Source organism: Eretmochelys imbricata, chromosome 5 (genome assembly GCF_965152235.1).
Source record: "Eretmochelys imbricata isolate rEreImb1 chromosome 5, rEreImb1.hap1, whole genome shotgun sequence".
Classification (NCBI taxonomy): Eukaryota; Metazoa; Chordata; order Testudines; family Cheloniidae; genus Eretmochelys; species Eretmochelys imbricata.
Window position 1 is genome coordinate 133,038,492 of NC_135576.1, and position 144,179 is coordinate 133,182,670.

At 41.7% G+C, this 144,179-nt stretch overlaps 1 protein-coding gene across 8 annotated transcripts; it reads left to right on the forward strand.

Annotated features, from left to right (window-relative positions):
- The first annotated feature begins 14,771 nt into the window (after window positions 1–14,771).
- Window positions 14,772–116,595, forward strand: ZNF462 (zinc finger protein 462). 8 transcript variants are annotated; one of them, XM_077817941.1, is made up of 13 exons: window positions 14,772–14,958; window positions 60,903–61,154; window positions 61,998–67,474; window positions 68,530–68,694; window positions 70,337–70,608; window positions 73,645–73,763; window positions 77,917–78,108; window positions 98,334–98,601; window positions 100,302–100,438; window positions 105,532–105,755; window positions 108,034–108,166; window positions 113,945–114,059; window positions 116,355–116,595. In XM_077817941.1, the coding sequence occupies exons 2-13, from the start codon at window positions 60,935–60,937 to the stop codon at window positions 116,554–116,556; spliced, it is 7,524 nt and encodes a 2,507-aa protein (XP_077674067.1). In that variant the 5' UTR covers window positions 14,772–14,958; window positions 60,903–60,934; the 3' UTR covers window positions 116,557–116,595. The 8 variants fall into 8 exon arrangements, with proteins under 8 accessions (XP_077674067.1, XP_077674069.1, XP_077674068.1 ...); XM_077817943.1 differs by lacking the exon at window positions 14,772–14,958 and adding an exon at window positions 15,318–16,206; XM_077817942.1 differs by lacking the exon at window positions 14,772–14,958 and adding an exon at window positions 30,592–30,705.
- Window positions 116,596–144,179: the final 27,584 nt, after the last annotated feature.

The following is a 144,179-nucleotide window of genomic DNA, read 5'->3' on the forward strand; positions in this document are numbered from 1 at the left end:
GGCAAAGAAACAGCAACATAACTTCTAACAGATGGAAGGCGTTTGAGCTAGGAAACATGAATATTTCAGACATACAGACACTGAAGCAGAATTCCACATGTTATATTAGTGGTATTTATCATTTGTTATTCACGTTTGTGCCTATCTCTACATTGTTACTCCCAAGGAAATCAGAGCGATTGATTGATTTCAGTAATAAGGGAATGATTACGTAAATTTTCAAAACACTAAAACTTTGTGGGGCTGGTTTTCAGTTACTACAAGTCTACGTGTTCAGTGGAGCAAGGCTGATGTACACCAGCTGAGCACATCACCCACCCAGTAGTCCCTGTAAGTATGCTAGTATAAGAACAAGTCCAACTGAGAAGTTTAGTGTTCTATGCACATGGCTGAGGTCCCGTGTACTCACCAGCATGCCAGGCCTAACTTCTGCAGCAAGATTCTTGGATTCCTGTGGCCCACACTCAAAATTATGTGACAACTTGATTTACGTTTAAAATATTCAGGCTTCCAATGAATTATATACTAATATAATTAATACACTCAGTACACAAGTCCCTGTGGTATTTATATGGATATAAAATTAAATTTATGCAGACCCCAGGATGACACCTAATTGCAACATAAAAGTTATCAGGGGATTTTAGTAACTAGAGCCTTTCTCACCTAGAGAAGGGAGACATTTTGGAATTATGGAATAAAGCAACCAGCTGGATATTTCTGCGGAAATCCTCAAAAGAGAAATAGTTTAAAATGCTGATTGGAGTGCCTTGAAAATGTTCAGTTTCTGAAATGTTGATGCAAAAAAGGGGACATATTTTCCAGACACTTTACAAATGTTCCCACTTGTAGACCATCTGTAATGCTGACACTTGAGACTGAAGCCTAAAGATGACAACTTAACACCCCACTGAGATGAATGGGGCTGTCCACACTTGTCAGAGCCTGGCCTGCACTTAAAATTTAGATCAACCTAGGTCTGGTCTACACTACAGACCTGTATCAGTATAACTACATCACCCAGGCGTGTGAAAAATCCACACCCGAGAGCAACATAGTTATACTGACCTAACCCCCATTGTAGACAGCGCTATGGCAGTGGGAGAGCTTCTTCTGATGACATAGCTACTGCCTCTCGTGGAGGTGGATTAACTAAGCCAATGGAAGAATCATAGAATCATAGACTATCAGGGTTGGAAGGGACCTCAGAAGGTCATCTACTCCAACCCCCTGCTCTCTCCTGTCAGCTGAGAGCATCTTTATTAAACCGCTACAGCACTGCAGCTGCATTGGTGTACACCTGCCTCTAGCTATGTCACTCAGAAATGTGAGAGATGTAGTTAAGCTGACCTAAGCCCCCTTATAGACACCACTAGGTTGATGGAAGAAGTCTTCCATCGACCTAGCTACCACCTCCTGAGGGGGTGGATTTACTACAGTGATGGAAAACACCCTTTCATCACTCTAGCAAGTGTCTACACTAGGGCGCTACTGCAGCGTAGCTTCAGCTCTACCGCTGTGCCACTGTAGCCCTTGTAGTGTAGACATAGCTAAAGCCAATCCTGCATCAGTTTACCCTTGAAAATATGAACAAAGCGTTTCTTTGAAATCATAAAGGCCAAAGGACGAGGAGCAGGGTGATATGGTGTAGGAGAAGAAAAGAAACAGGGGAGCTTAAGGGAAATGGTCACCATCTTGGAATAAAGATGGATCCTTTGGGATCCAAGGAGGAAAGACTTATGCCCATATCAAGCCTGAATCCATACTGATAGATGTAAGAGAACAGTAAGTGTTGTTCACACTGAAAGTCGTGATGGGAAGGCTTGGTGACAAGGCAGAGAGTAACATAAACAGTAGAGTTGGTAGGAAAAATTCCAGTGGAACCCTTTTTGTGTGGAATTTGCTGATTTGCAGAGACATTTCTCTTTTGGTTAAGTTCTGAGGGAACTCCGGCACGGTTCTGTGTGTTTCCTGCCTGCTTACCATCTGAGCTTCTCGACAGCCCACCTGGTGGACTGCTGGGGAGTCTGAGCTTTCAGGCTATGAGCTCCTTAGCAGGCCAGGCTTGCAGGGCTCTCTGGCTCCAGTTCCTCAGCAGCCCGCCTGGCAGGCTGACAGAGAGCCAGGAAGGCCTGGGAGTCCTGGCTCACAGATCCTTGCCAGCCCAAGATACCAGGACTTCCAGGGTCCAAATCAGAACAAAACCAAATTCTGAACCAATGAAATACTCCATGAAACAGAATTCCCTTTCTCTACCCAGCTCTCATAAGTAGCCATGTTGTCCCCATTGTCTCTGAAGCTGAAGGAAACAAAATCCTGGCAAATCTGGCAGGGAGAGAAGGGCAGAGAAGGGGGACTCTGCTATGTGTGTGGAACTAGTGTCTATAAATAGGGACACACTACTCAGAACATGTGCTGTAGTCTTCCTTTGACTCAAAGTGGAAAAACCAGACATGGTTAGGTTGCATGCCAAACGCCTGTGACGTGAACCATATCCTCTTTAGTACCCATTATCTGAAGCTCCTCTAAGGTTTTCCATGGTGTTTTTACTCAGGGATAAGGTCAAACAGCAGTTACTACTGTACCCTTTTCAGAGGCAATTTTTGTCTTCTGAGCTTGAGAAAATTAGGCTTTCCGAGTCCGGTTCTAGCCAAGTTGTTCTTAAAACTGTGGACTTAGCCATCACTGCCAAAACATAGCATTGGAGTGGGGATCTCTTCCTCTTCACAATACTGTTCTCCTTAGTGAGTGAGGGCAGCAGCAATGGAACCCGCCCCCCATTTTAACCCAAAATATTGTAACATCAGGGGAATCTGAGGAATGAGGTGAGACCACGTTGTCTAAAACTCCAACCAATTTTAATGCAGTCAGAGCATTCACACTGTAGTGGCAGCCTGTCCTAGAGCTGGTGACAGGTGGCACCGCTGTATGTTTGCATTCCACCCTCTCTCACTGCACACACGTGGTGGTGTAGTGTAGATCACTCCCCTATCAAAAGGCTCCAAGATAGTCTTATCTCATCTCTCCATTCCTAGAGCAGGTTCCATATCTAATCTCATATCACTGTAGTGCCTGCTGCAGGTTTCAATAGCAAACACTTCTCCTACATAGGCTGGTTGGGACCTTAGAGTAAAACACCTTTTTGTGACGTATCAGAGGATTTACAATATGGTCCTGTGGAAGCACATTGTGTGTCATGAAAACTCATTCAGATACCTCTTGGGAAAAGATGAGGAAGTTTAATTAAAGTGTACAGTAGCAGCACTGAAAGTTGGAGCACCTGGAAGCTAAGGTACTTACATTAGGTATATGTACCAAACTAAAAAGAAAAGGATAGATATGTTGCTCTAAATTAAGCCTTGGTGTATCTTCATAGAAGCCAATGTGAATCCAATAAAAGGTCTTGATAGTAAAGACACTATCTGCAGTGGAAAGTAGCCATAGGATGGGCTTTATTGCAAATGCTGGCTCATTAAGGGCCAATTTTCTGTCCACTATAACACCCTCCAAAGTCTTCCAGAAGATGACTGATGGTTTTGCATAAATATATAAAGGCAGAATTTGACCCTGAGCTGCCACCTCTCCAGTAAATACATTGTGAAGGGATGGGCCACCATTTCCAAGCTTCTTGTGTCAATGGGACCTATTGAGCGTTTTGAAATGATATTGAGATGATGTTACCAAAAACTATTGAGACTCTTCTGTGGAAACTTCAGTACAGAAAGCCTAGGCTTTAGAACATATCTGCTTCAAATTGTGAAGTAGTTCTTGGATACCATATGGTAGCTCCTCTCCTCTTAAATACACTGTACTTTATGTGATTGTGGGACTGTCTCGCTATTAGCTAGCCCACATTTCATGAGTAAGAATGCAGTGATGGTGCTAACGTTATGAATGGTGTCTTTTTGTTCCACTTCTATAGGACAGTTATCTTGAGAGATACAACAACACTGCAAACTACAGGTAACTGTAAAGAATAGGACTTGAAACACAGTTTCTGCTTTGTGCACAGTATAGAGATGCTAGGAATAGGATACTATAGAAGAAAGCTTTGAAATGTGGTAGATGAAAATAACTAAATGTGGAGAGAAACTCAGTAGTAGGCTATCGTTTAAAAAGTAAGAAAACAAGAATGGCTTTAGACAATTGAATACGCTAAGAAAAGAGCAGACTAGGTAAGAGAAAAAGAACTTTAATTGACTTTAAAAATAGAGTAAAGAAAACTTCAGTGAAGGAGGTATGTGTAACTTCAATGCATAAATATCTACAAACAAAAAGAGAAACAAAAGCCTTCTATCCGAAATAGCTAGAAAAGACTCATTAACTCGGTTAGAATAATGAGTCAGACCATCTGGTTTTAAATGGTGGTGTATCCCTTGATGTCAATGGATCTAGCCAATTTACACCAAGCTGAGGTTGTGGCTGATAATGTGGTGAATTAGAATGGAAAAATTTACACTGGAAGTAATGTAGTAGGGATGCAATCATTAATACAGATAAATGGATAAAAACATGGATGTGAGAGATCTTGGACTTGTGTTGGTCATAAATTTGAGACTTTTTACAACTAGGGCTAAAAATAGGGCTGAGAGAGAATTGCCTTAAGCAATGTTTATAAATGTATTTAGGTAAACAAACAAAACAAACCCCCCCACAATAAATAAATAAATAAATGGCCCACCCCCACCAAAAAGTCTTGGAGGCTGAACTTGTGAACCTTGAGCAAGCCTCATTGTTAGAAAAACAAGACTCCCCTCACACACCCCTTTAGAATGTGCAGTTTTCTCATGTGGGCATCTTTACACTTACAAGGGGAAATGAACTGGAGCTGAGTTGCACTAAGGACTACATCAAAAGCTAGGGAAGAAATAACATGACTACTAGGAAATGTGACCCATTGGTTGAAGCAGTTCAAAAATAGGTAATAAAATGTACTGGTTCCCAGTACAGCTGCAGAGAGTTAGGGGATGTGTGATAATCTATGCTGGAAATGTTTCAAAGACGAGAGGAGACAGAACACATCTATTGAAGTTGCCCCAAAACAACTGAAATTTGGGATAAAATCATAACCACATATGTATGAATAAAAATATTCTTAAACCCTATATATCCCAACAGTTTATTCAATATTATCAGGTGCGAAGCCAAAGTGGGCCTTGCTCCTTTTACTAATAATTATAAAACCCAAAATTATCTCTAATGACAGCAATATTAGATAGGGAGTGGATCTCAAATCTATCTGAAGCAGTATATTATATAGATAGAATAAGGTTAACAGAATAAAACGTCAGGTTTCAGAGTAGCAGCCATGTTAGTCTGTATTCGCAAAAAGAAAAGGAGGACTTGTGGCACCCTAGAGACTAACAAATTTATTTGAGCATAAGCTTTCGTGAGCTACAGCTCACTTCATCGGATGCAACTCACTAAACTGTAGCTCATGAAAGCTTATGCTCAAATAAATTTGTTAGTCTCTAAGGTGCCACAAGTCCTCCTTTTCTTTTTTTGAGAATAAAATGTGAGATTTGAATAGCATATGGTCAGATACACTAAAAGAAAAGGGAAATACCAAAAATTCAGAGCTCTGATTGTTTGAGGGAGGTGCACATGCAGCATCCAGATCAGAAATTAAGAGGGGGAGAGAGAGAGAGAGAGAACACTGTGCATTGCTTTTCCTATGTTCTGCATGGAAAGGCAAGCAAAGATAACACTGTATTGAATTACATGCGAGTTATAAAATTCTCAGTAAAAACTGCCTTTTTAATTTCAGGATAAATGTCTTTGGGATATTGACTACTAAATATGGCCAGACAACATAGACTGCACCATAAAATCCAACCATTTCAGAAACCGAATTATTTCACAAATCACTCAGTATTTATCCATACCAAATGGCAAAATCAAACTCTCTCTGAGTCCTCCTGCTAGCAAGTGTAATATAGTGTTGAGATATACTGCAAAGATAATGGAATGTTCAGCAAGAAATTGACAGCTGATATCATGGTCCAGAAGGTCAGATGCTTTAAAGAGTGACCACAATTTCAATCTTTCTGACACCATCTAAAACCCTTCAGAAAGGTACATTTTACTGAAATGTGAGTAAATCTAGCTGGGTTTGAAAGACTGAATTGCATAATAATTATTTTGAAATCCTTAGATGAAAGATATTCTGTGGGATATGTACAAAATGCTTTGCAAGGTTTAATTAAAAGCTCACGGTAACTGGTGGTTAGAGAAGCATCTTTCCAACTATCTTTTAAAAAAATCAAGTTGGTCATTAAAAGAGAACACAAGAAAGGTAGGGTACCTTGTGGAAATTACTTATATAAAGATCTTGGGCAACTAGTGATTACTGCCTTATCAAGAAAGAGCCCAGCTTTCAGTTAGGTCCCAGTCCAGTTCCCACTAAGGCCAAAGGGAATCTTTCCATTGATTCTAGCATGAGTAGGATTGGGCTCTAAATCCAGAGTTTTCTGTCCTTGGGTTTTTTGATCACTTCTGGAGAGGGAGAAGTGCCTACCATGCTGACCAATATTTTCTCATATTCTGTCCTTTTACTATCCCATCTATCTGTCTGAGTCATCTATTCTTTTGTTTTGTGCTTAGATTGTAAGCTATTTGGGGCAGGGACCTTTTTTTGTTCTGTGTTTGTACAGTGCCTAGCACAGTGGGGTCCTGGTCCATGACTGGTGCTACTAGGTGCAATGGTGATACAAATAATATTAACAGTCTGGCCTTCTAGTTTACCCAGACATCAGGAGATGTTGCCTGGGAAAGAAATTGTCATAGTACAGGGCATCTGCACCTGTATTCTCCCCCTCAGTCCAGCAAGGGTGCCTACTCTGTGCTCCTGGCTCCCCAGCCATTGCCTCTGTTGGGTGGAGATATGCATCTCAGTCCCTTCTGATTGGGGTATTTTTAGGCTGAACAGCTGCCTGAATATACTGTGTTTTTCCCTAAAAGACACCCTGCCCAAGCAGGTCTGCTTCTCTTCTTTCCTCAGTGACAGTACACAGTGTAATTGCCAACAGTTATAAATTACTACACAGTTCTTTCTAAGCAAGCACATTTATTCTTAAGGTGAAAGCATTACAGAGAAAACATATTCAAAACAATAGAAGAACCTACATGCATGCTAATAAGCTTATCAGAGATCACCCCTCACTCCAAGAAGGGCTCTAGTTGGTGATTATTCCTTCAAACCCCACACAGAGGTTTTTGCTGTGGTAATGTGTTCATCACTGCTTCATCACTGAACTAATGATCCCCCAAGTCTTCAGGGACCTCAATAGGTGAAAGACCTATCAACCCTTCCCTAAGGATTTTCACCCTCCTTCTTGGACCACAGGTCCTGTCTGTTTGCTGGTTTACAAAGAAGACACCAAGTCAGTTTTAACTCAGGCTATTTAACCAAAACCCTTTCTTTGTCTGTTGCTCCCCTCCCTGGAGAATCCAGTCGGAAGTAGTATAAGCGAGTCTCCTCAGAAGCGGTAGCTCTCTGGAGCTGTTACAACCTGAGTGAATGTGCCTAGCTACCTCCCATTGTTCTTAGCTCCTGGAGGGGCTAACATCCCCCTTCCCCATGGCAATACATACAGGTTTAACTTAATTCAATAAGATTTGTCCTGCAGATTGCAGGATATTGTCATGTCTGTCACAAATGTCAACTTTAGGAACATGGCTCGGGATAACACAGTGGCCACCTAAAACTCAACCAGTGAATGAGAAAGCTCTGTGCTTTTGTTTCACCAAATAAGATGCTCCTGGATCAGTTCTGTGGTATACACTAACTAGGCACAAGACAAGGAAGTTTTCAGAACTGAGTCAAAATGAGTGGATTGGTCAAAATTTTTCTGGGTTTTGATGGAATATTGGGTTTTTGACTAAATTAACATTTTCATGGAAAGTGTCTGATTTTCAAGTAAAACTGTGATTTTGTTGAAAAACTGAAAATTTACTGCAGAGGGAGGAAAACCCTACTTTCTGGCCTGCACTAGTGATCTGTACACTCTTCGGATAGTGAGCTGACATCAAATGCCAATCCAATACCATTCCCTCCCAACAAGTTTCCTTTACAACATTCCTCATGCCCCAAAGAGCATATCATTCTAGATGTCTGTAAAGTATCTAGCACACGCTGGGGTGCCTCTATAAATAATAACCCTTCATGAATCTTATAACTACTCAGCATGCTTGCGGCAATTATATCTGATACCTTCCAAAAACAATGTTAAAAGAACTAAGGTTTCTCAAAAACTTCTGTAGCTCTCTCAGGAGTGAGAATCCTGGATTATTTACACAAGTTTTTACTTGAAGACAAAGAAAATCCAGTGGGTAGGTGTCCCTGTTTCTCACACAGGTGGGTGGAGTCTCCCTGCTTCTTTCCAACCAGTCTTCCAAGTTCTTTAATCTCTGGACATTAAAGAAGTAAGTTCTTTACCTGGGTAAAAGAACAGTATATTCTAATCTTCTCAGAAGTGAGAGTGAATCTCTCTTAATACCTGCAGAATGTGATATTCAAGAGAAGGAGAATGTTAGTCAGGTCCTCAGTGGAAAAATTGAGAGGCTAGTTTGTTAGGCCTGGTCTACACTAACTAGGTCAACATAGCTATGACAATCAGGGGTGTGAAATATTTTTATGCCCTTGGGCACAGTGATTATGGTGACCTAACTCTTGGTGTAGAAGCAGCTAGGTCTATGGAAGAATGCTTCCATCACCCTAGCTACCATCACTCAAGGAGGTGGTGTTTCTACAGCAAAGGAAAAACACCTTCCATCGCTGTAGGCTGCATATACACTACAGGGTTATGACAGCATAGCTACAGCACCGTAGCTATGCCACTATAGTCCCTGAAATGTAGACATCAGATTAAGGCATTGGAAGCCTCTGTGGTGTAGGATAAAAGGACCCTTAAAGAGAAAAGTGTATATAAAAGTTTCCTGGCACTCCTATCAAATTTATTCTTACTTGGCTTGTGAAAAGAGGCATCATCCGCTCTACAGGTGAAAAGTACTAATTAGGGGAACTCATTTCAGAACTACTTGCTACATCAAATCCAGAAAGGAATAATTTCATGGATGTCCAACCATGACTTGGTCTACACTAACAATGTATGTCTGAATAACTACATGGAAAAGCCATACCCATGAGCGACATAGTTATACTTATATAACCCCCGGTGTAGAAAGTGCTACGTCAACAGGAGAGCTTCTCCAATCATCATAGCTACTGCCTCTCAGGGAGGTGGAGTACCTACACCAACAGGAGACATTCTCCCATTGGTGTAGGTAGCATCTTGACTAAGTGCTACATTGGTGCAGCTGCAGCACGGTAAGTGTAGACGAGCCCTGAGCAACCAAATGATTTAACTCTTCAGCAGAGGACTGGCATAACTAAGCACATTATTTTAACAGTGAAATGTTGGGCTTGATATGAAAATTATTCTGTGAATTCCTGTGGCCTGTGTTATACAGGTGGTCAGACTAGGTGATCAACATGGTCCCTTCTGTCCTTAAAATCTATGAATCTATGAAATCAGCAGAATTACATTGATATCAAAACATGAGGCCCTTCTAGCAACTGAAGCCTTTTTCTGACAGTTATAAAGTAAAAAGGGGTATGTATTTCTTCTCTTCATCACAGCACAGGTAGGGTTACAGGTGATAATACTGATAGTAACCACCTCCTTGATCAAGGGAAGTATGATATTTCTGGAATAACAGATTCTAAAATGTCATTCCACTTTCTTGACTGGGATACATTACTATTGATTCAGAAATAGTGGCAATATTCCTTCTTTGTGTTCCACTCAGTTCCCTCCTGTTACTTGTTTAGAAGGTTTTTGGAATGCCTCTGTGCTCCCAGATGCCTCTGTGCTTTCATCTGTGGATTTGTCTCTTCTATTAAGTTCCTGGGTGTGGAGTACCAAGCAGACTAATGGAACATCCTAATACTTGTTTTGCTCCTACTGCATAGCAAGATGAGTGGGTCATATTGGTATTATACTGTAGTTTTACATGTGTATTACCTTACTTAAATAGATCACTAATCCCACTCCATCCTGTCTACAACAGTAGCCAGCACCAGACATTTTAGAGGAAAATGTAAAACATCTCATATAGACACCTATGCCATAAAAGGCCTTGGGAGAGGCAGTTATTGGTTGATCTGTGTCCCAAAGCATGAATGTTTATTTTATCCTATTAATGAAACTACTGACATTTCTGTAAATGTCTAATCCTTTTTAAAATTCAACCAAACTCTTTGCATTGATGATATCTTGTGGCAGTGAGTTCCACAGACTGAATATGTGCTAGGTTTTAAAATGCCCTTTTCTCAGTTTTATATGTGTTGTCTTCTAACTTAATGCCCCTTTCCTTCCTATTATGAGAGAGGAAAATAGAAGCACTTGACTGACAGTCACCATTCATTATTCAACCCTTCCAAATGTAATAGTCCTAAACATTTTAAGCTCTCTTCACTATGAAAGTTTTTGCAAGATTCTAAATACTTTTTTTTTTGTCCTTTCCTTGACTTCTCCCATTTCTGCTCCAATAGTGTTGAGATGGGGTAACCAGAAATAAACATAGCATTGAAGGTGATAGTGTATTGTTGATTTATATATGTGTGTTTCCAATATCATCCTTTACCCCTTTCTTAATATCCCCATACATCTTATTTGCACTTTTGTTGTTGTTCACTGGTTCTCATGAGCCGTTACAATTAATTTAGAACCCATCAATGTGCATGAGTGGTTGAAAACTGGAAGGACAATGTGTGTTACCTTGAATTTCGTCTGGTGTTGTGCTTCTTAGCCACCTACCTTGGCCAGGTCTTTCTCGTTCTCATTATTCCTTTATACCAAAAATGAAAAGTTTATTATTTTAATCGGACCTGACCCTATTCCCATCATAGTCCACAGGAAAACTTCCACTGGCTTCAAGAGGAACAAGAATAATGCTGTAGTGTTAGATTGTAACCATTCTGGTGAAACAAGATTTCCATTTTAAAAACAAACAAAAACTGAATGAGGTCTGAGCTCCTATGTGGAATGATGGGACAACAAAAAATATGACAGGTTTCAGAGTAGCAACCATGTTAGTCTGTATTCACAAAAAGAAAAGGAGGACTTGTGGCACCTTAGAGACTAACAAATTTATTTGAGCATAAGCTTTCCTGAGCTACAGTGATGCACAGCTACAGAGGATTTAGGTTCCTGTAATAGATTTTGCTGGTTTCCTACAGATTCAGTGCTTTCATTTTTAAAAATTATGCTTCTAGGCCCTCTGGTTGTGAAGGTAACCTTCAGAATGTAAACAAAAGCATTGTTGTCTTGGTGAGTCATCAGAGACCGAAATGCCAGCACCAAGAGAAGTGCAAACTTTCCTCCTTCCTCTTAATGGGCTGATAATTTGAGAGGCTAATTAGGATCACTTACGTGTCAACACAGTTAACCTTTTTATTGCTGATCACCATACCTGAGACACTCCGTTTATATGGTCACCTCGGGTGGATGGACCCACCTGTCACATCTTGACACTTCATCCCTTTTACATTCCTAAGAAGAGGGCTGTAAGTTTTGACAGTCAAACACACTTTCGTTTACTGTATTTGGAAAGGTTTCAGAGTAGCAGCCCTGTTAGTCTGTATCCGCAAAAAGAAAAGGAGGACTTGTGGCACCTTAGAGACTAACCAATTTATTTGAGCACAAACTTTCGTGAGCTACAGCTCAATTCATCGGATGCCATGGCTTATGCTCAAATAAGTTGGTTAGTCTCTAAGGTGCCACAAGTCCTCCTTTTATTTTTTTTGTATTTGGATAGTTGATGAACTTGCCATTTTCCTTCTGTATGTGAACTGCTGCCCCATAAGCTAAAATCTTGGGTCTCCTGATTGCAGTTTGTGGAGTTGTGTATATTTCCTATACTGCAGCAGTGCGGAGAGCTCACTTGAACGGTCAATATTTGTGTAATAGGGCTAAGCAGAACAGATAATAGAAACACAGATATCTGTAGATATCTAAAAGTTTGGGGGCATGACAGTACCTTCAGATTTTTATAAAATTCCTCCAGATTTCTATTTTTCATGATTCATTGTTTTCAGGAACATAGGAATTGTCATACAGAACCAGACCAGTGGGTCCATCTAGTCCAGGAGTCTCTCTCCAAGAGTGACCAGCACCAGTTGCTTCAAAGAAAGATGGAAGAAACCTGCAGAAGGAAGTTATGGATTAACCTGTTCACAGGAACAATGTCTTCCTAATCCCCGTTAGTCGGGGTTTAGTTTGTGCCTTGAAGCAGGAGGGTTTTCATATCCCTGCCCAAACTTCCACCTCAAGAAACCTTCTGCTAAACTTGACTTCCGTTAGTGCACGTGTCATCTCTTGTGTTAAAGGGGAACGGATGGGTGGCTCATTCATTTATTTGAGAGGGGATATTTTAGGGAACACTTCCCCCTTTCAGTCCTCTGAAGGACCTGAGGGGGAAACAGCTGCATCTTCCCCGTGTCTTACAGTCAGTAACCGAGCTCTTTGTGGGAGAGAGGCCCCCAGAACAGGACGGCAGCCCTCTGCCCTGGCGATTGACTGGAGTCTCGGACCAAGAGGCTACATCAGTTCAACGATTGAGATTTTTTTTGGGGGGGGGGGGACAGAAAGAGGGGCAAGAAAGAAACTACCTCGCTGGCGATTCTTGTCCCAGGCTTGATGTTGAGCCTCCATCCCGGTGCACTGGGGGTCATTTCCCCGGAGCCTAGCCTGACAGAGGCGTCGCTGGTTTTCTTGTCTTTTCTTTCCATCACGTTAAAGACAAAGAGGTAAAGTCTCCCCTCCGCCGCCGAGGGGACGTCAAAGATCCTGTAACCGTCCCGGCGCCCTCTTCAAGCCGAGGGATGATTTACAGAGACCTGCTGCCAGACACAGGCACGCCCTGGCCGCCGGAAAGCCCGTCCCTCCCTTCCCTCCTGCTCTTTTATCCGCTCCCGAGGCTGCTCCATGTGTCTGCGTGAAACCCCCAGAGTCCGTGGGAGTTCCCAGGCTTCCCCAGAACCCCCCCCCGCGCCCCACGGTGCCCCAGCCACCCTCCTTCCTCCCCTTTCTACCGCCCTGGCCGGGGATGCTCGCCTTCGTGGGAGGACGAGTTAATGGGAGCACTCTGGTTTTTGCTTTAACCAAGAGCGATGTGAGGGATGAATGAGACGCTCCATTGTTTTAATAGCTGATGGTTACATGGCATGATCTGATTAGCATCTGTCTCCCTTCCTCGCTTGGTCTGTAGCTGTTGAGTTGGGATTTTAAAGAGAACAGAGCTGTAATAAACCACCTCCGTATCTCTAATAAAACCCTGGCACCTTTAAGAAGATCCTCTCCGTCCCGCCCTCACACCACAAAAGGGCTCTTCCTGTTCGCCCAAACTAAAGCCCGATCAAAAGAACCTTTAATTAAAGTTCTGCTTCCTCTCCTAGCCATATAAAGTGCAGCACAGCTGGAGGACAAGAGAAGTGCCCGTGATGAACACAGTCATGCCCTTGCCCTTTGATTGCTTCGGCATCCCTACAATGTATTGATGTTTGGAGACCGGACCCCTCCCAGTCCCAGATTCCCGCCCGGGGGGTGATCTAGAATGGAAACGGGGGAGGGAATCATTTGCAAAAGAGGTGGCTCAGAACGATTTTTGGAAAATTACACTAAACAAAAATTCAGGGTATAACAACTCCATCTTTGCTTTCTTGCCTTCAACATCATGACACCTGATCATTATGAGCCTTGATTGTTACTTTCCAAGGTTTAAAATGTTCAGCTACAGACAAGTTGGGGCTGGAAGGTGTAAAAGTTATTTTAAGTAGGGGATTTCCTCCCCCCGCTCCGGCCAGAACATTTCACAGATCTAGAAAGTAATGTTGGTGCTCGGTGTTACAAGCTCTCTTTTTCCTACACGCTTATGAGTAATGAAAACCTAGCAATGGCAGAGTCTTTATGTCCGGGAGAAGACTTCAAAATACGTGCCAGCAATGGACAATCCGAGTCCCTTTCCTCCCCATCAAATGCAGGCTGGAAGGGAGATTAAAAACCAACCACGTGGTGAATCTGGTTTTATACTTTGCAACCTCCAGCCCCATTATGTTCTTTACCCCGCTCAGGGAAGATTAGCCTCGAGATGGATGTGTCTGAGGGAATCAGCTTAGGGGCACATCTGCATGCAGGAACCGGTTTTTGCCATGGCTGGTAGAAAGCTATGACCCAGCAGGCGAGATCCATCCGAGCGGGCTGTCTCAGCTTCGCCAGGGCTAATGAGCGCTTCGGTGCAGGAGGCGGTGTGAAGGCAACAGCTTGGAATGGGAAGCTCTTTAGATCGCTTCTCCCCCCTCCACGTCCTCGCGCTGGCCTCTGAGTGACTCCATGTCCCAAACCTTAACTTTGTAACCACCTTCCCTCCTCTTAATCTCCTCCATCTTCACCACCTCCTCTATCAGCATCATCTTCTCCTCCTCCTCCTCCTCCATCTCTTTCTTTCCCTCTCTCCTCCCTCCGTGTCCCCCCTCTTCTTGCCTTTTCCTCCTCTCTCTTTCTCCTTCTCTTTTTTTCCTCCTCTTCCCCTCCACGTTGTTGTTGTTGTTAGAAAGGCTTCGTGCACCCCCTGGTGCTCTTGCGTTTTGTGTGGTAGGAGAGGAGATTGTCTTCTTTCTCTCTCTCCCTCTGGTTGCTCATTATTCAGAGAGAGACACAGAGGGTGAGAGAGAGAGAGGGAGAGAGAGACGGATATCTCAGGTCATCTGCAGCTGCAGCAGCAAGCCAGCGAAGGAGAGGGGGGAAAAAGCAGGGAAAGATGGCGATCCTCCATTGCTGAGACCTGGCAAGGAGCACATGAGACTCACATAACAACTTCCACAACAAGCGCAAGAAGAAGAGCTAGACAGAGAGGAGGAGGAGAAGAAGAAAGCAGCGGCAGCTTCGGGACGCTACTGTAAGTTCTTGCAATTAAAATCCATCTCCGGTTTGGCTTTGGAGAGATCATCTCTCTCTCGCGCCCCGTATTTTTCTTTCTTTCTTTCTACCACCCCTTCTTCCTCTGAAATCCATTCATTCGAGGAAGGCGAGGAGGAAAAGAAAAAAGGGGGGGTGTTTTGTTTGAAAGAGAGAGAGAGAGAGAGAGAAGTCTCTCTTGCATGGAGGAGGAGAAGGAGGAGGAGGAGGTGCTGGTGGTGGTGGGAGGAGGAAGGCGGTTAATTAATTTTTTGTTGTTGTTGTTGTTGCATTAAGGGGGGGGGGATATGGGGCGATAAGTGAGAGATCAGCAGAGCTGGGGGGGATGGATGGATGTGTGTATGTGTTAGGAGTGGATGGTGCCTGGGTGTGTGGACTTGGATCAGAGACGGGAGAGACACAGAGGAGAGAAACGCTCCGTGCTGGCACGACCCAGGCAATCGGGTGACCTCTTTCTTTTTCTTTCTCTCCTTCCTTCTCTCCTCTTCCTCCTCCCCTGGTGCAACGCTGGTCCCTCGCCCAGGTATTTGCCTCCTCGCCCCCCCTTCCCTCCGCCTCTCCTGAAGTTGGGATGTGGGGGTCTCCGGCTGGGTCTCCGGGGGGGCTGGTGGTTTCTGAAGGGGGTTGCTTGGAGGAGGACAGCGTTAGCTGGAGAGGAGAAGCCATTACACACGCTCCTGCTCTCCTCTGAGAGGGAGAGAGAGAAAGGAGGAGGAAAGAGCCTCACTTCTTGCTCAGTTCCCCGAGTGTCTCTGTCTTCCAGCCACACAGGGAAGAAAGAGCGTCCCCCCCAGCAGCTTTCCCTCCTCTCCCTTTCCCTTCCTTTATCTCCCTGTCCTCCATTTGCAAGCTGTCTGCTTTGGTTCCAGTCCAGACTCCACCACACAAAGCTCGCCCCCTCCCCCCATGCAGACACAGTCTCCAAGCTTTTTATGTCTCCTGGAGTAACCTTTCTTTTCTTCTTAGCATTGTAGTTTCTACCCTACACAGAGTGAGATCCTCCTGAAGCTCCCTGTAGATGAGATATGATAGGATCCCTCCCTCCTCTCTTCCTTTTTAAACAAAACAAAACAAAAGTTTCATTTGTTTTAATGTCAGCAACTGGAAAGACCTTCAAGTTTGGGGGCTTTCTGCTGCTGCTTTTCGTGTGTGTCTGTTTGTCTCATGAAGCGGCTTGCATGTCTAAGAGGAAGTGACTAGTTTGGCAGAGAGCTGTGATCTGAGTCAGGTAAGCCATGTCATGTTCTGTAGCTCCACCAGAAAATGGAGGAGAGAGACAGAGAGCAGGCTCCCAGTAGACAAAGCTGAGATGGGAAGTGCTCATTATGGATGTCTCTCCATTTTTTGAAGCTTTGCTGGCAGTGGCTGGCTTAATCATAGTTTATTTTTTCCCTTAAGGGTTCTTCAGTTTTTCAGTGTGCTACATTTTTGATGGTTCTTCTCTGTGACTTCATTCTATAAGGAAATGGAAGAAATTTCTTAGGCTCTCATCCACACAGAGAAACACTTCCTGAGGTTTTTTCTCTCTAATTTTCATGTTGAAGTCAACCTTTTAGATTTTTCTTCTGGTTGAACTTCATGGGATTTGAGATGTTGATTCAGTTGGCCAAAAACCTAATTTTTCTTAAGTATTTGGAGGTAAGTGTCTATTGCTTGAGGCTGCTCAGGTTCTGCTCAGGTTCTTCTGCAGAACACCATGAAATGTCAGTCATTACTATAAGGGAATGTTGGTAGCCTGTATTGAGCATTTTCATTTCTGAGGCTCATCAACATTCCTTCTTTTAGATACATTATACATTTAAATGAAACCCTGTTGCCAACTACTTTGGTTCCATGTTTGCAATGCCACAAAGCTTTCAGAGGTGCCTTGGGGCAGGCTGGAAAGGTGAAGGTTCTTAAGGTACCATAAAGGATCTGGTTTCTCATTGAGGTTTCTCTTTTTCTTCATGTTGTCTGACTTAAAAACATCCAACAACTTTCATGTTTCCTGTGTCTTAAAAATGCATATTTCTGAAACTGTCTAGCAACATTGGTGTTCTGGTTTATTTTTAATGACATTATGGAAACCTAAGATCTAAAAAAAATATGATGGCATATTTCTTCAAAGCTTATTTCTTTTTACCTTTTAATATGGAATAGTTGAGGATAGCCTTAAAAAAAGGATGGATAGCTCAGTGGTTTGAGCATTGGCCTGCTAAACCCAGGGTTGTGAGTTCAATCCTTGAGGGGGCCATTTACGGATTTGGAGCAAAAATTGGGGATTGGTCCTGCTTTGAGCAGGGGGTTGGACTAGATGACCTCCTGAGGTCCCTTTCAACCCTGATAGTCTATGATTCTGTGCCCTATCACCCTCTCCCCACCAACCTTTGCAGATTGGTTGCAGAGTTTATGCAGTTCTTCAAAAGTGCAAACTGGAATCCTAAAACATTGCAGCATTTAAAGGAACTACAATATACAGTTTGGAAGCATGGGTCAGTAGAGAGGTGTGAGTAAAGTGCTTTGTACTGTGTTCAGAATATTTTGAAGAGCTCAAGAAAGCAATATGGCGGTCGTAGAAAATAATACACACAAAAGTAGAAATACTTGAGACGGTAGTTGTTGGAGTAGAACTTGGTGATGCTAGCTGCTAGAAGGTTTTAAAAACATTTTCTTGATCATTTCCAATTTTTTTAAATGGTAGTGTACGTTCAACATTTTAGGTGGTGTGGTTCCAGAGTTTTGGTTGCCAGTGTGTCTTGCTCAGTTTCTGAAAGGCTACAAACATCTGTGTCTTTCTTTGAAACAGCACTTTTGTGGGATGAACTTTGGAACCCTAATTTCAGATGTGTTTAAGGTTACACTGAAACTCAGTAAAAAACAAGGAAAATCCATCTACTGTCTAATCAATGGTATGGGCCTGATTCAGTGACCACTGAAGTAAATGAAAAGGCACTCATTTAATTCCATAAGTTTGGTTCTCGTCCTCATTGTCCTTCTCCCATCCCTATAACTGTGAAACTATTTTTAGATATATACATTCCATAGCCAAAAGAGTAGTGAATTTCTAAAATGAGAGAAACCAAAGGGTTTGTTCCTACCTACAGAACATGAAAAGTGTTATCTTGCAGTTGGTATGAGATTTAAGGTGAAGTACCTTAAGGGAGGGCTGACTATACATGTTGTAGTGATGGCACTATAGAAAATCCTAAATTAGTCACTATGAATGTAAAAGACCACACAACACTCTTCATGTTTGGAGGAACATGGCCTTATTCTCACAGGAATGTTCCTGCTAGTGAAGATTCTTACTCTGGATATTTCCAAGCAGCAACTGAAATTCACATCACAGCAAATGGACTAGATAAGTATGGAAAAGCTGGTAAACTTTAAAGTAACTTTGGAAAGAATGTCTTATTTTCTAAATAGGAAAATAAGTTGTTCTCTTGACTTTGATGCTCTATTCCTTGGTTTAAACAATAATTAATTACAAACCTAATAAAAGCACATACCACCATGAGCTATGTTGTTGAAGAACATGGAATGTAAAAAAAGCACTATTGAATATTTCAAGTTGATAGAGACTAGAGATGCTATTTCACTATCCAGGAAAAATAAAAAAGTATTAATGTGTATATATAATGAGTTCAGAATGTGAACAATCTAATGTGAGTGCAAAATTGGTTGGTTGATATGGAAACTAGAACAATCACAAGCAGAAGTGTAAGATTTTGGGGTGGGGGGAATTTATTGTTGCAACTCAGTAAAGCTAAAAAGAGATTTAATCATGTTATGCATTGGTTTGTGACTTAAAGGAAGACTGGTATTTGGAAGCCATTAACTGATTGTGAGGATGGCTGATAAGTATTAGGAGAAAATGCTCCACATAGATACTTAGACATCTGGCAGATGTTATGCTGGGCCCTAAGGAATGGACAGTTTAATTTTAGCACTAGAAAGGAAATAGGAAGTACTAAAATCTTATTATAGGTCAAACTACAGTTTGAGGAAGGTTATTCCAAAAAACAAAGATACTTCTTGAAATGCCGAACTCTCAGAAACAGAATAGTGAGCAAAAAGCTACTCCCATGATGGTTGTGTGGACTTTCTATAAGCACATGCAAGTTTACAATAAGAATTAAGCAAAAAGAAAAGGAGTACTTGTGGCACCTTAGAGACTAACAAATTTATTTATAAGAATTAAGATTGTTCTATTCTGCTCTAATACTATCTGTGCATGTTGTTGCAGGTAATTTGCCAAATTGAGCTAAAGAACACTGCTTTGTAGCTTTTAAACTGTGGAAGAAGGATGTAATCTGTAAAATTGGTAAATAATTAGGTAATATTCCTTAACCAGATTTGTCTTATTATAAATCTATAATTGACCAAACTCAGGGCAGAAAAATATACCCCTAGTTGTATACTAATCAAGAATAAGAACACTTAGTTGAGCTAAAATGTTGCAAAGAGTAATTTGGGGAGGTGGACTAGTTGTGGGGAAGAAAAGTCTGCAAAGCACGTCAAGTTTTTATGTCATTTTAAATTAGTTTGTTTTTCTGAACTTCGTGCTAAAGTTCTGTCACACCATGGAGGAAGCCTTATAGCAATATTTATCCAGAAGGTTCCAGTAGGCTCTCTTGGACTGAAAGAATACATTTTATAAACTGTTCCAAGTCTTCTACCAGTGACAGAATTCTTTAATTTTCATTAATAATGAAAGGGAGTAGATTTGTTCTGAACTTCTAGTTGGTGGCTTCCGAAAAGATATCCATTCCCATCAGTCTAAACATCAGTGTTTCTCCAAACACTGTGGTGTACTGAACTATCTTGCTGATGACAGGAAATGATTCTTATGGAAATCTTTCAGATAATAGTAAAATGTAATATGAGCCCATGGGATTTGAAGACCAAGTCTTGAAAGTGTTAACTAAAGAGTGGGGGGTGGGGGCACACTTTACTCTTCAATGTGCAGAAGTAATTCTGAAGAAAAAACAGGGCTGAGATAAGAGTTAAGATTGCTTAAATGTTCTAAAATGTATAAGACCAAGGAACATGAATTCTTAAATCTAAGAGGGTCTGAAGAAGGTGGTGTGATGCAAGTCTTCAGTTGCTGGCAGAGACACAGTTAACATTGTAAATGGTTGAACTTCAGCATGGCACTTCTCCAAACGAGTTGACTGTTGAAAATAAAATGTTCCAGAAGAACTGGGAGAACAGGAAAGAAGTTAAAATAGCATGGTTTGTATGCCAGTGCTGAAAGAAGAAAAAGGGGGAGGAAGGGAGATAGCTTGACTTATGATAATTATCTTGTTGGTTGTAGTGAAAAGGGTTTAGTAGAAGCTTCCAAATGAGGGGACTTGATTAATAAGAATTCAGACTTCCCTTATGCCTTGTGTTTTGGAAGCATTCTTTTGTCTACTCAGCTTATTTTTGGGAGGTTGAAATCACTGGGGGGAAAAGTCAAATGAGATTATTTTTTTCTTTTTCTTTTTTTTCTTTTAACTTTGGGAATAAGACCACAAGATTTAACATTTTGTCATTGTTGTCTTAGAGTTTTGTGAAGCTACATGTTGCAGTACAGACACAGCATTAGAGAAGCTTTAAGATATGGCAAAAGTGTATCTTCATTTTCCAGGTACTTGGAAGTACCCAGGCTCATCTGTGGTTTCTATTTTTACTGTTTTCTATCTTCAGCAAGAATACTTTCATTGGTAGAATTGCTTTGTTCAGCTTGGGGCACTGTTTTATTATTGCAATATTCTCAAACCATTCTTGCCTAATTGCTAATTGAAGAAACTTTTCTTAAGCTATATTTGGAAAGAACTCCCCCCCCCCCCCCCCCCCCACAGTGGAAGGTCAGGACCACTTGGTATTTATTCTCTAGACATAACCTGCTCTGTTTTTTCAATTAATTGAATGTCAATCCTGGATAGAGCAACAAAAAGCTGTGTCTTCTGACCTCCCTTTTTCTCCTTGTGCTGAAAACCCCAATGTTTTTGGACAATCTGAATGCAGTTGCTGAAACCATGGAAGATGAACATGCACAGTTAGCCCCTGAAGGGGGTTCATGATGTAACTAGGTGAGGCTGGTGTTGTAAAGGCGTAGTATTTTGTGAAAAGGGTGGGCTAGGAAGATCCCTCAAGGAAGCCAAACTGTTGGGACTAGTTTTTGCTAAAAGAGAATACAGGCGAGGCACATAACTATTGCTCCCAGATGGGGAGTCACATACATTCCTTCTAAGAATAAAAGCTTCATGATGCAGTCAGGACAAAGAGCTGTAGTCACAGCAACAATGTCATCAGTGATTAGAAAGGACTTATGGAAAACTTAACTGGGTAATGACCATTTCAAGGCTAATGTAGTGAAAGCTCTAGAAGCACTTGATTGACTTGCGTCACCACAAGGGAGTAGGCCTGTCAATTTAAGAATCCAGTTTTCACCATGGATGATGCTTATATTTTTAATTGGGAAGAAGATAAAACTGAATTGTTAGGTTTGTGCTGAAGTCTGTGGGACTCTCCCAGGATCTTGTGGGTATGGGGAACAAGTAATCTTCACCCCATACATTGTGGGTCTGCCTTTTCCCTTCTCCGATGAATGCTATATGTATGCAGTTTAATAATTTACCAATTGTTAAGAAAAGGAATGGGTAGCAGCATAATATGGCATATTTGCAAGACATCTTACAAGCACATCTGCGACCCTGACCTGAAGATTAAGAAATAGGATATTTAAACCATTGCATTGTTATTGCTAATGAAAAGCTTTGGAAGGGACCTGAAAATTAGAATCCCAGCTGCTGTCAAGGTAGAGGAAATAAGGCCTTCAAAGGATGCAAGGATTAGAGTGTCAGGAAAAGCAAACAGTAGCATCAGCACAAGTAGAAAATAGGCAGGGCTGTGCAGCCAACAGAAAACTAGGCTAAGGCATGCCGTAATTATGTGTAGTGGAAACTTGCTGGTAATAGAGCAATTGCGTGGGGTAGAGAGGCATTAGAATGATTTGTGAGACAAAACAAAGCAGATGTTAAGAGGCAGAATGATATAGGGAGACTGAGAGAAATCTGTGCTCATGATAATGAGGGAGAAGACTTTACTGAAACATACTAAAAATGGAATTTTCTGATATATAGAGAGAGTATCTCTTTCCATGATCTTCTGGACAATAAGGGCTTCACTGCACTAGCTGAATGAGCAAGCTCTCTCTCCCCTGCCCCTTGTGTCTTTTTGGGTCAAACTGTGTTACTTTGCGATGACATCACTTGTCATGGGATGAATTACCTTCCTGAACATTCTGGATGGAGATTAAATGGACCCAAACTGCTGGAATACAACAAAGTGGACATTGATTGCAATGCTAATGGATTCAAACCATGATGGTTTGTTGTAGGAGGCCCATAAAAGACTTCCCTTCCACATATTGCCAAACTGTCTCTGCTTATTGGCTAAGATAGAATTGTGTGCATATTGGAGGTGGTGGGAGAGGGGGGAGAAAACAAAATCCTGTACTCTTGTTTCAAATGAAATTTTTTGAATTATTCCTTAAAAAGGTAAACAAAATAGCTAAGATGCAAGGGTTCATGTGTCTGGAGATTCACGTCAAGAGGTCAGTGCCATTTTACGTGCAGAGTGTGGTGTATTTACCTTTTAACTACTTGAAAGTTAGTTATCTGTTGAAGACTTTAATTTAGTGTTTAGTTGGGAAAGGGATCATTAATAAAGGGCTCGCTGCAGTCTGAATGTCAGAGTTCAGCTGTCTGGTGATGAAACTAAAAGAAAAGTAAACTTTTTTTCCCTTTCTGCCTCCTTCCTCCTGTTGTTAATTTAAAATTGACAGCTCCAAGAATTCCACATTTCCTAACTTGGGATAAACAAAAGTTCTAGAATAACTCGTGAAGTTGATTAATTTACTGAAGGTTTCTGCTAACCAGTATATGAAGTGGACACTCCAATGTGCGTTTTTTAAAAAAGTAGATCAGAAACAGGAATCAAATAATCAGTGGGGTCATTGATGATCAAGGTGCTAAAGGAGCACTCACGGAACACAAGGCCATTGTGGAGAAACTACATGAATTCTTTGCATCAGTCTTCACTGCTGAAGAACTGTGCCAGATTAAAGTGTCAATAGAGGAGGTTTTGGAACAAACTGACAAATTAACAGTAGTAAGTCCTGAGGACCAGGTATTCACCCAAGAGTTCTGAAGGAACTCAAATATGAAATTGAAGAACTACTAACTGTGGAATATAACTTATTGCTTAAATCAGCTTCTGTACCCGATGACTGGAGGATAGCTAATGTAACACCAATTTTTAAAAAAGGCACCAGAGGTGATCCTGGCAATTATAGGCCAGTAAACCTAACTTGAGTGCCAGGCAAACTGGTTGAAACTATAGTGAAGAACAGAATTAGCAGATACATAGATGAACATAATATGTTGGGAAAGAGTCAACAAGCCTTTTGTAAAGGGAAATCATGCCTCACTAATCTGTTAGAGTTCTTTGAGGGGGTCAACAAAGGGTGGACAAGGGTGGATAACGTACACTTGGACTTTGAGAAAGCTTTTGACAAGGTTCCTTACCAAAGGCTCTTAAGCAAAGTATGCAGTTGTGGGATAAGAGGGAAGGTCCTCTCATGGATCAGTAACTGGTTAAAAGACAGGAAACAGAGTTTCCTTTGTCAGTGGTCAGTTTTCACAGTGGAGACAGTTAATAGCAGGGTCCCTCAAGGTCTGTACTGGGACCAGTGCTGTTCAACATATTCATAAATGACCCGGGAAAAGGGGTAAACACTGACGTGTTAAAGCTTGCAGATGATACAAGACTACTCAATACAATTAAATCCAAAGCTGACTGTAAAGTGTTACAAAGGGATCTCACTAAACTGGGTGACAGGGTGACAAAATGGCAGATGAAATTCAATGTTGATATATGGAAAGTAATGCACATTGGAAAACATAATCTCAACTATACATACAAAGTGATAGGATCTAAATGATCTGTTACGCTCAAGGAAGAGATTTTGGAGTCATTGTGGAGAGTTCTCAGAAAACATCTGCCCAATGTGCAGCAGCAGTCAAAAAAGCGAACACACTGTTAGGAACCATGAGGAAAGGGACCGATAATAGAAAATATCATAATGCCACTCTGTACATCCATGGTACTCCCACATCTTGAATACTGTGTGCAGTTCTGTTTGCCCCATTTCAAAAAACATATGTTAGAATTGGAAAAAGTACAGAGAAAGGCAACAAAACTTATTAGAGGTGTGGAGCAGCTTCCATGCGAGGAGAGAGTATAAAAACTGGGACTGTTCAGTGCAGAAAAGAAACGACTAAGGGGGGGATAGGACAGAGGTCTATAAAATCATGACTGGTGAGGAGAAAGTGACTAAGGACGTGTTATTGATCTCGTCACATAACACAAGAACCCCAGGGGTCAGCTAATGGAATTAATAGCCAGTAGGTTTAAAACAAACAAAAGGAAGTATTTCTTCACACAACACACAGTCAACCTGTGGAACTCTGCCATGTGATGTTGTGAAGGCCAAAACTATACCAGGGTACAAAAAAGAACTAGATAAGTTCATGGAGGACAGGTCCATCAATGGATATTAGCCAGGATGGGCAGGGATGCAACTGCATGCTCTGGGTGTCCCTAGGCCTCTGATTGACAGGTCCTGGGTCTGGATGACAGGGGATGAATCACTTAGTGATTGCCCTCTGTTCATCCCTTTGAAGCATCTGGGCATTGGCCACATTCGGAAGACAGGGTACTGGGCTGGCTGGACCATTGGTCTCACCCTGTACTGCTGTTCTTATGTTCTTATAAACTCCTGAGATTATACAGAGGAATGCTGGTTAAGGCACAGAGCTATAAGTCAAACATGAGTTTTTGTTCCCAGCTCTGCCAGACACTTCCTGTGTGAAGCTGGACAAATCGTTTGCAATCAAAATTTCAAAAGTAACCAGACTTTTTTTTTTTTTTTTTTTGGTTGAGTGCCTAATTTGAGACCTTTGGGGCCTGGTTTCTTCAGAGGTACTGAACACTTATAGCTCTCATCAGCTTCCGCTGGAGTTGTGGTTGCTCAGTGCTTCTGAAAATTGGGTTGAAGTGATCTCTGGTGGAACTGAGGAATCCAGTATTAGTGGTTGTTTCTGGGAAATTTTGTCCCTAATCACTCTAAAAATCAGGGATAACACTTATCCATGTCAGAAGGGATATTGAGAGGCTAAACTTACTGGGCCAAATTCTTCCACTTTTACTCATGTTGAAATAGAAATAGTTAGCATCCCCTTCAGAGTAAGGAACTATTCATTGTGTGCAGTAGGAGCAGAATCTGACCATTGCTTGTTAAGCACTCTGAGACCCTGGGATGGAAGGTGCTATGGGAGCCCACAAGTTTCATTATTTATCATTTATTACCACTGGGCTACCACTCAAGTACTCATCCAGTGAACCTTAAGTTGTGCTGACTGATTGTCTGTTTTCAGATGTGTATTACTAGCTAGGGTTTGTATGGAAGAGGAGACTAAAAATATACACACTGTGTCTATGTAACTCTTTATTTGGTAGTGGCTTGGTAGGGCTGAGCGGCTCAGGAAGGGAGCAGCAACAAAGGGGTATGTGTAAGTAGTCTGCTGTTCTACTAGAATCAGTATTTTCCTCTGCGTTTATTTTGTTTTGCGAAAAGCAGGGGGGGGGGAAATGACAGAGAATTGAATAAAAGCAGAAATACTGATACTGTCTCTTGTTCTGGTGAACAGAAAGTTCTCGTCTTTGCATTTTAGTTTTTCTCTTGCTTGTCTTTGTTCTGGTAATTTGCTCTGGCTACAGGATATAGAGGTATCACTGTTGGCAGGTTCTGAAACCCACATGTGTAGTAGGACCAGTTCAGGTATTTTGGACAGTCCTCCATTCAGTTTAAGGAAATTAGCGAGTGCTAAATATTACAAGAGTATCCAGAGAGTTCTGTCTAATTAATTAGCTCCTCACTACTAAATGGTTGCTGTCCTCTTAGTACAGTTCCAAAGGCCAGAGCTTACAATGAAGCAAGGAAGTGCTTCAGTTCCTGGTCAGAAGTGCATCTGAAAGTTAAATTCATGTAATACCAAGTCTATTTGTATCAATTCCTTTTAATCTATTGACCTTTTATCTTCTGTTGCGGGGAGGGAATGGGGGAGAAAGGATATCAGCTTTCAGCTTTGTTAGGTCATATAGAGGTCAAGTTCCCTTGTCTATGATGAAGCATATTGTATGAAACAGCATTGTGTATGATAGTATTTATGTAGAGAGACTATGACTTTACCAGGCCCCCTGGAGGTAAATATCACTTACAGCCATTAAGTGAATCAACATATATGATGCCTCTTCTGGCCTCTTGGCCAGTGGTTGTAGGATAGGAAAAATAAGAAGCATGCCTCTCTGGAGGTTATAGCTGACTAGCTAAGCAATGAGTTCACTGGACACTTTCCATTAGATAAAGGAAAAGTTGCTTCTCAGGAGTATATGGACTCTGCCATCAGAGGCTCTGTTATCAGGTCAGATCTGTGAGATGTTTCATTCAAGGACAGAATCTTGTGACTTGCTGAAACTGTAGGGAGGAATGAGTCAACGTATCTGGGTCTCCCAACCGCATGAACAAATAAGCACACCTGAAAATATTTGTTGAAATGAATGTATCAGATTACAGAGCAATAATATAAGTGTTAGTATACCATACACCTTCCTTTCCACTCCACCTTCCCCCGTGTACTCCATAGCTCGCAATAAGGAGGAATATAAGGCTTTCAATGTGCTATGCTATCAGGAGGTCACAAGGAATCATATTAAAACTGTTCATATATTAATTATGGTTTCACAACCTGAAAATGCAATCCAACCTGAAGCCTTGAATCAGAAGTTGCAGCGGCAAGGTGGTACATTGGTTGACTTGAAATGAACAAACCAAATCTTATATGCAAATGACTTGAAACTTTTTCTGCTTTTTACTTGCACCACTTAAATACTTAGCTGTCCTCCCCTGTTTCCCAGTGCTAAATGGCTCTCCATAGGTTTATCCATATAGCTTCAGTGATGCACTGTAACGTAGGGTCTGCTTACCCGTGTTCCGATCTTCTCTGTGGAGATGTTTATTTTAAGAGTTCTTGTCTACTTAGTTTTGCTAATACTGCCCTGTAATATCAGATGGGCTGTTGCGACCTCAAGGGGTGAGCATGCTATTTTTAGTGTGTTTGAAGGGTAGATGATGTTTCAGATTGTGGAATGACTTTCTGGAGGGTTCATTACCATATACTGAAGTTTTGTATGCCATGGCAATGGAGTTCAGTCATATGATTATGATGAGGCAGTATCTTAACTGGGACATAAAAAATGGAGAACATTTACTTTCTTGTATCTGGGAAATTTCAAAGGTAGATGGAGCTAAAATGCTACACTGGATATTCTTACACTTGCCATCTAAATATAGTGAGAACTTCTAATCTTCTTTACAGGTGAAATAAGTAGCCTGTTGACAGCAATGCTTGCTGTTCTGTAGCCCACAGGTTTACCCCCTTAATCAGAGGATGCTTCATATCCAGATGGCTTTTTAATTGGTCAGATCTCTTTGCTACCTTTTCATGTTCTGGTTACTACAGTCTGATGGAAAACAGCAGAAGATGAGGACTTATCCTGCAAAAGCTTATTTGTGTGTAGCCCTTATTCATGTGAGCTGTCCCAGTGATTTGATTGAATTTCAGTACGATAACTCATGTGAGTAAATGTGTGGCGGACCAGACCCTCAGTTCCAGAGTTTGACTCTTGGGGTTTGCAGTGATGCACTTGGAAATGACAGTTTAAATGTGAAATGCACTTAATTTTCAACAGCTACCACCTAAATACATAGGTTGTTCATTTGTGCTTGCGGACGGGGATACTGATGGAGTTCATTTACGCTCTCCAACAAGTGCTAATGCAATAGATAATTCTTTCACTTCTATTCATACCTCGTTTTTTGCATTCCCACACTTTGCATTTTGGTTGGGGGGGAGGTGCAATTTGGCATTTGTCTGATAAATACTTAAGTTGGATTTCATTTAGTGCCTGCATATCCCTGAGGTATGATTTCATATAAGGATAAGGCTTAAAAGAACTTTCCCTTTGCTCTGTTGAGTGTGCGCTCAGTAGATGGTGTTTAGATACTTCATATCACCCTTATATATAATGGTATTTCTGGAAGCTGGGGATTTTGACAAGTTACTTTATTTCTGATTTTGAAATATAAGTGATTATGATAGATACTAATGTAGTTGTCAATGAAAATGGATCAGGGAAAATGCTACCAAGGCCCTTTGTAATTAGAGGTGTGTATCTGTACATAATATAAGTTGCTATCCATGTGGTTGTACTGCTATGGTACTTAATCTGGCTGATCATTTAAATATTTACTCCAAAAGATCTTGTTCCCTGTTGGTGTGAAGCAGTATTTCCAGTTATTTTTATCTTAGCAACCCTGTTGGAGATGAACCAGACATTCTGCTGTAAACTGTCCCTGCGTTTTGATAGAATTTAATAAAATAAAGTTTAATGGTTTGATCCCAAGGGGAGAACAGACCATCTGGTTAACAGAAGGTTAGGCCGAGTAATGTATTGCTGAGAGTGGCACAAACCAACCAAGAATATCTGGTAATGTGTCCAGTTGCTGCATGTATTAAGCATTGAAATGGTGCTTTCAGATCTGCAGAGCCAGCAGTCCTGTTACCACTGCTGTGACGCAGGAGATAATTCTGTTGGGCAAGCAGCAGCATGGGGGTGGATCTACAGTACAGGATGTGTAATGTCAACATGAAGCACTGGAGCTGGCAGTAAGAAGGAAAGCAGCCATTTCATGCCAGTGCAGGAAGTCTAAATAGATTTTTCCCTCTGCATCTTCTCCTTCTATGTTGCTTTCATTTCAGTATTAAATGATTACCTTGTGCTTTGTCATCTGAAAACTTCAGCCCAGCAGGGTTTCATTTCTTTCTCTTTTTGAACCTGTCTTTTAAAGCAACTGAAGTATACTCCAAAGCATGTATGATGGGTAAAAAAAAAAAAAAGGGGGGGGGGAGGGTTTGAACAAATCTGGAGAATGAGAAGGGTTTAGTCATGTGAGTCTTGAGCTTCAGATGAAGTTTCATTGTAGATCCTTTTGTCTTTAGTGCAGAGACAGTTTGTTCAAAAGCAGCAATCATTTGAGAACATTGTACTGCAGCTGTGAAGTGAAGAAGGGTACAGAATATTGCAAGTGATACTGCATAGACTTTGCAATTATGTAATTGCTAAGTAACCATGGAAAACAGTCACAGTTGTCTTTGCTTTTCCTCTTAACAGGAAAGTCCTACAGTTTAAGGTTTATTTTCCCCTTTTTGTAAAAGCCAGAGGTAAATTAACCATGCTACCAGATTTTAAAAGCCAAATACAATCACTGGAGTGAATAAATCTGCAGGAGGAGACTTCATAAATGAACTTGCCAGGCATTCTGTTGACTCAGACTGCAAAAACCTAGTGGCTTGCAGTGTTGTGGATTCTTCTGTCAGCTGAATAGGAAATGTCTTTCTTTCTTTTTTTAAAACGGAGACACCTTCCTGTAGTCACAGCATGGAGTATACCAGAGCTTTCTCAGTAATGGGCATGGCAGAGCTGTATTTCATAACCAGAGCCCTCTCAATTTCTGTTGCCTGTTCAGTGGGATTTTGAAGGATACTATTACAGCCTAACTTGAATGAATACTTGTCTTGGATGCTGTTTTGTGGTAGCCCTGCAAGGTATGAGTAGCTTCAAACGTTCCTGAGAGCTGATGACAGAAGTAGTCAACCCACAGGTATGTTTTTCTAGTAGCATTTTGGGGATGGGAGGAGATGTACATAAAATGAGATTTGTCTAGGAAGACTGTTTGTTCTGTGCTCTAATAACTTCATCCCTTCACCCTTCTGCTCACTCCACTGGCCCCATTCAGAAGATTTTTGGTTGAAGTACTGTAAGTCTAGGACTTGTGCTTACAGTATATGTTTGTGGTTGTTTTTAAAGCTCAACTAAAAATGACACTGAACAATTTATCTGGAACTGGAATGGCATTTCCCAATGCAGATCTTCTTCTAAGTTATGTAAAATAATCCCAGGTTGCAGTAGTTATTTCTGTACTAGCCAGTTCAAGGATATATCTGAGCCAAGAGAACTTACTTTAATAATAGAAGATATGGTTCCTTCATCACTTCTTGTATAATTCTCACTCTACAAAGCTTTATTTTCCATTGGCTGATTGTCTTGTGTTTTCAGTATTATTTGACAACTTCCTAGCACACTGTGGATGAACTCACAGTCAGGTGTGTTTTCCCCATCATAAATAAGAAATAATGTTTCATGCTGTTCCCAAATTTTTGCTTGGAATTTTTTTCCTTCAAACTTCTTTGTGTTGTAGAAATGCTCTAAAGAAATCGTATTTGACTTTTTTTTTTAAACAAAATAAGTGATTCACTGTAAGAATGGTTGATTATAAATAACTTCTAAAATAATATCTTACCCACAGCAAAGTTGGCAGTCTTCCATTGAGTTAGCCTGTTTCAGCAAGGAGCTCTGGCTTAAGATATAAAGCAATCTGCAGGGACATATGATCGCACATACTGGCTGTTTTCTGTGTTATCATCACTTGCTTTAGCTGATGACTGGGAATTACAACCATTGTCCGGAAGACTAGTGGAATCCACAGTACGTGACACCAGAGAAATGGGCCTGACCTGTAAGTATTGAGTAGGTAGGATGCTAGAGAGCTTCTTAAGGATTTTGGAGATCATAGTGAGTCTTCATGGCATAGTGTTGTGGAGCAATCATCTAAGTGAATGTTCTTAATAGATATCCTTTTTTGTTTCTGGCATCAAATACACAAAACAGGTCACACTAGGCAAAGGATGTCTTGATGAATGACTGTGTGATTGCCTGAAGGAATTGTGATCTGTACATAACCACAACATAGCTTCCTGGGAGATCTCTCTTCTCTGTGGTTTTTAATGCCTGTGGTGGTGGTGTGAGAGATCAAAGTTAAGATTTGTAATGTAGTGACTTTAGAAAGAAGACATTGTGCAGTTGGGTAAAAATATTACCCAAAAGAAAATAAGGAACTGAGCATAACAAGAGTCAGTATGCATTATTCTGAAGATATCACAAGACCAACATTAATGTCCTCATATGTTCCACTTTATGCTTTGATTACACTCACATGGCTTGGTAGTGACTTCATCTAAAGCTCTCAAAGTATAATACTGGTTTGTGGTATATGGCAATCCAGCAGCCATATTGTCTCAGCATTTATCTGAGAAGTTTCAGTAACTACCATGTACAAAATTATTTATAGGTTATATACTCGTAAATAGAAACTTGGCAAATTATCTTTTTATTTCCATGAGGAGATTGGACTCCTTAACTCATCTCCTACTCTAGCTGAGCTGAGTGCTTATATATAGCTATCTCATATTAATCAGAATTTGAACTCATCCCATGTCACTTCTGAATTTCTGTTCCTTGGCACTTGTAATAATAACTGTAGGTTTCTGAGAAAACAGCCTCTCTTTATTGGCCTCTGTGTTGCATGTTATTTGGCACACAGTATTCTAGTAGGATAGCACACATAAAATAGAAGAACAGGACCACAAAACTGGAAGACTGGAATCAGTGTGTCATGCATGGTTTTATAAGAATCTTGAACTCTAGGCATTCTGAAAGTGACTGGCTGGTAGGATTGTATTGGGCAGAATACAGGTTGAAGATGCCAACAGTGATGTTGGACAGTGGTTTCCTCTTCCTTTCCTCCCCCTATTTTCAGAAAATGCAATATTTGACAGATCACTAACTTTTGTAACATGCCATTGAGATAGATACAGATCAATGAAAAAATCAAACCGTGAAGAACTTAGTTAAAAACATTGATCACAAACTCTGAACAAAATTCATATTTTGCAAATGCCGCAATGATTCAGAGGTCGATTATCTGGGAGATAACTTGTGTGCCTATGAAGGAGAAGTATAGAATAAGAAGAGATGGCAACACACCTTCCCCAGGGTATTCTGTGGTACAGTGAGAGATGCATGTTTTCAAAGATGAAATTGTGGGAATGTAGAGTAATGAGGGATGGATGGTGTTTATCCACAAACTGCAGGAACTGTTGGAGCCTGTTCTCTACTGTTCTCTGAGCCAGGCTAAAATGCTCAGATGTGGGGGAGTCCATCATCTCTGTTTCTGAACTGGATGCTTTTGCACTTAAAAATGAGTTTGACCATTCTAAATTGGGCATGACCAGAAGCTTTCAAACTTGGGTGACCTTGCAGCTTTAAAGAAATCGACTGGAACTGTTAGCTTCAACCTTACTGAAGGACACATTCTGAAGAGCTAGCTCATTAAGCAAGCTTTTGAAGGGTGTGCTCTGCAGAGCAGCTTCCTGTTATTTGGTTAATGGTTGACCTAGTTCTATTGCCATATGCTTCCTGGAATGGATTCTAATACAAAGTATGTGCTAAAGCAAGACTGGGATAATAGCAGGAAAGTCAAAGCCTTTGTGAAACAGTAATCATGTTACTGCTAGTATATTTTGGAGGATACTATAGTTACTAAAAATGGCAATATATTCTCCAGGAACTGTTTACTGATTCTGATTGCAAACTGTTGAGTATTAATCAAGCCCATTTATAATGTTTTATACATATTTTTTTCAGAATCACCTTTGTACAAAAGGTTTGCATCAGTAATTCTCATGTGTATGTGTGTGAGGCTAAAGTTAGGGACTGAAGCACTCTGATTGAATTTATAGCTGCAAGGAAAGATTAGATTAGATTTGGTTAAAAGCAGGTGATTTTTCCTGTGGTGGGATATTTTTTTTTTCATTGAAAACCATAGATTAGTAAATCTGTTGTTGTTGTTGTTTTGTTTAAAGTCTGGCTAGAAGCCAGAATCTGAGAGTTAAGACATTTACCTGGAATCAGCTATACTAGAGCACATAATTTAAAGATAACAAAATATACAAGAAACCGTGGTGGATAACATTCAGTTTTCAAGCAGAATTTTTAGTGTGCAACCAAGTGAGGTTCTGAAGAACCTACAGATCTTGCTTTCTGGTGGAAGTGAAGACTCTTTCCCTAATGAGGATGCAGGTGCGTGGCAGCAGTTCTTTCATGTGAAGCATGAATTATGTTGGGGGAGGGGAAAATAGAAATTACAACCATCCTTTGTTGCCTTTTGAAAGCTCATAGGAGTGTCAGTAGATATGGTGAGTTACTTTTCTGATGTTAGTAGTGTGGAAAATTAAGCTGCTGACCACACCCACTGCTTGACTATTCATATTAGCAGTGGTTGAGGAAAAGAGGTCCTTATGCAATTTCCTTTTGTTCTTTACTAGTCCATAGCATTGGATGGCATTGTTATAGGATAGTGGCTGTGGAATGGAGAATGGACTGATCTCTAATGGGAAGCCATCGGGGGGTGGGGAGGCTGTTTTGTTTTAATGGTGTGGGTCATGGGTGTTGGTGCAACTTGATGAAAACAAAGGAAGATGCCACTGTTGCAAGGCTTGAGAGGTCTGGAACGTCTGCTGCCTGAGGAAATGCAGGAGGAAACAATCTGACTTTTCTTTACCCGTTGTCTTTAAGGTGCAGAATGGTTAACAAGGAAGGGAGGTTGAGTTCACCTTCTAAAAGGTATTTCCCATCCTCCTCTCCCCTCTCTCGTGTTAAATGAGGAAATAGAGAGTAAGGAAATGGAGTGGGGGAGAGAGCGAGCAAGCAATAGTTATGAAGTTGTGGAACCTCTCTCTGTTGACACACTCAGCTGTATTGCCATGGGGAATTGTGGCAGTGGACCCGTAGTATTGAACATGTCCTTTTGTCTGTGTGTATTAATGCTTGTCTAGTACAACCTCTAACTGGCATTTTGAGAAGTTGGTGGAAAGAACTAATCGTGTCTTGAAGGGTTGGGCAGAAAGTGTTATGAGTGAGGAAATCCACTAATCATGACATGTTACTGAGAAGTGGTTAAGGATTTGCCTACATGGGGGAAATTGACTGATGTAGGTATTCCACTATAATTTATCGATTCTGGAATAACTCCCTCATGTGGACACATTATTTCAGACTAAAAGTGATTCTTATTCCAGAATAATTGCTCCACTCACAAAATAAAGTAATTTTTATTCAGGCATGGCAGAATTTGGTTTCTATATTTTGTATAATTTCAATGGATAATATTGATGTTTGTTTATTTTTAAGCATTTTTTTTTACTGATTTTTAAATTTTCACAGTTGCAGGAAATTATGGTGTGTGTGGGGGAAATCAGAAAATAATTTAATGACAGTAGCCACTGAGATTCAAAAAGCTACAGCTTTATAACCATTAAAACACAAATTGTCAATGTTACATGTTAAAATATACAAAGTAAATATCCTTAAATCAAACTCTTAAGTCCTCAAGCAGCATTTTTCTTATTTTGCCTATCTGTAGATTTCTGTTATTATCAATGGAAATATTTTTTTCATCAGTTTGTATGTACAGTATAAGGTGAAATTGACTTTTACTGGCATTTACAGATAAAAATCTAACCCTTCCAACCCTGCTTTTATTCCAGAATAGTGTGTCTACATGGGCAGCTATTCGGAAGCAGCTATTGCAGAATAGCTACATAAGTCAATTCTCTACCCTATAAACAAGTCCCTAGATTGCTGAATCGAAGAGTGGCTATGAACATCTACTTTGGTTGTCTCAGCAGAGCTGGCCTGGCTGAGTTTTAGAAGTATGAGGTAGTTTATGCTCAAATCCACACTTTAGAAATAATAATGAAAAAAAATTAAAAGATGAATGCTAAAGTGTGTGTGTGTGTATAGAATTCAGGGCCACTACACATTCCAAAGACACAATGATTGACTCCCAGCCTCAAGGGGGTTTCTGCTGAAGAAAGAGAGGACTACGTAATAAGCTCTGGAAGCCCTAGAGTTGTTTAGACTTTTGTGTGTTGCCTCAGCTGGAAGGATTGTTGCATTTATCATTATAAAAGTTTTTGAGCATGGCTTCTCAGACTTGAGATGCTTAAGATTATTCTTCCATGGGGAGAACCATTTTCCATTGGATCCAACTCCACAGACCATTGAGGCAGAATCAGACTTGTCAGTCATGTACTTGGGACTAAGCTCTGTCCCTCTCAAAGAGCTTGCCAGCTTTGCACCAGGGAGCAAGAATCCTTCAAACAAAAATTAAAGACACTCTTTACCTAAATTTCTAAACTGGACTTTTAAACCAGGCTTCTCTGACCTTGGGGACCTGCAGGAGCATTTCCCCAGGGGATCTTATCCTTTTTCTCTTTCTCAAGGCCCCTCTGCTTCAGAGGCACTGCTGCAGGGTCTGTCCTCCACCCTACACCAGGTCACCATGGTGAAGGCACCAAAGAAAAGTTCCAAGGCCTTAGATTTAAGAATCTAAGTATGTTGCCTGCTTGTTTCACCTGCTTGAAAACCTGCACTAAGGTCTCAACCCATTGGCACAAGCAAATACTGGGAGGGTTCCACTTGAGCTACCTCCCTCCAGTTCTGGAACTTGTTTCCCAGCAGAATGTTCTGCAGACTCTGTGGCCTCACTATCTGCCCCTGTTGGAAATGCAGCCGAAGTGCGGCTCTTTCAAAGATGCCAGCAGGAGCCAGCAAAGATGCCTACTGCCCCAGACCATGGCTCTGGCCACAGAAGAAAATAAACACATCCACTTGGCGAAAGTTCAAATACTGGTGTACGGGCAAGAATAATTCTTCCAGTTCAGCCCAAATCTCACAAACCCAGGAATTTCTCCAAAACGGCCAGGTCTTAAGCCTTGAGGCAAAAGCACTGAAAAGACAAATATCGGTCTGGTGCTAAGTGCAGACACAGTCAATTGTATCTTCGAGAGACCTTAGTGACCTTCCTATTGACACCTCAGCAAGTATAGAAGCCACCCCATGGGATCTTGATCAGTTTTTAAAGGACTCACAAAGCCATCTTTTTGAGTCAGCATGACGAGTTGTATTTCCTAAGAATTGAAGTAGCACTTTTTAAAATAGAAGCTCTCCAGACAGAAGTATATCAGAACTAGAGGTTCTTTTCTATGGAGTCATAATGCAGTACCTTCACACAGAAAAAGGCATACCAAGAAAAGACATAGCTTTTATACCAAAATAAATGCCATATTCCATAAATACCAGGAAGTTGTTGCATTCCTTGCATTTTGTCCAGATTGTATTCATGAAAAAGATAAACAACGGCATAGCCTAGACAGCTGGAGAGCCATAAAATATCTATGTTGCACAAAACCACTTACAAGAACAATGGGGTTTTGAGCTCTGATTCATCCTCTCAGTCAAAGGAAAGAAGGCATCCACAGTGTGGATTGCCAAATGGTGCATAAGAGGCCTATAAATCAGAAAGAGCTTTGCCTTGTATCCTTGAAAGACTATGGCAAAGTTATGGTCAATAAGACAATATGTAGCATAAGACCAACCTGAGGAGAGAGCGGGGAAATCAGAAGAGCCTAATGTCTGTCACATGCACCATCTTTATATTATTCACTTTTCATTGGGACTAAGTTGTTGGGTGAATTCCGCAGATGACATACTCAAAGATTTATCCAAGTGGAACCACCTGCTTTCTTATTCTTGCTGTTTCATTAGAGGAAGGAAAGGGGAGGGAGTGAATTCCTTGTACCGAAAGTACAGATAAGACCTTGAGCTAACCAGCCATTTTGTTCTTCTGGAGCCAGGAAGCATCTTTCTGGCTTTGCAGGGCAGAAATAAGCACGGACTTCCTTTCAATAGATCAACCAGATAATGTGAGTGTGTAAGGGCCTTTAATCCTAAGGAGAATATAAAGTATCTCCTTTTTCCTTTTGGAGCAGTGCCACCTCAAACAAAAGCATTCTAAAAGGGTTACCTTTACAAAATTTTTAAAGAGATTTCTCCCTCTTTTCTTCTCCACACCAGTACTTCAGATTTTTTAGAAAAGAGAAATGTATCTAGACATAGGAGCTATCATCCCAGTACCATCCTCAGAGTGATGACCCAGGTTGTCTGTAGTCCCTGTAACAGTTCTATCTTCATTCAGTCTATATCTGTAACAGAAATAAGATTTGTAAATATTCTATGACTCATTCAAGAAATGACTCTGCATTACCTCTTTACATCCTCCATAGAGCTCTATAGAGCTTCCTTTCCCCCCTTATCCTTGTGTATGAATTAGGAAAAGAGTATCAATTATTTTTTATCAAGGTATAATCAAGGTCCAGACTCAAGAGAAAATAATAAAAAAATAACCAATTATGATAATAAGTAAATAAAAAGATTTTGGGGTCTGTTCAAAAGCATCTGGCAGTCTGGATTTGGCCCCCGGTCCACTTGTTGACTACCTCTGGTGTAGGCCATACTTACAAGTAGGGGGACACTGTATCCTGGGAAGCAGTGGCGCTGAAAAGAATGCAGAGGTAGATAACCAACTAAACATGAACGCTAAGTGTGAAGCTGTGGCTAAAAGGGCTACCAAAGTTATTTTTCCTCCCTTGGTATCCTGCTGTTAATTGAATTGTCTCGTTAGACTGACCTCACACTTGGTAAGGCAACTCCCATCTTTTCATGTATTTATACCTGCTCCTGTATTTTCCACTCCATGCATCCGATGAAGTGGGTTCTAGCCCACAAAAGCTTATGCCCAAATAAATTTGTTAGTCTCTAAGGTGCCACAAGGACTCCTCGTTGTTTTTGCTGATACAAACTAACACAGCTGCCACTCTGAAACATAATCTTTGGATGTATGAACAGGGAAAATATTCAGTGGGAGAGGATACTACCTCTACTGGTAAATCACTACTGAAAAAGTATATTCAGTTTGGGGGTCAACACTGTGTAATCTAGACATAGGCATAACAAGATCCTATGGCTGGAAGCGGAAGCTAGAAGACTTTGAATTAGAATTCAAACATTTTTAACAGTGAGGATAACTAACCATTGGAATAGCTCACCGAGGCACTGGTGCAGGAGATCATTTTAGCACATGCTTAAGTGCTTTCCGGAATCAAGGTCTAAAGGCTGTGTGTGGTACATTCTTCATCACTTTGAGACTTAGTATCTTGATTTTCTTTTAAGGTGCCCATGTCTTTTTCTAAAATAAGTTCTATGTCAAATATGAGTCCTTCATCTCAATGTAGGAATAGCTGGTTGAAATTCTATGGCCTGTGTCCTGCAGGGCACAGGCACCAGTTTTCAACTTTCCCCGGGGGTGCCCCATCTCTTCTCCGACTCTTCCCACCCAGTTTCGCCCCCTCCCCTGAGTGCGCCCTGTTCCTGCTCCTCTCCTGCCCTCCCAGCGCATCCTGCACGCCGTGGAACAGCTGATCCACAGCGGGCAGGAGGCACTGGAGGGGAGGGGAGCTTGGCTGTCGGTTGGTGCTAAGCATCTGCTAATTTTTTTGGAGCACCCACCAAGTTGGTTCCTATGCTGCAGGGGGTCAAACTAGATGATACAATGGTTCGTTCATTCATTCATTCATTCATTCAGCAGATTCCCAGGAATCTCTTTGGATTCCTCATCAAGTGACAGCTGGATAGCAGTGGGCACAGGTCCACTGCTTAGTAGGAACAAAGGAGACAGATCTGAATTACACAGCCACCAGAATCCTCTCTCACTGGAGAGGCAGTGCTTGCCTACCAGAGCAGCATACACTGGAGGCAAGCAAAACATCAAGGCTGACTAAGCACTGGAACAGGTTATCTTGGGAGATGGTGGAATCCCTGTTGGTGGTTTTTAAGAACCTGTAAGACAAACACCTGTCAGGATGGTCTAAGTATACTTAATCCTGTCTCAGAGTGGGAGGTGGGGATGGCCCTCTTGAGGTCCCTTCCAACCTTACATTTCCATGATTCTAGATGCCTTCTCCTCCACAGGGACGGATATTCGTGTGTGCTTTGCCCGTTTCTCCTAATCACCATGAAAACGTGACAGGGCAGCATCTAGAATTCTAGCCACCCAGTAGCGGCCTCATAGACCATCCTAAAGATGGCCATCTCCCCAAACCAGAAACTTAGTTTCATCAAGAATCTTCTTCACCAGGAACCCACTCAGTTATCTGGACTTTCGCAGATTTGATTTTTACAGCCTGAAACCTGAGAGTCTGATGCTTCAGGTATCTCTGTAGTGACTGCAGCATAAAAACTAGCCTAGAATAGAGTTCAGCAACATGGTTGCTCCTGGAAATTGGCTATTAAAGTCTTGGAAACCTTCTGTAATGAGTGCATTTCAAGCAGACCTGAGGGACTTGTTCAGTTTGTATATAGACCACAGCCTAAATATATTCCAGATGTCTGTCCGTCATCCCTTGTTGCCGCATGGATGATCTCCATAGTGGATTTAAGCTTCAATTAGCCTAAAGTTTCAGTCTTCGGTCCTTCATTGTTATGAATCAAAGACTACTAGTATCAGCTTTGTCTTCACATCTTCAGTTTTTTTGTAACTGTTGCTCAATCAAATCTGCCAATGGAAGGATGATGCATCAACCTGATTCCGTAAGACATCTTTTAATCATCTAGTGAGGCCTTGCTGTATGTGTCTATCTCCTTTCTTACAGTCATTACTTCTGCAGCAAGAGTAAATGAGTGGGGGTTCTCCAGCTGATAGAGCTTCTATTGTAATTTCAGCCTTGGAATTCATCTTTGGGACCCAAAGTGCAGCGCTGCAGAAGTCTAGCTGTCTGAGTCAGAATTCAAAGGGGGAAAGAAGGGGAGGAAAAAAGCCTTTTGTTTTTGTTTTGGAATGAGCAAATCTAAGCCATGAGTAATATCCTGACCAGTGAATGTCTTTCATTAAGAAAAGTTAAAATCAAAGGTAGGGGACAAACTTTCTGTCTTCCACTTGGCTGTGCTTTTAGCACTTCTATGAAAATCCTACTTCCAGACCTGGTTGTGACTGAGAAGAGGAAACCTTTGTCTCTTACCTGAATGTTTACTTTCCTGTCTTCTACTATTTAGGTCTGCAGATATAGCTCAACTGAGTTTGTGTGCTAAACAGAAACTTAACTTAAAAAAAAAATTCGGTGATCTTGCACTGCAGGTGTCTAGATGTGTAAAATACGAGATAAAGTTAGTTAAATTGTCAGCTCTGGGACAAGGCTCTTCAGGAGGGGCATGGCACCAAGGTTTGGATTACAAAGACCTGAAGACCCATTGCAGGCTCTGTGGAGATGGATACTAGAAAAATACAGTCAGGTAAGAAACTTTTTTTAATTTTATTTCACATTTGCACCTCTCCTTTCACACACCTCTCCCCCCCAGCAACCACCACCACTGTGCCATAAAGAATCTAGTCACTTAAGATCAGTTCCTTAGCTGGTATAAATTGGCAGAGCGCCATTGAAGTTTCTGAGATGCACACTGCAGAAATCTCTAAAAGTATAACATGCAACATTCTAAGACTTGCACAAAATTCTGCAGTTAATAAAATAGAGAAATGGGGTGAGGGTGATACATGAATTAGTCAGACTATCTTGCTGTGATCTCTTTGTTTTACGGGTGAGGCACAGGGGAGGAAAAGCTTCAATGCATAGGAGAGGACTTTGCTCCTGTTCTGCTTGGTGGCTTGCATCTGGCTATTTTTTTTTTTTTTTTTTTTTGAAAACTGATAGCAGAAGAGTATCTAACCTTCAGGAATGAAGCCCTTCAATGTGGACTATGTGACTGGATCCAAAGTTTAAAAATAAATTACCAGACTGCCTTTCTGAGGATCCAGACATAGTATGCACACACACAAAATCTTGATTGACCAAAGCTGTGTCAGTTACTAAGTACAGAGGAAAGGACAATGAAAACCCAAAGGGATTCTTGTTCCTTAAAAGGAAAGAGGAAGTAATTTAAGACTTCTGTACCTTCAGATACCAATTTGTAATGCTCCTCCTCTTCAAGTGAACTGAGAGACAGCAGCGACAGTTGCTTGCTAGACTGACTTCATTGGTGTTGTCTGTCTGGCTTTTCTTCCCCCCTCATTTCCTTTGTGTTACTGGGTAATAGGTCTGAGTGGAGCACCTACTTTTCAAAACATGCTTCTTTGCAAAAGTAAAGTCAAACAATTAAAAGGAAAAAGCAGAAGACGCTTCGACTTTGGCTTTGACCTGGTCCTGATCATAGTGGGGCCAGTGCACTAACCGTGTTCAGAGGAAGAAGTAGAAGAATTCAAGGAGCCATCTTACTACTCTATGGCTGCCTCATATACCTGTGGAGTTAGGAGGCCTTGCTGGTAGGAGGTGGCCAACTTTTACCCTTTCCAAAGACTTAAGAGGTCAGAGCAGCTTCAGAGAAGAGGTCAGATCTCCCCTTAGGGCAACTCTCAGTTTACCCTCAGGGAAAACTAAACTTGTTAAACTAAGAACAGATGGGGAGGGTAAGAAGAAGGAAGATATGAGCATTCATTTAGAACAGAATTGAGATGTTAAATCAAATTAATCAAGGAACCAAAGGACACGAAGAGAAGAAATAATTTAATTCCCTGAGTACACCAGTGCTAGGAACCTGGGTAACAAATAAGGGGAATTGGAATTGCTCATTTTAAGAGCATAAATTCAATCTAGTTGGTAGTAGTAAAACCTGGTGGAATGTTAAAATCAATAGTTATAAATTATTTCAGAAAGATCGAGTAAGTAAAAGGGGAGGGGGAGTTGCACTCTGTCAAAAATGACATTACCTATTTCTGAGTCATTGAAAACTCAGACGAAAATGATTTTGAATACCTATGGATCAGTGTCTTAACCGGTGAAGCACAAGATGAGGTTTGAGTGATATATGCTGGAGGTCTCATGCTGTCAGTACTAAAACATCATTGGAATTTCTAAGACTGAGAGATGACAATTTCCTAACTCAAAAAGTATAGCCACCAGCAAAGGTGAATTCTATATGACACCTCATCTTGATAGCTAAAGATGAACTGATCACAGAACTAAAAATTAATGGTAGTTTAGGTACAAGTGATCATGACTTCATCACATTTATAATGTGCAAGCAGAATAAAGTCCAGAACAGTAATTATATATACAGTCGATGCTTTAAAAGGGCCAATTTCACAAAGCTGAAAACAATTATGAGCCAGATCAGCTGGGAGGAAGAATTTAATCAGAAATAGGCGAATGATTATAGATAATTATTTACTTTATTAGATGCCTGAAAAGCCACTGTCAAGGAAGAAGGCCGTTTTAGTTAAAAAACTAACCTGGTTTAGAGGGGAAGTGAGGGCACCTATAAAAATAATATATAACAAATGGAAGAAAGGGGAAGTTATTAGTAATGAATATAAATTAGAAGCTAGGAAATGTAGGGAAGCAAAGGGACACAAGGAGAAAATCTATGGCCAGCAGAGTTAAGGACAACGAGAAGGAGTTTTTAAGTACGTTAGGGAAAAAAAGATTCTTGACAACAGTATTGGTCCATTTCTATATTGAAATTGTAAAATTATTAATAATAATGCAGAAAATGCAGAAGTGTTCAATAAATATTTCTGTATTTCGAAAAAATGCGGTTGTCTCATCATATCGCAACAGCACTTTTTTCTTTTTTTTTCTTTTTCCCCCCATTTGACGAGTATCTCAGGAGGACGTTAAAGAGCAGCTATGGAAGTTAGACATTTTTAAATCAGCAAGTCAAGATAACTTGTATGCAAGAGTTTGAAAAGAGGAGCTCACTGGTCCATTAATTTTGATTTTTCTGTAAGTCTTGGAGCACTGGGGAAGTTCCAGAAGACTGGAAGAAAGCTAATGTTGTGCCAATATTTAAAAAGAGTAATTACAGGTTTCTCAGTCTGACATTGATCCTGGGCAAAATAATAGAGCAGCTGATATGGGACTTGATTAATAAAGAATTAAAGGAGGGTAATATAATTTAATGCCAATCAACATGGATTTATGGAAAACAGATCCTGTCAAACTTGGTATCTTTTTTTGATACGATTACAAGTTTGGTTGATAAAGGTAATAGTGTTGATGTAAAACACGTTTGTATGATGTTTGACTTGGTATTTCATGGCATTTTGATAAAAAAAACTAGAATGATATAAAATTAACATGGCATAGAGTAAATGGATAAAAAACTGGCTAACTGATAGGTCTCAATGCATCTGTGAATGGGGAATCATCACTGAGTGGTGTGTTTCTAGTGGGGTCCCACAGAGATCTGTTCTTGGCCTGAAGCTATTTAATATTTATATCAGTGACCTGGAAGAAAACATCAAAATCACTGATAAAGTTTGCAGATGACACAAATTAGGGGAGTGATAAATAATGAAGAGGACAGATTATTAATACTGGGCATGAGCAAACAACATGCTTTTTAATATGGCTACATGTAAATGTGTATAGGAACAAAGAATATAGGTCATATTTACAGGATGGGGGACTCTATTATGGGAACAGTGACTCTGAAAAGGATCGTGGTGGATATTCAGCTGAACAAAGCTCCCAGTGTGATGCTGTGGCCAAAAGGGCTAATGCAGTCCTTGGATGCATAAACACGGGAATCTCAAGTACAGGTAGAGAGGTTATTTTACCTCGGTCTTTGGTAGTGATCCGACTGCTGCTGGAATACTGTGTCCAGTTCTGGTTTCCACAATACAAGAAGGATGTTGATAAATTGAAGAGGGTTTGGAGAAGAGCCACAAGAGTGATTAAAGGATTAGAAAACATGCCTTACAGTAATAGATTCAAGGAGCTAAATTTGTTTAGCTTAACAAAGAGAAGGTTAAAGGGTGACTTGATTACAGTCGAAGTACCTACATGGGGAACAAATATTTAATAATGGGCTCTTCAATCTAGCAGGGAAAGGAATAACATGGTCCAATAGCTGGAAGTTGAAACTAGAGAAGTACAGACTCGGAATAAGGCATACATTTTTAACTGTGAAAGTAATTCATCAATTGGAACAATTTACCTAGGGTTGTGGCGGATTCTCCATCACTCCCAATTTTTAAATCAAGATGGGATGTTTTTCTAAATGATCTACTCTAAAATTATTTTGGGGAAGTTCTGTGTTCTGTGTTATAAAGGCCGGATGATCACAATAGTCTCTTCTGGCTTTGGAATTGATGAAACTAAAAACTAGAAAAATCTCCTTAACACTGGGATGTGTTGTGTTGTGGGAATAGGTCTCTAATGGTAACATCTTTAAAACTGATCTCAAGATAGTGCTAAAAAGCTCCAGGGCATAATTCTACCTTTGGGAGGAAGGCAGGGGAAGAGATGGAAGAGACGCAACAGGTCATTTACCCTAATTGTTATGATTCTGTGAAGTTGCCAGTTCTGTGATGGTCCCCATTCTTCCTACCAGCTTCCCCCCAAAAGTTGCTGCTCAGTCTGCTACTGCCAAACCCTACCTAGCACTATGAATGGAATTGGCAAAGAATGGGGAGCCCAGGGTCCCCACTAGCCCCCATGAAGAAATCTGAAATCTTTCCCACTCTGACCTCGGCAGTCCAAGAGCCAGTCAGTTGACTTGGCTCAGAGAGAAAGGAGCTGGGCCCGCTACCCACTGGCAGTATGATGGTTCCTTCAGGAATGACATCAGCCACACAGAACTTACTACGGCTAGGGGTTTAGTGAATGGGAGATGGTCCTCTTCTGGCTGTACCCCATGCCACCCGAACAGTAAAGATGTAATCTCCCTGTTTGCCTTGCCCACCCCACAGTAAATATAAATTGGAACACCTAACCTTTTAGCTTGGCCCTCTCAGACTGTGGTAGCTCTTGGTGTCTTGGTCTGTTGTTGAGTAAAAACCTGAAGAAGTGTTGCCATTTGATGTTTTCTCTCTAGGAAGAATCTCAAATCTGCAGCTCCCAGCAAATACATATACATTAATTTTCCTTTGTCAGCAATGCAGGGAACATCTCTGGGGTCTCGGTATCAAGCCTATCTATTGATATCCCTTCAAAGAAGTGCTACACCAGTAATGTCTTTGATAAGAAGAGAGAGGGTGGGGTGTGGGAGTGGGGAGGATGTTAGCAAGATTGGATTATTCCAGATCTGTGTCTGTCCATAGAACTTGGATTCATAGGGAGCGGACTGCAGAGTTCCCGTTTGAGTTCCATGACTTCTTGCAGGCCTCAATTCAAGTTTGCAGAAAAAGATCTTTACGATAGCTACTTTTCTGCATGACGCAGTCTCAGTGGTACCTACACTTGTGGCATGGCATTATGAGCTACAAGAGCTCTGTTGCTTTGCCTGTGTTGTGGGAGCAATTGTTCTCCTGGTCAGTCCTTGGACCACAAGTCTTTAATGATATCTGAGAACTAAAGGTAGCCGTGAGAAAATCCCAGTGTCCAAAGAAAGTGGTAGGAGTGCTTCAAAAATGGAAACCTTTCTTGAAGATATTCCAGCCTATGCTTTCAAAAGACATGGTTCTCTCTCTTGATGCAATTTGAACCTTTTTGAACCCACAAAACATAAGGGCCTTGCTTTTTGTTTTTTGCCGCAGAAGTGAATGGCAGGTGCAGCCACCAGCATTTGGAAAAAACTAACTGTTGGATTTGTTCCCACACTTTTTTTGACGGGTGGGGTGGTGAGAAACCCAAGGACGTTGGAGATGTTGGCACACAGGCAGCATGGTCTAATTGACAGGGACCTGGAGTAGGAGTCTGGAAACCAGGATTCTGTTGCTGGCTCTGCCACTGACCTGCTCTGTGACCTTGGGCAAGTCACTTCCTTATCTCTGTCCCTCTGTCTCCATCTATTTAGAGTGCAACATCTTCACGGTATGGACTATCTCTTACTTTATGTTTTTGGATAGGGCCTGTAGGCTACTGTAGTACAAATAATTAGCAGCAGGGTAGGGGAATATTTGTAGTTGTGCAGACATTATTTGATATATTTTACCTTCTCTTTCCATTCTTGTTGTATCCTCAACAGGGTAGGATTTTTGTGGTTATGTTAACTATTCCAAAATATTTCAGCCTGTGAGCTAGTTGTGAACTGTTAACATGGACTTCAATGACTTGTTCGTGGTGTATGACTGGTCCCAGAGTATTGTTTCTGCTCCTTGGTTGGAAGCTTTATAAATGAGATTTCAACATGTCCACGTGAACACTTCCGGCATAAACCACTGAGTCAGTGAATTCACATGAATATGAAACTTTCACTTTCCACATTCTTGCAGACAAACACAACCCCCCACATGTGTATGAATGCTTTCAGGAAATGAATGAAAGGGGATGCAAATACGTCTCAGCATATTTGTGGTTTTTATTCAAACAAATATTCACCAATAACTTCTGGAGTATTAGCCCAGGTCTAGAATGGACTCTAAATATTTTAGAGTTTAACTTTTGATTATGCTTTACCTTTGGTATAGTGTTAAGGGCTGGGGTGGCATGTAAACAAGAGGTCCCACAAAACAGATTGGTATTTACATTTGGGTCTCATATAGTTCACATAACCATCTTTGCATTGAAAGACCAGTGAATTGGCAGGCCTGAATAGAAAGTGGTGTTACTGAACATTGTGTCTGACTGGCAGTGCAATCAGTTAAGATCTTATTTGAAATGGATGCCCTTGATAATAACACAGAGAGGTCTATTGTCATTTCCTATATGGGATCATCCATTTCTCCATTTCCCCTTGTACTTGTAAGCATGCACCCAGAGCCTTAGCTGCTGTAAATAAATAATCATTGCTCCAGCAGAGCGAGGCTGACTTCAACCAATTGAAGCTGTGGCCCATGTGGTTTTTTAATTCTTTATTCCTCAGTTCTTAACATGATTTTTTTAGAAATGCAACCCTATCTTAAATCCTGAGAGAGCCTATGCATAATGCATATTTTACAGCACAATGTCACAACAATATGTGCATTGCAAACCATTGCCATCTCCTCATCTGTGTCCAGTTGAGGTGGAGGGCTCCAGTGCTGTGAAGTGCTCTTCACTCTACCAAGTGAAGCTCTCAGGAAAGTGGTGAGGAGGAAAGTTCGGGGATTTGTTTTCCCGTGGGTGCAACATTGTTTTATTTTCCAACTAGTTGCACAACCATCAATAAAACCAATCTAAGTCATGCCCTTTTTATGTTGGAATACACTAGCGTAATTTCTGCAGCACATCCTGTTTACCGTTGTGGAACATTCTCTCTTGTTTAACTGCCTAACCCAGGGATTCTCTTCTTTGTTTTCAGAGCATCTCTCTTGAAGGTTTCAGGTACCCTGAATGGTACCGCGATGTATTATGTACTGTATGTATCTCACTGGGTTTGAAACTTCTGTTGGGTGTCCTAGAGGGTCATGGGCATTTTGTTTGGTTTTGTTAAATAAAGAATTGCAAGTGCCATCTTTGCCATCTGACTACTCTGATCACTGTGTAAGACTTTCCTCATCCTTTTGTACCTATCTATTCTGCATCTGGTATGCCCTGAAGACCGAAAACCTGAAGACTGAAGAACAGACGAGAAGAGTGTGCCAAGATAAACTACCCAAGACTGCTGCAGGGATTGTAGGTTGTATGAGACCATGCTGAGTGGGAAGGACAGAATGAGAGGAGTGGCCATCTTGGTAATACTAAATGGGTGTTACACATGCACATTCTGCAGAGATTTCATCTTATTTGTGTCTTGGTGAAGGAGCTTGCTAATATTTTTGGCAGCTAAGAGTGTTTTCTTTCCTCTTCCATTGTTGAAGAATGTTACAGCAACCCCAGGCAGCTAATAGTGCTGTGGAAACTACAGCAGTTGTTTCACATGGAGAATTAATATTACAGCAGCTGAAAACGAGACGATAACCAGCACCTTGTGACTAGGGTCATGGACCAAGGGTGAGTGTTCATGGGCCACTGGTGGTCTGCAGAATGACAGCTGGGAAGGTCTGTTCTATGGTGATCTATTTGATATTTGCATTTTTAAACTTACGATGGTGTAAAGAGTCAGACTTTCAGGCCAAAGCCTAAGAAAATGCTGCTTCTATTCTCTTGGCACTTTGCTTTGTGGCTCTTCTCAGACTTATCTTCATCATTTTTAATAATTACATCTGAAAATAAAATGCAAATGCAAATCTAGCGCTGTCCCCCACTGCGCCCTGTAGAGTAGGGGACGGCAGCTCTTTTCTTGGATTGATCTGAATGTCTTGGGACACAGACCTTCCAGGCATTTTTTTTTCTTTTGGATAGGTTCCCATTGTTGATTAAGCACATTCATGAGAGCTTTCCAAAGAATCCTCTGAGACCCATCAATGCATTTTCTTTTGTTAGGGGAGGAAAAGTGAAAATCTGTTCCTGTGTTCACCTTGCCTTAAAGAAAGCATTCTCATAGGACAGATCTTTTTTTTTTCTTTTTTCCTTAAAAAATAAACATATAAATTAAAATTGAGGTTATCTGTATAATCTGAAGATTAACTGGATCTCCTAAAATGAAGACAACTGAAATACCTACAGAGCATCTCTCAGGTGGGCAGTCCTATAGATTTTCTTTCTTTCTTTCTTTCTTTCTTTCTTTCTTTCTTTCTTTCTTTTTTTCTTTCTTTCTTTCTTTCTCCCTCCACCACCCATAGAGAAGACAGGCCTATCTATTTAAGGGTTTTGAATAAGACATGTGGGCCAAGTCTGAAACTGATGATGGTCCAAGGTGGCTAATAGAATTAATGAGCCATTTGTAAATTATTAACAGCTGTTTGTCTAATTCACTAGTAATGTAGAAAGATCAGCTGTGGGTGAAAAACGTAAGAACAAGGAATCCAGAGTACTGTTACGTTATTGGGATCTGTTTCTTTCAGTTGTGATAAAATAATCCTGAGATCAAGAAGGGTCAGTGCAAGTGAGGTAAATAAAATGTATATCTAGGTATAGATATATATTTAATTTTATCTTTTTACTAATCTGCATATTTATTGTTAATGGAGTATGGTTTGAGTATCTGACCACTAGCTTCATAATGTTTTACCACCTATCCAGCATCCTGTTCAAACAAACAAAATTTAACCCACTATGTTCTCAAAGTAGGAAAAAATTTAAGATGATAGGGGGTCAGCTTTAATCTTGAAATTGTTTCTATGTGCTTAATTTTAGGTCCAAAAATCTAATATTCTAATTCATTTACAGTCTCCCTATTTTTCCTGCTTTTGTATCTTATGGGTTGGTATTCCTACTGTACTTCTGTAGTGTCTACAAACTTGTAGTGATTCTGTCTTTGTAAGGATGCAGTCAGTAATCATCTCTGATTACCTCCCTTAGCTATGGGCCTCATTTACAAAGAAAGTCTTAGTTATTTTTTCCTTTTTATGGATATTTCTTTGAAGAAAGAAAAAGAAATTGGATCTCACTGACTGACCCTCAAAGAGCCTGTTTAAGGCAGAAAGGAATAAATTGGGACAGAACTCCTCCATTAGAGCTCTGGCATCTTACCTTTTTTGATATAACTCAGTTTAAAAATAACAGGTTTCAGAGTAGCAGCTGTGTTAGTCTGTATTCGCAAAAAGAAAAGGAGTCTCCAAGGTGCCACAAGTACTCCTTTTCTTTCAGTTTAAAAATGTTTCTCTTTTTAACTTGATTGTGTTTGGAGTAGTTAAGGGAGAAGGACAGGTAACCTCTATTGGAGTGTAGTGATTTGACAGATGAGAAGTGAGTTTGATGGAGATTTGTTCCGGATTTGTTCTGGAAACTGTTCTGAACAATCACCTATGTAATGGAGTGCACACCTCTTTTGCTGAAGACACCCTTTTTATGGGGCAGGGCAAGGCAATGCTGCTTTTACTTACTTCAGTGTAACAGTTTCCAATGCCTCTCTAGTCAAAAGACTTGCTGGCTGGAGATGTTCCATTAACCTTAGTCGATAGCTAGTATTGTGAGCTATTACTGGCAATGCTGTAATTTTTATTTTTTTTATTTTTTATTTTTATTTTTTTAAAGTACAGGAGTTTTGTTTTGTTTTGTCTAGACGACATATGGTGCCTGTGTGTTATACCAATTATAAAAGTTGAACCAAAATGTACTGCTCTTTTAAAAACACTTTACGTGTAGTCATCCTATACCAGCTTACAGAAACTGGTGCTGATTCACTCCTTTCAGCGAGTGGAGGCAGAAGGAAAAAACTGATCTGAATGAACCAGCAAGATTCTCATGGAATATGAGGGTCTGATGTCATCAGAGCTTAATTTTTCCCATCTCCAAGAGGTGAAAGCACCCCTTTCATTCTAATGCAGATTTCCTTCTCTTGAAGAGTTGAAGCTTCTAGTAGGCAGAGACTAGGGACCACAAAGAGATCCTGAAGATGCTGTCTTTAGAGTTGGTGGAATGTTCCAACTATAATTGGCATCCACCTCATGGCACCGAGGTCATGAGATGGACCTGTTGCTTTTCACAAAGCCTTTCCTCAAGAGGCAGAGCTTTCTTTTGGACACCATCCTGTTCATGATAGTTCAATCTAGTCAATGGCATTGGTGGTCAGTAGAGTCAAGAGTGAGACTTGATGGCTGTTGGTAACCTCCATCCCCAAAGAGACAAAGGAACGGCTCCCGGCTAGATGCAGCAAAGTGTAACCCAGTGTTAAGCACTGGTCCAGGTAAGTGCTAATGGCAATTTGTCAAATACTCCATCTTTTGAAGTGCACTGGGAAGTAAACTGGCTGAACTGTTTTCTCTTATCCTGCCTGAGGCTATGACTAGGCAAAGATCCTTGCTGGTATTTTGCCAGAACTCAGTGGGCAAATGATATTGCATCCTGGGTTTCATTATAAACTGGTCAGCAGTATGTTGCATCGACCTGAGGAAACTTGTTGGCCAGTTGGCGGAAGATTGCACTGTTTGTCCAAGGCACGTGGCATTTCAGGAGACATTAGGATACGAGGAAATAAGCTTTAAATAAATAAGCATTAAAGTAGCAGTGAGAGGAATGCTTCGTAAGATTGTGGTAAAGAGTAGAGAAATCACTGTTTTTACCTGAGGACTTGAAGCCTAATCAAAATAGTCATCTTTAGAGACTTTCTTTTCCGTAGGGAAACTTCAGCCACTGACAGTACTCCTAGGCCTTATACATATGACATGGGCTCTGAATCTCAGTGAGATAACACTACACAGCATATAGGCTGCCCCTTACTTGGCTTTGTCAACCAGGTTCCAATTTAATTGGACTTATTGATGCCTTGGAACATGGCTGGTGGTTGGCAATGCTTTGGTTTTATCATTTGCAATTTGGAAAGTTACAGTGTTAAAACCTTACTAGTAACTACCCTTTCTCATCCTCCTTGGAAGGCTTCTAGACATGTCAACTCTTTTGAACTAGGAGTAATAAGATGATAAATCTTTACAGGCATCTAGAGCTTTCAGAATGCTGATTAAGAAAACCACACCCTTCACTCTAGAGGCCTCATTTACTTGAGCTCATGGGGAAGACATTTAGTTCACTTCATGCTCATGAAGAAAAGAGTCCGTAGATGCTCTCCATGGAACTGATCCATGTGTAGTTCTGGGTTTCAGCCCATGCTTTGAACTTCATCCAGCTAGAAGCCTAGTACTCGTACCCAAGTGGACATTGCATAGCACTTGTTAGAAACAACCCCAGGAATTTATTTAGGTGTTCCGGCCACAGTATTACTTTGGGTCTCTTCCCTCACCTCCCACCCCCCTGTTTAGAAATCCTCTGGTAGCACGGATGCAATATAGCACTGGGTCTAGGTCTCAAGGTGGCAGATGGAACACTTCTCCAGCAGAACTCCTGTTTGTCTAGTCTTTGAGAGGCATATCTTTTCATTATTCTGTGTTTCTCCTTGTTGAGGATTTTTGTAAGCATCAGGACCAGATCCGATCTCTGCTTTTTGGCTGGCTGACCTTGGGGAAATGGAACCTCCTGTTTTATGGCCATCACCAAGTTTCAGATCCCTGGGCCCATAAAATAATGTAGTATTTCAGGGATCTTTATTTATTTCACAAATACATGAGCTGGGCCTAGCTGTGTCATCAGTTTGAAGTGAAAAGAGTACATACGGCATGTGGCCTGTGTAAATCGAGCTTCTTGGATACTAAAATCAGACTTTCCTAATGCACACACATAGCTTATCAATCATGCACCCTAAGCAGTCAGACCTTTATAACTGTGACTGGGACAAATGGTCAGATGGCTGGGTTAGGAAGTATCTGTGTCTGTCTATTGTAGGAATTACTAGGAGCAGCAGAGTAACTGGGGACGAGTGTAGCTTTCTGCTGTATGATGTTTCTGCCCTTCCTGACTCTTTGGACTGTTTTTCAGAGAGCATTATCCTGCCAGTTATATCCAGTTCACCACAGAGGGAACCCTGATTATATAACCTGGTAGTCCTGACTTGGGTTCACTTGTTGACTTTCTTGGCAAGACAGCCAACTTTAATAAGGTTCTGCCGTGCTGAAGAGTCTGGTAACACATTGTGTAATGAGCTGCTAGAGAAAATTATTTGCAGGGCACAACAAGTAGTTTTATTGGTTCTACAAAACCCGGCTTTATGCTGTTGTGTTCCTGAGCACTATCTCCAGGCACCTTATGTATTAACTATATATATACACAGAGTGTGTGCTCTTGTAACAGTTTGCATGGTGCATAAATTGGCATTTATGGTAACCTTCCAACTTGCTATTAATAAAAAAGATCTTTCACTTGTTTTCTACAATGTGAGAAGTACACTCAGGTGGCTGGTGCAAAAAGCCAAGTCGGTTTAGTTGTTTGACTCTGGTATCAGAGTGTTCACAGGAGGGCCAAGACAATGTCTGTTTCTGACAAGTTGAGAAGTCAGTGGGTGCCACTGAGGCAGTCAGAACAACGAGGAGTCCTTGTGGCACCTTGGAGACTAACAAATATACAAGGACTCCTCATTGTTTTTGCTGATACAGACTAACACGGCTACCACTCTGAAACCTGAGGCAGTCAGTTCTCCTTGAGCACTGAGCACGTGAATAGGACAACTGGCCTCATTTGCCGTCTAGATTTTCTCCATTGTCCTGTTCCTGTCATGGCCCGTTCCTCTTGGGCTCTTACAAAATGTTTTAGCTTAATGTTTCCTTTGGAAGATGGTTTTGTCTAATAGCATCTTCCTCTGAAAGGCACTTACTAGAATCTCAAACCTGGCTTAATAGAATTATTTCCCGGGAGGGTTTTCTCCAGGAAGAGGATTCAGTACTTTTATTTATTCACCTGCTGGGAAGAGGAAGCAAACCCGCCTGTCTGGGCTTGTATAGGAGAACTAAAGGAACCTGCAAGGAAATTACCGTTTCCCCTTCTGGGTAAAGCAGTTGTTCGATCTTCTTGCAATATATGCTCAAGGAAGTATTCTACATATTGATTCTAGGGAATTTCCTTTTACCTAGAGAGACAGTCTTCCCCCCCCCCCCCACACTCCCCCCAGCTACAGTTATCCAATAACACAGGTAAGGATAGGGTGACTAGATAGAAAGTGTAAAAAATCGGGATGGGGGTGGGGAGTAATAGGTGTCTATATAAGAAAAAGCCCGAAATATCGGGACTGTCCCTATAAAATCGGGACATCTGGTCACCCTACGTAAGGAACTACCTAAATTTTTAGGGAAGAAAAAGTGCATTATATCCACATCTTTGTGGAGGATCAAATTCTTATCATTCACCTCTCCAGACGTAGGTGCCGGAACTGGGGATGTAGGGGTGGCACCACACCCCCTGGCTTCAAGTGGTTCCCATTGTATACAGGATTTACAGTTTGGTTCAATGGCTCTCAACACCCCTACTATGTACATTGTCCCAGCACCCCTGTCTCCAGATCCTTTTTGGTATTGTAAGGTTAACTATCTTCCACATGGCATTCTTCTGAGGGTCTTCTTTTATCCTTTGAATTACATGGCAGCGATGACTGAGATTGCAACTTTTTGGGGGTCAAACAGGCCTGAGCATCTAATTTTGGGAGACTCGTAAACAATCTTTCTGTGTCTGATTTTGTTATGCGGAAGTCCGGTTGCCCAAGGCCTGAGTTTTCACTTGGTTTCTGGCAACTGGACTTCAATAGATGAAGGCTGAGAGACGTGTCCAGAACCAAACTTTGTAGCTTTTAATAAACTGCCTTAATTTTTTTTTAATTAAGATGTGGCAGCATATCTGCAATCTGCCTTCAATTTTACAATTTTGAAATATCTTCCAGGAATTCAGACAGCAACTTAAGCTGTTTCACTTCTCATTCATATGTTTGGAATTCTGAGGCAAAAAATCAGTTGAATTATTATCATGAAAACTGCCTGTATTAGGGCAGTTCGAACTAATAAAACCATCTGGTGTTCTCATGGAATTCAAGTAACCTATGTCTAAACATACCCCCACCCACCCACACTCCCCCCTGGTTTCTTTCCAAGTAACACTTCGGTTCAGAATTATTTTAGATCATTTTGGGCTTTGTTTTCAATGCCAAATTAAAGCATGTTGACCACGGGACAACTAAGAGATGTTAGCTGTCCCACTGTAAAACCCAGGTGGTGACAAAGCACTGTTTGTTTTGACTGCAAGGTAGCTAGGCAAAGTGACCTTGCCTGGGTACCTTGCAGTAGAAATGACAGTGGATTGTCTCCACTGGGGTTTTAAACTGGGATAGTTAACAAATGTCAGGTACCCTGCTGTAGCTGAAATCCATCCGTTTTGCAGTGAAGACAGCCTTGGAGAACAGGTTGAGCCCGTAGCACTTTATCTGTTGCTCTGACCTGTTTGCAGTAGTGGTTTCTGTATGTGTGAGTGTCAAGGTCTCAAGAAGAAAACACCCAGAGCTTTTCTGAGAATTGAAGTTTTTGCTCACTGAAAGGTCTAAGTACTTTATGTCCTAACTCCCAAAGCTGCTGTTGTGAAGTTTTCCTCTGTCTCATAAAAATACAGCTCTCACGTAGGATTTTTTTTCCTTTTAAGGATAGAAGGTTTTGCAAGCTGTTTAGTAGCTTGAAAATTCTCTTACTTGTATTGCACTGACCTACTGTTATAAATGATTTGCATGTGACACGGACTCACACATTGTAAAGGGCCAAATTGAGCATGGGTATAAGTGGATGCAACTCCACTGACATGAAAGAAGATGCAACTCAATTGACCAGAATAGAATTTAGTTGTGTGTCTCTATGTGTGTGTGTGTTTATGCTCACATGCATTTCTTGCTCCTTGTGGAGCTTCATAGTGCCTGTTTTTTATAACAATGTGGTCAACCAGAATTTCAGCATATACTAGGTAGACTTCATTTTGTGAAACCTGGCTTGAAGCTCATGCCACATTCAAAATATTGTCTAAAATGTATATCCAAACACTAGCAGAGGTGTTTAGGTCTTTTATTGCTGCTATTCAAATTGTGGTTTTATTATTTATTATTCGTGGAGTATAGAACATCTCTGATCACAATAGTTTATTTTCCTGAAACCTTTGTTTTGTGACACATTTGTATCTTTCTGAATTTCTTGATTATTCATGCTGTCTTATATGTTATGTCTTTTCAATATGGGTAAATTGAGATCACATAGGAAGCTGGATAAGCGCTTAATGGCCAAAATGTGGTGAAGCTGCATGTATGACCATCATACACAGTCAACTTGAATGGTGTTTGACTGATGGATGCAGATTTGTTTTATATATTTTATTTTCAAAAAGTAATGCAGAAGACTTAACCATTGGGTTAACATACAGGGAGTTTGACTTTATAGTCTATACCCATGTTCTGAAGGCAGAATTTAGCTTTAGAGTCTACTGTACCCAAACTGAATCTCTGAATTAACTAAGGAAGTGGGCTACTGCAACCTATGTAATAACATCAAAACCTACAAAAATGAAAAAGATAAGGGAAGAAAATAGATTTTATTTTTCATTCCTAATACAAAATGGAAGAAAAAAAATACCAACAAAGGTCTTGAGAGGATTGAGTTTGCTGCTAAGGAAACCACTTTAGGTTGTCCTTTTGAAAGAAACCACTGACTCAAGTGAGATTGCATCGATATAACTGAGGGCACACATTTGGTCTTTCATGTCCTCATTCTTTCTATTCTGTGAAGAATATAAATGACAAGACACACCCTTTTTATAGCACCCTTCAGGCTTACATTTCTCAAACATGTCAGCTTTTCCATTGCTAGAAAGTCCCATAGTTTTATTCAATGGTGTCTTGAATGGTTAAATGTAGATAGTGTTTAAAAAAAATCAACTTAAGAAAATAAGATCAGAAGCCACACATGCCTGGGCTAAATAAAGCATTTCACAAGTAATCTAATCTGTAGTAGGAGAAGGTTCTGCAGCTGTGAAATACTGGCATCTTTTAAAATCTAGATTTCTGTATCAGGAAAAAACGCATACCCTATGGTGTTACTCATGAGATTTAAGGTTCTATTTCTTGAAGATTTTGTAATGTCTATAATTAGGTGCTGGTGAATCACATTGCTGTAGTGTTTCATAGTTTATTTCTGGGAGGTTAAGCTCCAGCAGACAAAAAAAAAAAAAAAGAAGACCAATGCTGAGGCCTCCTGCACTTTGTTAGAGGAGAAGTTTGCTCAAACGCACAAATTCAATCTCTACTAAAACCCTTTGTTCATGCTGATCTGTTTTGGCCAAGTAAAATGAGTCTCCAAGGGAATTTTGTCAAGTTGTAGCAGGTTTAGCAGCAGTGCATCTGTAATAAACTATACAACCCTAGGGTGGCTCTGTATTAACTTCACCTTGGCAATAAATAAAATTTAAAGTGAACAAAATGAAAACTGTATTTGCCTTCTGTTTCCTAGGTCTAAAGAAGCTTCTGATCTTCCAAATGTTGGAAAACTCAGAAAATTGGAGTACTCATTTTTAAAGGCGGTGATACTAAAATTGAGCTGGATGTTCAGTGTGTGCTCAGCATGAGCTTTTCAGTTGTGGTTGTTCACGTACGTATTCTTAACTTGTAGACGCACTGTTGAAACAGAACAGATGGGTAGTCAACCCTAGAAGCTCAGTTTTGAGGTCACAGTACTTTAGGCTTCACAATTAATTTTGTATTTTGAAGCACCAAAACCACATACTTTAAAAAAAAAAAAAAGTAAGTCCCTCAGAACTATTTGTACTGAAGTTCAGTTGTTGCCAAGCTCTAGGAGAAGAAAGGTAGAGAGAACAGGAGACTTCAGCCTGAAGCTTTAAAACTACAAAAACTTGGAAATCTGTTTGCTCAAGTTTCTTTCCAGTTGGAAAATCAGAGACTCTTTTTTCATGGGAAACAGCCATATAATTTAAGAAAAGGTTGCACTCTATGTAGACCAAACAAATGTAGACAAACTTAGACATTTTAATTTTAATTTTTCCCTAGCTGCATGAGGAGAGTAGCCTGGCATTAGTATGGGTATTTTAGAAGCTATGATATCTGTAGTTAGCATGGTCACAAGGCATGGGTTGGAATATTGTAGAGGTCTTGCTTGATGTATGGATTCCTTGAATGGTTTGTTATTTTGGGGCTTTTTGTTTTTGGTTTGTTTAAAACTTTGCTTTAGTAGTTCAGAAGCTTCTTATTCTGCTTTTTATTTTGCTGATTTGGTAACAAAAATAAATAACTAAATCTTGCTGTCACACTATCTGGAAATAAAACAGATTGTGTGTTGACTAAAAAATCGGAATGTAGAAGACAGTGTTGGTATGTGTACCTATGGAAAATGTTGCCTTTCCTGCCTCATGATGGACAATTGTGCAAATCTTGCTTTATCTCCTTTATTTGGTGCATGTCTCAAAGGAGTATCAACATCTGCACTGAAAATGTGCTCTTTTTTGCTTGCAGATAGATGGGTCTCTCTCAGTTCCATATCCTTTGTTGATAAGGAAAAAAATAAAGATGCATCACATTTCAGTTTCTTTGGATAGTTTAGCCCAAACTATAAGTTTCTGATTTTTTCCTTCATACAGCGCTTGAATTTTAAAGAGAAATGTGTAAATAGTAAGGCAAACTGCTTCACAAAATACGATTCATTGTTATTTCGGTACATGCCTTGGTGAAAACATCAAATTGAAGGCCATTCAACTGTACCTGAGGCTGTTTGTTCGTTTCATCTGCTGTGAGATTAACCTCTTCCCTGACTCAGTGCTGCTTTTGTGGGAGAGGCCCTAGTGACATTAAAGCTAGAACCCATTAGAAAGGGTCTTTTGTCATTTTTTTAAAAATCCGTAGCTTTTACTGATCTCATAACCCTTTAATTTGCTTTGTAGCAGAACAAGGAGACGGTGGTTCAAGTTCATCTGGACGACAACTAGCATCCTTGAGAATAACTTCAGAAAGTGCCACAATATTAAAGAACTGTAACTTTATATAAAATAGATGCTCTAACTATGCACTGCTGAAGCCGTTGCGTTTATCTTGTTCAGAACCTCAGTTTTTCTTCATTCTGGTTTTTGTTTTGTAAACCGGTCTAAATGTTCCCAAAAGACACACAGTAGCAAGCCTTTTGTTATGTTCTTTCTAAAGTGACTGAAGTTTTAAGGAAAGAGATTTTTGTTTTTCCTCTCTTCCACACAATGGAGCTTTCAGAGAACCTCTTTTAAAAGGAATAGCTCCAGCCTTTGTGTTGAAGGGTGTGTCTGTTGGCAAAGTTTGCTGAAGCAGGCAGGCTGGCTGGTGATTAACAAAGGTCATTAGACTTTGGAATCTGGCAAGCAGAGTCATATGGTATGTCTTCTGTGCATAGAAGGACGACTCTCAAGAGGCTGAGACTTCTGGAGGGTTCCTTCCCCCCATACCCCTCCCCCTGTTTAAGAGGGCTGCTTCAGTCTGTAGGACAGTTTGGACAAGTGTCTTGCTTCAGTAATACTGTTGTGCTGGAACTAATCAACACATTTATCATTCATGGGGTAAAAGAACTTCAGAGATCTTTGCAAATGATCAGTGAGGGAGAAAAGGTGCTGGTTTTGACAGTGCATGGGAACAGCAGATTCTCTGTTGAAAAAGGTAAATCATAAGAAGAAGGCAAGTAGTGTTCTTATGAGGATGCTTTTTCTAGCATCACTCTAGCAAAAAAAAAAAAATCGTGTGTGCTTGAGATGAAGCTCAGATAAGTGAGGCCATGTTGTGCACAAGCTAGAAGCTATGAGCCTCTGAGTGCATGAGTTGTCTGAGCTAAAATGGCTGCTCCTAAAGCTCAGAGGACTAGGGCAGCTTAGTGAGTCTTAAAGCTTCAGTGACGCAGGAGCTCATATCTCTTGAAAGTGTGATAAACACATTCAGCAGAGCTGTGGCTTGTTTGGCTGAGATGAAAGGACTAAGCTTTGGGGGATGGGCAGTGAAAACTGGATGATCTGCTTTTCTGTGAAGTGCTCTAAATGCAGGAGTCGTCTGCTCCATGGAAAAAAATTGTTTTCAGGTCTAATGGACTGTGCTAAAGGAGACGTGGGGTGGGGCTTCACTCACTGCTGTAATTTGATCCAGAGCAGAGATAGCAACCTCTTCCACACAATTTGGTCTGGTACTTGCAGGAAAAAACTTGAGTATCTTGATTATTGTGTCTTTGCTAGCTGAAAAGAAGCTGGTGCAGTGTTCATTTTCTTTATGGGGTACTAAGGAGAAAGGGGACAAAATGCAGTGTGCACAGTAGTGTAGGTAAACATCTGGAGTGTCTGTGTGCCCAGTCTGTGCAGCATTTGACTTGACAGAAGTTTATTTTAGCAGGCTATCAGGAGGAACGTTCTTGTATGTAAAATCCTAATGCAATGCCCTCTTTTATTGCATTGACATAATATTATTGGACTTTGATCTTGCTGTAGAAGTAATTTTATATTCTACAATAAATGAATGGAATTTTCATCATAAAATATTTTGGCTGCCGTTCCCTCGATCAGATCTCTGGAAGTCCTAGGTTAATCTAGCCCAGTGGAGCATGTGGGAAACTTAAAGAAGTAATTCATTCATTAAGATAATAAGTTGCTACTGTGCCCAAGAAACATATGAGGTAGGAGGACCTCTGCCTTTGACTTTTTTCCCTGTGTTTATATATTCTTTCTTCTACAGCAATCCATAAATTTTGAGCACAGAGACAAATTCTCCCCCAGAATTATGTCTCACTGGATTAACTGGTCATGTACTGAAGTACATTGACTTTACCAAGATCAATTTGTTATACCGTATATCAAATTAGGGTTTGTGGAGGAATCTAGGAAGTCATGAAACTTTGGAGCGGGGTCTTTTTTATTCATATTTCTATTGTGCTGTTGCAATGTTTTTATTAAATGACAGCAGAAATCCCTTCCTCTCCCGTCCACCACCCCATCAAAATCCTGATCCCAGAGACAGGGTATAACTCTGGGCATAATTATGGGAATTCCAACCAAGAATGTAGCTCTCTTCTGTGTTTGGTGGAATTGTTAAGGTGCAACAATCTATCAAAAGTCAGTGTATCCAGATCTCTCACTGCCATATTGTCTCTTTTTTCCATTAAGGTCAAAACTGACTAGATGTTTTAAACTAATTGAAAATGCAAGTTTCCAGGGGAGGCTTTTTAGTCTTTGGCAATGAAGTAGTCAGTAGTTGTCTAATCTAGAGGAAGGTTAGTGCTGGTTGAAAAGAGGCAGAAATCCTATTTTCTAATAGTAAAGGTCAGTGCATGAATGGCTGGGAGTAATGAAGCTGCTCAAATCACATGTGCTTCCCTCATCTTTATTTGAGACAGACTGTCAGTGTAACAATAAGCCCAGGCAGAAAGAACCTGAGTAAGGGAAAAGCCAAGAAGGCAAGGTCTACTGAATCAACATCCATTTGTCAGAAGGCTTGAATATTTGTAGAGCCCAGCTCAGCAACTCGTGAGCCATTTAGGTAGGATTTTCTGTTAATTTGAATTTCCTTGATGCCTTTCAACATATTGAGCAAAAGTTGAGTTCTTACTTCTGTAATGTTAGCATTTCTGGAGGTTACTAAACCTTATTGCTGACCAGCTTGGTTTTATATATTAGTCAGGGTTCACTGAATGATGTTTCTGTAACAAGTGCTTCTCCCCCATTCCTTTTCTTTCAGAATTTCCTGATGTGAAAGTATTATCGAGGACCATGGAGGTGCTGCAGTGCGATGGCTGTGATTTTCGAGCTCCATCCTATGAAGACCTTAAAGCTCACATTCAGGATGTTCACACTGCTTTTTTGCAGCCAACAGATGTTTCTGAGGAAAGTCCTAGCCAGCCAAGGTCTGGCTCCATGAATGCTAGCAACCAGACAGAGGTCGAATTTTCTTCTGTAAAAGATGAATTTACAATTGCAGATGAAATTGCAGGTAAACGTAAACCTCTCTTTTTTTTGCTGCCTGTCTTGGCATATTTTAATTTGTAATTTTCATTAATTTTATTATAATGAGAGCAAAGTGAGTATTGTCTGGTTACTGCCTTATCAGTTCTGATTACTGCTTTGTATGTAACCACTGAAATGGGTTGGGGATTTATCTGTTTTTTATCATCAAGAATTTTAGAAGTTATGTATTTATTTATTTATTTATTTATTTGGGGTGAACGTCTGAAACTAATGTCAGGTTTCAGAGTAGCAGCCGTGTTAGTCTGTATTCACAAAAAGAAAAGGAGGACTTGTGGCACCTTAGAGACTAACAAATTTATTTGAGCATAAGCTTTTGTGAGCTACAGCTCACTTCATCAGATGCACTCAGTGGAAAATACAGTGGGGAGATTTATATACATAGAGAACATGAAACAATGGGTGTTACCATACACACTGTAATGAGAGTGATCACTTAAGGTGAGCTATTAACAGCAGGAGAGAAAAAAAAAACCTTTTGTAGTGATAATCAAGGTGGGCCATTTCCAGCAGTTGACAAGAACGTCTGAGGAACGGAGGGGGGCAGAATAAACAAGGGGAAAACTAATGTGTTTATTTAAAGAAACTTTGTTTTAGAAGTAATACATAGACCACGTTACGTCCTATATGTCAGAGTTCTGCAGCAGGTACAGAAGAGAATCGTAAATGAGATAGTCCAGTGTATTGCATGCACTGGAATACTGATGGACCCAATGGGATGTGATTTTTGTTGAATATTGTATTATATCATTGAGTGGTAGGTGGAGAAGAAATTATATGTATTTATTCCTTGTGGGTTTTTTTCTTTTAGGGCAAAATGCAGCTCAGATGGGGACTGGAAGTTATTATAGCCATAGCCAGAGTTTTTATAGCCAGCACATGGCCCCAAATCCTAAACCAACAAACAAGTTTTTCCAGTGCAAATTCTGTGTGCGTTACTTCAGATCCAAAAACCTTCTCATAGAACATACCCGAAAAGTGCATGGCACACAAGCTGGAGGGAGCTCGGTGGGACCGCCTGCTGCTGGATCCTTAAATTACAACATCATGATGCATGAGGGGTTTGGCAAAGTTTTCTCTTGCCAGTTCTGTACCTACAAATCGCCAAGGCGTGCAAGGATTATTAAGCACCAGAAAATGTATCACAAAAATAATCTAAAGGAGAGTTCAACTCCCCCTACTGCCACAGCTGCCATATCTGAATCTGCATCCGCATCCGTGCCGGTGCAGGAATCCTGCAAGGAGCTGCCTGCTGAAGTAGTAGAGCGTAGCATCTTGGAATCCATGGTCAAGCCTTTAACAAAGTCTAGGGGCAACTTTTGCTGCGAATGGTGTAGCTATCAGACCCCTCGAAGGGAACGCTGGTGTGACCACATGATGAAGAAGCATCGCAGCATGGTAAAAATACTGTCAAGCCTGAGACAGCAACAGGATGGAACCAGTTTGCCTGATGTGCAGAACAAAAGTGCACCAAACTCTGCCCCAAACTCCAACTATATCTCTATGAATGCTACAGGACGTGAGATGCCGAATGCCAACGTCTCAAACTTCAGGGGCTCCATGAGTAACTCCCTTATCAGACCCAATTCTTCTACATCTTCAAAGTTTTCTTCTGTGTCTTATCCTCAAATGAAGCCTAAGTCACCTCATAACTCTGGTATGGTTAATTTGTCTGACAGATCCCGCTATGGAATAGCTGACATGACAAATTCTTCTGCTGACCTGGAAACTAATAGTATGCTAAATGACTCTAGCTCTGATGAAGAGCTAAATGAAATAGACAGTGAGAATGGCTTGAACTCCATGGATCACCAGACCTCAGGAATGTCTGCAGAGCAGCTGATGGGATCTGATGGTAACAAATTATTGGAAACAAAGGGGATCCCCTTTAGAAGATACATGAACAGGTTCCAGTGCCCTTTTTGCCCTTTCCTCACTATGCACCGCCGAAGCATCTCCCGCCATATTGAGAACATCCACCTCTCTGGGAAGACGGCTGTATACAAGTGCGATGAATGTCCTTTCACTTGTAAGAGTTCATTAAAACTTGGAGCTCATAAACAATGTCATACAGGTACAACATCAGATTGGGATGCTGTGAATTCCCAGAGTGAAAGCATAGCCTCCTCTCTGAATGAAAGCACAGTGTCTTATGAAAGTGGAAATATAAATGGCAGGAAGTCAGGCGGAATGATGGAATCTGTGCAGCAGCAACAGCAGCAGTCCCCTCAACCCCACTCTCAGCACCCCTATAAATGCACGCTGTGCAACTACTCCACAACTACTTTGAAAGGTCTCCGAGTTCATCAGCAACACAAGCATTCTTTTTGTGATAACTTGCCAAAATACGAGGGACCGTCATCCAATGCTCCACAAGAGAGTGAGGTGGATGCCCATGCTGCCTCCAGCACTGTGAAGAAAAGCCAGACCTCAATTCTTGGGTTATCATCTAAAAATAACTTTGTAGCTAAGACCTCTCGAAAACTGACAAATGACTTTCCCCTAGATCTATCGCCTGTGAAGAAGCGAACTAGAATTGATGAAATAGCGAGCAACCTACAGAGCAAAATTAACCAAAACAAGCAACAAGAAGATGCAGTGATTAACGTAGAGGATGACGAAGAGGAGGAAGAAGACAATGAAGTGGAGATAGAAGTAGAATTGGACAAGGAAGAAGAACAAACAGAGCCATTGATGGAGGTGTCTAGTTCCTATGCACCCCAGCAAATGTGGGGAAGAGATACTAATGATTCTCAGAAGGAGACTAATTTCAGGAACATGCCGCATGATTATAATTCCACCAATGGGGCAGAAATTGAGCTAACTTTATCTGAAGATGAGGAAGATTATTATTGCTCTTCTGTCAACATGAAGGATCATCAAGGGCCTAATGCATCTCTTCTGGGCAGCCAGTCGAGTATGTATGGATCTGATCAAAACAGTGAAAACGCAGAGTTTAATGATTCCGGACGGCTTTATTATTGCAAACACTGTGACTTTAGCAACAAATCTGCGAGGAGTGTTAGCACCCACTACCAACGGATGCATCCTTACATTAAGTTCAGCTTTAGGTATATATTGGACCCTAACGATCACAGTGCTGTGTACAGATGCCTTGAATGTTACATTGACTACACCAACTTTGAAGACCTGCAGCAGCATTACGGTGAGCATCATCCTGAAGCTATGAATGTACTCAACTTTGATCATTCTGATCTGATCTACCGCTGCCGCTTTTGCTCTTACACTAGCCCGAATGTTAGAAGCTTGATGCCGCACTACCAAAGAATGCACCCAACTGTTAAAATTAACAATGCAATGATATTTTCAAGCTATGTAGTCGAGCAGCAAGAAGGGTTAAATGCAGAGTCGCAAACACTGAGAGAGATCTTGAATTCTGCTCCCAAGACCATGGCAACTTCCACCCCAGTGGCCCGCGGGGCTGGAGTTCCTGCTACATTTAACAAAAATGCTTCAAAGAGTTTTAGTCCAGAATGTGAAAATCAGAAAGAGCCTTCAGTTAATAGCGTTGTGGTGTATGACTGTGATGTGTGTTCGTTTGCAAGCCCTAACATGCATTCTGTTCTGGTGCATTATCAGAAAAAACACCCTGAAGAAAAGGCTTCATATTTCAGGATTCAGAAGACCATGCGGGTGGTGTCTGTCGACAGGGGTTCTGCCCTAGCTCAACTGTCCTTTGAGCTGGGAACTCCCATCTCCCCAAAACTGGCCAACATGGCTTCACAGCCACCACCTCCCCCCCCACCACCACCGGACCTCACCACTGAACTCTACTACTGCAAGCACTGTTCATATAGCAACCGCTCGGTGGTGGGAGTGCTCGTCCACTATCAGAAAAGGCATCCAGAAATAAAGGTCACTGCGAAATACATTAGGCAGACGCCCCCCACAGCAGCAATGATGAGGGGTGGTGAAATGCCACCTGGCGTTCAGAGGCCACCAGCGTCTATGCAGCTGAACAGGGGCAGCTCTGAGAGCTCTGTGGCTCCCCTTGAGAATGAAATGTTCTTCTGTCAGCATTGTGACTATGGAAATCGGACCGTTAAAGGCGTGCTCATTCATTATCAAAAGAAGCATCGTGACTTCAAAGCCAATGCAGATGTGATCAGACAGCACACAGCCACGATTAGAAGCCTTTGCGATCGTGGCCAGAAAAAATTGTCCAGCAGCATGCCTGCGCCCACTTCCAGTGCAGAGCGGGACAAGGCTAAACTAAGAGCTCTCAAATGCCGGCAGTGTTCCTACACGTCGCCTTATTTTTACGCACTGAGGAAGCATATTAAGAAAGACCATCCAAGCCTGAAGGCCACAGTTACATCCATTTTACGATGGGCATTTTTGGATGGCTTAATAGAAGCTGGTTATCACTGTGAATGGTGTATTTATTCACATACAGAGCCTAGCGGTTTGCTCGTGCATTACCAAAGGAGACATCCTGAGCATTATGTTGACTATACATACATGGCCACTAAACTCTGGGCAGGTCCTGATCCTTCCCCTCCAGCCCTAGTGATGCCATCAGAGGCAAAAACCTATAAATGCAGAGACTGTATTTTTGAAGCATCTTCCATTTGGGATATTACTAATCACTATCAGGCTTTTCATCCTTGGGCCATGAATGGGGATGAATCTGTGTTGCTGGATATCATCAAGGAGAAAGATGCTGCTGAGAAAGCTGGCACTCAGTCCGATGAAGTTGGGACTAGGGTTAATTCTGAAGACCAGATAACCACATCACAGATGGAACAGGATGTGGATTGTACAGAAGACTCCAGCCTCCCCCAAGAAAAAAATGTCCAGCTGGCCTCTGCAAACCCTGCGATATCCTCCACGCCGTATCAGTGCACAGTATGCCAGTCTGAATACAATAACTTGCACGGCCTCCTGACACATTATGGCAAAAAACATCCTGGCATGAAAGTTAAAGCTGCAGATTTTGCACAGGACATAGACATTAACCCAGGAGCCGTGTACAAGTGCAGGCATTGCCCTTACATTAATACGCGCATCCACGGTGTCCTTACACACTACCAGAAACGGCATCCGTCAATAAAGGTCACCGCTGAGGATTTTGTGCATGACGTGGAGCAGTCTAATGACATGTCCCAGAATGATGTGGAAGAAACAAGTAGGATTTTCAAGCAAGGGTATGGTGCTTACAGATGCAAATTATGCCCTTATACCCATGGCACTTTGGAAAAGCTTAAAATTCACTATGAAAAATACCACAACCAACCTGAATTTGATGTGTTTGCGCAGTCACCACCAAAGGCGTCTGCGGCCATGGAGCCGGAGAGTACCCCTGAAATAAAGGCTTCTCCGGAAATTGCTGCTGAGGACATCGGAGAAGTCGCCGTGCCAGCTTCTCATTTCTCCAGCTCTCATCTCGTGTCTCACACAGTATTCCGGTGCCAGCTGTGCAAATATTTCTGCTCCACCCGGAAGGGGATAGCCAGGCACTACCGCATCAAACACAATAATGTCCGGGCGCAGCCGGAAGGCAAAAACAACCTCTTCAAGTGTGCTTTGTGTTCCTACACAAACCCCATCCGCAAAGGGCTTGCAGCACACTACCAGAAACGGCACGACATTGACGCTTATTACACTCATTGCCTGGCAGCCTCCAGGACGGTAAGTGACAAGCCCAGTAAAGTGATCATTCCGTCTCCTCCCAAAGACACCTCTCCTCAACTGAGTGAGGAGCTGAGGAGGGCAGTGGAAAAGAAGAAGTGCTCGCTTTGTTCCTTCCAGTCCTTTAGCAAAAAAGGCATCGTGTCCCACTACATGAAGCGTCACCCTGGTGTTTTCCCTAAGAAGCAGCATGCGAGCAAGCTAGGGGGCTACTTTACAGCTGTGTATGCTGACGAGCATGAAAAGCAGATCCTAGGTGAGGAGAGAAATGATTTTGAAAAGTCTGAGGTGGAGAATGAGGCTCAGGAAATCGAGTGGCTTCCTTTCAGGTGTATAAAATGTTTCAAACTGTCCTTCAGCACAGCCGAGCTGCTGTGTATGCATTACACTGACCACCACAGCAAGGATTTGAAGAGAGACTTTACCATACTGGGATGTGGCACCCGCTCTCAGAGCTCTGCCTACCAGTGCAAGCACTGTGATAGTAAACTGCATAGCATGGCAGAACTGACCTCACATTTGAACAGTCACAATGAGGAATTCCAGAAGCGTGCCAAACGTCAAGAGAGGAGGAAACAGCTTTTGAGCAAGCAGAAATATGCAGATGGTGCTTTTGCAGATTTCAAACAAGAGAGGGTAAGAGAGTGTGTGTGTGTGTTCTCTCAACAGCCCCAGTCCCTCCCCGCTTCTTATTAGTGTCCCCATGCATGTGCTCTTTGGCAGCCAAACGGCTACAAGCAAGCAAGTGACTTAGTGTGCCAATGAGTTCTATAAATCAATTAAATGCTCTAGCTTGATTACATCTGCCCCCCCCCCGCCCCCTTCTGTATCCCTTTCTAGAGCTTCCTAGGGGATTGCTGTTTCCTCCTCTCCTCTTATGAGTAGCTTCCTTATCTGGCACTTAATTATGTGACTTTCTATTACAAGGCCACTGGCCTGTCTCTTTCCCAATCCCCCTGGTCATGATTCCTTGTAATAACACAGATTTCCTTCTCAGGAATAGCCTACTCAATAAGACATGGTGTCAGCAGAATGGGGGTAATATATCTGACATGGGGCCTCATCCAAAGCCTATTAATATCAATGAGTATCTTTCTAGTGACTTCAGGCTTTGGATCAGGCCCCATATGAACTTTGGACCAAATTTTGTTCTGTTTCACTGGTGTAAATCTGGAGTAACTATTTACCATTGCGAAGGAGTGACTCATAGTTTATATCAGAGTCACCCAATTACATGGCATAATTGGGCCATGTAATTAAAAATTAATAAAATTGTCACTAGGCAGAAATTCAGAGTTCATACTACGGAAATGTTTTACCTGTATATTTTAAAGGCATTAACGAGGGCTAATTGAAAACTTGAGAGGAGATTTTGCAAACCAGCCTAAGGGATTTAAACACATTATCCATCTATGTTAATGGATGTGTGTGTAAGTCATTTAGACGGCTTTGCAAAATCTGTACCTTTGTCCTTAAAGTGCCAAGAGAGTGGGCCTTTTTCTTTTCTATTTGAACAAACAAAAATGGCTTGCCTAATTGTTTTGGTTTTAAAATCCATGCTGTCTCAGAGTACGTTTGTAATCTCTCTCTTTTTTTTTTTTTTTTTTTTTTTTTTTTTTTTTTTTTTGGTTAAGTTAGTTCTGGAAGCAAATTTCAGTGTCTTTGTTGATTATACTGATGTGTTCCAACAGACATTCGGTCACTTGGAAGATGTATCAAAATTTAAGGAGAGGAAAGTTGTTGGATACAAATGTAAATTTTGCGTGGAAGTTCATCCCACCCTTCGAGCCATCTGTAATCACCTTCGCAAGCATGTTCAGTATGGGAATGTCTCGTCTGTGACAGCTACCGTAAAGGTGAGAATTATAAGAACTGGCTATGTGTTTGTTTGAGATTAAAGCCTGATCAAAAAACTCACGGAAGCCGATGGGCAGACTCTCCTATTAAGTTCAATTTGGATTAGGTACTGATTTACTAAATCCATCATCCAAATCTAATGGACAGTTTTCTGTGTTGTCTCTGGATTATTTTAATGCTAGATTTTTTCAGACGTTAGTTACAACTTTCTTCTACCTTTGATTCAGGACATGAAGACTATTTTTTGCCACTGAGTGTATCCCATTTCTCTTGCATAAAGGAATTTGTCTTGTCCATGGTAGAAAGCGTAGGCCTCTGAGCAGGAAGCTCTTGTCCAGCTGTTCTGGGCTACTTTTCTACTGTCTTTGCCTCTGAAGGCAAAATTTTCAGAAGAGGAAGCCTGAAGTGTGCATGCATAAATGTACATGAAATTGTGTGTTACATGCTTGCATGCGTAGTTACAATGACACAAGCAAACCGGGTGTTTGTACTGCAAACAGCCATTCAGATGGCTAATTAGTCATTTACCGGAGCCATTGGCCCAAGTAAAGAGGCCAATTGTAAATGCACTTTAGTTTTCATGTGCAAATGGACTTTTGCTTCTAGGAAATCAGGTGTGCAGGGGAGGACTGGGGTTTCCTACCTAACAGCAGGTTCTTCAGGATATCAACTGGGGCCTGTGCATGCAATCGTGCCGCAGGAGCTGTGAACACATTCCTTTTGCTGCAGTGAGAATGCAGAGTGGGTTGAGTAGCAGAGCTGACCCCACAATCCCATGTTTCTAACCCCTACTGCATACTGCGATAGGGCAACTAAATCCAGAAGGGTCTGAGCTGCTCTACCTAAGAGGGCTTTTATTATTTTGTTGTCCTTTCACTGCCCTCCCCTTTTGCTTACGTGATGCTACAAAAGAGATTGTTCCTTTTCTCCTGCCCAGCTATCCTTTTCAAGCGTAGCTTACAGGACCGTTGCCATCTTTTTGAGCAAAAGGAAATTACTTAAGTAGTTGAGCAAGAAAGCTGAAAACCAAGGTCAAATGAATGTGGTGCCACACTCTCTACCAATTTTAAGCTGCTGATCACAACAAAATATGTGCCATGGTGAATAATATTAAGGGAGGGGAACAAGAAACAAGGAACTGTCTCTGAAGAGGAGTAATGTTTTCATAGAGTGCCTGTTGTTTCTCATGAATTTAGTGCTGGTGGAAAGTGTCTGCTCAACAGCCCTGGAAAGGGGAGGTCTGGGTTAGCCCAGAGGCAAGGACAAGGCAAGTTTCCTCCATACCACCTTCCTATGTGTCTCTAACCTGTTTTGTGGGGTCCACTTCCAGGAGTTAGACGGTAGTTAGTTCAGTTTCTACTCCAATTCCATGGCTTTTATGATGACATTGACAATATTACTTAGGGCCAGTTGTGAGATTTAGTCTTTTTTTAGAATAGATTTGAAACTGGGGGACCGTTTCCTGAAGGAAGCCATTGATGATATGGGAACGGTGCAGGGATATCTTTAGAACATGGATGTAGTCGGATTCCAGGAGACATTCTGAAAAGGGAAGCTTAGATGGGAAAGTTAACACATGGGGAAGACCCAAGGCAGAAGGGAGAGAGAATTGATGGCTTTGGGGGGGTATGTGTTTTTTAGCAGGAAGCGGAAGATTCTTCAAACACAACTTTGGAGGGTTTTGAGGGAGCAAAAGACCATGGCATGGTGGAATTTACAGAAGCTGAATCTGGAGCATCCTTGGAAGATGAAACCAGGCCTGGGGGATACCACTGCAGCCAGTGTGACCGGGTTTTGATGTCTATGCAGGGTCTGCGATCTCATGAGAGAAGTCATTTGGCTCTGGCCATGTTTACCCGTGAAGACAAGTACAGCTGCCAGTATTGCTCCTTTGTCTCTGCTTTCAGGCACAAGTAAGTTTTTGCAATAGAAGTACAGACCAGTGATACTGTTTTCATATGTGCTGACATTAATGGGGGCACTGTACACTTGAAAACTGGACACCTTTACTGTTTAACTGCTCCCCTGCCCCTTTTTTCTAGTTTTCAGGTATTCACATTCTTCTGAGTCCCCTTACCAATGTCTCTGATTCTTTCCATATTTTTTTTTTTTAAATATTCATTCTCCTTTTTTCTGTGGGGGAAGAACACACAAACAAAAGGGGCAAACTTTCTACACAGAGGAAACAATGAAACTGACCTTCTACGCAGTGCTGTCAAATTAATAAAATAAACAGGAAAGAAAAGAGGGAGATACTCATAAATAAGGAACCTGGGTGTTACCTATAGCAACAGTTTTCAGATAGCAGTGTGATTTTTTGTTGGTGGAGTTTTGTTGGGTTGATTTAGAGAGATGTAGTCTCTTTAATGCTGAGCAGTTCTCAAGAGCTGAACTTAAAAAAACTTGATTTTTTTTATTGTGTTATGTAAATTGTTCTATGAAAACATTATCCACAAGAGTATAGGGCTCTTCTCTGAATGAGTTCCACAACATATTCCATTTTCTGATGCAACAGATTAAGTATTAGCAGAAATAAACAAACTTCTCACAAAGTGTGTGCTAAAGGTTTTCTTAGATTAGGGAGAGAGGTAGCTGCTTAATTGGCATTTTAAACTTTTTGAAGGCCTGCCACAAAGAAATGTACTCCGTAGGATTCGCCCACACCAAACCCCCATTGACAGGCTTGAGAACACATGCATGCTTCATCTATCCTCCAAGGAGACTCCTACTCATCCAACGAAGGAGGGAAGAGCCATGCTCTGTTCTGTCTGAAACATTTGTGGCATCATCCACAGCATCGTAAGTCAGGCTTAAGTGTGTCTGCTCTGCAACCAAATCCATACCAGGGAGAGAGCAGGACACAGAAAACAAATCTTGTGTTCTAGACAGGCGACACTTCCACCAGCACCCTAAGTGTGTCCAGCTAGGTTATAACCATAATCTGTTTTACAGGCTCTGAGAGGTAAAAGGACAGGGGCATCCCCCGGGGAATGTGTGTCTGAGCAGAGGTGTTCCGATACTGAATTGGCAGGCCTTGGCAGGACTGCATTGGTGGAATACAGACTGTGCCACTTTAAAAGTGTAGGGAGAACCACTACTCTCTGTACTAAAATAATCCTCCTCCTCCCCCCTCTGTACTAAAATAATCCTCCTCCTCCCCCCCCCCAACCCCCCCCCAAAACTCTAGCACTGAGGTTGCCTGCACTCTTCCCTGGCAAGTGTTATATTGGCTGTGAGTGAAGAAGATGCTGGGGTTAAATAGGGAGGATCAAGCTGGAGTTCTATAAAATTGTGGTTGCTATAGAAATAGGTTCAATCAGATATTGTGTGACTATCTACGTCATCTCTTTAACTTGGGTAAAATAGGTAATTGGGAGAGAGAAAATCCGTAGTACAAGTTTAAAAAAAAAAAAAAAAAACCTAAATAAAAGCTGATTGGAAAAGAATCTCAGAGGTGGGACCTATGGTTTGAGTTTAATTGTATGTGGTCCTGTATGGACTAGTATTATATATTATACCTCTTTGGATGGACAATCTGCTTTAATTGTTAAGCAAGCTTGTTTCCTTGTCAGGTATTTAAGACGGGGGTTTTGTTGTTATGTGAAGTATCGACGCAAATGGATGCTCCGCATATTTTATTCATTGAGCAGATTTGTTGATTTCACTGGACTGGCAGTAATTATAGCTCCTTATTGAATTTACAATAACATTATTTTGCTATGAAGTGCTACTGTAAATAGACATACTGTACATTTTGTTACTATCAGGTGTTAATTTGAATGGACTAAGAATGCAGCTTTTGCACCGATGGACAGGCATTTTTATAGATTAGGCTCTTTTTGTAGTAGTACAGGATGAAAAATGTAGCAGGAACTTCTGCATTGTGTGTGAAGATGCTGATATTTAGTAAGAATTTGCCAGTTTAAGTGAAATACAAGCAAATTTGAAAATAAAACGGAAGCACTTCTGAGACTAAAGACTGTTTCCCCCATCCCATTATTCTGTTGCCATACACCTCTTGCACATGCAGGCTGAAAGTAGGCAAGAGTCAAACATGTTAACATACCATGAGAAGGGCCTGTTGTTGGGGATATGTCTAGTCCAGCCTAAAGTTGGTGCTTGCTCGCTTGAGATTTGTGAACTCGGGAAGATCAGATGGTTTAGAGAAGCTTCCAAACTCTGGGGTTCTTATTCAGATACTATGATGTTCACCTAGTGCTTCATTCTTCTAAATCAAATGTAATTATGAATTGAGCTGTTATATAAAGATTAATTAGAAAGAGTCTGGAATCTGAAAGGGTTTCTTAACCCCCTCTCTTGCTTTGACTTCTCACAAAGAAGATCCTAGCATAGATGTTTCCTGCTACCCACACTTTTTTCTTGGGCTCCATGTGCTGTCTTCCAAATCTCTCTCTAAAACCATCTTTTTTTTGCTCCTGGAACTCCTTGGTTGGCTCCTGCACAGCCTGCTGGCATCTTCCCCAGAACAGACTAGTCCGTTTCTATTCTCTTTGCCAAAAGAAGGCTTCCTCAATAGAGCAGGTTGAAAAATTTCAAAACTTGCTGATTGGAGGGGGAAAGGGGGCAAACTTTTCACAAAGACTCTTGCCAAACCAAAAATTGCTGTGGTTTGTTTGGTTTTTTTTAACCAGCTCTGTTCCATAGCATCTATCCTGTTACACTCTGGATAAGACTGATTAACACCTGATTTTTCCCAATTATCCTGTTTAAGTGGCTTGCATTCTGCATAATGTTGGGCTCAGTTCTCCCACCCTTCCTCACGCTAGATACTACCTTGCTTTGCAAGTTGCCTCACAGGATTAAGGTGCTACCCAGCATGAAGAAGGGTGGCAGAGTCTGGCCCGTTAGGTTTTCAGCCTGGCATATGAAGTAGTAGCTGAAGTTATTTAATATTTTGTGTTTCCTTTTTCTGCCTCTCCCTTGCCAAGTTTGGATCGCCATATGCAGACTCACCACGGACACCATAAACCATTCCGTTGCAAACTCTGCCCATTCAAGTCTTCCTATAATAGCCGCCTGAAAACTCATATACTCAAAGCTCATGCTGGTAAGTCTCTGTCTATTTTACAATGCAGCAACTATAACAAATGTCTTACTCTCTTTGCCACTGTTACTAGTTAAACTTTTCATTGCCAGTTTTGGTTGGGATTTTCAAAGGTGGTTCAGCACTGGTCAACTCTCTGCTCCCGTTAAATTCAGTGAGAGTCTTAACATTGACTTCAGAGGGAGCAGAATTAGGCTAACACTGAGCACTTCTGAAAATCCTGCACTTTTTGTTTCTAAAAGTGTGCTCAGTCATTCAGCTTCTAGTAATGGTGACCAGTCACGTTTGATACTCATATGTTGATGATCTGCTGTTCTGATATGTTTATATTTTAAATGACTCCTGAAATGAGCTGGGATTTGCATTTTGGACTGTCATGTGTTGGCTTCAATGTGCAGACTGAACTTGGAGCCAGATCCTCAGCTGGTTTAGACTGGCATAGCTCCATTGACATAAATGGAGCTTATGCTGACTTACACGAGGTGAGGAGTGAAGTATTTTGTAGACTTTTTTACCCTGCTGTGTAGAATATGTACATACACCCAACACACTTGTGATAGTTGGGAATTGGGAAAGTGATACGGGGAGGGAAAGGATCACAGCAAAATATTGCACCTGTGACTGTCTAAAGGTATGAGACACAAGATTGTTCAGAGACTGATCTTGATTTCCTGCCCGCAGCCATGTGACATATTTCTGCATTAAAAAGGTTATCACAGGACTGGGGTCAATATCTACTTACTCCTTTGGCTACTGTTACAGCTTCCTTTTAAAAAAAAAAAAAAAAAAAAAAAAAGGCAGATCAAATCAAATGCAGATAAGTAGGCTGTCAACCAACACTAACCACCACACAGTAAACTAGCTAATTACTAAAACCCAGCGGTGTTAGACATCTGTCAATAACTACATCTCTGAACCTCCAGGGATTGCTGCTTACATGGTCACATCTTGTTCTCATAGCAGTTCCTTCTGCCTGTTCTGCAGTGGCACAGTTAATACAGTAAAATTGGTTGTAGCCCACTAACAAGAAGTTAATCTTTCCTGTTAAATTCAAATAGATCAAAATTAACCTTGGACGAAGGGCAGTCAGGAGGCGCCTATAGTTTGGTGCTGCTCTGCATTCTGTTTCCTATATTGATTGCAGATTTCACACTTGGGCACCTTATCTGCAATGGCAGCATTCATGCCAGGCCCTGTTCTTACACCTCTCAGTATACGGCTGGGCACTGAGAATTAGTTTTAACGTTTCTGGCCTCGTGCTGTGTGTGATTATGAGATACCCATTTTAAACAGCGATTTCAGTTTGTATACTCCCAATAAGTTTTCAAGTGTGGAGGTGCCTGGATGTTTTTGTTGGCCGTCCATTTAGAATTAATCTCTCAAGGTTGGGCTATTTTGTATTTCCTGTTTGAGCTTGTCAAAATTTAGTTTAAAAATTTGTAAGTGAGCCATATTTCCTCCAAACTCCTTTTTCTATAGATTCTTGATTTTGCTATATATAGGTGATCTTGAAACCACGTCTGCTCTGAGAAACTCCTTACAGGGCCTGTATCTCATATTTTGGAATTTTGTGGTCACTTTCTGGAGTGTAGGTGGTGCTTTGCACAATGGTTTGTGTAATAGGATTTCCAAAGTTTCATGGTCTATTTCTGCTTCAACCAGTGTCTACCAAATAGACATTCATGAAACCAAAAAGTTGCTAGCATTTTTTTTCAATCTAAGCATAGCTCTGTTGTGTTTTTAGTCAGCTCTCTGGAAATATAAGTAATCACCTTCCAGGAAGGCTACCCCCCAACCCATGTGAGTTTGAATCAACCAAGATCTTAGACTCGTTCTAATCTCAAAATATTCCAGTTTTAGCACTTCCATGACAGCTTTTTTTTTTTTTTTTAAATTTCCAAAACTTTTTCTCTCCCTGATCAGACCAGTGCTAATCTGTACAAATTTAGAAGTGAATTTGCTTAGATACGTTAGCCTGCTTCTTATTCTGGGTCTTTCCATTTGTACAATTGCCTCCATCTTTCTGACTCTGGTCAAACTCCATTTGTCATGGAGTACGTACTTTACATTCACGCCTCTCTGGCATTTGTTCCTGTTCAATGTAATGTTCTTTCTTTGGCATGTTACGGAACGTTATGTGGTGCCTCTTGTGGTGTTGTTGTCTTCACCCCAAATCAGCAGATCGTTTAAACAATTACTTCCACCCCATCCACATTCTAAATAATCTGGATCATGATGCTTTGGTACATCTCAGGATCTGAGACAGTCCCAAAGGGATATTATTTATATATATATATATATATCTGCAAAATGGGGAGTAGAAGATAGGTCTTTGTAGTTTTTCTATTGTCAGACTTTCAAAAACTCTTGCCTTGCATCCAAAACTGAAAGTCCTCTTGCATTTTGAAGTCCTAGATACAACCACCTCAGCTGTTTTCATAGAGTAGTGCTTGGGTTTGATAACCTTATTCAAATCTTCTTGATCCATAAGAGTACTTAACTTGTTTGATTTCATTATGATATCCTTAATATTAATAAAGTCAGTTGGGGCCTGTATTTATTCAATAACATCTAATTTTACCATATCGTGAAGCTCATCCTTCTTGCTCACTGTATTTTGGACAGCATGCTGGTGTCTATGTCAATGGGATGCATTACATCCTTAATGCGTCCTGTCCCACTAAGCAACCAATCATATTCTGGAAGAATAACATTTGCATATCATCTGTAAATGTGTTGTATACCTTTGTTAATCAGCATTTGCAGATGGGACCACATGAGAATTCTTGTTCCACTACTTCGTACTCTGAGTGGTCTGTCCTTCTCCAGATACACCAGTGTGTGCTTGCCATTGTCTTTTACTAAAGAAGCTTAGCTGTTGTTGTTTTTTAATTTTAGCACAGGGTGGTCTCTAACCTTTTTGTTTATGCTTGCTGTGATTATGTTACACTGGGCTCCAGTATATATTTTCAAATTCTCTTTTTGTTTATTTCCGTGTCACAAACCCAGTCTGTTCCAGAACCTTGTTTTCTAAATTTATGAAGAGACCCCCCCACAAAAGAATTGTTTCTGCATCTTCATTATCAAAGCTTTGTCCTCCAGCTAATGTTCATAAATACTTTACACTTATTTTTGTCTTGTTTTTTTGTGGTTTGTTTGTAACCCATGCTTATTCAGTGTGGTGCTTTGTTCTCCCTTCCAAATAAGAGCGATACTTGCATGTGTAACACCACAACCCTTGTGTTGGACAACTTTGCTTTGTGTTCCAGTTGCCTCCGCACTTACTGCAAACAAATCTGGTCTCTCCAATTTGTTTATCCTTGTATTCCGTCTTTATGGCTTGGAATGTACTTAGAATTACAAGCACTTCTGTTCTTTCACTTCTTCTTCTTAATGCTTTCCATACCAGTTTTCGCTAGCCTTACAAATATCCACATTTCCTAGTAATGTCATGTCCATTTCTTGTAATAACCTTGCCTTGATCTGGTTATCACTTATACCACACATAATTCACGTGACTTAGCTTTGTTACATGATGACCAATGATCTTGCCTGACAGCTTGTTTCATGTCAGGAAAATATACCTTTCCCAGATTGCCTGGATCATGATATTCTTGAAGATTTTGAAGGATTTTGGCTAGCATCTTGTAATGCCCTTCGTGCTCCTTCTGTAATGCTTCCGGACCTGCCGCATGTAGCAGTATGGAGGATTCCACCCTCTCCAATGACTGTGAAAGGCCTCTTGCTTCCAAGAAAATTTGGAAGTCCTGTACCAACCGCTTCCAGCTCTCTTTCAGCTTGAGGGATTCAATCAGCTCCATTTCACCAAAGATTGTTTTCTTCCAACACCATGCAACAAAGTTGTGATGCACGGGAGTGCTGATGAGAGACTGGTCTTTATTTGCTGGCCTCTAGTCATGTGACAAGGGGGCCAGGGTTTCAAAAGGGCAATACCTTTGTCATATGGCCGGTGTCACTATCCATAGACTCCAGTACCGACTGTTCCAACAGGAAAACTAAATAGCTGGTTTTCTTTGGAACCAGTCTTGCACCAGAGGAGTCAATGGGAGTTTTGCCATTGAGTTCAGTAGGAGAAGGATGGGGCCCCATTATTTCTTTTGTGAGCTGATGACTTGCCTGTATTTCGCTCACCCAGGTGAACATGCCTACAAATGCTCCTCCTGCTCATTTTCCACCATGACAATCAGCCAGCTGAAAGAGCACTCCTTGAAAGTGCATGGGAAAGCACTGACACTACCAAGACCCCGCATTGTCAGCCTTGTAGCCTCACTCGCCCAACACGCCTCCAAGAACCACACTCCTGCTGAAGAAGTGGAGGACTCTAATGGTAAGAGGTGCCTCAGAGCAAGATCCTAACTGTCTAAAGTGCTGTTTACACACCCACCCACACACACACATATATTAAGGCAACAGCCTGCCCCAAAGGCAGTTTCTTTGGTCACTTTGTAAAGGAAAATCTGAAGTTCCTTCTAAAACGAGAATAAATTTGTTTGAAGCTTTAGTATATGATCTACGGAAGAACCTCACTAATTCATGCTCCTCTAACTTGTCCAGCCCATAACTGATATTCAGAGTATGTCAGGGTGTCTTCATTTCTCAGCAAAGTTTTATGGGGGAGATTTTTAAAGACACAATTAGATTCTTAACTCCCACTGAGAATCAGTGGGAACAGGATATCTAACTCCCTATCTGTGCCTCTGAAAATCTCCCCCTAAAAGCGACAGGGTGTGTATAAAAGAAGTCCAAAATATTGGCTGTATCAGGATGGTGGGTAAAGATGGTGAGTGACGTCAAAGAGGCATTGTTTTCCCACCTCCCTTAAGCCCATTGTAAGAGAAGCATGCTGCTTGGGGCTCTGGGAATTTTGGTCAGTGTGGTTGAATAGAGCAGATGCAGAACTGGAGTATGGATGCTATATATGACAGAGACCCTAGCAAGCTTATAGGGAGATAATGCAGCTGCAGTGTCAAGCTCCACATCTTGAACCCCCAGGCCGGCAAGGGAGTTGGTACTTAGGCAAGAAACTACTATGGTTCCTGAGTGAGCCATATTGACAAAGAAAATAGATGCACAAGGGGCTGGGCAGAAGTTCCAGCTCTGTGTAGATCTTCCAAGGTTGTCTGGGATTTCCTCAGATCAGATTTTCCATGGAAAAGCTCGAAAGAAAGAAATGTAATATTGTTCCAAATATTCCATAGAATGTTCTGGAATTTTGTTTTGTTTTGTCGTTGTTGAAACAAAAAGTTTCATTTCTAATCACTTAGTGTTTTTGGAAGAATGGGGGGAATGGGAAAGAATGAAAGAGGACTAAACCCAGAAAGGCAGAAACCCCAAAAGACTAAAATAGAAACTGTTTTTTTCAAACAAAACTTGTAAAGATGTGAACAGCACAAACATGTTCCAAAAAGGCTGGTTTTTTTTTTCTTTTTTCAAAAACATCCTTTCAGTGAGACAATTTTGACCAGCCCTGTTCAGATCCCTTCCTTTCACAGGATGGTGTCTGGCACTGGGCAGTGAATACCGACCGAGCTACTACTAATGCCATTTTTGCTAATACGAAGCTAGTCCAATGAGTAAAGTATATCTGGTGTGCATTATTGCGTTTTAAAAAAATATTTCTGTGACTCTTCAGATTTCAAAACTCAGTCGTTTTAGCAAGGTTCTACTAATGATGAAGGTATCAAGAGATGAGCAGAGTCAATGTTACGGGCTTTGGAGGGATGATGCATTTGCTTTCTATTGCTCACACTCAGAGCTCCAAGTCTTGATTACAGGAGCAAGGCATGAATTGCAGTTATCCTCCGTCACCTGTTATGTTTTCAGTATTGTAGCCTTTTTATTTTTAAAGAGGAGTACATATTAGTTAAAGGGTTCTGGTTAAAAAGTTTTAGGTACACTGAAACACACCCATTATCAGAGGAGGTCTCTGTTAAACAGTCCAGATTTGTATTGAGACCAGAGGCCAAGACAGAATTTGTCCCAAATAGCTTGATCGTCTTTAAACTAGGTTAATAGTTAAATGACTTTGAAAATAATAAAAGCCACCAGCAGCCAATTAGAAGAGCATAGGTGAAGTAATAATCATATGAACATTCTCAGTATCACTTGGGAAAGGAATAACATGCTTTTAGTAATTGTCGTGACATTGTGGAGTTGGTTACAGACCAAATTGATGATTGCTATGCTTTTGATATGGTTCATTTTGGATTTTTAGAAGGGGCTGAATAGAGTTCTGTGTAACTCAGACCTGTAAGCTGCAGGTGATACGTGGAATAGATAAACAATTGGTCAGAATAATGGAAAGGAGGCAGTACATGTGAAAGGTGCTATTATGCCCCACTGGGGGAAGTATTAAGTGGGGTTCGCACAATACACAGTAGTTGGACCTCCACTGTTCTAACATATATAAATAACCTTCCCCTGGGCTGGCTATAATCTAGTTAATTTGCTGATGACACAAAATTGGATCAGAGTGAGAGTAAGTGGCAAACATGGATATTATATCAAATGAATTTGAACTTGTTTCATGAATCAGTAGCTATATGGCAACAAAGTACAGTTGAAAGCTTATAAATCAGGCCTATTTACTATGAACGTGCATTAAAATGAATGGAACAGAACTAGAGCAGGATGGCTTGAAAGAGAGGTGGGAGTGGAGAATGTGGAGCCTGAAAGAATACATTAAAGAAGGGGAGCAGGAGAGGTGCACAACCAAAATGGCGAAATGCACATTTGTCACAGCCTTGCTGGAATAAAATGGTTCTGTGGCGAGCGCCCAGTAGAAATTTTACCTCCAGGTCAGGCAGAATTTGTTTCCCAAGGCACCACTTTTAAAGGTCCAAAGAAACACATTTAGGCTGGTCCATGCATTACAATGCATGAAGGAATTTAAATCTGTATGGCTCATTTATTTTAGCTTTTTATTGGGAGCAATGAGCACAGCTTTACAGTGTATGTCCTGGAGCCGAGATGTTTGAGTGAGAGTAGACTTCGAGGGCACTTTTGGTGGTCTGGTCCTTGTTGGCTGTGTTGTCAGTAAAAAGAAGAATCATAGAAACGCTATAATGCTGATATAAACTGGTCCAGGTCAGCAGTAAGCAGTTGTTTGGAGGTCTGTGGTGAAATAACCTGATGGACTGTGTTGGAGGTGAGGTGAAGGCCTAAACAGGCATAGAAGCAGAACTGCCCTCTCAATTCCAAGAGGGGTAGGCCCTGCAGGTCAATATTGAATCTTATTAGTGAGACAACATGGGAAGCTGATCCTATTTATACCATACCTGGTTTGTGGAAGGGGGACTTCTACATGTGCACAGTATTTCTGGCGTAGAAGGTGACTGTCGCCATGGTATCAGGTGCTCCTTAGATGGGAATCTGTACATTCTGTAAGCACAAAATTCTCTACCCCGCACAAACTATTTATTTATTAGGAAGTTTTAACAGCTTGCCATGTAAATATCATAAACAAAACAATAATCATTGCAACACTGAGCTTTTGTTTAGAGAAACATTATACAGCAGTATGATCATCAGAGCTCTCTCTTTAATAGGGTTTTACCATGTTAGTGAGCATCTTTACACTACCCCCAACATATCAGTGATTTTATTAAACTGAGTGACATCTCTGAATACACACATTGACCAAACTAGGCATGTCTGTCTAATGTTAATAAAAAATTGGACGGGAAGCACCAAATTCTTTTGAAAAACAAAAATGAAAGGCCTGTGTAAATATTGGACATTAAAGTGCAGTCTTGTGTGTAGCATGATCCCTTGTAGTCTGTTGCTGTTTTAAACAATAATAATCCAGATAAAGGGCCAAATCCACAGCTGTTACACTGCTGAGCTTCAGTGGAGCTATGCTGCTTTCCACCTTTCCTTCTGGTTGTTATGAATTAGAAAGTCAGGTCTTGGCTGGCGTTGTGGAATGGATAGTGACTGGCATGCTTGTGAAATGATGATATCACAAGAATAAGGAGACTCAAAACTAAGCATTTGAGAGTTTGTTTTTGTGTTTTGTCAAACCGTTTTTGTGTTTTTGGTGGGTTTCTTCAAACCTCTGTTTCACTTCCAAGTCTAAAGAGCAGGTTGGAGAAAGGATGTCTTTAGCTCTGTCTCTAGTAAGGCAATCCACACTAGTTCGTTACACCAGCACAAACTCGTAATGTAGACACACCACTCTGGTGCAAAGTGGGGCTTTACAGCTGTGCAGCTTGATCCAGTAATACACAGAAATAAATTACACTGGTTTATCTATAACAGTGCAAATTTCCTTACTGTAGGCAGGGCCTGAGTTATAGATTAATTACCCCTTCTTTCAGGGTGAGAGGTCATACTACACATGCTCTGAGATCCTCCAGCAAAACTAGGGAAAGCCTGATTGGACTTTCCAAGGCAGTACCACACCATGCTTCATCCCTTTTAAAGATGGGAGGAAGCATAAATCTTTCAGTTTGCCTGCAAGTAGTTACACTAGGCCGGGACTTAAGTGTTTGCAGGACTGAGCCCGAAAATCATAGAATCATAGAATATCAGGGTTGGAAGGGACCTCAGGAGGTCATCTAGTCCAACCTCCTGCTCAAAGCAGGACCGATCCCCAATTAAATCATCCCAGCCAGGGCTTTGTCAAGCCTGACCTTAAAAACTTCTAAGGAAGGAGATTCCACCACCTCCCTAGGTAACGCATTCCAGTGTTTCACCACCCTCCTAGTGAAAAAGTTTTTCCTAATATCCAACCTAAACCTCCCCCACTGCAACTTGAGACCATTATTCCTTGATCTGTCATCTGCTACCACTGAGAACACTCTAGATCCATCCTCTTTGGAACCTCCTTTCAGGTAGTTGAAAGCAGCTATCAAATCCCCCCTCATTCTTCTCTTCCGCAGGCTAAACATCCCCAGTTCCCTCAGCCTCTCCTCAGAAGTCATGTGTTCCAGTCCCCTAATCATTTTTGTTGCCCTCCGCTGGACTCTTTCCAATTTTTCCACATCCTTCTTGTAGTGTGGGGCCCAAAACTGGACACAGTACTCCAGATGAGGCCTCACCAGTGTCGAATAGAGGGGAACGATCACGTCCCTTGATCCGCTGGCAATGCCTCTACTTATACAGCCCAAAATGCCATTGGCCTTCTTGGCAACAATGGCACACTGTTGACTCATATCCAGCTTCTCGTCCACTGTAACCCCTAGGTCCTTTTCTGCAGAACTGCTGCCGAGCCATTCGGTCCCTAGTCTGTAGCAGTGCATGGGATTCTTCCGTCCTAAGTGCAGGACTCTGCACTTGTCCTTGTTGAACCTCATCAGATTGCTTTTGGCCCAATCCTCTAATTTGTCTAGGTTGCTTTATATCCTATCCCTACCCTCCAGCGTATCTACCTCTCCTCCCAGTTTCGTGTCATCTGCAAACTTGCTGAGGGTGCAATCCACACCATCCTCCAGATCATTTATGAAGATATTGAACAAAACTGGCCCAAGGACCAACCCTTGGGGCACTCCACTTAATACCAGCTGCCAACTAGACATGGAGCCATTGATCACTACCCGTTAAGCCTGACAATCTAGCCAGCTTTCTATCCACCTTATAGTCCATTCATCCAGCCCATACTTCTTTAAGTTGCTGGCAAGAATACTGTGGGAGACGGTGTCAAAAGCTTTACTAAAGTCAAGGAACAACACGTCCACTGCTTTCCCTTCATCCACAGAGCCAGTTATCTCGTCATAGAAGGCAATTAGATTAGTCAAGCATGACTTGGCCTTGGTGAATCCATGCTGACTGTTCCTGATCACTTTCCTCTCCTCTAAGTGCTTCAGAACTGATTCCTTGAGGACCTGCTCCATGATTTTTCCAGGGACTGAGGTGAGGCTGACTAGCCTGTAGTTCCCCGGATCCTCCTTCTTCCCTTTTTTAAAGATGGGCACTACATTAGCCTTTTTCCAGTCATCCGGGACTTCCCCCCGATCGCCATGAGTTTTCAAAGATAATGGCCAATGGCTCTGCAATCACATCCGCCAGCTCTTTTAGCACTCTCAGATGCAACGCATCCGGCCCCATGGACTTGTGCTCGTCCAGCTTTTCTAAATAGTCCCGAACCACTTCTTTCTCCACAGAGGGCTGGTCGTCTCCTCCCCATGCTGTGCTGCCCAGTGCAGCAGTCTGGGAGCTGCCTCGATGCCTTCATCCTCCCCAAGAGAAGCTTCTGAGACCTGTAAATCGGGCTGTCTTCCATGCAAGTTCCAGTCCTAAACAAATATATTTAGAAGTTGAAGGCAATGTTATTTCATTTTAAGAAGAAGAGAGACAGAGAAGTACATGAGTGGATCCTGTAACATTTAAAACCCATTAAAAAATACCCAACCGCTTAATAAATGGGTTGGCATTTGTATTATTATTTCATGCACATTGTACTTAAAAGCAAAGTCAGCATGGCTGCTCACCTGTGCTCATTTTGAGTGATACTTATTTTTTTGAATAGCCGGATTGGTTTTTGGTGGGACTGCAGAGAAAGGTAGGAGTACGGATGGCAGAATCTGGAGATACCCTTTGGAAGCAATACAATGCACTTTACGCACACTCCTGCGACTCAGTGGCCATTCCCTTCCCTCCACGCATGCCAAGAAAAATATTTGCCCCTCATAAATACAGGCACACATTACAGAATACATACAGAGTCAGTAATGTTCAAAACAGAAGCTTTTTTGAGTTTTACTTTATGGTATGCATGAGTGTGCTCACTTCTTTTTTTTTTTTTCTTTTTTTTTTTTTAAAGCAGCAACTCAAAACAGACCCAACACCTCAGTTTCCAAAAAAAAAAAAAAAAAAGGCAGATGCAATGATAATTAAATTCACCACTAAGCAGCAATATCTGAGCTCCGTCATTGTCCAAAGCACCCAATCCCATGTATTCCAGCTCTTCTTGAACTTTGTTATTTTCCCTTTGATAAAGGCCATAGCCTCATCTGGAGACTGAAATATAAAGACATGTCTGTCTTGATTCACCGGAGCCTGGCTGGGCATAGAACTGCTCAGCTGAGTCCCTTCTTTTAAGCTGTTGCCTGAAAGGTGCAAATCTGTGGGTTTTTTTGTTTGTTTGTTTTTGTTTTCCCCTCTCATCCCCTTTTCAGAAGTGATGCTGCGTAGTCAGGAAAAATACGTATCTCATGTGCTTTGACATCTGAAATCCCCGTGGGCTCAGAGGGCCTTCCAAATATTTATTAGAGTGAGTTGTCGTGGCACCAGAACCACACAAGAAGCCTGGCAAGGAGAGGGGTTCTCAGAAGACCAGAAAGACAAGAACAGATCCATTGAGCTGCACAAAGCTAGTGATCCACTTTTCCCACAAAAAACAACAACAACTTGTCCGGGCAGATCTTTCAGCATACTCAGAGACTTCAGCTGTCCCTTGTTTTTTTGCGTAGGCCTTAGTTTCTAGCTCATCTTTTATCTTTTAGGTGCAGTGTTGTCCTCCTTCAAAGTGTTTTAATAGTCTCCTATGCAGAGGTCTCTAAATTGATCCCTCCTCAGGCCAGTCCTTTAATTTTCACTTTAGTTATTTCTCTAATTTTATTTGTTTGTTTGTTTTGCTCATAGCAGCTAGTGCTTTTTGGACATCACAGCCTTTTTCATCCACGCTTGTAGGTCTGTTCCACTGCTAAGTTTCAGCAGACTAATATCAGAGTATATTTCATAGGAACATTGTTGCTGTGGGAACATGGAAGTATCCTTTTCACTGCATGGGCCTCACAGGTTTTGAAAGAAACCCTTTGAAGTTGGCAGTCCTTTATTTGGCTTCCGTTTGATTGGGAAGGCACAGAACCAGCGAGGACAAAAGTGCAAGTTCAAACAAAGCTTAAGGCATAATTGCTTAAATTGCAAGGCGAGTTGGATGTGCAACTGCACAGAATATCTTTGGTGATCAGATAACATGGTGTGATGAACATGCCGTTAAAACAAGTGGATGTCACCATGTGCACACCCACAGTCACATTTGATAGGTATATCTGCACACTTGATACTGAACTCTTACGGGTTTTTTGTGTGTATATTTGTGCTGATTTCAGTGAAAGTGTGAGTCGAAACAGTTACTGCCCTGGCACAGTAAAAGACAGTCAGTTGTTACTAACTTAGGTCCCAGTTCAAGAAAGCACTTAAGCATGTCCTTAACTTTATAGACACACAGTGGGCATATTGAACTCTAGGAAAGACATTCCAGTACATGAAGTTAAGCATATGTATAATTCTTTGGTCAGGTCCTTAATTTTGCTGGTTTAGTGTTTGGCTTTTTTTCATCAAAAAAACCACATTGGTTTGATTAATACTCTCCTAACATTTATTCTTTTTAAAGCAAAACGCTTTGCATTTATTTAGAGTAGAGAAACTCCTAAAATGGAGAATTTGCTTATGATTTTTCTTTTCTTTTTGTCTTTGCGTTATTACAACTTAAAGATGTCCAGATAGACTTAAAAGAGCAAAGCAAAAACTTGGAAGGCTGAAACTCAACAGAAATATAAAAATATTTTTTTTCTTAATGGTTTCTTGCAAAGTCTTACATCACATGTTGACTACCAAGTCAGAAACCACTGAAAACAGTGGTTTAGTGGCTTGATTAAGATTTACAGACCTTCTGATAAAGGGCACTGCTGCAGTGTAAAACTCCTTTATGCATTTTTATATTTTATACCCAACCCAAAATTTGAATGAAAAATTGTGTGGCTAATGTATTGCATGACGATTCTGAAAGGAAGTTAGCCTGGAGACTTAATATTTTTCAGGGTGGTGACATGTGAAATTGTATATGCAAACCTGAGGTGGTCACAGGAAGCTATTTCCCCAGTAAAATTGGTTGAGGGTTTTTTGTTTTTTTAATTATTTTTAAACTAATGCTCTGTGGTTCACTTTAAGCCAGCAAGTGCATTTTGACCGTATTATACAGCTTTGTAAAGTACACAAGAGGGACACATCTTAATCACCTTTCAGAGAGCGAGAGAGAGAGAGAAGCTGAAGGGGGAAAAGTAGTCAAAAGATATGGAGAATGACAGTGATTGTTTAAAAATAAAACACTTCACTTCCACTATCACTTTAAAAAACCAAACAAACAAACCTGAAAATAGCGAAGGTGCAGTTTTCAAAATCATTCGGCATTGGTCTAACTTTGCTACCATTGAAGTTAATGAGAGTTTGCTCTGAGCCGCTGCCACACTCTCTCAATGCTGCCTGTGTTTGATGATGGCCCAAAATCCAGTACAAGTGATGCCAGTGCTAGAATTCCGATTAGCGCAAAGTCTTTGTATCTATTTGCTGGACTCAGGCCGCATGGGAAAGCGTGGCTCCAGTATGTCAGCCCCCTGTGTTAGGGCTAGGGTTGCCAACTTGGTAATATTTAAAAACCGGACACTCCAGCAGGAGTACCAGAACCTCCCCGGCCCCGCCTTTTCCCTCCCAAGGCCCCCCCCCCCCCCCCATTTGCTCCTCTTCCCTCTCCACCCCCTGTTGCTTGCTACTTTTCCCCTCTTTCCCCCCTTTTTCTTCCCCTCTGCTCAGGTTGGGAGGGACTCAAGTACGGAGCTGGGGCAGCTGCCCAATGCAGGTAGGAGGCGGCCCCGGTTGAATAGGGGCTGGTGCGGGTGATCACCCGGTGCCTCTCTGCCTTCTCCACCTGCATTAACCAGCCTTTTGGTGTTCGGTCAGTAGATCTGACCAGACGCTGTCAGGTCCCCTTTGCGACTGGACTTTCCAGTCGAAAACCAGACACCTGGCCACCTTAGTTCGGGCCCTTCATTATTGCTGCTTTGTACTGCTCTAGCACCTTCCATCAAAGGATCTCACGGAGCTTTGTAAAGGATTGTCAGCTTTATGTCCATTTGATGTATGAGGACATAGGTGCACAGAGGTTCATATCAACACTTTTGTGCCTTGGTGCCTAAAGTTTTGGCACCTACATACTTATTTAGGCATCTGAATATGTAGTTTGATTCTTAAAGTGTCAGTGAGATTTTAGCACTGAAATGTGGCACTTGTGTTTGAAAATATTGACCGAAGTGGCTTGACTAAGGTTGCACAACAAATCACGGCAAAGTCGGGAATAGAATCTGCATCTCCTGATAGTCAATCTATTGACAGTAACCTTGTGTGGGGATCAAGGTGTGGATGGTCAGAACTGGTGGTCAGAGCCAGAGTTAGACACTAGGAACCAAAGCCAGAGCTGGAGTTGGAATTAGGATCACACCAAGGGTAGAGACTGGAATCAGGGTCAGTATTTATGCCAAAAGTTAAGTCGGAATCAGCCATGCCAAGGATCAATTCGGACCCAGGGAACAGTGCCTGTGGTCAAGCCAGAGTCATAGCCCAGTACAGCATCAGGTCAGGAGTTCACTCAGTTGCTCAGACAACTTCCTGTTCCTCTTTCTGGTTTTAGAATTGCACCCAGACCAATCGGAGGGGCTGGACATCAGGCCAATCAATGGGGCTGGACACCCGGCCAATTGGTGGAGCTGGACATCTGCTCCAATCAGAAGCTCTGTGGGCAGAGTCTCTGGTGGGCCAGAGTTCTCCAGAACCAGCATGGGAGGGGACTGGCAGAACTGTCAGGTAACAGTTGTGGTCTGGACACTTCTTGGCAACCTGTGGGCCCAAATTCAAGACCTGTGATCCTTCACACCTTGCCCAGCTGTTCACTGTTAATCTTGATATTCTCCAGAGCAAGTTTAGTCAGAGTAACAGGAGTTACCAGACTGGATCGGACTGGGTGTCCATCTAGTCCAGAGAAAGGTGCGAGAGGAAGGTGCAAGAAACCATGTAACTGGAACTTAAGGACCTGCTTTTGGGAGAAGTTTCTTTCTAACACCCAATAGTTAGACAGTGTCTTAAACCTTGAAACACAGGGCTTAAATGTAGGAAATGCAATTCAATGACTGCAGTTTCTGTATATGTGTTTGTACATACACACACACACAAATGCACATAGATCCAGAACAATGAAGAAACATTTAAATACTTTGTGTTTGATGATCATGCTTATTAAACAGGAAGGGAATCACAGAGCAGAATAAAATAAGTCTGAGATGGTTACAAGTTCATAAGACACAGCTCAGCCCTTTATGCTTGGAATGATGAATAAATGGTAGATGGAAAATGTACATAAATTAAGAAACTAACCATTACTGATCACGCCCAATTGTTGAATGGTTAAATCTCTGTCTCACTAGATCTACCTCGTGTCTAACCTCTCTGCTTTGCTTTTTCCATCTAGTCCTAAGCGGCACACTTCATCCCTTGGGTAACTTCATTTGTCGCATTGGAGCTGCACCATGAATGCAGTTGGCTCAAAAGATTAGAAATAAATGGACAACTTTTATTTTAAAATCTTTGGTGATAGTGTGTGTATTGAGATCTGACATTTGAAATACAAATACGTTTTGTTTATTTCCAAGTCCTATTCCATGTTTAGACTGTGGAATTTTTATCACTTGAATAAATACATGGTTGAAACCTGACCTGTGTATTGAACTGTTAAGCCAGTACATCCAGGTGGCAGCATACTCCTAGCCTACTGCAGTGCTCAGACTTTAACCAGCAGTCTCTGACTAAACATAGATGCCATACTTTCAAGCAGGTCATTCAAATGTGTAAAGTTATTCTGCGTGCATCAGTCCTATATAATGAGGAAAATCACAGTGAAGAAAACACATTCGACACTAGAATTCCTCTTTGGCCTGAAAAAATAGTAAGCAGGGAGCTTGTTGCAGAAAAATGTCTGGAATAACCTGCTTTTTAATTAATGGAATTGTGCTTGGCATAAAATAATAATAAACAAATGTTTGGAGGTAAAGTTAAAGGATAATAAGCTAAAAATAAAACCAAGAAAGCAGCTTGGGGGAAAGGGGGATAAAGAAGCAACAGAATTAATGGCCCAAGACTGAATAGATACACAGAGAGCAGTGTCCTTTCCTACCTAGAATTGGTCATTCCAAATCAGCACTTTCGTAGAGCAGCGTAGGGATGCAGATAGTGCTGCTGGCCACGTTGTACCTACTCTGTGGATAAATAGAGGCCTTGAATGCCAATGTTAATAGAAATTCCTGGCAATATAGGAAGCTTTGGAATAGGAGGGGACAGGAAGCTCTTTGGTTGGTCCCCTCCCTGCAGATAAAAATAATATGGTACAACTTCTTCCTCCAATTACTTTTCTCTCTTCTGAAATGTATATAGTTCCCATTGCTTTTCCTTGTAATTGATTATATAGTGTATTATTACTACTGTATACCTGATCCTGTACCCAGTGAAAAATCAATTGGAGAACTCCCATAGACTTCAATGGGAAGCAGTATGGGTCCCTCGCTGTGTAAAATAATTTTACCTTCTGAGTTTCACCTTCTAAATTCCTTTTGTTATTTTCTTCTCTAGATTAAGTGCATGTCCTTTCTAAGTGATTTTGACACTAGCACAAGGAGTTGTGCAACATCTATCCCCTCTTTGTTGCGTTCAGAATTAAGTGTGTGTCTATAACTCAAAGGAAAAAAGGAGATTAAAAGTTACAAAGGAGCATGGATATAGTCTCTCCAACCTTTTTATTTGATCAACTAAGATCCTACAGTCTGTGTATCTTTCTGGTTGCCCTCTGCTGTACCTTCTATACATCTATACTATCCTTTTTAATGTTAAAAAAATGGCCAGAACTGATCGAAGCATTCCAAATGTGGTCTTGATACACAGTGCTGGAATAACTTCCTCTAGTCTATATTCTCCCCCCCCCCTTTTTTTTTTTATGCATCCTCAAATGTCAATTGTTTTTCTCTGCTGCATAAAGCAGTGTGTGGCGGGTTTTTGTTTTCATCCCCTCAGATCTTTCTCCTGCTTATTTTTTGGCAGTGCCTAAATGTTGAGGGCCTGATTGTCATTTACACCATGGCCACTTCAATGTTGTTCTGACAGAGTAAAGGGGCCCCTCTGTGTAAATGAGAATTAAGCCCAGTGAGTTCAATTTAAAAAAAAATAAAAAAAAATCTGGTCATATTAAATTTCCTTGCACTCTCGGTATTTTCCACAAGCACCCATGCTTCAAGTCTGTGTTGAATCCTTCTCAGTCTTTTCACCCTCCTTCTCCTCCCCCACTACGTTTCATCTTCAGAGTGTTTCACCCTCCCACGTATTCCTGCTTCAGGTCAGTGATGTGTGGCGTCAAGTGAACAAGTGTGTGTCATCTTCGTGATCTTTGTGGAACTCCACTTCCCCACCTTCCCACTTCTCATGCTGTTGCTGCTACATGAGTAGAATATCCTCTCACCGCTCCCTAAGCTGGTCCTTGGAGTCCGGTTGAGTTTCAGTGGGATTCATATTTTGAAATCACAAAGACTCTTTTCAAAATCGCACCCTGACGTGTTTTTACTTGCTCAGTGTCTAGTATCGCATCTTGATTTGGTTTTTTTCTTAGAGGAGAAACCATTTGCTTGTATTTTTTCTTTCTCAAAAAAAAAAATCTGACTCTTCCTTATTACAGTCTTCCCTTCGTGAATAACGTTCTAGGGGCTTCCCTGTTACAGGCTGCCCAATATGTCCTCAATGCTGAAGTTGCTGTTCCTATTCTGTATTGCCTTGGATCTTTCCATGGTATCCCATTTGCTTCTTGCTTTAGTTCATCATCCCATTTTTGCCCAAAGAGGCTTTTAAATACATGTTGAAGTGTCCCAATCTCTCGCACTTTCTTTGGTCAAAACTCGAGCTGGATAAGAGCTTCTCCAACAAGAGCATCCGATGAAGTGAGCTGTAGCTCACGAAAGCTCATGCTCAAATAAATTGGTTAGTCTCTAAGGTGCCACAAGTACTCCTTTTCTTTTTGCGAATACAGACTAACACGGCTGTTACTCTGAAACCTCTCCAACTTCTGATTTCTTATTTTGTTTCATTCTTCACCCTCAACCCTCCACAAGAAGATGATCGGTGATTTTGTAGTTTCTGTTCTGGTATGAATTTTACAGGGAACTAATGTCTTTATTTTTATCCATCTCTCTCTCTTTGGTCATTGATCTCTCTCTCGCTATCACTTAGAGGCTAGAGTACTCTTGTTCCTCATGTACTCAGTCTATTGCATCTCTTATGCAATATTGTATTCTCCATCTCTGACTTTAATGCTAAAAGCACTGAAGCATATGTTTAATGCTAGACATGTGTAGCCCATTGACTTCAGTGTCTGAAAGACTGGGGCACTCATTTGTATATTTTTTTATTTTTAGTTTAATTGTATAATCTTCCTATTGCTTCTCTGTGCCTGATGTTTAAACATTTTGCGTTTGTATCTCTTAGCCTAAACTGGTGTTTGCTCTGATGTGTTTATGTCTATAGACAGATCTTATATGTTAGACTTCTGTATGGTATTCCAACTTGATTTTCTTGGATTTTCAAGTACATTATAATATCCTGGGATGAAAAATTAAGTTTATTTTTCCTTCCTCAAAAATATTCTATTTTTCCTTTTGTTAAATTAAAAAAAATCAATTTTTATGCACGTTGGCGCACGTACATTAATTTGCCCAAGACTGGCTATGGAAACTTGGGAATTTTCATTCTTATCTAGTACTTACTGCACTTTTAAATATTTTTTCCTAGTATTTCTCTAATTTTTCCACAATTCCATGGTATATGTATGAAACTGTTGTTTTCTCTATTGCATCTCTTCCACTTGCTTATTTCAGATATGCTTCATTTCTTTTGGAATAAAGAAATCCTCTTGTACCTTACATATGATATTTATTGTTAATATGTTAATACAGAAGAGTTTTCTCATTCTCTTGAGTTATGGAAGTCCCGGTGTTTCCCCATAGACTCCTGATACCATAATTTTTAACAAACTCTGTAAACAGTTAATGCCATTGCGTATGGCTGTACACATCAGGTATGGTACCATGGCAGCCAACCATGTGTTGATTTTTCCAGTGTAAAAAGCAGTAACCAGTCACAACACTGTTGTTTTTCTGTGTTGCTAGGATCTCCTAACTGGGATGGCCAATCTTACTCCTTCCTTTCGTAGGCCTCTTTAATTAGGGAATCCTGTATGCACTGGCCAAAGTGTTGCTGAAATGATCTGATTGGGTCAAATTTTCAAAAGTGCCTGAGTTTCACTTAAAGCCTATGAGATTTAAGCTCCAAAGTGACTTAGGTGCTTTTGAAATTTTTATCCTTTGCCCGTTACTGAGTCACTACTAAGAGAGTTTCCCAGAATGCAATGGTTAAGAAACGTGGTAGGCATGGATGCACAAATATAGTTAACACAAATATAGTTAACACAAGAGTCACAGCAACTCTTCCCCATCCCACCCTCCAACTTGTACTGGATATAACCAGTTCAGATGATCACTTTGCCATGTAGTTACGAGCACACAGTTTATTTCTAGACGGGATTTTCAGAAGCAATCTTTGGTGACCAGATTTGCTCCCTTTGAAGTCAATAGTAAAACTTCCATTGATTTCATTGAGAACAGAATTAGGTCAATGGTGAGCACTTCTGAATATAGGCAGGAACTTAGTTATCTGCTACTCTTATGGCACCACCTATGCAGTTAGCCTATTGGAAAATCTTACAGGTTACATTGCAAGTCACAATATTTCTACCGTGACCACTGTTCTTCCAAGTTTTGTTGTCTCAGTTACTACCAATTCTTCCTTCATTGGCGTGGCTACTGCTGCTCTTCTTTTTATGTCTGAACATTCTATATTTTCTCTGAATAAACTTTTGAAGTAGCATAGTATGTCTTGTATGTCTTTTGTGTAAAAATTGTTAATAAAAGCAAATCTCTTTGGGATTTGTTTGAATATTTGACTATTTCGCCCTGGTTGATTTGTTGCTTGCCAGTCGCATTTCAATGCAGTTTCCGATATCTGTGTACAGAAACGTCCCATATTTTCTTTGTCATGTTAGCCATTCTCCTGTTTTGAATTTATTTTTTAAAAATTTGCTAGTTTTTCTTATCACATGCTCAGCCCTCATTCATGGTTGTTTTTCCTGTTATGAATCTTTCAGGGCCTCTCTTCTGGTTTTCTGTATTCCGTTATTTAATATAATTTTCTAACTGCTCCCTGTCTGCTGAATGTCTTTCTTCTTCTTCCTGGGCTTTGATGCAAACTTGGGATACCATTTTTCTTTGCTTTCTTCAAACCTGGATTGCAGATCCCTCTGTCTACTCTGGGCTGAGATTGCAAATGCCTTTTGGGAGTTTGCCCAACCCAACTTTTCCTCTGGATACAGCAAAAGGCTGGCATGTAATTTGCATCATTAGTAGGGCCCTACCAAATTCACTGTCCATTTTGGTCAATTTCATGGTCATGGGATTTTTAAAATAGTAAATTTCATGATTTCAGCTATTTAAATCTGAAATTTCACAGTGTTGAAATTGTCGGGGCCCTGGCCCAAAAAGGAGTTGTGAGGAAGGGGTGGGGTCGCAAGGTTATTGTAGAGGGGGTTGCGGTACTGTTACCCTTACTTCTGCGCAGCTGCTGGCGGTGCTGCCTCAGAGCTGGGCACCTGGAGAGCAGCGGCTGCTGGCCGGGAGCCCAGCTCTGAAGGCAGAACTGCCATCAGCAGCAGCGCAGAAGTCAGGATGGCCTGGTAGGGTATTGCCACCCTTCTGCGCTGCTGCCTGCAGAGCTGGGCCCTCAGTCAGCAGCCGCCGCTCTCCAGCCGCCCAGCTCTGCAGGCAGCAGCCCAGAAGTAAGGGTGACATGGTGTGGTGTTGCCACCCTTCCCTCTGCCCTGCCACTGGCGGGGCTCTGCCTTCAGAGCTGGGCGTCTGGCCAGCAGCTGGCGCTCTCCAGCTGCCCAGCTGCGACGGTAGTAGAGAAGTAAGGGTGGCAATACTGCACCCCCCTAAAATACCTTTGTGACACCCCCCCCGCCCCCAAAACTCCCTTTTGGGTCAGGACCCCCAATTTAAGAAACACTGGTCTCCCCCATGAAATCTGTATAGTATAGGAGTCCAGATTTCACGGTTCATGATGCGTTTTTCATGGCCGTGAATACTTTGCTGTCCAGGGGTGCTTAAATACTTTGCTGACCAGGGGTGGGATTTATTACTCACACATATAACTGTCTTGCTGAGTTGGGGCTATACCACCCCTTCTCCTTTGTATTGAATTGCCATTCTTTTGCTCAGAATAAAGAACCTACCCAGTCATTAGTGTATTACACCAGCTCTTTTGTTTTACCCCTAACATGGCTTTTACCTACATACAGTGCTTGCTGTCCTATGCACTAAAGGCTTGATCCAAAGCCCACTGAAGGCAATTATGAGTCTTTCCATTGACTTCAGTGGGCTTTGGATCAAGTACTAAGGGCTTGGTCTAGAGCAGTGGTCTTCAACCTGTGGTCCCTGGACCCCTGGGGATGTTCAGACTGTCTAAGGGATCCGCAAAAGTTTGTCATTACCATAGAACAGTGGTTTCAACCTTTGGTCCATGGACCCCAGACTACGTCTAAGATTTCCAAAGGGGTCCGCACCTCCATTTGAAATTTTTTAGGGGGTCCACAAATGAAAAGTTTGAAAAGCACTGGTCTAGACCTCATTGAAGTCAGTGGAAAGACTCTGTTCCATTCAGTGGCTTTTTGGACTGGGCCCTAAGTGTTCTTGGTAGAATCGTGTCTGTAAACATTCCACCTTTGATCTAGAATATTACATAGTCTTGCAAATTGCTTCTCAGAAATCAACAGAAGCCACGTATACTCACGTTAATCCTAGTTGTTTTCCTTCAGGAAGCGCTAAATCTTGCACTGCTCAAGGAATCCGAGAGAATTAAAACATATTGGCAAAAGAAGAGGGGTGAAATATCCATGCAGAGCTGTAGGCATAAATGTTAACATTGTTTAAACGTGAGCGTATAATCACAAACTACAGTGGTGTGTGGATAATTTATTTTCTATAAATATTGAAGTGCCGATCAAGTGTAGAATATTTTCATCAAAAGACTATAAACCAAAAATAGAAAACAAATGCACACCAATCCCAGGTGAATGAAGAAAATTCAAATATAAACGCACATTATGTTCCTTTTGGGTATTTCCCATGATAAGAACGTTGACGTTTGTTTCAACTTTTACCTCCTGTGGGTTTATAAAAGTGCCTCTTTATTTCTGCAGGTTTCACAGGGCAGCTTCCACATACATATGTAAATACCAGAGTTTAAGGCTTCTTCTTTTTTTTTTTTCTTTTTTTTCAATGAGGCAGCTGGAGTAATGTGCAGCTGACTCTAGGGAGAAGGAAAATGTATGAAATAAAGTATAATGGATCTTCCAAAAACCCCACTTCAGGTTAAAAGATCAGCCACCTTTTTACCAACGGCTAATATTCAAAACATTGATGGGTGAAAATGTGGGCCAGCTTCTCAGCTGTTATAACTACGCCTAGCTCCACTGGAGTGGATGAAGAGGAACCCATTTATTTCTGCTTAAGATCTGGCCCAGAATGCTGAAGATGTGATGGAAATTGTCAGTCTCCTTGTTGCTAAGTAATGGATCAACAAGGTTTTGTTCAGTGATTTACAGGAGGCCTGAATGGCGCGCGCACAACTGCCTGCTGTGACATCAAAATTATTAGGATGCCAGGCCCTTGTATGGGAGGCTGTGTCTAACTGGGACGTTAGAACGGTTGGATCACATAACCCAGACGTTAGTTGCTTCCCCTCTTTGAAAGTTAGACAGTATACAATGAACTCTTATGACTTACTGGCCAAAAGCAATGCAAAGGAGCACTTTGCCTCCTCTCTCTCTAAGGAAGTAATGGCTTTTAGAGAAGGCTGCTTCAGCTCTTAGCTTGCTAGACCTGTGCTAATGTGGAGGGTATACGGGTCTGTTTCGAACAAAAGGAAAAGAAACCTTGAGATTTTAAAGGCGGGGGGGGACTCTGTAAACCACTAATGAAATGGTAAACAAACTTGCTACAGAAAGAATGAATGCACAGCTGCTAAATGCTGCATTCTGGTCAGGTCTGGGTTCATGAGATTTGGATAGAAGAATGTAGGAGAGAACTTAATGCATTTTACCAGGATCCTTTATGTCTATTCCTTTGTCCTCACTCTACACCTGGTGATTAACCAGGGGAGGCGTGAGACATTATTTAACTCTTCTCCCTGTTTTGTTTTTGTCTTGTTTTGTTTATCATTTCTAAAGCACGTATATTCCCCTTTTTGGCAGGGAGAAAGAAAGAAAGCGTTGTACTCTTTTGAAGACAGGTGGGGAGAAGTCCCCACAGTGAGTGCTATGTAGTGCTGCTTGCCTTTTGTTTGTCTTTAGTAATTGGTTAGAATGGATGGTATTAAGTTCCATCGAGTATGGGTGTTGGAGAATTCCTACATATCCTGCCTCAGGGAATTATACTTTGGAAAATTAAGTCTCCATCAAAGCAGGAGGTGGCTTGTACAGTTTGTAGTCCCTCTTCTTCTTTCTTTCTTTCTTTCTTTCTTTCTTTCTTTCTTTCTTTCTTTCTTTCTTTCTTTCTTTCTTTCTTTCTTTTCTTTGAAAAGCTTAAGAAAAGAGCCCTTTGTTTTCTTTTCAGGAAAGTTACACTGAAATTCATCTGTGCTGTATTCATCTGCCTTCATTCGTGCCATTCATGGGCAGCTGTCGGTTATATAGGACAAAGCTGATGAATTCCTAACCTCCACATTCAAAACAGTGTATTGGGAAAGGTTCAAGACCTCTTTTTTTATGTTGGGAGGAAGGAATACTGGTTTTCAGTTTGTGTTCTGAGATTTTTCCCTCCTCTTCTCCTTCCTCTCCTCCCCCAATCAATTGCATTTCTCTGTCATGATATTTTAATGGCATTTCAAAAATATCTTTCAAAGAAACCTGATTGGAAATCTCTTTTTAGTGGGATTTAGGATTAAATACCCTTTTTAATATTGTCTCACTTTTAAACATCAGTCACAGGAGAATATATCTGATTTTTATATGTTAAAATTAAAATCATTTCAAATGTTAGGATGTGAATATTATAGTGAATTCTCCATTCTGGAACATTTTGTTTTAACTAGCTTTGCTAAGGGGTTTCTCCAATAATTCCATGAATTTCAGGGGAAATAACTGTAAATGCTTTAAAAAAAAAAAGAAAAAAAAAGGTTACTCGTAAACATCAGGGGCTAGATCCTCAGCTGGTGTAAATTAGCATAAATCAATGGGAATGCACCAATTCACCCCATCTGAAAATCTGTTTTGGATTACGCATCATGTATAGAAGAATGCTCACAGTATACTAACCTGCCTCTATTTCACAGTTTACAGATGTCTTGAAACTAGGCTCCTTTTTATACTGGCTCCCTTTTGAAGCCTCTCACTTGATAGATTAAAAATGATCATTTCAGTCAACAGCCTTTAACTGTGAAATATAAACTAGGGTTGAGATTATAGAGATGAACAAGTACCATTCTTCCCTCCACACCGCTTCTGAAAGAAGCGTCCGAGATTTCCATGCTTTAGGGCTTGATCCAACTCCAATCCCAGTAAACGGGACTTGGACCAGGTCCTTAAAACCTCAGATTCTCTGACCAGCTGCTATAACTTCCCCTTCACTTTCTCCCCAGATTCTTCATACTCCGAACCTCCTGACGTTCAGCAGCAGCTGAACCACTACCAGTCAGCAGCTCTGGCCAGGAACAACAACAACACTAGCCCCCTCCCACTCTCTGGGGCGGCTGCAGGAGCTGAACAGAAAACTGAAGCCACCCTAAACTGTGAATTTTGTGAATTCTCCTCGGGTTACATTCAGAGCATTCGGCGTCACTACCGTGACAAACATGGAGGGAAGAAGCTCTTCAAGTGCAAAGATTGTTCCTTTTATACAGGCTTTAAGTACGTATTGTACAAAACAGATAAACTGAAATCACTTCTAACACTTTAAAAGACAAGCACACTAGTTCCTGAGATGGCTGACCGGAGCTGAAGAGAAACATAAGAATGGATGATTAGGGAGAAATACAGAAGAACTGCCCTTCCAGATCACGACAGGATTAATCTAACCCAGTTTCCTGTCTGACAGCATTCACTACTACCTGCTGCAGAGGGAAGGTGCAAGAAATCCCTGCAATAGGTTGTTACAGAATAGTGTGTCCACAGAGAATGATTCTTCCTGATCATCTGTGGTTAGAAGTTGGTTTATGCCTTGAAGCATGAGGGTTTACATTCCTTCTGAAAACTCCTGTGTGTGTTGTTGGAGGGCGTTAGAAGCTAGCATGAAAAGTAAGGAAGGCAGATGTTCTAGTGAAGTAGCAGAGTTCCAACACTGCCTGTCTAAAGGAATCTTTACCATGTAACTTTATAATTTCCTCCATCTAGTTCAGATGGCAGAAGTGAAACACATATCCAAAAGTGTGTGACAGTATATTTGAATATTTCATCAAATCAGTTAAACACCCGAAAATAAAAACTCAGTTATTTCCATGTATTTCCAGTTCCAGGGTTTTGGACTGTTTTTCATCACTTATTATTATTATTATTTTATTATTTATTACTCCTTTCTCCAACCAATAACACTGGACATAACAAAACTCTCTTAAATCAACATATAATTGATAACTTGTGACATGGAGGTTTGCGTTCCTTAATGCAGTGTTTCTCAAGCATTTGGGGATTAGGTCTTTCTTCTCAGGAATGTAGAAAAGTCCTGTCCTCTATTCATTATGGAGAGTGAAACACAGAAGAACACCCATTGAAGTCAATGAAAAGACTCCTATTGACTTCAATGGCCACTGGATCAAGCCCAAAGCCAGCAGAGTTTATCATTTCCTTGCTATCAAGCCAACAGGGACTGTAAATTCCTTAGTGAAGAGTTAAGCAGCTTGCTGCATTTATAGATTCCACCACTCCTTAATCCAAAATTATTGAACCACTCAAGTTTACAAACGCCTCCTCCACAGCTGGCCTTGTAGCCAGATAGGTACCTAGTTAACTTCCTAGGTATGAGTGTGCAGTGTATGTCTTCTGCATGTGCAGCTGGTAGTATAACTTGCTGCAAACGTTTAGTGCTAACTAAAGTCTATGTATCTACCAGATCTGGAGAATAGCGTTTCAGCTGTTTTTGAGTTAGGCCCACAAAAGAAAGGTGGCGAGAATGTTTCTGCTGTCAGAAAGACATTTATCTTCAGCCATGTGACTCCAGAACAGTTGAAGGAATTTTGCTCAAACTTTCCAAACATGGTTCGCCTTTGGCAGAGACCAAGCATGGAAGTTTTCAGCCCAAAGACCTTTTGGGCCTGTGGAATGGAAATTCTTTTGCTGCATTACCTATAGCAGCATGACTAGTGCAACCAGTGTAATAGAATATTTTGTCAGAGTACATGATGGCTATGTAAGAGTAAATCCTGCAAATACATATGCACGTGTGTTCCTCGTCTGAGGAGTCCCACTGAAGTATCATGTGGCTTTATACAGACAGGAGTAAGTGGCATCTGTAGCACTTTAAATAACACTTCAGTGACAGAGCTGTGGCACTTGAAGTGTGTAGACGTAAGAAATACTGATTTTTATCTCTTCTGCTTCTCCTTACTTTATAGATCTGCTTTTACTATGCATGTGGAAGCTGGGCATTCAGCAGTTCCTGAGGAAGGACCCAAAGACCTTCGCTGTCCTCTTTGCCTGTACCACACCAAATACAAACGTAACATGATTGACCATATAGTCCTGCACAGAGGTAAAGACATCCCTTATGGTATTTGTGTCTGACAAAGAAAACCTTGAACAATGCCTGTTTATTTCAGGCCCATGAAATGAAGTTTTCATCTGAATGTGAGCATTAAAGTGTTGAGTAGCCCGGAAGCCCTTGCACGTATTTTTAGTAATGCATTTTGTTTCTTTTCTGTGAAGTAGAAAGAATTAGACCAAAGTGGATAGAGGCAGATTTGAAACTGCTGTTTAGAATTTCTGCCAGAAATGTTTACAGTCATTTGACACCTGTTTAGAGCATGTTATGCTTCTCCTATCACTCTGTGGGGCAGGATAGCACCCTTCTGACTCAGGAACATGTTTACCGTATATATGTATTTCTAATGAGCCCATTATCTAATAATCTCTGTTCCGTATACATTGTTAAAGGATGGCTCTATTCCATCTGCACCGTCCCCTACCTGGACACCTCAGAGGATCCCATGAGGACTTAACATATATTTCTTCACCACATCTGCATCAACTATTCTTAGGAGCAAAAATGGCTAAAACTTTTTAAAACAATTAAGAGCTGACTTAGAGATTATCCTACTCTATTAACCACAGGCTTGAAAGTTCAGAAGAGACAGCTGTTTGGACACTCTGGGCTGGGATCCCTGCCGAGAGTTATCGCACTTGATGCTTACAGATGGTCTGTTGGCTGCCTAAATCCAAACCCATGTGTTGTGCTGGCACCCTGCCTACTTGTAGGTTAAGCAGAATCTCGCAGTACGATATTGATGCTGACCAAACGTGTGTTTCAAATGCCATCTTTTCCTGGAGTCACACAATATACTTCACTATATTCTGGGCTACTTCAGGTTTAGAAAGGCTCCAAACAATGAAGTAGATAGCATTGATAGGTACTTCCGGCTGTTGGAAAGACTGTGTTGAAGGGGCATCTGGGAAGATCATACAGACCTTCCCAGGACTCAAAAGGCATGTCATAGAGCCAGCTCAGTGAGTGTAAAAGCTTGGCAGGCAATGGCACTCAGTGCTGAGATCATCCTCCAGAGGTATTCTAGCACTAGACAGCTCAAGTCTGTTGACCTGCAGGATCCGTCTTCAATGGCTTTTGAGAAGAAGGTGGGTTAGGGTGTATTTGGGCTAATAGAAGCATCACTGAGGAATGTGTTTATCAGCACTTCTGGGGTACTGATTGGGTCAGAAGAGTTCACTAGGAACAGTTTGTGCGAGGAGTTGTTATCATTACTTGTGTTACCACACATAGGAGCCCTAGTGATGATGTTCTCTGTCCTGTGTTTGTATCTGGACCGTGCGATTAGGCACAACTTTTAAAGTGGGAATAAACAAATGTAGATAAGACAATGGGTTGCAGCGCGCTAGACCTGGTTGGAAAACTTCCACTAGTGCAAGATTTTTGAGGAAAACTGCAAATGTTCAATAACCTTTGGTAGCACTTTACATGTTCAAAGCACTGTGGAGACATTAATGAGTAGATCCTCACAACATCCCAAGGAAGCAGGCAGATAACTCTTTTGTGAAACTGTGGGTCAGTTCCTTGGCACCGCTGCAGCGACTTTGCAATGCTCCAGCCATGCAGAGCAGCCTTGAACCCCTGTCGTGGTGAGTCTTCAGGTAGAGCAGAGCTGCCCAAGTGGCAGCTGTGAAGCATCTCTCTGCCCAACTGCCAGAACAGTCCCCTAAGAGTTACTGGTGTCTGTAAATAATAGAGACCAGACCGTTTGCTAGATGGGACCGTGTGTGCGCGTTTGCACATTTGTGCTCCTTGCTGAGCTGCGCTTCTGTTTCCATTTTCCAACAAGCGCTATAAGATAGAGAGCATTTTTCATCTCAGTTCTAATCTGGCCCTGTGAAAAGAGACGTATGTTTGTCTTTTAATTTTATCCAATTTATCCAGTGCTCCTGTCTTAGATCTCTAGACATAGAAAATAAAAACCTGAAAACACAGACCAAATAAATGAACTTGATAGTCAACACTACTAAAAGACCCCTCCAAAAAAGGGAAAAAAGTATCCAGACTTAAGCAACTTCTTTTCCTCTCTCCATGCCCCCCATCATCCTTAGGCAAAGCTTCATTGTAAATAGCCTTTGTGAACATTGTTGCAGTGAATCCTACAGAAATTCCCTTTTATACCATTCAGGCAGTATAAAGAGGCCTTAGTGTAAATGAGACTTGGGCCTGGGAAGAGTCAGATGATGTCCACTTTCAAGGGCCTACGAAGAGCCGTTCTTCCATACACATAGCACCCAAATGCTAAAGGACCGCCAGGTCAATGCCTGAATCATCCATCCAAGTCCTCCTTCCTGATGAACATATGACAGATCAAAAACCTCACCATGGTGTTTGACACTAATTATGGCGGCCTCAGTAGAGCGGTCGAGGGGTTAATGTGCGAGGGCACTGAAATATCTTTGGATCTTGAAAGCTAAGCCTTTCTGGACAGGAGTGCGGCATGGGGTAGCTGCCCTGGTGCAGTCTGTTCTGAAGCCATTGCAGAGACAGACAGAGGGCTTGGTGTCAGGCTGTCTGTCCAAGCACTAATTTTGCAGGGGGTTGAGGGTGAGTAATAGATGCTGTGCATAAAAACAGTGGAACTATGCTAATTTACACCAGCTGAGGATCTGGTCCAGTATGTTGCTTGGTGCCCCTTCTCCCTCCCCAGTGGATAACTAGTTACAGGTGTACAACCTTGTACTGGCTAATTCTCACTGTGATGTTTGTTTCTTTGCCATGTGGCACTGAAGGATGAAAATGCACTGTAAATATTGTTTCTGTTGAGATGATGTCCAGAGGCCCCAACTGGAATGAAAGGTCCCTGATTTCACAGGATGTAGCTGACACTTGACAGCACGTCATCTTCTCTTCAGCCCAGTGAATGGCTCAACTTCTATCACCACCCATTAACTGTGGTGAAATCCATTATGAGCTAGAGCATCGAATGGTTTGTTAGAGAAGTTTAAGCAAGGAGTATGTTTCCCATTAAAAGTTATGGGCGCAGGATGTTGTTAGTCTGCCCCTGAGAGCCTTCTGCCATGTGTCACCTACTCAGCTCAATCAGTTACACATCGTCAATGTGGTTTAACTTCCCTTTTTATAGGCACAGAGGAGCAGTGATTCTGTGCCCTTTCCTAGTCTGAAGGAGGAAGGAATTTATAGGACCAGAGCCTGCATTACAGGCACACAGTGATGAGGAGACTTCTGAGTCACTCTTGGGCTTCATGGCAGTCCAATTTGGAGAGTCCTTGGAAGTTCTGTAACTGGAACCGGAGAACTCCAGATCTGTGCCCAGCTCAGCCATTAGCCTTTAATTTAGCCCAGACGATGCAGTTACATTTTACTGGCCATTCTCTGATGGGCTTTCCTATCCAGCATATGACGAAAGACTCTGATAGTTTTCCAGTGCTGAAAGCAGCTTTAAAGCCGGTGCCTTGATTCCACAAGTCCAAATGCACAGAACTCGGAGGGAGCCTTCGAAAATAGCTTTCCAATGCTCCCAAATGGTCACAACTTTAAATCCTGTTATCTTGTAGCCTCCCCACCACCACCACCGGCTTTTTCTTCCCCTGAAGGGCCTTGCATTTTTACAGGTGGAACAACTGTCACTGGTGCAGGAGCAAATCTTACTTGTTCTGAGCCTTCGGCAAGAATAGCTTTGGGGGAAATTCCACTTTTTGGAGTGGTTTGAGGAGAAGGAAATACTTCAAAATCAAGTTGATTTTTTTGTTTTGTTTTTGTTTAATAAACAGATGCTTGAAGGAGCTGAGGGGGTTGGAATATTTAAATATTTGAAAAATAGATTAATGGGCAGAGAGGGTACGTGATGGGCAGAGAGGCATGATAAATGCATTTATTATATGCATATCACTCCTATATGTGTGTGTGTGGGGCGGGGGGTTGTCTAGGAATTCTACATGTACACTAAATTACTAGAAACCAGGATTACTTTAATTTCTCCAAATGGGAGGCAAGAGACCCCATGTTTCCACTTTACCAAAGAAACTGATACATTGATCTGGATCCACCTCTTGTGTGGCAGAGCTCCGTTGAAATTTATGGAGCTACACCAGTTTACATTGGCTGAGAATTGGGCCTACTTCTTTAAAATAAGTTGTTAGTGATTCACTATGTTACAAACATTGAACTGCCTCTTAACCTGCAGTGCTTAAGGAATAACAGTCTTAAATTCCTGTGCCCTAGTTCAAAAGGGCAGTTAAGTAATGATGACCTTTTGGTGACCCTATATTGAATGGGGGATTTCCCTTGTGTGCACACAATACTCAGTGGCCCATAGTGGATGAAGGTACCAAATTGTAGGATTCTAGCTCAGTGGAAACATGGAAAACTTCTTATCGGTTACGTTGTTACGTGTGTGTGTGTGTGTGTTATATACAATATATACACCTGTCTGTGTGTGAGTAATATTAAAATTCAGTAGAATAATTTTTCACTATATATTTAAACTAAAACCTGAAATGTATATTAACACATTGGGCAGGTTGGCATGAAAAACTGAATTGGTAGAATTAAGCACCTGGGTGAGAAATGAAATGGACGTTAATCTCTAGTCTTACAGTCACAATATTTAAAAGCTAATCTGCACAACATCTAGTGCAGTGGAGTCCTGGTCTGTGACTAGGGTACCACAGTAATATTTAAAGGCTCTTCCCTTGGTATGCTCAGCTCAGCCATCATCAGAAAGACCCACCATCCTGTCAACTGTGTCCTACCCACCAACTCCCAGACTCTGCGGCCCTGACTCCTGGCCACACCCCTTTCCTCTCTTCCTTCCCTTTCTCCCACCTAATTAGTGATAGTTTTCAGGGTGACCTCTGCATTCACTGCCTTGAAGAGAATTGACCCTACCTTTGTGGAGGGAATGTAGTTGCATTTCTTTGTGTCAGTCCAGTTTAGCGCCCCCCTCCCCTCCCCCATCTTATCCCACTCTCAAGAAAACGTTGCAAACTACTTGCTGGTAAATGGATTGTATACAAACAGAGCAAATCTTGTTTCTCGGGGGAAAAGAGAGGGAAGGCTGTGGATACAGTGCTGACGTTTTTAAAATGAAAATGCTCTTCTCAACACATTTATCCCAACAGAAGAGCGAGTTGTTCCCATTGAAGTCTGCCGATCCAAACTGTCCAAATACTTGCAGGGAGTAGTTTTCCGCTGTGATAAGTGTACCTTCACCTGCTCCAGTGATGAGAGCTTACAGCAGCACATAGAGAAGCACAATGAACTGAAACCTTACAAATGCCAACTCTGCTACTATGAGACCAAACACACGGAGGAGCTGGACACTCATCTTCGAGATGAGCATAAAGTAAGTTCTTAGCAGGATTTTCTCTGGGACTATGTACACATTGCAAGTGGTAAGTTGACTTGACTTTTAGCAAAGGTAAGTGATTCAAGATTTGGAAATGACCCCCAGGATGGAATAATTTTTTTGTGAAATTCCTATTTTCCAAAATCTTGTTTGTTTGTAGGGCTTTTTCCTGAATTTTGGGTACCCCTCCTGAGCCATTCAGATACCTGAATGTTTATGTAGAGAATGTACCTTATTTTAATAGTTATGAAGCAATGATTAAGGCAGTGTGATCCAGTCCCATAAAAGGTGGGAGATTTCAAAGTTGAGATTGCTCTAGAAATAAATAACGTCAACAACATGGCGTGTAATGCATATTTTAATAACCGTGTGATACATTTTAGTTTACACTTAAGGAAAAGATACATACAAAATACATCACGTGTACATCATGCTAAGTTAAGGGTGCTTTAGCAATATTAATTTTTATATGGGTGTGACCCAAACCCATTGAAGTCATTAAGTATATGTCCAGTAATATCGGTTGGCTTCGGATCAGGCCCTTTAATTCTAACTCAAGATGTTCTTGTGAGGGATGATCCTCTCCAAGATTGAGGCTTTGCATTGCTTCAGCTCAGAATTTTAGGAATACATATTTTTTGTCAGACTTTGTAGGGAAATAACCACTTAACTCTTGTTAACAGGAGCTAAGCAGTTAAATCCCCATGCTGGAAATTTACTCCCACTACTTTTGCTAAACAAACCAAAAATGTTGTTGACAAAATGAGCGCCAAAAGTGTCAGCAGAATCTGTTTTGCCCTAAAAGTTATTCCACTGCATTTTAAAAACTAGCTCTGTGAACTGCAATGCGTTTTTCCTTATGTCAGCTTGTTAATAATTGGCATGCTTCTCTCCCCTTCTCTTTACTGCAGCTTTAGAATCTTTCTACTCCTCCACAATATACAATTTTTAGCTCTCACATTTCCCCCACTGATCATAGCCTGGGTGCTGGACCAGGATTCACTATGCCCCAGGCCTTTGATTGGGTGCTTCATTATGGGAAGATTTTACCCCGTCCTGGCTCTTGCCAGAGGTGTATTCTCCTTGTCTCTAGTCATAGCCGAAATAACCCCAGTAGTTACTTTGTTCCTGCTGTCTCACACTCTCTAAAAACTCGTTATTTCAGACTATTTTGTGCGCAGTACTTGCATCTCGCAGTGCTCCTTAGGTGTAGGTGCTATTGTCATTTCCCTCTGAGAAAACACGTCACTTTGTAAAAGTTTCTCAGATGTAAAGTGACTTGCGCTTTAAATTCATTCCAATTCCCCTCCCAGAAAACAGCCGTGCCAAGCTGTTACTTCATCCAAGGTGCTGCAGGAAATGTTGTACTGGGTTCACCCCACTCTCTAAGTCAGTACTGGATCAGAGCCTTGGCATAATGCTGGTGCTACAGGAGGTGCTGTCGTTTCAGATCAGTCTGGATCCAAAGTCGTGACCGCTAGTGGTCATTAAAAATCCCAGGGCGCTGTTCAGATAAAAGGTATTAACCCCAGTGTCCTGGTCGCATTTCATCTCGGGTAATTGTATTCTACGCCTCTGTCGTAAATCTTTGTCCACAGTTTCAGTTGGATACAGAGTTCTTCACTTCCCATCCTAAAGCTGTTAGGTACTATTCCTGTGAGCTGTTAAATAGCTGGCGCATTTCACCTGAGGGTTAGCGGAATTTGACTGCTGGGTGAAGTGTTCCCTTTATAGTTTGTAAATCAGTTTGTGAAGCACTTAGCAACCCTTTGTAATGAAAATTAATCTGTTACTAATGAGTCACTCGGATAGCAGACATGTATAGTTAAAGGACCCATCTCCCATGTGAATGAATGAATCATTCATAAAGGATTCTGTTGCATTAGTGTGGTGCTATATTAATATTATACCACGTAAGATTAGTAATCCCCTGCAATGATGAAGACTGTAGAATGGTTGGGGATTAATAGTGGTGCTTGTATTATTATTATTATTTATTAGGTTTAAAACCTGCACATAAGGGAAAAACAAGGAAGATCCCTCAGCTAAGATGGTTGCAAGGTGAAGCATGGAGAAATGCTGTATAAAAAAACTTAAGCAAAACAATTAGAGGAGTGGCTAATTGTGTTTCAAGGGAATGGGTATTAACTTGACAGAGTGCTGGTAAAATGGCCTCTGGCAAATTTTACTCATCAGTCATTACTCTGCAAATAGAGGTTTGGGTTTTTTTAAACAGACATGAATATTAATTAATGTTTATATTGTTTCTTTTAAGGTGAGTCGTAATTTTGAGCTGGTTGGACGGGTTAACTTGGATCAGCTGGAACAAATGAAAGGGAAAACCGAGAGCTCCAGCAGTGATGAGGAAGAAAAGGAAGAGGAGATGAGCCCCAAGACTGAAGAGAGAGGTCAGTATTGCTTCCTTTTCTCCCAGGCTGGGCATAGGAATGTCTCTGAAAGCCCCGTAGAACAAGATGAGCCATTGACTTAACAAGAGGTTTTTCAGGAACCATAGACACATGTCAGCAAAGGCCTAATAGACAAGGTGCATATAGAGAAAAAGCAGATCACATCTAGGCAACTGAGATCTTTTGTACATGTCAGCAAATTGTTCTGTACCATTTGTATGTCGGTAACCCATATGTAACCTTCCTGTTCCATGTTAATGCTTTGTGATATCAAAGTTAGTGGAGAAATTTATTTTTGGACCATCATCGTTCTCTTGTCTTGCTCTTCGTTAGCTTTTTGTCCTCCCCCTCCTCTATGCGTGACTCCCCTTTTTAGGTTCAGACTGGCTGGCAGCTGTGAAGCAAGAATAACAATGTGCTCCATCTTGGAAGCACATTACCTATTAAGACCCCAGTTCAGCAACATACTTAAGGATGCGCCTAACTTTTCGGATGTGAGTACTCCCATTGGTTGCAGTCAGACAATTCACTTGCTTCAAGCTGAGAACTTGGTGAAGTGAGTGGCTGAATCAGGGCCTGAATCATCTGTCAATTTCAAGTTACAAGAGCTAGGCAACCTAAAACTGACATTTTTCACATTTTCTTCCAGTGAAATTGACAAAACCTTTCCCAAAAGAGGTGCCAAGGCTGAACACCCTCAGCCTCTTCTCTCTCTGCCCCAGCTCTGGGCTGGAGTGGCTGAGTACCTCAACTCTCTGCTGCTCTAGCTCCCAGAGCTGGAGGAGAAGTCAAATGTCCCGGCTCTCTGCCTCTCAGGCAGGCAAGTTAGACGGCTCTCATCAGTTCCACAAATGAAATTTGCAAGAGCCTTCTTGGCAGGCAGTCAGAAAGTTCCATATCAGTTCTCCCAAGATGGAATTGTTCTCAACCCTTCCTCTGAAAATTCTCACTGTTTTGATGTTTCATCCTGGTTCGGGACAATTATTTTTTTCAAAAATATGAAATTTTTCTTGGAAAGAGATTTTCCATTTTCTGGCCAGCTCTTCTGTGCAGTCCTACTCTATTTTACTCAGTAGCACACTCTGCTCATAAAGCGCTCATCAGAAGGAGAATGGCATTCTTCTTTTCTGCAGCTGCTGATCCTGGTAATTTAACCAACATTAGTTGGGAGGGAATATGAAAGAGAAATCTTCTATTCATAATACTGGGCTTTTTCCTTTAATATTTCTAAGTCGATTTAGTGTAATTTGCTAGACCAATGTAATTTCTATGTAATTTGCTAGACCAATAGCCCCAAGAACTGAAGTACTCTGTGTAGTCTCAGAACCCACCCTATATTGCGTACTTCTATCAACCAGACATAATATGGCAGCCAACGCTAACCAGGGTTCATTTTGAACTAGTGACTCTCAAAGATGAATCTCATTACCAGTTCCCTATGCCATCCAGTTCCCACATTCTATCATGCTGCTGACTGGCAGGTTACCAATTTCTCTCTACATCCAACTAAAGGAATGCTGTAAATTTTTTTTGTGAACTTAAAAAGAATTCAAAATTGCATTCAAAAACGATTTCAGAAGGGAAAATACCCATCTCCTTGAAGTTTTTTAAACTTATTGCTGTTGTCTCACAGACAACGTATAGAACAGAATGTGGGTTTAGGTTATGTCTTTCCTTCCAGTGAAATCTCAGCATGTTAGCTATTTTAGTATCATGGTACAGTCCATAGTTAGGACATTGCTTTTTAACAGCTTTTGTGCTCAGTGATAACTCACCCAGAGCTTTTTTTTAATGAGGGCAGAACCGTCCATAGGGGACGGCGAATCAGGGTGACCGCTCTGGGCCCCATGCTTTTGGGGGGGCCCCGTGGGCTGGTGCAATTAGCTGGCCCCGCATGGGCGGTGGGTGAACCGCTGGCCGGGGGAGGCTACCCCCAGCTCTGCCCCTTCCACCCGAGGGAGAGCGCGCCGGGAGGGAGAGCCACCACTGAAGCCGCCCCAGCCCCGGGAAGGCAGGCAGCATAGCCCAGCCCCCTGGAGCCCAGCGGCGATATTGAAGCGAGGCCCTCGGGGGGCGGAGTGTGAGCAGGGCCAGGCTGGCTGTTTGGGGAGGCACCGCCTCCCCAGCCTCCCCTACCTGCCCCCGGCGCGGTCGGTCCCAGAAGTGATGTCACTTCAGGCCTGGACCCCGCACTCTCCTAGGGATGGTCCTGAATGAGCGGGAGGAGTGTTGGTTAAGAAACTACATAGCTCTTATCGAATCTTTTTTCCATGAGATCTTTGATGGTGGCACAAGAGAAATTAAAAGATCAGCAGAAGGGATGTCTTTTTCACAAATACTCAAAAATATGGCATCTGTAAAGGTGCAGCATCCCAGGTAAAAGTGTAAGTTAGTGTCAATGTAATTAGTCCTGTCAGATCAACAGTGGGTTTCGAGCCTAGGAGCTGCAGTGCTGAAAGCATCAGCCTGTACTGACCGCTTTAGCGAGAGGACCAGATCCCCTGACTTGCAGCTGCAGCAGACCTATTACCTTCTTATGTAGACCAACACAGTAAACATTTTATTTTAACTTGTGTTCAGGATACTTACATCTCTGGATGCTTTTTATTATGCAAATACAAGATTAGAACTATCCGGATTGGGGTTTTAATAATCAGGGACAGTAGAAATATCTACATTTTCCAAAGACAGTGGTTATAATGTGGAGAGTATTTCACCATTTTATGTATATATATTTTCACTTGCAGCTGGGTCTCTCCATCTGTGAGTGGTTAAAAATAATCCATGTTTGATCAAACAATGGGTCGAAAAATCATACTTTTTTGAGGATTTTATTTACCTACCATTCTCTGCTGATTACTCTTTAGGAAATGATCTCTCTTCTCTCCCTTTTAGCTAGTATCAGCTGCAATAGTATCCATGTAATATCTGACATGGTACATACATCCGCTGTTAGAGACACTGTGGGTAAAATTTTCAAAAGTGCCTTTGTCCCATTTTCAAAATAACATTAAGCACTTTAAAAGTCCAAGTTCCATTGACTTTCAATGAGACTTAGTCTTCTATGTCATTAGGACATGAAAATTTCACTCTGCATCTTGTGCCAGGGACTGGACTTTACATAACAGGCCTCTTTCAACTGTAAGTACCATGGATGAAATTCTGCTCCCTGTTATGTTCAAAACACGCACAGAGAAAAGTTAGAAAAAAAACATAAGTGCTCTTGCTGGAAGTTTGTAGTATAACACTATTTTTATTTCTTAGAATTAAGAACAGTTACACACAAGAACCCAAAAACAGAGAGAGAGAAAGCAGGCTGCTCCCTAAAACAAAGAGGCACAAGTCTCCCCATCTTACTGTAGCCTGGCTGTCTGTAGACTGACTGCTGTTAGGCCCAAATCTCATGCTTCCCTATAAAGCCCCCTATCCTGCAAACCGGACCAGGAAAATCCCCTAAAAGTTGAGTGACTGTAATTTTAACCCAGTTTTAATACACCACAGCCCCACTCAGGTCAATGACTTCAATACAGTTGGGATTTCTCACCATGGGCTAGGTCGTGACTTGGCCTATAAGTCAGCACAGGGAAGTAAGAATCCCTGTCACATCCTTGTGTGGGCTACTGGAACCACAGAATCCAGGAATGCAGGAGTAAGCAACGCTGTGCAACCACATATTGCTCCCCGGAGAAGATGGGTGAAGGGTGGCAGGGAATGGATGGAGCCTGGGTACAACATGTCAGCACAGATAAGCTGTTGTGTGCGGGGCTGGGGGAAAGGAATAACTTGGTGTAGGACAGCAGAAAATTAACGACCCCTGGGAGCAACAAAAGGGAAGGGAGGGATGATGTTCCTTTCCTGGGATGCTTCTGAGACAGAGCAGCTACGTGCCACCCCTTGCTAGAAGCAGTGTTCTAGACACACAGTCTCTCCCTGTGAACTTCTATCCTTTGATCTTAGAACTCAGATTGTGAAATGATTCATACATTAGCAAACAAGCAATGTATGGCCACAAAATAACACACACAGTCAAAGGCAGTCAGATGTCTTCAGCGTGTACAAAATATCCTTTTCCCCTTGGAACCATGTCATATACCCAGCTTGATAGATCTTAGATGACCTTACTGCTTTCAGCTTGATTTGTAATTCAGGGAGCCATCCACATTTACAAACCTTAAAACCAAACTGACCGGGAAGTCATGGGGAGTGGGAGAGGAGAACATGGTCTGTTCAGAAAGGGTGGAGGAGTTCCTAGGCTAACACTCATTAATGTTAATGGGAATTACAAGTCTAAATCCCCCTCATGCATTTGAACAAAATAGGGTCTGTTGTCTGCACCTCCTCTGCACAGACCCAGAATAAATTTCCCATTGGCTGTTGTACTGTAGGGTGTATTCTTGAACATAAGAGCAGCTCTTGCCCCCCAAAACTTCTTACTCTCTGTAGGTGATAGACTAGTCCTGGTGCAGAGATAAGGTATTCTAGTGATGCTTATAAGTTTGTACGACACACATAAGTGTGTATGACTAAGCGTAGGGGCCAGAGCTTCAACTGGTGTAAACTGGCCTGCTGCCATTGACTCCATGCTGATTCACATCAGCTGAGTATCTGGCCCCATGGATCTTAGCCATATAATGAAGGGCTGCATCCTGTGAAATCTGAAGCCAGTTCTCCTTCAAGGGGAAAGGATAAAAGCTGTGGAAAGGAACATTCCCCCGACAATTTAAACAACTGATGAAGGTTACAAACTCGTAGCAACACACATCTGTACAAAACATGCATACAGAGAGTGGGAGTGAGTGTGTGGGTAATTTTGAGTCATAGCTTGAACTTGAATGGACTACATTTGAAAGTGAAGAAACCAGGCAAGCAGAGATCAAAACGGAACGAAGCAAAATCCCTTTTCTTTCATTATGTAGTTGGGGAGGAGTCAGAAAGGCATTCTGTTGATTTCTTGCTCAAGATAATCCCTGCTAAGGAATTAATGCTCTGAACAGATGGTGCTGTCTCATTTCCAGTGAAAAGAATCAACTGAGATAGTCCATGCAATTATTTTTAATGGCTTGTGTGGCGATCTTCTTAATTTGTGAGTGAAGGTTTTGTCTTTTGTTAAAGCTGGCTCCATTCACGAAGGGCTTGGTTTTTAGACGTGCTGAGTGTCCACAGCCTCCCCTGACTTCAGTTGAAGTTGTAGGTGCTTGGCACTTCTGCAGATCAGGGCAGTGACATTTTGTGTAAAAGATCAGGATGGGAGGAAACACCGATCCAGTTAAATATCACTGGAGAATGGTATCAGTACTGCTCTACGTATGAGATATTATAGACATGGGCATGAGGGACTCATATTTGGGGATCAGATGCCTACTATAATGAGACTACGTCGCCCAAAATGAGCTTTGTGACTGAAAAATGTATTTAGACTTGTATTTATTTTCTTTCTTACAAGCTGTTTCCACATTAAGCTTCCCTCATAAAATTGATTTTGAACTCTGAGGGAGGTATGCATGTTCTCTAGCCACTGAAATGAGGAGAAAGGGGATGTGCCTGTGGGTGGCAAACTTCATCACATTGGTTTGCAGAGACGTTTTGAAGATGGGGAGCAGGAATCTTGAACTGCAAAGTGTGTTGAGAGTTTGAGCCATCTTTTTCAAAAGGATTCCTCTCCACACACACACCCTTTCAGAAGGATAGCAGAGGAGGCCGCACTAGCTTATCGTAATTGCCCCTTCTGGCCATAACATTGATGAATCTGTGAATGACATTTCTTTTACTCTTTCTCAGATTCCATGATGTTCTCTGACAGTGGCGCTCCTGAGAAGCGTTTTCCATGTGAGTTTTGTGGGAGGTCATTTACAGAGGGCTCTGAGTGGGAACGGCACGTACTGAGACATGGCATGTAAGTTTGTTTACAGACTACTTTTCATCACAGCTGAGGGCAACTGTAGATTTTTGTTTCTCCCCATCCCAAGCCTAGTAAAGGCAAACACAGGGAGGTGAACAAAGAATTCGAGGAAGTCACCATAGGAGTCATTGTGTGAAATTCTCTGGTCTGTGTTATAAAGGAGGTCAAACTAGACAATCATAATGGTCCCTTCTGGGCTTAACATTTATGAATCTAGTGAACCCAGAATTCCAAGGTGGCTATGGTACTCAAAATGGATCAGAACCAAAACCTCAGTCTAACTCTCTCTATTCCCCCATTATTGGGGGGGCTGGATGCAGACACCAGATGTTAGTGTGTTCCCTTGCAACTTCAGGCCTGGATCAGATTCCAGGCTGGACGGAACCTCTTTTCGAGATGTGGCCCAAGATGGCAGAAGTCTCACAAGTACAGCTCATCTTCAGAAACTTCCACCATTTTGGTCCAGAATCTTGTGTGAACAGCTCCAGGAATACAGTGCTATCTAATCCAAACTTGAATCATGGGACCAGGTTGGCCTTAAACCAGACCTCAGAATCCAGTGCTAAAAGTCATCCTGATCCGAACATCACTTCATTGACCTAATGAAGCTGGAGACTACTGTTGCCATTTTCGAGCTCATAAGCCAGCATTGAAGATGCCTACAAATCATTGTGCACTTTCCGCATGGGCTCCACTCTTTTGGTTTCCCTTTCTAGTCTTTGTCTTAGAACACTGATCTTAAACTTATGGTAAATTATGTGCACTAAAGTTTTGAAATCTTCAGGCAGAGGACATCTCTCTAAAAGTCCTACTCTGAGGTTAATAGCAAATGATTTTATATTGTGCACTCATTAATAGCCGTCCACACTGTTGCACGTGGATGGTGCAGTCAGCTGTGGTGTTTGGTACAGTCACTTGCCTTTGAGAATATTTTTGTCTGAAATCTCTTAAATGCTCCTTACGCAATCCAAAATGGAGGGTTCTTGCAACATTACTGTCACTTGGAAGACACGTTAATGTTGTTTTTGTATATTGCTAGGCTGACAACCTTTTGGGTAGGGTTACCGTATTTCAGGGTCCCAAAAAGAGGTCACTGCTGGAGGGGGAGGGAGCTGAAGAGGGGAGGACAGCTGGGAGTGCTGGAGGGGGTATTTGGGGGGTACTGAGGGTGTGGTGTACCGCGAGGGGTATCTGGAGTGTGTGTACTAGTGCCCGCAGGGGTACTCACTGGAGGCGGGGGACAGTGTTGCTCCCTGTCATATTGACAGGGTGGCTGGCACAAGCCCAGGATGCAGCGACAGCCATCAGTCAGCACCTCCTTGTGGGGCCCCCCCGCTCCCCCTCACCCCAGGGCTGGGGGCCTGGGGTGGGCGGGATCCAGCAGCTGTGGCTGCAGGGAAATGGACCAATTAGGGCTATTTCTGAGCTGCAATGACTGCTCTGCAAAAATCCCGGACATTGCCTGTTATTTGAAAAATCTGCCCAGACAGAAGGCGGAGGATCAAAAAAGAGGTAGTGTCTGGGAAAACCCAGACGTATGATAACCCTGCTTTTGGGGATAACAGACACTTCAGTGTTCTTATCCTTTGTCTTGTTTATTTAGATAGTCAGAGTCTCTGCCGTAAAGTGCTTACACTGTGTTTGACAGCACCTCGCGCAGCGGGGCTTTATCATTGTAATGACGAATGTACCGAGTTTAAAGACTGCAGCTCATTAGGCACTTCAGTGGTTGAAAAGCCATTAGCCTTTTTAGACTGTTCACTCTTCAGGGAAGGACTGTCTTCACGCTCACATACCTATCATAGAATCATAGAATATCAGGGTTGGAAGGGACCTCAGGAGGTCATCTAGTCCAACCCCCTGCTCAAAAGTAGGACCAATCCCCAATTAAATCATCCCAGCCAGGGCTAGCAGACTTTGGGACCAATTCTAATACAAATGATGAGTACACGGGAAAAGGGGAAGGGGGTTGACCTTTCAGTGACCTCTAATGAAAAGGTCAAACATCAAATTTGGGATTGTTCCTGCCCCTTATGTTCAACAGCCCATAATGAATAAGTACCAAATATCAAACTCTGAATGAGCAGAAATCAGTGTTTCATTGTGTCACTTGTCCTGTTGCAAACGTATGTATCATATTAGATGCTGGATGTTTGACCAGTTGTATTCTCTGTGAATGTCATTAGAGGAGAAGCGAGCTGTTTTTCCCTGCTGCAATAAGTAAAGGAGGGCTTTGTTTTCTGTGGGTCTGATCGAAAAGTTTTCCACTTTCTGTTGCTCAAATTTCAGGGCCCTGAATGAAAGTAAGCGAGGGACCAGGGAGGATGAACAGCTGAAGGAGAACGCAGAGGAGAGTGTTAAGGTACCATCAGCAGAAGAAAAGGAAAGCAGTGAGGAAATGGTGGACTTTTCCCACAAGAATGAAACTGCAGTCCTTGGTGTGGCTGCCGATAAATCTCTCCAAGAGAACACAGAGGCCAAAAACGAATAAGCATTTGGTGTGATTTTAATTAACCTACTTGAACAGTGATGAAAGGGGTGGGGGGGTGGGCTGAAGGAGGAAACAAAGCTGCTTTTAGGACTGAATGATCTATTTTCAAAGCACTGGTACCCGTGTGAGTGTGTGTATGTTAAAGTTATTTAAATGATGGAATAAGTGGCTCCATTACATCACTGCATCTTTTCTTCTGGATTTTGACAATGGGAAGTTACATTCATCTTGGACTAACGAAGCAACTTCCCGGGTTCCTACATTACACAATGTGCTTTGCAATGGAGACTTGGATTGTTTGAGAATGGACGCGTCGTGAGCATGGAAGAAGGGGGGACAACTTTTTGACGCACAAATTTCAGTGCGTTTTTCTAGTTTTAATACAGTACACTTTTCCAGACTGAATGCAACTGCTTTAGAAAAGAAAAGAAAGGATTAAAAAAAAAAAAAACTGCTTTGCATAAAACAGTCACCTGTTTCTTAGTACCTCAAAATTAACCAAGGGAAATCTCTGCATTTGTCAGTACTACCTGTTGTCGTTGTGGTTAAATGTAGAGACTGCTGGCTGAGATGGTGAATGGAGGAAGAAAAAAAGAAGTTTTAAAGAAAGGAAAACAAATTGTGCTTAAAATCCCAGTGTGGGTTTTATTTCTTAAAATACTGTGATTTTTTAATTATTTTAGTAAAAAAAAAATACAAAAAAAAAAGAGAGAGAGACTTTAATTCCTAGATAACTGTTTGTGAATTGTCATCCTTTATTCCAGGTAAGCTGTTTGTTAGTATTCAACTATAATTTTAGGGTTTGATAGATTCATGTGACTGATTGTGCGGTTTTGTTTGCCACATGTTTGTTTTCTATCTGCCTGAGGTGTTACAAATACAGCACAATTAAGTTTCTCATGTAAAATTATTTCTTTTTCAGTGGGGGGGAAGGGGGAAAGGAGACTTGTTCTTGTGAACAAATTTTTTTTTAAACATGGAAATAACAAAGAAGTTTAACTTTTTTTAAAAATTTAAACTAAAGAACCAAACTTACGGCACAGCTATGCAGCTTGCGGACCAGCCACTTAGGTCCTCATAACCATTCTGTTGCTTGTCAAATTAACATTGATCAGTCTCACGCCAGTAACTTTTCGTTAAGATTGGCTGCCTTTTTGTATGTGGTGTGTGGTTTTTTCTTTTTGTTTTTGTGCGGTGGGGAGGTGGGAGGGGGTCTCTGATAACACGTGTTTTTGCAAGGGAAGGTGAAATAGTTACATACTACATGGAGCTTGAATCTAACTCGAGTCAAGACAGGAGTTGCTATTTTTCCCTCCTCCTTAGCATGAGGGGAGCAGCATAGAATAAATAGGAATCTACACCCACGGGGAAGGATCCTGCACTCTTTAATTCCCCCCACCCACTTCGGTGAAATGCCCACTGACGTCTGTGGGAGTTTAGCCTGAATAAGGAGTGCAGAATCCAGGTCCATGGTATGTTCTGACCGTGAACAAAAAAAGAGTTTCTTTCCAAAAAGTAGAAAATACTTGACTGAAACCTAGTTTTAGAAATGCATGTGTCTCTTTGTTTTTTTGTTTTTGGGGGGATGTATTGGGAGGGAGGGGAAAAGACAGGAAGCTAGTGAGAAGACGGCATCCCACAGAGCTTCACGTAAAATTGATGGCAAAAATGTTGCATTTGTGGAATAAGTGCTACTTGAAAAGCATGGTGTTTTTGCTTTTAAGGATTCATCTTCTGAGGGGTTTCTTTGGAGGTGGGAGGGATCATCATGTGGAAAACACAGCAGAGGGACAAGTATAAATACACATTTTGTGTCTGTATTTGTTTTTTTTAATTGGCCTCATTTCAAATGTATTTAAACAGTTCCATACCTGGATTGGGTGTTTGTAATGGTTACCAAAAACGAAAAAGAAAAAAAAATGAAATAAATGATTGTGACATGCTTTTATCACTACTTTATTTTTCAAATAACATGTAAATATTGTAATCCATTGGATTTTGTTTTGCTAACCTGTTAATAAAAATATGGGACCATTATCCTTTTAACAAGCCTAGAATGTCATATATTTCTTTTTTTTCTCTTTTCCCCCCCCACCCCCGACTCCCCTCCAATGTATACCTGATATATTGTGGACACCACATTTTAGATGCATTATTATGAATTCTGTTAACTGTAATGATGACATAGAATTGAAAATAACATTTTTTTCATTGTTTAATTTATACAGAGGACTTTTTCAGAGTTTGACAGAAGGAAATAAAATAGCAAAATGCTAACCCATCGCCTCCAGCACTCAGTATTTCCTGATTTTAAATTACTGCTTACTGATGGGGGAGGAGGAGGGAGATCCTAAATTGTTGCACTGATGGGTTTGGTTTTTTGTTTGTTTTTTTTGTTTTTGTTTTTGGTTTTTTTGGTTGGTTTTTTTTAAGGCAATGAAAATGAATAAAGACTTTTTAAAAGTGTGTGTGTGTGTGTGTGTATAGTTCTATCTTAAGTACTTTTAATGGCCCGCACTACTGTAGCATTTGTCCCTTTCAACATCTGAGGATCTCTCAGACGGTTAATTGATTTTGCACTTTGCCTTGAGCAAATATGATTTCAGCAAACTGTGGCTGGCTTTTTTACTCTTGTGTTTCTGCTGAGAATCTAGAAAGGACTTTGAGTTCATGACTGAAGACTGATCTGGAATCTTGTCCTTGGCAACCACAGATATTTAAATGCATTGGAGATTTGTGGCAAGTGTTCATTTTTTGGGTATCGGTGTCTCAGCTCCTCCTATAATGCCAGAAGTTCCTTTGATTCACTGGGAGCAGAATTGGGCTGATTGCCTGGGGTGCTAAATTGCACCAAAACCCTGATAATCACATCACCTTATATGTACCCTTCTCTTTAGGCATTTATACCACCCAGATCAAAATAATGTGGGGGCTGAAATACATATTCCCTTGAACTATAGAAAACAAAACAATATGTTTAAGGGTTTCTGTCACTGTCTAGATGCTTTTTGGAAACCTCTCATCTTTTTATTTGTATATTTTATTGATTTACAACATTCTGTAAACTTTTTATCTATTCCATCCCAGAGTGAACCTGAATTTGTAAAAGTAATTGTCTAATACTAACAGCAGTTACATTGCTAATGTAGTATGAGACTGGGACAAATTCTAGTCATGTATTACACTGGTATAAAGCTCCCGGTCCGTTACAATAGTGTAACTCCATTGACTTCATACTGCTGGAAATGAGAGAAAAATCTGACACTTGAGCTTCTGCTCTGAGTTCCGTATTTGTACTGGGCAGCAGAGCGTGCCTCAAAGTTCGACTGGTTCAAGTGCCTACACTGAATTAAAGCGCAGTTTAGGAAACTCTTAAGTACAGAGAGAACGTTCAGGGTCCATCTTTCTTAACTTGGGGGCAATTCACTGGTTTTCTGGAGAGCAGTCAGTCCTCTGAGAACTCATATGTTTTGGGCTGGTCTTCTGTTCACTCATGCTGTGCTCTCGAGGACTGGTTCCCTTTTTGCCTTCTCAGGAGGTCTGTGTAAGCATTTGGGCCTTTATGTCAACTTACTGCCAATTGACTGCTTTGATTTGGTTCTTTTTGTCCTAACAATTACAATCCGTGAACTCCGTGTGCTGCTCTCACCATTGTAAGTCCTCGTGAGTTACATGTACACCAGTGTGAAGGGAGATGGTCATCTGGCCCAATACATTTAAGCTCTGTCACTCGCTGTCATTCTTCATGGAACTTTACCTAAGGAAAGCCAGAGCCACAGGTGCGCATCATTCAACCTGGGCATGGAAAATTGAACGTCTGGATCCCACAACCGGTAGGAATACTACACGGTCATTTGGGTAAATTTAAATACAAACTGAACTCTTTCGGCCCAGCCACAGAAATACTTTTACTCAACACTTGTGGGCTGATGCCATAGCACTTTCACTTTCTGGTGAGAAAAAGGAGGAGCTATTCTCTCTGCCAGTTGTGTTCATCAGGCTAGCGGAAAGTGGCTGAGGGAGAGTCAGTCAGAATAATTAACTTCAGGAGTTCAGCTGACGCCTGTTGTGTCAAGGGAATGTCCCTGGCCCAACGAGAGACAAAGCATTAATAAAATCCGGGTTCTCTACAGACACATTTGGTTTTGTGTCACGTTATCACTGGCCACGCCCATTGTAGCAAGCACCATTACAAGCTGGGTGTTTGTTAGCTTGCACGGCGCTCTGGACAACAGGCCCCAATGTTCCAGGGCTGTGATACTCCGACTGAGGCTCATGAGCTGCAAATGGCTCTTTAAGGTGTCTCCTGCGGCTCTTCGCAGCACATGATATTAAAACACTGTGATTTAATTATTAACCAGTCTAAGTTATTAACCAATCAGGATGCTTTTGCTATGTTGCTAACCAATTGTAGTTAATAAAGTAATAATACTTGGTCAGCCATTTTGCTGTGAGAATTTTATTTCCCTGTCATGCTGTTTAAATATGAATATATAGTACTGTAGTAAATGAAACAATGAATTCACGCTCCTGTGGCTCCTTTGGGGAATGTTGATTGCTAATTTGGCTCCTGAACCACAGAGGTCTGAGTATCCCTGCTCTAAGGTTGATCTTTTGATGCCTTTTCACTTCTGTCTTCCCAAACTACACTCACTCAAGCAGGCGGATCTTCTGAAAAGTGGAAGTGGATTTAGCAGAATAATCCAAGGTAGCTGTCCTGGGAGGAAAGGAAGGAAGTACACTTATTTGAATTAACCTGGGGTTTGGATTTAGGTGGCGGTTCAGGGCACATCTCACTCTTGTGCTTCCGAGACGGAGATATGGGATTGTTACTTTCCTTGTGGAAACTAAAAATAAGAGACTTAAATACAAATATCAGAATCTGGAACAGTTCAAGCAGTGTGAATTACTGTGAGACCATGCCAGCTAATTCATAGATGTATAAGGGATTATTAGATCATCTAGCCTGACATCCTGTATATTATGTCTCCTTCCTTGGAAGTTTTTAAGGTCAGGCTTGACAAAGCCCTGGCTGGGATGATTTAACTGGGAATTGGTCCTGCTTCGAGCAGGGGGTTGGACTAGATGACCTTCAGGGGTCCCTTCCAACCCTGATATTCTATGATTCTATGTGTGTAAGTATATTACAGACTTTCACCCAGTTACCCTGCATTAAGCCCAATGACTTCTTTGAAGCATGCCTCCATTCAGATGTATTCTTACCAACACACAATGCACATCAAACCTGATGGCGTTCTCTTCTTATAATCTCTAAACAAATTTTAAACGTGAACATTTTCTCTGCAGGTTTGTTTCATTAGTGGATGGGTAATGCTGAATATTTTTAAATCTGCAAATTAGCTTCAATGGGAATGGATTTGTTGTGACAGGATTGTACAGGAGAGGATTGGGAGCTAAATCACTTGATTTCATCTTGGACAAAACCTCTTGATTAGCTTTGTGGTGAACCACACAATCTCCCCCTCCCTCCTCCCATATCTGTTTCAACAACTTGCCTCGAATCAATTGAAATTAAAAGTTTTCCCAATGTTCTTTGTTTTTGCTTAGCTGGTGTTTGCACCTTTTCTAGATGGAGGAATTCAGGCCTAAGTTACAGAAAATTTGGATTAAAAAAACAGGATGTAGGTGAGTTTTTCATAGCGTCATTGATTATGACATTTATTTTTCATGTGAGAATTATTTTGTTCCTGAAATACATGGGAGTTGCCAGGCTCTATCAGACTCATAGTCCACCTTGCCCAGCTCTCGTTTTCTCCCAAGAGGGCCAAGCACCCGTTGCAAGATGCAAAAAACCCTGCAGTGGGCACATGTGGGTAACCTGTCCCCCATGAAACTATCATCCTAGTTCACAAAGGCTCTTTTAAGAGCCTTTGGGTTCACGCACAGCGAGACGTTTCCCCCAATAGTTAGTTTGACTGAAGCCCTGGAGCATGAGGTTTCAGAGTCCTTCCAATTCACACGTCTCTTTCTTAACATTAATTATTCAGAATATTCTTGCTATCCAACCCCAATTCAAAACTCCCTAAACTCTTGGCCTCAATGATGAAACTCGACAGAAAAAAATTATACTCATCTTTTTTGCATTTTAGAAGTATTTGCTATTTTGTTCCCCTAAAAGGAAAAATCCTCCTATAACTTAGTTGCATTGTGTCTTTCCTATAGTGTTCATAAAATATATATAAGTGCTGTGACAGAGATCTGCTCAGCTCACTGCTCTGCAGTGCCGCCCTGTGGCCCATCTGGGGAATTATGTCTTCCACGTTCTCTGATGCCCCTCCCTGTGGTTACTTAGTCCGTCATTCCACTCACTCATTCACTCCATGGCCTCTCATGTGCCTGGAGCTGCAGCACTTTCCTCTTTATGGCTCAGCCCTCTGGCTAAGTCATATTAAAGTTCGATGATACCCCGGAAGGGAGAAGTCTGCTTCTAGACTGCTTCCAGCCATCCCCAAATGGGCTCTCCCTAGTCAGTGTGTCACTCCAGCAGCGGTTGGTAGGGGAACCTGGACCCATCCTCTACACTGGGTTCCAGTCCAGGGACCCTCAACCCAGCAGCTCTGGACTTTTACTCTCCCAGCCCTCACTGCTCCTTCCCTGGATTGCTTCTTACTCGGTCCTTACAGCTTCCTGCTCTTGCCCCTTGTATACGGGGGTGTGACATTATCTGATTAGAGTATGACCATGCAAATCATTGTTGCTACCACTGTTATATAATTGCAATGAATCTTATACAAAAGTATGACACATAGCCAGAAAGGGTTAAGCAGCTTTAGAGACATGTTAGAAAAGTATGTGAATGGTAATTAGGGCCATTCCACGGTAGATAGGCTAGAACTTTGAAAAGCAAACCTATACTGTTAGAAATTAGAGGTGATACTAATTGTGTGTGTGTGTACTTATATCTTGTTAAATTTTAGCCATGTAAACAGACGGTTCCTGTCTGTCACTATAGCTATTGATTCAGAGATCAAAAGGGAATATTAACAGTTCGATGAATCTTGGGTGCAATAATGTCATTGTCTATATATCTCTTTAAAGTTTGTGATAAACTGCTTAATGGATAAATTGCCTTATGTAAATTACCGGTGATGCTTAGGAAATAGGTCTACTTCAAAGTATCCGTGATTGCCTATTGTTCGCCTAAGGACTCTGAACTGTATAAAGATGCCTTGGGTCTTTATACAGTTTATACTTTATACAGTGAGCAAGCGAACAGGGACCGCTAACAGGAAGTTTCGAGAGGGAGTTCAGAAGGGGGCGAGGTACACTTGCCATTCTTTGAAACCTTTAAACTAAATTATAATCAAACCTTCTTGATTTTAAACAAAAACCCTATCATTAACCTAGGTAGCTGTAGAAGAAATGGAGGCAGAAGCCCAGCAGCCGAGTGGGGGCTATCCTGTTTATTGCGCTCAGTGTAGCACGTGTGATTCTGCCCTGTGGGTGGGTGGCGTGTGTGTGCATTCGGTGCCAGGAGCTCCTGGCCCTCAGAGGCCGTGTGCGGGCTTGGGAGGCCAAGGTGGTGGAACTGGAGGAGCTAAGGGAGGCAGAGAGGTACGTTGATGAGGCTTTCCAGGACACTAGATTTGTCCCACCTCTGGTCAGACAGCCCCTGCGCTGTTAAAGAGGATGAAAGGCCCAGAGAAGCAGAGCAGTCAACGGGAAGAGAGGGAAACCTACCCATAGTTGGGACCCTCCTTCCAGATGATGTTGGGATATCCTCTCGCACTCCGGGGGAGGGAATGCCAGTCATTAGGAAAAGGCAGGTGTTAGTAATGGGAGATTCGATCATTAGAAACATAGATAGCTGGGTTTGCGATGACCGGGAGAACCGTATGGTGACTTGCCTGCCTGGTGAGAAGGTTGCGGATCTCTCGAGGCATCTAGATAGACTTATGTGTAGTGCTGGGGCGGAGCCGGTGGTCTTGGTACATGTAGGTACCAATGACGTTGGGAAGGGTAGGAGAGACGTCCTGGGGGTCGAATTTAGGCCGCTACGAAAGAGACTGAAATCGAGGACCTCTATGGTGGCATTCTCAGAAATGCTTCCAGTCCCACGCACAGGGCCAGGTAGGCAGGCAGAGCTTCAGAGTCTCAATGCGTGGATGAGACGATGGTGTAGAGAGGAGGGGTTTAGATTTATTAGGAACTGGGGAAACTTTTGGGATGGGGGGAGCCTATACAGGAAGGACAGGCTCCACCTAAACCACAGTGGATCCAGCCTGCTGGCACTTCACATTACAAAGGTCGCAGAGCAACCTAAGAGATGGGGGCGGGGGAGGGGAGGAGCCGATGGCTGCAGAGGGCGCACATGGATCGGACAGAGACTTCTCTTAGAGGAGAGTCTAGTGATAGAGATTCTCTAGGTTTTAGTCAGGAGGAGGGGATGGAAGAGGATAAAGTATGGGCCAGGTCAGACGAGAAACATTCACATAAAGAATCTGACACATTAGAAAAGGGCAGACAAATAAGCAGTGACGAGTTTTTAAAGTGCTTGTACACAAATGCTAGAAGTCTAAATAATAAGATGGGTGAACGAGAGTGCCTCGTGGTAAAGGAGGATATTGATATAATAAATTGATATAATAGGCATCACAGAAACCCGGTGGAGTGAGGACAATCAATGGGACACAATCATTCCGGGGTACAAAATATATTGGAAGGACAGAACAGGTCGTGTGTGTGTGTGGTGGGGGCGGGGAGTGGCACTATATGTGAAAGAAAGCGTAGAATCAAATGAAATAAAAATCTTAAATCAATCCACATGTTCCATAGTATCTCTATGGATAGTAATTCCATGCTCTAATAAGAGTATAACAGTAGGGATCTATTATCGACCACCTGACCAGGACAGTGATAGTGACAATGAAATGCTAAGGGAGATTAGAGAGGCTATCGAAATAAAGAACTCAATAATGGGGGGGATTTCAATTATCCCCACATTGACTGGGTACATGTCACCTCAGGACGAAATGCAGAGACAAAATTTCTCCATACTTTAAATGACTGCTTCTTGGAGCAGCTGGTACAGGAATCCACAAGGGGAGAGGCAACTCTCGATCTAGTCCTGAGTGGAGCGTAGGATCTGGTCCAAGAGGTAACTATAACAGGACTGCTTGGAAATAGTGACTATAATATAGTAACATTTAACATCCCTGTGGTGGGCAGAACACCTCAACAGCCCGACACGGTGGCATTTAATTTCAGAAAGGGGAACTATGCAAAAATGAGGAGGTTAGTTACACAGAAATTAAAAGGTTCAGTGACTAGAGTGAAATCCCTGCAAGCTGCATGGACACTTTTCAAAGACACCATAATAGAGGCCCAACTTAATTGTATACTCCAAATTAAAAAACACAGTAAATGAACTAAAAAAGAGCCACCGTGGCTTAACAACCATGTAAAAGAAGTAGTGAGAGATAAAAAAGCATCTTTTAAAAAGGGGAAGTCAAATCCTAGTGAGGTAAATAGAAAGGAGCATAAACACTGCCAAATTAAATGGAAAAATGTAATAAGAAAAGCCAAAAAGGAGTTTGAAGAACAGCTAGCCAAAAACTCAAAAGGTAATAATAAAATGTTTTTTAAGTACATCAGAAGCAGGAAGCCTGCTAAACAACCAGTGGGGCCCCTGGACGATCGAGATACAAAAGGAGCACTTAAAGACGATAAAGTCATTGCAGAGAAACTAAATGAATTCTTTGCTTCAGTCTTCAAGGCTGAGGATGTTAGGGAAATTCCCAAACCTGAACCGTCTTTTGTAGGTGACAAATCTGAGGAATTGTCACAGACTGAAGTGTCACTAGAGGAGGTTTTGGAATTAATTGAGAAACTGAACAGTAACGTCACCGGGACCAGATGGCATTCACCCAAGAGTTCTGAAAGAACTCAAATGTGAAATTGTGGAACTCTTAACTATGGTTTGTAACCGGTCCTTTAAATCAGCTATTGTACCCAGTGACTGGAAGATAGCTAATATTTAAGAAGGGCTCTAGAGGTGATCCTGGCAATTACAGACGGGTAAGTCTAATGTCAGTACCGGGCAAATTAATTGAAACAATAGTAAAGAATAAAATTGTCAGACACATTGAAGAACATAAATTGTTGCGCAAAAGTCAACATGGTTTCTGTAAAGCGAGATTGTGTCTTACTAATCTATTAAAGTTCTTTGAGGGGGGTCAACAAACATGTGGATAAGGGGGATCCAGTGGACATAGTGTACTTAGATTTCCAGAAAGCTTTTGACAAGGTCCCTCACCAAAGGCTCTTACATAAATTAAGTTGTCATGGGATAAGAGGGAAGATCCTTTCATGGACTGAGAACTGTTTAAAAGACAGGGAACAAAGGGTAGGAATAAATGGTAAATTTTCAGACTGGAGAGGGGTAACTAGTGGTGTTCCCCAAGGGTCAATCCTAGGACCAGTCCTATTCAAGTTCTTCATAAATGATCTGGAGAAAGGGGTAAACAGTGAGGTGGCAAAGTTTGTAGATGATACTAAACTGCTCAAGATAGTTAAGAGCAAAGCAGACTGTGAAGAACTTCAAAAAGATCTCACAAAACTAAGTGATTGGGCAACAAAATGGCAAATTAAATTTAATGTGGATAAATGTAAAGTAATGCACATTGGAAAAAATAACCCCAACTATACATACAATATGATGGGGGCTAATTTAGCTACAGCTAATCAGGAGAAAGACCTTGGAGTTATCGTGGCTAGTTCTCTGAAGATGTCCATGCAGTGTGCAGTGGTAGTCAAAAAAGCAAACAGGATGTTGGGAATCATTAAAAAAGGGATAGAGAATAAGACGGAGAATATCTTATTGCCCTTCTATAAATCCATGGTACGCCCACATCTTGAATACTGCGTACAGATGTGGTCCCCTCATCTCAAAAAAGATATACTGGCATTAGAAAAGGTTCAGAAAAGGGCAACTAAAATGATTAGGGGTTTGGAACAGGTCCCATATGAGGAGAGATTAAAGAGGCTAGGAATTTTCAGCGTGGAAAAGAGGTGACTAAGGGGGGATATGATAGAGGTCTATAAAATCATAAGTGGTGTGGAGAAAGTGAATAAGGAAATGTTATTTACTTGTTCCCATAATATAAGAACTAGGGGCTACCAAATGAAATTAATGGGTAACAGGTTTAAAACAAATACGAGGAAGTTCTTCTTCACTCAGCGCACAGTCCACCTGTGGAACTCCTTGCCTGAGGAGGTTGTGAAGGCTAGGACTATAACAGGGTTTAAAAGAGAACTGGATAAATTCATGGAGGTTAAGTCCATTAATGGCTATTAGCCAGGATGGGTAAGGAATGGTGTCCCTAGCCCCTGTTTGTCAGAGGGTGGAGATGGATGGCGGGAGAGAGATCACTAGATCATTACTTGTTAGGTTCACTCCCTCTGGGGCACCTGACAGTGACCACTGTCGAAAGACAGGATACTGAGCTGGATGGACCTTTGGTCTGACCCAGTATGGCCGTTCTTATGTTTTTATGGGTCCCAATCCTTTTTATCTCAGATCTGCTTGATGCTTTATGGAGGGGAAGCTTTAGCCCAAGATTGAGATCTCCAGTCCTAATCTGGAATTACCCTGAATATGAACATTGGACTATAGCCTATGAACCAATTCTAAAAGAACTCTTTGCAGCTACAAAACTCACCATCTCTACTATGAATTTAATCTTAAGAACTGTACTCCTGTCTATATGTATATTGATCTTTTAACCAATACTCTCTCTTTTCTTTTTTAATAAATGTTAGTTTAATTAATAAGAATTGCTGTCAGCATGTATTTGGGTAAGATCTAAAAAATTCATTAACCTGGGAGGTGATGTGTCTGATCCTTTGAGATTGGCAGAACTTTTTTATGTGATGAATAAGATTTTCAGTAATCCTCATCCTATTTAACTTGGGTGTCTGGGTGGACGCCTGAGGCTGGGTTACTATAGAAGCTGTTTTGTGCTGGCTTGGTAAATCTAAGTATTGGAATATCCACCAGCTTTGGGGATTGTCCTCCCCATTCTTTGCAGTTCACCCTAATTGAGTGACCTCAGTTGACTCCCCTGGGACTCCGGTCACAGGGGGTATGACTGCAGGCTTCCTCCGTGCAGCCTATCAACTTCCTTTCTTCATAGATCCCACCGAGTTCCTCCCCCACCTGGACCATATCGGCAATTAGGCCCTGGCATTCCCTGGGTTCCTTCCTGGTGCAGTCTAAGGTTAATTGGCCTAATTTCCCCATTTAGGCCTTGTGTGGTGTGGACACCCCATCACAACTGTCCATAGATTGAGGTTGGGGGGTAATCTGCATGTATATAACAGTCCATGGAGAACTCAGAGCGATTTTTTTTCAGTTGGGGTGCTCAGGAAAAAATAAAGTCAGCTGTTGGAATGAGAAGGGAGCCACTTTATCACCTCTGCTTCTCCAGTTATTTGGCTTTTTGAATAATTGGTATAAAAGCCAATACACCGCTTCTTGATTCACAGATTCTCCATTGAGTGTTCACTTCTGTTAATGAAGAGCTGAGCTTAGCCTAGCCAACCAGAGGATTGCCTTCCAAATGGGAGCGAAATGTGTCTCTGCTGCTGAGCTGTTGCCCTCTAACCAAGAACCTTATTTCCCAGGCATGCCTCAGAAATCAGGGTCGCTGGAGTGAAAATGGTAGATTGAAATTATCACTTTTCTCTGCAGCTGGAAGAAACCACGTTGAGTTACTGGGCCTAAGTCTGCTCTCAGTTACACTGGAGTCATTCTAGAACAAACCCACTGAATAACACTGCAGACTTCCACTGTTGGCAAGCTGGCTCATTGTTTCTAGCTGAGGACTGTAAATCACTAGAAGAGAAGGTCCATAAGATACTTTGGGAGAGTTTTTCCTTCTGCTTTAACGCTCTCTAGAATCTCAGTTATGAGATGTTAGAAAACAGGTACCTGTTATTTTTAAGTCTCATGCAAAATTAGGAGGGATTCAGTTTTGCAGTAGTATATATAGAGCCTGGAAAGGCCATCACCTGTGCAAAGAGGGGCCATCTCTGAGCCCTTTGGAGATCCACCCTGCTACGACTACAGGGGTGTCTCCCTGCTGCTGGCACTTCACATCTCTTCACAAAGAAATGTTTGCCTCACAAAAAGCAGTTAGTGGAAATGTAATCCCTCGATGCCCCCCTTTGAGAATACCCCAAAAGTGAATGTGGGAGAGGGGCCTACCATACTGCTCTGGAACGGACAGGCAGGCTCATGTGCCCTGCAGAGGAAAAGATTCTGGCACTCCCCAGCGCTGCCATCTCTTGGCTGGCCAAGCCGTGGATGGCAGCCATTGTCGGACACCCTGGGCACTCCATTTTCTAATGTGTCTATGGTGAGTTTTGAGCAGAAAGAGCCGAGCACCAGCTCTTGGAAAATCAGCCTCTAGTGGTTTTGGAAAGTGTAGGCCTAAATGTGCAGCTGTCGGTTGTTGGAACCCCTTCTGTGAGGAAGTCTCTCTCAGGAGCTGGAGGGAAAAGTCCCCCTTTACCTGTTTCTCTCACCCATACCCTGTGGCCTTTCCAGGAGGCCAAATCTTTGTGTCCCTCCTTAGGTGCCTTCTTGCCTACTGCTGTTAGCCTGTGATAAAATCCTGGCCCACTGAAGTCAATGGGAGTTTTGCAGGCCCATTTACCTACAAATTTGTTTTCTGTGATTGAGTCAAGATTGTGCAGACACCGACCTAAGAGGAATTTGATTTCTGGCTGGATAGGGTGAGGTGTGTTTTCCACCAAGGTAGGAAAATAGAGTAATTGGATTTATTACGGAGCAGAGCAAATCAACCTGGCAAGTGAAAAAGATTCCCTGGAAGTGCCTTCACTCTGATTGGTCACTGGTCCTGCCTCTCTGCTTCAGAGAGCCGGGATAAACCAGGGTCTGTGCTGCTTTGACCCAGTCACAGTCAAGTAAAATTTCAGGTGAATGAGATTAAATTTTGTCTTCCTGTGGGCCTGCTCCCATAGTTATGAATCACCAGCTCTCTACTCCTACACCCAGACGTCAGAGGTAAAGAGATGCTCAAATGTGCATATCAGATCCTATGCAATTAATTTAGCCGCTATCAGCAACAAAAGTATAATTCCATTCTTATCAATGGAGTACACTTCCATCATTACTTAAGCCGTTTAACATACGTACTTAGCAGCTAGGACTTCTTTCTGAAGGAATTTGTGCTGTAACTCAGATTTTTTTCTGTGTCACTGAACTGGAAAACTGACAGGAAAACACTGGGCTCCCCCCTAATTTATACAAAGTTGATGTCACCCCTGGGCTGTGCATAGAGAGATTCAGTAGGAGAGCAAGCACTAGAGGGCTCAGGGAAAGGGGAAATTCAGAAATACCTGCTCTGCACTACCATGCTTCACAAATTCACATTTGCAAAATGAAGTGTGCCCATGTATAGGTGCAGATGATCGTTCTGAGATTATCCTTTCCAATTGCAAGTCAGATTCTGCAAAAGCCTATCACATCCATGGCACTGACAGGAGGGTAAAAGTGTGAGGTTCATCGTTTTAAAAAAAGATACATATCCCCAACTGGATGGAAGTTAAATCCTACCACTAACTCAGCAGCTATCACGGGGTGGGGGGAGGGAGAGGGGCTGGCTTCACAACTGGGTGTGGCTCTGTGCGGGGGGAGGACTTTGCACAGGGGGCTCACCCATTACAACCTGCAAAGCCCAGTTGTCTGAAAAGGAAGGATGGTCTTACAGTCAAGACGCTGGCCTGAGACTCAGGAGAGTGGGGTTCAATTCTGGCTCTATAAGGCACTGTGTGTGACTTTGGACAGTTGCTTAAGGCCGGATTTGCGAGGGGATTTAGGCACCTAAAGGTGCAGATTGGCACTTACCAGGATTTTTTCGAAGTGCCTGGACACCTGCATCTGACTGATTTCAATGGGATTTAGGCACCAAGGTGCTTTTGATAAACCTAATAGGTGCCTATCTGCATCCTTAGGTGGCTAACTACCTTTAAAAATCTGGCCCTTAGTCTCTGTGGCCCAGAACCTCAAAGGTATTTAGTCACTTAATCAAAATTAATGAGGGTTAGGTGCTGAAATATCTTTGAGGATCTAGGCCTCCGTACCTCAGGTCCCCATATCTGAAATAAGGGCAACACTTTCCTTCTTCCACCCTTTGCCTGCCTTGGAGCTTTGGACTGTTACTCTGTGCTCATGCTCAGGTTCTGTCCGTTGGTGCTCCTACAATTCACAATAACTATGGATGCTCACAGCAAAGCTGTGGTTGTCTGGGGCCAGGGTAAGTAGGCCAGGGCAGGCTGGCATACATAGTAAGGGCTGGAAAATCACCACTGTCTTCCCATAGAAGAGAGCAGCAGTGCAAGAAACACAGGCCAATTTGCTGAAATCAGTGGGACTATTTGTGGGCACAGAGTTACGTCAGTGCTAAGCAGCCTGGCTGGAGCTATAGAATCTTCTAGACGTTCCTCTTGCTCCTAGACAGGCCAAACTAATTCCACACAGTGACTCCAGCCCTGTCTCACAGCCCGGAGGGCAGGAGTCCAGCTGCTTCCTGCCATGGAGATCATTGGTGCTCAGCCAGCAACATCAGCTTGGCGCTTGAATGTGTCCCTAACGGTAAGAAAATTACTCACTCATCAGTGTGGCTCTTGGGAGGCAAACACTGCTATGACATACATAGAATTGGAGGAGTAACACGGGATTGTATCTGGCATCAATCAGCAATGGCAAACACTCTGTGACCAGCCAGTTAATTTGTTCTGGAAAAGAGATGGTGATTTTGATTCTCATGCAAAGGGTGCCAGGCAACATGAGCCTCAAAGTTTCTCCAATTAAAATGATCATATTAAATGTTAAAGAGTTCAGTTCCAATCAGGGCATTAGCAAGATGGAAAGTGAAATAGCAGGGATGCCATACCAGTGAGTCAGCATCCAGGTGATTTCTCACTTTGCTCGAGCTTCCGGAGTGAATTTGCTGTGCTCTTTGCAAATAACAAGGAAATTCATCTCATGGTACGGTCTTCTGCATACGCAGGTGGTTTGTCTTGTTAGCATGATAACTAAGGCATTGGAATCCAGGCAGGATGTTTACATTTTCCAGAGGTCTGAGGTCATTGCTATTGAACATGCATTTGTGTGGCTGTTTTCTTTTCTTAGTGGTAGCCTTATGACATAACCAAACGCACTGGATCATGGTCCCTGTTCATTTTTTAAACATCATTGTAGGTCACTCTGTTTTCCTGTAAATAATAGTGATTCTTAGCTCTGATACAATGCTTTTAATCTGCTGACCTCAAACCACTTTACAAAGCGAGGTCAGTGTTATTGCCTGCCTTTCTCAGATGGGAAAAATAAGGCATGAGGTGGTTGAGTTGCCCGAGGCCCTGTGGATCAGTGGCAGAATGCAGGTCTCTTGATTACAAGTTCAGTCCAGTGCCTTCTGCACTAGATCAGACTGTGTCCTCAATGGCGACTTAAAAACAATCCGTTCTCCATCCCTAGTCTCCTGCTCAGAATACTAGGAAATCCTAGCAGTTACAGCAGAAGAGTCATCATATCCAAACCATTTCAACTTGTGTCATTGATCCCCTGCGGTATTCCAGTCTGAGTACCCTGATGTCTTTGAAATGGAAATCAGTCTGAACCAAAAAGCCCAGATCCATACACTCTGAACATTTTGGAGAAGTCTGGATCTAAACATGGACCAGCTGACCTGTTGCAGTTTAAATCAAAACCTCAGGGCTGAACATCTCTGAATTTTGGAAAAGTTTTAATCTTGAACAAAACTTTGTGGCTCAAGTCCATCTCTACATTGAACATTTAAATTGATGGTGCCCCCCAATGACCTCTCAATGCAGGTGTTCCGTTGTTGAACTGCTTTCATCCTTAGAAAAAAGAACAGGAGTACTTGTGGCACCTTAGAGACTAACAAATTTATTAGAGCATGAGCTTTTGTGGGCTACAGACCCCTTCATTGGATGCATAGAATGGAACATATAGTAAGAAGATATATATATATATATACACACATACAGAGAAGGTGGAAGTTGCCATACAAACTGTAAGAGGCTAATTAATTAAGAAGAGCTATTATCAGCAGGAGAAAAAAACTTTTGTAGTGATAATCAAGATGGCCTATTTAAACAGTTGACAAGAAGGTGTGAGGATACTTAACATAGGGAAATAGATTCAATATGTGTAATGACCCAGCCACTCCCAGTCTCTATTCAAACCCAAGTGAATGGGATCTAGTTTGCATATTAATTCAAACTCAGCAGTTTCTCGTTGGAGTCTGGTTTTGAAGCTTTTCTGTTGCAGAATTGCCACCCTTAAGTCTTTTACTGAGTGGCCAGAGAGGTTGACGTGTTCTCCTACCGGTTTTTGAACGTTATGATTCCTGATGTCAGATTTGTGTCCATTTTATTCTTTTGCTTAGAGACTGTCCGGTTTGGCCAATGTACATGGCAGAGGGGCATTGCTGGCACATGATGGCATAGATCACATTGATAGATGCGGAGGTGAATGAGCCTCTGATAGTGTGGCTGATGTGATTAGGTTCTATTAGAGTTAGCAATGGGCTTTATGGCAAGGATAGGTTCCTGGGTTAGTGTTTTTGTTGTGTGGAGTGTGGTTGCTGGTGAGTATTTGCTTCAGGTCGGGGGGCTGTCTGTAAGCAAGGACTGGCCTGTCTCCCAAGATCTGTGATAGTGAGGGATCATTTTTCAGGATAGGTTGTAGATCTTTGATGATGCGCTGGAGAGGTTTTAGTTGGGGGCTGAAAGTGACGGCTACTGGCGTTCTGTTATTTTCTTTGTTGGGCCTGTCCTGTAGTAGGTGACTTCTAGGTACTCTTCTGGCTCTGTTTTTTCACTTCAGCAGGTGGGTATTGTAGTTTTAAGAATGCTTGATAGAGATATTATAGGTGTTTGTCTCTGTCTGAGGGATTGGAGCAAAAGCTTATCACAACAAAAGTTTTTTTCTCCTGCTGATCTTAATTAATTAGCCTCTTACAGTTTGTATGGCAACTTCCACCTTCTCTGTATATATATATCTATATCTTCTTACTATATGTTCCATTCTATGCATCCGATGAAGTGGGCTGTAGCCCGTGAAAGCTTATGCTCTAATAAATTTGTTAGTCTCTAAGGTGCCACAAGTCCTCCTGTTCTTTTTGCGGATACAGACTAACACGGCTGCTACTCTGAAACCCATCCTTAGAGTTTTCCAGACATCTTTAACTGTCTACAAATGGTAAAGAATCTTGCTTGCTTCAATGATGCTCAGTAACAGTTTTCCAGCATAGTTTTAGCTCGCAGAGTTTTCATCCAAGGACAGGCTCTGGTTTTTAAAGAAAACAGCTATGCCAGACTAACTTCCCACAAGCCTTAGAAAACCCTAGAAATCTGTAATATTCATGTTCTGTGTTTTCCTGAAGATCTTGTAGAGGAAGATTTACACAATTCTGAGTCAAAATTCTTAGCATTTGATTCCCATTGATACCACTCTGGCAGTGTAAAGGGGCTTCAAAGTGGTTATAAATATTACCCAGTCCCACCCCAAGGTCTCTTCGAACTGCCAGTGTGATGTAAAGGGGCCTTAGTGTAAACGAAAGACCTTGGAAACTCCATTTGTGATTTCAATCTTCCGCTTTTAATATCTACCCCTTTTTGGACTCATAACAGGGGTTCTTCAGCTATGATTTCAGCAAAAGCTAGTAAGTACATGATTGTTTTATCCTCTTCATCACATTTTGATCATGAAAAGCTTATAAATCAGGTCCAAGGATGAGGAAATGGTTAATATTTTATTTGTATTACAGTAGCACCTTGAGATTGGGTCCTCATTGCGGTAGGTTCTGTACCTACACCTAGTAATAGAAAACCCCATCCCAAAGAGCTTGCAGTCTAAAGGCTGCACAGACTGTAAATAGACAAACCCAAGTGTAGAAGAGAGGAAGGTTTCTTATCCCCATTGCATAGGTAGGGAATTGAGGAAAAGGGGTGATTTAGTGACTCACCCACGGTCCTATAAGAAGTCAGTGGCAGGGCAGGGAAATAAACCTAGATACGCCGACTCCCAGCTGAGTGCCTTAACCACTAGACCAGCCTTCCTCTCTTTATCAGAACAAAAATATCTATATTGTCCCGGATAGTTGCAAAATCTGTGCAGGCTTGGGGCTAAAAACATTACTTCTCTGATCTGAATTTTTTTTTTAAAGTCTTGTGTCTTATTTCTCTCTAAACTTTTGGTAAGGAAACAAAATATTCGCTTTATAGGTTCAATGTTGCCAAGACTTTTCTTTCTACACTGTCTTCACTGGTCAGCTTGCCATTGAATTGAAGCTATCCTAAGCCCTGTCCTGTATCTGGGTGCATTTTCTATCCAGTCTGGTAATAACATATTAAGAACAGCCATACTAGGTCAGATCAATGGTCTAGCTAGCTCAGTATCCTGTCTTCCAACGGTGGCCAGTGCCAGATGCTTCAGAGGGAATGATCTGAACAGGGCAATTCCGAGTACTCCATCCCCTCTTGGCCAGTCCTGGCCTCTGGGAAGTTGACTAACTTCTCAACATTGGCACTTCCCATTGCCAAATCTTCATGGTCCAGATCCTCAGCTGGTGCAAGCCAGCACTGACTTTAAGGGAGCTACACCAGTTTGCATCGGGTGAGGATCTAGCCCATGTGTGGTTTTGTCCCTTCTGGCCCATATTAAGCCCTGCCTGCCGCCTCCGATGCCTGGCTGGAGCATTTCCATGGTTGTGACTGCAGTGCTTCTTGATAGATAGTTACACTGAACACTATATTATTGTCACCTCTGACGGAGGGCGTTGGGGACATGACTCACATTAAACGGTAATACAGAGCACCTGTTTGCTGTGAGGACCTTTGCACCTCAAGCTACAGGTCTGTTAAGATGCTGATTAAAGAGATCAACAAGTATTTTGGCAATAATTTGATGTTTAACTTTCCGCCTGCTATTGAAATGCTAATGAAATGTTTTAAGGTGTCATACATGCTTTTATGGATTAATAAGCAATAAGTGTACAAGTTACACTTTTTATGTGATTTAGAATTAATTGCAGGGTGGTGAGATTTTCTCCTTTATATACCTATTAAACCCGCGTAACTGCTCTTTTTACAGTTGATTGGTGTTCATTTAACATACAGTAATTGCTCTTTAAAGGCTTTAAGTAAGTGCATATTTGAAACAATTTACAGTGTTAGCAATTTCCTGGTGGTATTCCTCAGAGGTATAGGAAAGCAAATTGTTTTCAGCTCTGGGATTCTCCTGCAGTATGGCATGTGTGCAGAGCGGTGTGCCATTGGGACTCTACCTTGAATGATGGCAAACACGTAAGGAGGCTCTTCTTCTTAGGAATGAGTGATAACGTAGCATGCCTGGCAGTAGCAAGTTGAGCAAAGAGGATATTGGGATGTGTCACTAGAAAACAAACCAGAAGGGACTAAGGAAGAGGCCCTGGGACCTAGCGGATAGAGCACTGGGCTGGGCGTCAGGAGACCTGGGTTCTGTGGCTGACTTGCAGCACCTAGCACGATGGGGTTCCAGTCTTGACTGCACTTTTAGGCCCCACTGTAAGGTAAATGATAGCTTCAGAAAACAGCTGAGGCAACGTAAACCCTCTCCTCTCTATCCATTTCTCTTCCAGTATTCAGACTCAACCACAATCTCTGGGAAAAGTTCTGAGTGATAAGGATAACAATAGCAAAAGTGTGTGGGCTTTCCTTTCCCACCTAACCAGCTGTGGGAGAGCTCTGCCTTGTTAATCTAGAGGACACCAAGGTGTTGCTGCCAATGCTTCTGAGCTGTGGGCACAAGACTAATTTGCACTGGGGAGAAATGGGAATCTGATGTGGGGCGCGAGGTTAAAGGCTTAAGCAATCCTGCAGTGGGACTAGTTGCATGCACAAGTGTGTTTGCAAGACTGGGGCCTTGCACTAAGACAGAAGCAGTTGAGAAGAAGGAAGATGGAGAAAGCCTAGAACATTTCACTTCAGGAAATGGGGGAATAGATATGAGTTTTCAGTCTTTGGATGCTCAAATTGCAGGACTCCTACAGCAATGAAAAGCTGAGTCTATTTGTTACCTATTTCCTTTCCCTGACCAACTGAAATGCTTAGGTGTAGAATATAGTTATATTTGCTGTGGAGTCTGATTTGCTGTAACAGCAAAATGGGGGGGGGGTCATTCTAAGTGTTTACTGAAATGTGTTTAATATGGACGTAGGCCTTGATCCTCCAAACACTTATGTATGTTCTTAACTTGACTCATCTGCATAAAATTAAGCATGTGGTTAAGTTTTTTGCAAGGTCCGAGCCTTATTTTTGCCCTCCTTCTAACTAAAAATTTCTTCTTATAATTACTCCACAATTCAGACTCATTCCATCTAGTGACCTCAAAGGAACTGCATCAGATCATGTATTAAAAATGCTTTATCTTTGACACATTTCCCATTTAAAACAAAAACCCATCATTTTCGGCCTCAGCCCAGTTAAGTACGTGCATAACTTTAAACATGCAGTACCTGACTGTCAGTGGAACCACTCAGATCTTGTGCTTCCTGTTCTGCACATATTTAAGTGCTTTGCTGAGTAGGGATGGACTGTCTGATGCAATGCCCATTGAAGTGAACAGGAGTCTTTCCACTGACTTCAAAGGACTTTGGATCTGGCCTTTCATCCCTAACTTGTCGCCATATTGGACATCTTAGCCCACCCTGACTCTAGCTTGGTGGAAGAGGCCATGTTCTTTGCTGGGATTCCAATTTACCAAATATCAATGCAGGGTGAGTGTCTAAATTGATTTCTAGGGTTTCCGTTGGCCACAGATGTCTATGGATCTTCAGGTTTATTTTGTGTCCTCACACAGAAAAGGCATTTGGTTAGCATCTAACCCTGTATTCGCCTTCTCAGGGCACACACACTCTCATATGCTGGGTCTCCCTGGAGGATGGTCTCGTGGCTAAGGGCATTAATCAAGTACTTGGGAGACCTGCATTCAAGTCCTTGCTCTGTCACAGACTTCCTGTGTGATTTGAGGTAAGTCTCTTAGACATCTGCATTGCAATCAGTGTTGTGATTGCAGCTCAGGTAGGTTAAACCCATGTTAGCTTGAATTTAGCTAGCACAGCTAAAAAAATAGCAGTGAAGATACAACGGGACATGTGTACTAGTGCTCTCAACCCATGCCATGGTCTGCTCTGCCTTGTCTTCACTGCTCCTTTTAGCCAGGCAAGTTAGAGTAAAGCTAGGCAGGTATGTCTATGTAAGATGCAATCACAGCTCCAATAGCACTGTGGACCTCTCTTCATCTCTCTGTACCTCAGTTCCCCATCTGTAAAATGGAGATAATAGCATGGCTCTGCCTCACAGGGTGTTGTGAGGATAAATACATTAAAGACTGTGAGGTCCTCAGATAATATGGGAATAGGGGCCAGATAGGTAGGTACGATAGATAAACAGGCATATGCTATAAAGCACCCTCATCCCCATCTATTGAGAAATCTACAGAATTTGGGGGGCAACAGAAAACAGATTACTGCTTCTTAAGTAACTGAGACTGCAGGATGCATAATGTCTGCTATTTAAGTGACACCAGTATCTGAAATCCAGTACACAAGGTGTAAGTGAAGGAAGAATATGGCTTGAAATCTGTATGCTGGAGAGGTAGAGCACATTGAAGAGAAAGCAATTTTTGTTTCACATCGTTCCTTTTGTATCCTGGTGACAAGGCAGCATAATAAAGCTTAACTTTTTTTCCCTCCCAATTGCTGCCTTAAAAGAAAACAGGGAAGACCTATCTTTAGCATCAAATGAACAATGGGCACTCTTCCAGAGACGAGAAGGAGCTGCTTTTGAAAGAGTTGTGGAGGAAAGTGCAAAATGTTCTAACTTCACATGAAATAAATATTTAAATGATATGCATTTGGCACATTGTCTTACAGATGTCAGTGTAGCATTTACACTTCAGGTTTATACAAAACCCTGGCTTGGTGGGGGACGTGGGAGACAAGGGAGCTAGAAATCTCTTAGCATAGATAGGAATACCCAGAGATCCACTAACACATGCTTTTCATGTTCAAAACACTTTAGAAACAGTAACTAATTAAATTAATAGTCATACTACAAGCTGGTATATTTCATCCTATCAAACAGACACAGTATAGCTGAAATCTTCAAGGACGGGGCGGTGCTGCCTCATAGAGCCGGGGGAGATGCCGCAGTCACAAGGCACATGCACGGCCCCTCTGTGTACTGCTAGGCAAAAGTCTCCACCTCTGGGGCACTGGGCATACACACACCTACATGGAATACACGTCTACCTTACATCTCGAGGAACCATGGTTACAGTCAGTAACCGTTTCATTTTCAGAGCTGCCTAGGAGATATGGACACATTAAGTTGAATGGGATTTGGGCATCTAAATCGTTTAGGCAGCTTTGAAAATTTCAGCAGAAGATCTTGGGCCGATCCAGTTTGCACTTCGGAAGCCACCTGGAACAACTGAAGTACTACAGAACGTGGATTCTACTTACAGGGCCAGATTCTCAAAAGTCAGTGGAGCTGAATAACACCTGCTAGGAATCTGGTCCCCAGAGTTTGGGGGTTGATCCAAAGCCCACTGAAGTCCAGGGAAAGATTCTTATTTACTTTAGTGGGCTTTGGCCTGGGGCTGGGGCGAGAAGTTCTTACCAACTGGTTCACTGCTCCCGAGTTGCAGTGCAAAGGTGGGTTGTGCGGGGGGCAAGAATGTTTTTCCATCGAGAACCCTCTAAAATTGCTGCTGCACCGTCATGTCTAGCCATGCTACCCGAAAAGGCACCGAGGGGATCCACAGGCCATTACAAACAAGCAATAGGCACCCTCATCTTGCAGAAGTGAAAAGAAAGCCCATGCTCCCTGCACTGTGTCTCCCTTTTATGGTGCAGGATGGATAATCCAGGCACATAACTTGCCAACAGACACTTTTCTGGAGCTAATTTTAAAGAGGTTAGAGCCGGTTAATGGATTAGCTTGTTCTCTGTGTTATCAGGATAGATTTGTTATTTTTGACAGAACAATGACCGGGGTTTTACATAATCCACTTCAGATGGGGCAGGTGGGATTCTGCCAGTTTCATTCCACTGTTGAACAGGCATCTGTGATTCATAGCAGAGCCTATCACACCAAACCATGAATAGCTTCATTTTATTAAAAAATGAAATCCCATAAATCTGGGTCACGCCCCTAAGAACTCAGGTAAAAAATATAATTTTAATGGGTGTGTCGCACAACATCAAACTGTCTAGATTTTCCTAAAAAACTAATGTCTCTGATAGCAGATGCCACCAGGGCAGCTCAAGCATTGTTGGCTATTTATCTTCAGGGTATGTTTTCCCTTTTCAGAGTAACAGCAGTGTTAGTCTGTATTCGCAAAAAGAAAAGGAGGACTTGTGGCACCTTAGAGACTAACCAATTTATTTGAGCATAAGCTTTCGTGAGCTACAGCTCACTTCATTGGATGCATACTGTGGAAAGTACAGAAGATCTTTTTATACACACAAACCATGAAAAAATGGGTGTTTACCACTACAAAAGGTTTTCTCTCCCCCCACCCCACTCTCCTGCTGGTAATAGCTTATCTAAAGTGATCCCTCTCCTTACAATGTGTATGATAATCAAGTCGGGCCATTTCCAGCGATCACTTTAGATAAGCTATTACCAACAGGAGAGTGGGTTTGTGTGTGTGGAAAAAAAAAAAAAGGGAAAGGGGGGGGAGAAAACCTGGATTTGTGCTGGAAATGGCCCAACTTGATTATCATACACATTGTAAGGAGAGTGATCACTTTAGATAAGCTATTACCAGCAGGAGAGTGGGGTGGGGGGAGAGAAAACCTTTTGTAGTGGTAAACACCCATTTTTTCCATGGTTTGTGTGTGTAAAAAGATCTTCTGTACTTTCCACAGTATGCATCCGATGAAGTGAGCTGTAGCTCACGAAAGCTTATGCTCAAATAAATTGGTTAGTCTCTAAGGTGCCACAAGTACTCCTTTTCTTTTTGTTTTCCCTTTGGTGTTTGTGCTTCTCTCTCATTAGTGCCAACACATCAGGACTAACTGCCTGTAACTGCAAGGACAGGTGGCCTTGTGGTTACGGTACTGCAGTAAGGTTCAGCAGAATGATGTTGGATGCCTGGTTCTGCTACATGGTTCCTGTCTGCCTTTGTGCAAGTCACTTATTTTGGCTGTGCTTTGGTTCCTCACCTGTAAATTGAGATTCAATCAACCTCTCTCCCTTTGGGGGTTGAAGGTAAATTCATTAATGGGATGAGGTGCTAAGATGGGGGATAGGGTCCATGGAAAATAGGTCTTTACCAGATGGTCCAACAATCCTGGACCACATGGCACACCAGTACTTTGGGTGGTTCTTCACTAGCGGCCTCTCTTCATGTGATGCACTAAATACAGTAAAGTCTGTCTAAAGGAGCCATCCAAATATTTGTTTCATAATGGAAATGATCTTTTAGCTTTTAAGTTTTGCAAAAATTATGCCAGAAATTTTGAGGTTTCTTTAAAGTGAAGATTTGAAAACAAGGGGTTGTTTTTTTGGAGAGTGAGGTGGTGGTTGTAGGTACTATTGTAGTTGAATCCTCAGAATTTATTTTGGTTGCTATTAAAATCTCTAAAATTGACACTTGCAAGTAATTAACATTACCCAGTATACTGTATGGGAGGTAGAGCAAATAGCAAGATGCAGTTAATTTGGCCTAAGTAAACACTGTAATAATTTATAATGATGCTCATTGTATTTAACAAAAATTACAAGTGAAATAAAGATTTTGCCCTATGGTATGGAACAAGCAAGACAACTTGATCTGAAAAGTTTATCCCTCAGACTAAACTTTGTTTTGATGTTGCTGAGTGTGATGGGACATCCGCCCCACACTGGCCTGTAAGGAGTTAATGGAGCCACAAGGAGGCAGTGCAGCAAACAGCCAATAGGTGAGTGGCTGCGAGGAGCAGCCAATCAGGGCCTGGCAAGCTCACATAAGAAGAGCTGCAGGGCAGAGCAGGTTGAGTTGCTCCCTGGAGCTCAAGGAGGGAGGACTAGGTGCCTTGCTGGAGGAAGAATGCTTGCATCTTGGACAGGATCAGGGGAGTGAGAGCAAGCTCCTGGCTGACTGGTATACTGAGGCCCTGAGAAAAGAAAAGGAGTACTTGTGGCACCTTAGAGACTAACCAATTTATTTGAGCATGAGCTTTCGTGAGCTACAGCTCACTTCAGCTGTAGCTCACGAAAGCTCATGCTCAAATAAATTGGTTAGTCTCTAAGGTGCCACAAGTACTCCTTTTCTTTTTGCAAAGACAGACTAACACGGCTGTTACTCTGAGGCCCTGAGGATAGGGAGAAGAAAATACTGAGGCTGCAGGGATGTGACCCTGTGAAATAGACTGAGAGGTTGGAGGGAGCAGCACGTGGCTGCCACCTACAGGGTCCCTGGTCCAGGACCTGGAGTAGTGGGTGGGCCCAGGTCCCACCCTCACGCCCACTTGCCACTGAGGAAATGTCTTGACAGTTGGATTGCGATACTGTCCCCTGGAAGCGGGGAGCAAGCCCTGAAGACACCGCGGTCCTTGGAGAAACACGGATCCAGGAACAGAAGTGACGGCAGGCGAGATACCACCAGGAGTCAGCGTGCCGACTTGTGGAGCTGATCCACAAGATGACCAGTAGGAGGCGCTGGCATGATGGGTCCCACCCCATCACACTGAGGGAGACTTACTTGTATTTACTGGTTGAAAATTTTCCAATGGACCAATCTTGTTTGAAAATGTTGATTCAACAAAATTGAAAAGTTCTGCAGGGGCTCATCAGTTTCACTAAAAAAAATTTAAATGATTAATTTAAGTAAAATCAAAATGAATCATTTCAGTATTTTCATTGCAAAATAACTTTTTTGTTTCAACTTTTTTTATTTTTGATTTCATCTTTTATGCTAAACAAAAGTTCTGATTTTATCTAAACAAAATGTTTCTATTGACCCAAACCAATATGTTTTGGAATTTTTCATTTTGTGGAAAATTCAAAATTTCTCCATTTGTTCTGATTCGGAATGAAAGTGGATTTCAAAACCGTGGAGTTTCCAGTGAAATGGAAATGTTGGCTTCTTCACAGCTCAACTTGAAAGCTTTATTATATTTACCATATTCTGACAGTAAAATAGACCCACACCGTCTAACTCAGTTACGTCACTTTTACATTGATTTAATTAATTTAATAGAGTTATATCAACATAATACTGGTGGAACAGAGCTGAAAATCAGACCCATACGTTGAGGCCAGATTCCCATCTGATGTAAATTGGAATAGGGCCACTGTTTTTTTTTTTACATGGAGCTATGTCAATCAAAAGCAACTGAAAACGTGGTCCTTTATGTTTTGTATTAGTAACATAACATTTTTTAACATAGGTTTCCATTGATCTTTTATGACGAGATTGCAAAGCTAAGTCCTATAAGGTGTTTGATTTCTGGTCACTGCTACAATAAAATTAACACGAAATGACAATATTTCACATGAATGTTGGCACTACAGCTGAG

What these genes read in the sequence shown, in the direction of transcription:
- ZNF462 (XM_077817940.1), top strand. Translation starts at nt 40,190, where the DNA reads ATGGATACTAGAAAAATACAGTCAG. An exon ending in CCATATAGTCCTGCACAGAG is followed by an intron (nt 100,439 to 105,531) that starts GTAAAGACATCC and finishes TTATCCCAACAG; the next exon opens with AAGAGCGAGTTGTTCCCATT. An exon ending in ATCTTCGAGATGAGCATAAA is followed by an intron (nt 105,756 to 108,033) that starts GTAAGTTCTTAG and finishes GTTTCTTTTAAG; the next exon opens with GTGAGTCGTAATTTTGAGCT.